The sequence below is a fragment of the Oryzias latipes genome, chromosome 12, assembly GCF_002234675.1.
Source record: "Oryzias latipes chromosome 12, ASM223467v1".
NCBI lineage: Eukaryota > Metazoa > Chordata > Actinopteri > Beloniformes > Adrianichthyidae > Oryzias > Oryzias latipes.
Window position 1 is genome coordinate 10,078,895 of NC_019870.2, and position 106,594 is coordinate 10,185,488.

Sequence of the window (106,594 nt, forward strand, 5' to 3'; positions counted from 1 at the left end):
AGTAAAAGAAGTTAATGTTGTTAATTATAGAAAAATAGAACACCTTTGCAATTAAAATATTTAAAAGCTACATTTGATAAACTAATGGCTTAGTGGCTACAAAAACATAAATAAAATGTATTTTTCTAAATTGGCCACAAAGCAGGAAAAAATGTCACAGAGCCTTTTACTTTGGAAATAAAAACAAAAATAAATAAATAAGGCTGCACAGGGGCGCAGTGGTTAGCACTCTTGCGTCACTGGTTCAAATCCTGGCTGGGACCTTTCTGCGTAGAGTTTGCATGCTCTCCTCTTGCATGTGTGGGTTTTCTCCAGGGACTCCGGCTTCCTTCCACAGTCCAAAAAACCATATTTCACAGGTCACTTTGCGTCTCCTTATTGTGGTGTGAGTGACTGTGTGGCCCTGTGACAGACTGGCAACCTGTCCACGATGTAACCCCCCTTTGCCCAACAGTAGCCAAGACAAGCTCCAGTGACTCCGTGTCCTTGAAAGGAACTCAGCAGGTTAAGAAGATGGATGAGATGGATGGAATGACTACATAGATGTAGCACATTTGCTGCTAATAAAAGGAAACACTCAAAACACAAAATAATTTTTTTTTTGTCCTCTTGGATTGTAGAACTTGAACCATGAGAGCATATCACCCTCATTTGATGCAAAACACTTTCTGAAATTAAATGAAATAAGAACAATTGATTATCATAAAACTTTTAACCCATTTTAATGCAAATACGCATCAAACTACTTCTGTTCCCAAAAAATTAGCATCTCCTTGAAAGCAAATATTTAAATGTATTTTTTATAGCTGAAAATTTACATAGGTGTTGTTTAGAGGCTCTTTAATAGAAAAGATGATATTTTCCTGTCATGACTCAACTGGTTATTTATCATCAACATCCAGCCATATATTAAAAAACATCAAGATTTAACCTTTGATGTTTTATATTCATTAATTCTTAGGTTTGAGTGACCTTAGAAGATTAAAGACAAATCTCCATTCTCGTATCCTTATACCTGAATTACCTTGACCTCAGCGTGACCTCCATCCCCCTGTCTGATATCAGTGTGCTGGTATCTGCAGAGCTCAGGAGATCTGCAGTTTCTCAGAAATGGGGAGCAGCAGTGCAGCACACTAGGAAATCTGTAAAGGATATCCCTATGAAACAAGAGGACCCTGGTGTCACTTACCTCTGCAGCAGCTGCTTTTTTTTTCTTCCTTCTGTGAGGTCAGTCAGGTATGATTTAGCTTAATTCAGGACTTAAGTGACACGACACTGGTCAGAGTATCATTTCAGGATGAAAGAAAAAATTATTCAACAGTGGGAATTGTACCTGTATCATTTAGCAGACAATGACACCTTGTCTGTGCTTCAAAGAGCCTGCTCAAGTGTGACCATTTCAGTTCAGGGGAAAGCAGTGTCTCAGTGCTCTACTGGCTTCATTAGAACCACAGTTTGCACTTGCCCTGGTCTCAGGCTGCAGTACCCTTTCCAGCCACTTGATGGCCCTTTTGGCCAAGAGATCTACCCCCTCCCCGCCTCCCCTCCACTTTTGCCACTATCGTCATCATTGCCCACAAAATGGATGACAGCTTTTAGAAATACCAGGGTGCGTCACGACTCTGAGGTGCACATGCTGTGCCATTTACGTTCCACCTGTTTTGATGCCTCAGCAGCTCGAGAGGCACAGAAACATCATGCCTGCAGTGACAGGAATGGCCTGCAATGCTGACGCCTGACACCTTAATGAAGACTAATAAAGTGATTCACACCTACCCAAAGGAAAATATATGCAAGCAAGCTGGAATTTATGCTAAAAATTGATCACATAAGTAGAGATAATACTTCAATTTTGTCATTAATCTCGAAAAAAGGTAAACAATAAAAAAAAGAATAGTGTTTGTCTTCCCTGTTCTGTCCAAACAGATGTTTTAACATGTGGCACAAGTTTTAGTTTCATTTGAAACATGCAGCTTGTGATAATAGTGCTGATAAGACATTTTTCTGTTTTAATCTAAACTAACTGAATCACCATTCCACTTTTACTGTCTGGGCCTGAAAAGATTCAGCACAACCAGATGAGGAACTGAAACCCAAATGATATCAGACAGAAAAACAATTAAAGTGGAGAGGGTGCTGAACATTTAGGCAGAGTTTGTGTATGGCAGCAAACAAAGGTGAACTGAAACACTAAAATTACCTGTGAGTGCCCAGCCATGTTTTTTTTCTTTTTCTTTTTTTCCGATTAAGGAAATATCACTGAAATCTTAGCCAGAGGTCTGAGTTAGGAAAAGCAGAAAGGATTTAAGTTGCTTATTTCAAGACTTGGACGGCACTAAACAGACTTCTTTCTGTGCCAGGAAGTGGTTCTCAATCAAGATATGTGCCTTTAAAAGTGATTTAGAGTCTTGTGACTTGCTAACATTGAGAAGACACATGTCTGACCTTCATTACATGGACTTCAGACAAACATTGGCTTTAATCTCCAACATGCTTTTACGTATATGAGAGAACAATGAGGATGCAGCAGAGCGCCCCAGTGTCAAAACTCCCCTCTCCCTGTCTGTCGCTCTTTTCATAGTGCAGCACTGCAGTGCCTTTCTGCACATGCCCAGAGAGAGACTGAGACCGAGGGAGAGCAACAGTAAGTTTCAGCTCACTAAAAATATTCCTAGCCTGCACAGCGGACACATTTGAGTGTTCCTGCAAAAAGGCTTTTCTCCAGGAACAGATGTTTAACTTGAGATAAATAAGCCTGAATGCTGATGTGGGAAAAAATTCACTGCTACAAGAATAAAATGGCTCGTATGAAAAGGTGGTGGTGGTGGGGGTCAATCATCTCAAGGTCATTGAAAGTCTCAAACTATTATCAATTATCTAACAATTATCTGATCCTCAGCAAAAATAATCAATTTTTCTGAGATTTTATACCACATTAAAAAAAAATTCAATCCAGATCCCTCAGTGGTTTGTCTTGCAAAAAAATTAGACAAAACTGCAAATGCCCACTACAATTATCTGATCCATTGCTAAAGTGTTCCCAGTGGTCTTTTAATTATGATGATGTCGTTTTTAGGTAAAATAGAGTTGTTTTCTGGGAACGTTTTTGCAGAGCGGCAGGAGTTCAGAAATTCACCTCTGAGTTGTGCACGACTGTGTGTGCAGTGCAAGCCTGCCCCCATTTCCCATCATCTCTTTGTTTACACTCTCCTCCGCTAGTTCACAGTCCCTCACAAGCTCAACCTAACATCACCAGTGTAACAAATTGTGAGCAAAATCAGCACTATCCAGATGATCGGAATTGAGTGGAGCAGGGAGCTTGTGGCACGCTGTGGCACCTCCCTGCGTCTGCTCCTGTTTCACATTAATTTCAATAAAGAAATCCTCAAGTGGAATTTTATGCTAAAATTTTCTCTGAACATGTCCTCCACCGTGTCACAAAAACATGTTTCAAAAGTGGAGTGGGTCTTTAAAATGATCAATTCTTTTGACCAATTCTATAAGCTAATACAGTTTTGTTCTTATTCCTATAAGAAGGTGAAAATAGCATTAAAATATCAGAATCCTTTGTGCAGTTTTGTTGTGACCAACATGGAAGGTGAATAGAAGAACATAATGTGGTATCTTAGTAATCCTAATGATTAAAGATTTTCTATTAAAGATATTTTGATGGGTGCTTGTTGCCTGCACTCTATTCAGTCATTTCCCCCTGGCAACAGACTGTTATTGTTCATCTTTTTTCTTGCTGTGGTAAAAATAGGTAAGCACATTGATTCATTAGTTTTGAAAAAAACAGACTTACAAATGTAAAAATAAATAACAGGAATATGTTAAGTTGGTGGGGCTGGAAACCAAAGAAAAACAGGCTACAACAGGACCTTTTTTTCTCTCAAATCTTGATTTTATAACATGGTTTGGCTGGGAGCTTCAACGAGTGATTGGTGTAGAGAGCTTTCTAAATCTTCACAGTCCTTAAAACAGACACACACAGGCCTTTTCTACGAAATGACTCTCTGGCATTCATCCAGCACTTAGGGCAGCACCACTTTAGCAGCCTGATTAAGACAAATCAAGCAAGTGTGGGCCAAAGGACAATTATAGAAAGTCAAATCTAAATTCATGTAGATAGTTTTCATTTTTCAAGGCTGATCTGTTATTGAATCTGCAATCACACTTTAGTGAGCAGATAAGGAAAATCACAAGTCTTCATGCTGGCAGTGGAGGGGATATGATGACTCTTTTAAGCTTTTTGAGTCACCTTGATGATGTGGTTTAGCTCACTGCAATTCAGATTTATTTTAATTTTCAGCAGGATTTAAAATGCAGCAAGATTACACTTGATTTAAAAAAAAAAATCTATTTTTTTAACCCTTGTGCTATCTTAGATGACCCCACCCTTACATTGACGTATTCTCCCTACCATGACAAAGGTGGATAAAGGTGGAAAGATTTCATGGAATCCATGGACACCAGTGAAGATCACACATCATTGAAGAAAAAAGGTTCAGAGCACTGTCTAGAGCAGGGGTGTCAAACTCATTTTCACCGAGGGCCACATCAGCATAGTGGTTGTCCTCAAAGGGCCAGATGTAACTTATACATGTAACCAAATAACGAAAAATAAACGTAACTACTCCTTAATGTTAAATAACTCATTATTTAGTTATTATGAAGTGACAATTCCAGTTGCATGGAAAATGTTGTTTGCTTGTTACTCTAGCATAAATCCTTTTATATTTGATTCTGTCAGGTTAGGTTACAAGGACAGTGTTTAAGTCCTAATGTTTAGTTGCCCAATCCGATATTCCCCCTAGATATGAATAAAAACACACCAATTTTTATTTTTTCTTTAAGAGATTAAAAACTTGTAGGCTCTCGCGGGCCACAGAAAATGACATGGAGGGCCACATTTGGCCCCCGGGCCTTGACTTTGACATATGTGGTCTAGAGGGTCTAGATGACCCAACTCCCAATGTTAAAGTGCCTAGGATAGCACAAGGGTTAATGACTATGCGCCCACTCTAAAAATACACAAATGTCACTGTAGTTTTTGGAGTAGGGGTTTTTGTGAAGATAAATGGTCCAAAGCCCGAGTTTAGACCTGTGGAGTTAATGACAATGCCTACCATGCATTAGCATTTTTTTTTATCCCAAATAGATTAACATTATGAATTTTAGCCAACATTAGCTCATGTTTAAGATAATTCAGAATGCAATTTGTTGGGAATGTACCAGGGCTGTCAATCACTGGCTCAAATCCCAGCTGGGAGCTTTCTGTGTGTTTGCATGATCTCTCCGTGATGCGTTGGTTTTCTCCGGGCACTCTGGCTTCCTCCCACAGTCCAAAAACATGCTCCATTGGTGCCTCTAAGTGTGAGTGTGTGGCCCTGAAACAGATTGGCAACCTGTTCAGAGTGAACCCTACCTTCACCCAACAGTAGCTGGGTTTGCTCCAAAAGCCCTGGGACCCCCCCCAGAGGTTCAAGGAGGTTCTGAAGCTGAATGGATGGGTACATAGCAATAGAATGTACGGTGGGCAACAAAGTTTTACGGTTCCATTTGCAGAGGAACTAAACTTGTTAATTTAAAGTCAAAGCGTCACTGTATAATAGGGATGCAACAACAGTTTCTTCAAACCTTGACCTTTGGGTCACGGTTTAGTTTTGGTTTATGATTTGTGTATTATAAAGCAACAAAAACTAATAAAAATTCCACAAAATAAATTTCTAAATTTGCTAATAAGCAACTAGCAGTTAGGAAAAACATTTCAGTTGGCTTATACTAAGCCTGGTATAATGTAATAAAACAATAAATAATAAATTCTTCTTAAATTAAGCCCCATACACATTTGACACTTAGATCGAATCTGAATTCTTCCCCTAGCCCTACAGATTCTCCCCACCCCTGTAATTTAGCCCTCCAAACAGAGTATTATAGAAAAATAGTGTCTTCTAATTTGGACGTAACTCGCACCCGATTACATCATCAATAGTTGCTGGTCATCCGCACTAGCGCATAGCTGGCAGCGCTCGGACAATGCATACCAACATCAGTTTATGACTTTAAAAAGGTCATGTTAAAACAAAAAGTCATTACTTACATTTGTGTTTCAACTTCTGTGCTTCACATTTCTTCACATTCACGTAAAGAAATGTGTTTCTCCACCGCGGCACAGTATCAGGGTTTCCCATTCAAAAACTGTTTCGAACAGACCTATCCCTCCAAATGCCCCTAAGGTTAGGCGAAGCTGCAGGGGTTGGGTAAGAATTTAGATTCTGCCAGACCTAACTGTGTGCAGTACGGATCCACCGATATACTTTCCCCATGCAGGATATGGTTCAGTGGTGTAACTTACAGTTTTAAACCAAGAATTGTGGCTTCCCTCCTATACACATATACTGCATAATCTATAAGTAACCTTGTAAATTATTGGTGTATCAATAAATTGCTAAATTGCCTCAGTATAGGGTGTTAGAAGCAATGAACCGTTGAAACAGCTTTTGTTTGTCTTATTTAACTAAAGATCACCCTCTGTTTCTATATGTGTATGTATGCAGTTAAGACAACAGAAAGGAGCACACCGGTTGTGCAATACACAGTTGCAGCACTAGTCTCACGTTTTTGCCCTCTGCTTTTCACGACAACTTGACGTGTTATCGTGATTCTGGCTCTCTGCTTGCACCAGCTGTTCACTGATGAGTCATGTTAAGAAATTTGCTGTGCAAGGAAATTTAGCTTTTGCAGTGGCAGTAAACATTCGCTCTGACATCTCTGGGAAAAAGCAATTTCCTCCTAGTGATGAAGAGGAAGAGGAGGGTTGTCCTCTGTCAAAAGGGCATGAGTTCAATAAGTACTCAAAAGCGCCATTTCACGGTGAAAACAGCATTCATTTATTTTGCATGCAGATGTCCCATGAGTTCAATCCTCCTGACTCGCACACTGAAAATGTGCACCGCTGTAAGCTGATTTAATGCACTTCATAAACACTGTACAAAAAAACAAACTACAGCTGCACAAAGACTGGAATGTACTATGGCGATGGTAAAATTTACTGCACGTGTCCTTTAAATGGAGCTGCAATCGATAAATATAACCTTAGTCTGGTGTCCTTGAAATGGTTACATTTGACTGCCACTCCCAGCAATTATGTCCCTTCTTCCTCCACCCCTTCCCTTGATGGCCAGGCTTAATTCTACTGCCCTGACACACATGCACACAGACAGTCCTCTATATCCCTTCTTGAATTAATATTTCATCACGGCCTTCATATCAGATTCCAATAGCCTTTGATAAAAGAATATGTTAGTCAGTTCCTGCAATTCCCTGTACATGTATGTGTTGGAAATCAAATGAGAAGAAAAGGCAGAAAAAATGTTACAACTTAAATCATTATCAACGAGGGAATCACTCACTCGACTAAGCTCCAAAAATTGGCTTAAAGGATTGTTGGCAGTTCCTTTTTTATCATTATATTCGGAAATTTAGATTCTGAAGAGCAGATGGCTGAACTGCTGCAACCCATATTAGAAAATAGGGGGGAAAAAAGAGAGATTATTTTTTTATTAGAACTTTGATAGTCACGCAATATTTTAAAAATAAGCCACATTTTTCATGTAAGAAATCTGTTGTGAACAAAAAATAAAAATCTTTGCATATCTGGGATGGAGTTTTTAGACTTTTCTCCAGAAAATCTGTTTTATTTCTGAGCTGCATGTCTGACTCCACATGCTTGAGTTTTTGTTTCATTTGTTCCATTTGAGAGCATAAGAAACCAACAATTTGCAAAACAAGTCAAGGTCTCTCTGAACATTTGCCTTGAAAAACATGATAAAAAGCATCTTATTGGGGGAAACGCTCTGGCTTGAAGTCTGAAGAGGTGCACAACCCTTTTAACAGTGGTACATAGTTTTCTATTAATGTCAAAAGAAGAAACAACAAAGAAACGCTATGAATTCTTGATGGAAATATTCCATTTTTCAAAGTACATATTTTAGTCATGACATCTATCTTTGATTACACAAGTAATAAGATTCTTTAAAAACACATTTTGAAATGTTTAAGGTAAATTATATAAAGATTAAATTGTCAACATTTATACACAAGCCAATTTTTTGTTTTCTACGACCAAAAAGTGTTGCACAGATCATACAACTCAATCATTTCAAAAATTCTATCCCACTTTAGCACAAAAGTGAAATTCTGTTGTTGTAATATGCTACTACACACATAAATCACCCTGTTTTACATGAAAATTGTAAATATTCCTATGTGTCCTCATCATTGTCATTGGATGCATACCTTCGCAGAAATGCACATTCATTGGCTTAGTCTTTAAATAAGTGATTCTTAGGGTGCTGTTCTGAATGAGAACTTCAACCGTTAACTGCATGCCCTGTTCAGTATTCTCTTGTTGCTGAAGTGCTCAACTCACAGTGATAAGTCCTGACAAGCTGTAATCACAAAGGTGAGGATATCTCCTCCGGATAGGTTCTCTCTTCCTCTGCCTTTTCCAGTCCATGTCAAGTAAATGTGAACTATTTTTAGCAGACACGCATTTTGATATTCTGGCCATGATTGCACCTTTTATACAAATACCAGGACAACGGTATTTAAAAATGTGAAAATTTAACTGGTTATTTCCTGATGGAAGCAATAAATGGGAATTTATAAAAGTATAAATGTCTCACAATGTATTTCAGTGTCAGAGACTCTGTGGGGTTTCCATCTAGGGGTCTGCAACCTTTATTTTATTTTATTTAATATATTTTTGAACAAGGAGAATGCACATAAATGAATATTTTTATAAATGTGCAAATGTTAGCTGCAAAGCTAATTTTAACTGTAATAGCTAAAAAAAAAGAAAAGCCATTTGGGGCAGTTTCTTAAAAGTCAGTGAGAGCAACAAAATCCCACTTTATATTAAGTACAATACACTCTTTATGTTTTCGCGGCTATATTGAAATATAACAAGGTTTCTTTTATTAGTATAATATTTTTTTTTTCTTACTAATAACCTCTCTAACTTATTTTCCTTTGCCAGCAGAACATTCTTTTCAAAATCCACCTAAGTAGAGCTTAAAAGCAAGGAATTAATGAAGGGATGAGAGAGCATATGGGCAACAAGAAAGAGGCCTTAGTAGAGAGGACAAGTGGGAGGAAGGTGAGGAAGTTTCCCATACTAAGAACAATAACTATATGGCAACAAGGAGCGATGACCTTCTAGAACAGATTGTGACAGGTAGAGTTAAGATAAATTACAAGTCTATTAAGGGAGCTGTCTTCAAGTCATACGTTTCATTCACATTTGGCTGAGTCAGCATCAGTTTAACATGATCTTTCAACAGTCAAAGCAGACATTAATAAAGGACAAACCTCAGAGACCCCTGCAGAGGGGAAGACTGCCTGACAAGTTTTGCAAATAATTTCAGGCAATTTTCAGCCTTACAACATAACTAAGGAATATTTTGAAGCTCATCTTTAAGAACAAACAATTTCAGATTGTCTTCAATTACATTTATGTTGTATAAAAATAAAAATAAAAACACAATTTCCATTTTAGTCTTTTCACTTTCTACCATAAAATAAAAGGTACCATATGAAATAGCTTTCATCATTTGAACAATAAGTCTATAAGTTGTCTAGGCAGTGTTATTTACTTCCAACTGAAATAATAATCCATTTTATCCATAACATATCGATGACTCACTTTTCTTTACAGTGGTTATGTAACAACCATCAATTGTGTAGCTGGGATGTGACTTCTTTAACAAAAGCCTTCAAATATAGAGCGTGAACTGCAGGAAACCATTACACACATTAACACTGATGTCATGTCACAATCTTCAGCCAGCATTGACAGAAGTGCAGAATGCAGGAAGAATGCACAGAAAGGCTGCAGGACAAAATTAATTCTGCCTCGGAGAGCATCCTCAGCCCGCCGGTTTTCACCCTGGAAGCCTCCAGTTGTGACTGAATACAGAGTCCGTACGCTCTAAACCATTTAATTACAGCTTGAGTAATTTAACAATGATTTTCTTTACCAAATGCTTTCATTGGAAATGACTGCATTCATTTTTTTTAACCTAGAACCAAACAGAAGAGAGCAGCCACTGAAAGAAAATTTGTCACATTTGTCAAAGTAAAATTAACTTTTTTTTAAAAATAAGTTTAAAAATATATTAAATTTGCAAAATCTTTCAGGGACTAGCTCATGAAAATATTGAATAATAGATTAATCAATTTGTAGTGAAAGAAAACAATAATCGGAATCCAGTTGGGGGACAGAGGAAAAAAATGAAAGAAAAATAAATAGTTTTCATGGCCCAACAGGCATGAATAAACAATGTCATGCTGCAATGATATAACAAAAGGACACCTAAAAAAGGTGAAGCATCCTATTTTTACAGTCAGATGACCTATAAAGTAAAAAATAAAACAACACACGGATGTGTTCAGTTTAAAATCTAAACATGTTTTTTAAGATAAAGAGAAGGATCTGACCAAATTATTTCCATCTACTAACCTTCTGTATTGTTGAATTGGGCACACTATGACCTTAGATTACATTTACTAAGAAAAAATCTTAGTATGCCTGAGTCATCATTATTTGATTACAGATATAGAATGCGCATATTTTTTATTCTGGCATTATCATCGTTTATTCTATGTCCTTTCAGTTTACCCACAATTCTAAGTAATTATGTTTGTGTCCAATGAGGATTGTCTTTTTCTTTTTTTTTCTTCTTTTTTTTTTAACTTGTCCTGTCCAACAGCTAGGCAGGCAGATGAGAGCTGAGGGCCTCTTGTGTTGGACATATTTTACTTTAACAAGAGGGGTTATTAATCTTCAGACAAACCAAAGGTATGACTGAATAAACCCCTTTTGTAATTGAGGCCAAACTTTATTCATTTCAACCATGTTTGAAAATCTTTGGTGTTGGACCGGACGGAAAAGGAAAGAGGGGAAGAAGAGAGAGGGATGTTAGAGGGGGGGGGGGTGATAGTGAGAGGGGGGGGTAAGACCATGAAGCAGCATAGAGCAGACAGGTTTACTGGTTGTTTATCATTACGGTACGGTTCAAATGTAGTACAAAAAGGGCGGGGCCTGTTCGCACACACTCAAATGTTATCAACACACCTGCTAGCTGCAAAAAATGTTCACATGTCAACATGTACACAAAACAGATAGTGTTCACGAACGCATTCCTATGCCTTTAAACCAACTAGTGTGAAATCTTTCATTCATTCAATCATGCAAACTATTAGTGCAAAGGTGAGCTAACACCTGTGCTCAGGTGAGTGTTTATGTTCTTCCAAAATGGTTGGTGGAATGTGAAAAGAAGGAGGAGGAGCGCCCAGCCACCCCGTCACCCAGACCAACGCCGCAGCAGCAGCGGCAGCCGGAATTCCCCCAACGCCACACGGGAACAGGCAGGGAACAACCGCCCCCCGGGCGACCAAGACCGCCACCCAGGCCAGGGCCAGCAGGACCGCCGCGAGGCCCCCAGGGCCAGAGAGCAGGGAGGCACGGAGGGAAAGAGAGCGCCGCCCCAGCCCAGCCAGGAAAGCAGCTCCCCCGCCGCGCGGAAGAGCCCAACGCAGGGCCCCACCGGAGAAGGACGCCCACAGCCCCAGACGAGCACCCCACCACCACCCAGGAGTTCCGGGCATCCCCCCGCCCCAACCCCAGGTACGAGCCAGGACCCCCCAAGGGAGACCCGCTCCGCACTCCAGGCCCACGGTTGGTCCAGGGAGGAGCAAGGCAGGGGCCCGCCGCCCCCGCCCAGGAGGGGGGAACCCGGGGAAAAAAGGGTGGCCCACAAGGGGTGTTATAAATATGGCCCGACCAGGCTCGGCCACTGTTGGAAGTTTGGCGGGGCCCAGCGCTCAGGGGCAAGGACCAGGACCCACCCCCCAGGGACACGAACACCCCCGGCTCAGGTGTAATATGAACCCCCCCACCGTGTGGAGAGAGCACCGCCGGGCCCAGGGAGCCGGCACCCAGGGGACACGGCCGCCGTCGCCAAGGGGCCCGCACCCCCCACCAGGGAAGGGGTAGGGGACAGATGGACCCAGGTCCCACCTTCCTTGCAAAATGTGTGTGCGTGTATGTGTGTTTGAGAGGGTGTGTGTGTGCATAAGTGTGTGTTTATGTTGGAATGTATATATTGAAGGGGGAGGGGTGTGTGTACTAAGGGGGGTGCAGTCAAAATTGGCGAGTAGGGCACTAAGGGGACATCTCCTGATTACTCACAGTGATGTCCCCTCACCCTCCCCACCAAGGGGCCCTAAATGTCTAAGGTGTGGTTAAAATTGGCGGGTAGGGTGCCAGGAGGACATCTGCTGCTTGCTTGCAGTGATGTCCAAGCACCCCCCCTACCAAGGACCCTACATGTCTAAGGTGCAAATAAAACCGAAAGAGGGGGGGCCCACTCCATACGGCAACCATAGGAGGGGGGCCACTGCCAAGTAGCCCCCCCCCCAAGGCGCATCGCAGGCTAGACCCCCCACCCCCTCACCCTAATATGAGGTTATATGAGGAAGGGGGTAAGTTGGGGACAGCTGGTAGACTGGAGGAATTGTCCTTTTGGAAATAAATCAGAAAAATACAAAGAGAATGTCACATGAGTTGCTGTTATATAAGAGCAAGTTTCCACTTGCTTTCAGAGCAAAGAATGGGGCACGGAATCTATTCTAGCCTTTTCTTTAGGCTATTTGCTCAGGTGTTATGCAGGAAAAAAAGTGTCCATATGTTGCATGTACATACATGCAAATCCTTTCTCTGAGGAGCTTATTTCTTTTGCCTTCAAATGTTTGTAGGAGAGTGCTCATGAAAACAAGAGGAAAACCACTTTAGATCACAACCAGAATCTCATGGCAATCTTCACTGTCAAAGTGGAGGTATTGGCAGCTTCCATTGAAAGTACTCAAAGAACATTCAATAACCTAATTACCTGAAAATGATGTTGACAGATTTGCACTAAATAACAGGCATTGATTCATATTTTTTCTCATCAAGTTCTCAGTTGAATAATTCCTTTATTTTCTTACAATCTGTTCCCTTTCTTAAATCCCATTTCTGGACAGACTTGTGAATGCAAAAGTTTTGTATAGTTGTAGAAAACCTAATGGAAAGTCCTACTAATTTTTCATTAATTATTCAAGCTCACAGCATGGTTAGGATCTCACCATATCAATGCTTTTTTTATTTGATGGGTTATATTTGTGACCAGGTTACATATATATAACTCAAATTATGTGACCACTTCCAATGAAAAGTATATGTGAAGGCACATAAATGCACATTTTTGGGTTCTACGCTCCACACGCGTGCCCATTGAACGTGCGTTCAATGGGCAACCAGGTCAAACTTTGGTATAACACCTGGCAGAGGTACGCGGTACCGGCTGGAAGATCAGCTGTGTGTCAGCTCTGTACTGCTGTAGCACTCATACCAAAGAAGCTGCAAGATTCAAAGCAAGCTCCAAAAATGTGAACCAGGTAGCAATTCATTTTACCGTCTCTGTGCTTTTGTGTCCCTCTCTCCCCTCACGTTATCCACTAATTCTGCCGCTTCCCTAAACAATAGTTATATGTCGTGCAAATGAAACAGCTCTAATAGAGCCGCTGTTAGTTGTAAAAGACAAGAGCCGATTCCTTTTCTTTTATCCTCTCTTTTTTTCTCTGCAAGCCGCACCTGACTGGTCAATATAAAAGATGAAGAAAAACTGATCCAGGACATGTTTAGGCAAAAATTCAACCAGTGTGACTTAGAAGTTTTCCAGATTCCTTGTATTTCTTGCGAGATAATCAAGGGTACATTTAATTGGGAATTGTGTACATACAAATAAGTAAACAAGAATTAATGTCAAATCCATTCACATTTAGGTTTCCTAAAGTTCAGCCCACTTTTGATTTTCAACATCAAAATAATGCAAAGGGAACATTATTAGAACATTCTGCCACACTACTTGGTTACATGTCTTTGCTAAATTCAAAGTGTTTCCACACATTGGACTGGAATGATGGCTTGATCATTTTTTATTAATAATAATAATAATAATAATATTAATTGATACTTTATTTATCCCACAACGGGGCAATTCTTCTCCGCATTTTGACCCATCCCCTGGGGGAAGCGGTGAGCTGCAGACTAGCCGCTTTGCTGTCACTACATGTGTGTTGTCCGCTGTGATAGTACTTGGTTGTTTTGGAGTTAGAGTAAAAAAAATAAACCTACCATGTCTCAATCCAAATGGTATTTTCCAAGATCGATTATCATGAATTTATGTCATTTTGAAATGATTTTACAATGGTACAGTTCGATTTAATTCAGTTAACAACTTGAATCAGAGAGATCAATTTGGTTGGAAAAATTAATTCATCGATTAATCATTACACCCCTAATCTGTATTTACTGCTATTAAAAAATTGAAGTTGATGAAACTTGTCATGGTAATAAACAATAATCTACTTTCACCCATGCTTGAATTTAGTAGTGATGTACTAATGGCATCCCTTTTAATTCATGGAAGTACAAACCATTTGAAACTTGATCATTGAGGAAAAGGAATAATTGTGTTTTTTTGCCACCAAGTAAGTCATATATTGGAAAAGAGCTGTGAAAGAAAAAGCCTTGAGAAAGATTTATGAGTTTTGCACCGCCTTAACATTTTACACCAAGCCAACTTCCAACTCTAGGTGGCGGACATGCACTAGTAAACAGGAGAAAAAGAAAAAGAGGATGCCTCTCGCTTCTTATCCAGTTTGAACACCATGGGCTACACTTGCTCTCAAGAACCTGGGTTTGGCCTGTTCTTGAATGCAGGTTACATACTTAGTGTCTGTAGCTTCACCAGAAATAATCCATAGGATGTATTTTTTGTTTGTTTGAAATATCCAAGCACGAAAACTCATCTTTCCAAATAATAACACATATTAGCACAGAAATGCTCTACTTTTATACCGATAGACTTATAACTCATTCTATGATCTGAGAAGGCGTTTGCTGAAATAAACTCACCAAAGGTTTTCAAGTCACTTTTTTAAATCAATTTTTATGATTAATTATCCTATGTTTGAAATGTCTTTGTATAGATTCAAATTCCTGTTGTCATGTTTTTGTATACTTTCTGCATTTATTGCTTGAAATTAACCATTTCCAATCCAATGCAAAGTTTTCTCCTATACTCCTCACAGGACCTTATAAATATATTTTGTTGTAAACTAAAATGCAGAAAATCTAAATATTTTAACAAAAAAGCGCAAACAACACCATGGTCATATTCTGGCATCTGCAGTATTTTACCTGCTACTGACAGTATATTATTCACTATATTTTATGAGTACAAAAATGTACACTGAAATATTACTGCAACAAATGTGGGCACATTGCTTTAACTGTTTGTTTTCTTTGTACATTTCTGTACATTAGTTTTTTGGTACTTTCACTGCAGAACTCTTTGAAGACGTCTTTGTCAAGAACTAAAGGACTAGAAGCTCTTTTATATTAGTGTCATTATTCATGTATTAAAAAAAACAACATACATAGAAACATTTAGTTAGATTAATGAGAATTTCATCCATTTTGCTTGGAGGATTTAAACAGTAGAGTCCCAAATATACAGACACTTGTGTAGATCTTATTACTGGGGCATACCTCTGGCTGCTTAATTGGTTGTTTCACTGCAGCATGATAACTGAAAGCAGTTTGGAGAAGAACCAGTTGGATGCTAAATGATTTTGATCTGCTGTATGTTGGCAGTTTAAAGCCCTGCAGATTTCTCACAATGTCCATAAATTCTCCCTCTGCAGCGAACAAATGCTTCCATCTCTTGTGGCTCTTTACATTTGAACTGCAAATGCACTTCTGGTACTGCAGGGTGCATAAGTAAACATTGAAGCAATTACAGAAAAGGCACATAGCTTGACACACCCCGACTATCTAGCTGCTTTGCTGAATATTTTTAAAGCAATTATTTTAGTCTTCGCACACGGTTTCTCATTTTTAGTTTCAGCGCTATATGCTGTTTCTCCCAGCATACCCTCTCTTTGATAATTGAGAACCTTAAAAAAGTCATTAACAAGGCAGGGAACAAATGCACTTCCTGACACATTAAAAGTAGCAAACCCCTCCCAGAGTCCATATAATTTGTAGAACACTTGAAGCCCTGAAGCTTTTTCAGCAATGTATTAAACATTACCTTTCCAGACGGGCTTCCATGGTAAATACTGCATCAATATGGATGAGCCTCATAGAGACTTTTCATCGGACCCTCGACCACTTTGCTTCATTTCTTCCACTTCAGCCACAGAGTTGTGCCAGCCTCTCTCCACCAAATCTTACTTTTGGTGCATCAACATGCATAAACACATCTGCACACACTCATGGGAGAGCAGGCTTGCATAATACTAACCTTTCAAGCTAATGGTTTCTAATTTATCGGTTGAACTGATAGAGACATCTAAAACCTCTTTTCAATTTACACATATAGCTAATCACTTATGTCCTTTGTTGATGCTTTATATTGAACTTATGTGTCAAGAACTGGTGGTATCAGGCCCAATATGCAGGAGACCAAAGTTTATTGTAGAAACTTAAACATTCAACAAATAAACTTAAACTTGACAAAAACCATGGCAAAATAAAATTAAAAAAGAAGATGACCTGTAATGTTGTTATTGTTTACCTTTTGGGACATTTTGTAAATCAGTGAATCAGCTTTAACTGAGTCACCGTTTTGGTTTGGCAGAGATTTTTGCGCCGGATACCTTTCCTTAACAACTGCTATATTTTATCCGGAATGGGGACCAGCACAGGGAGACCCAGACTTTGGTCCCTTTGTGGCTACATAGGGGGGTGAAGGGACTTGCCTAAGGAACCATACTGGATTAAATTCACGCACCACCTGGAAAATAAACCCTAGTGACACATGAAGCAGTCTTACATACAGCCAATTGAGCTATCCAGCCACTAAAGTAGATTACCCGACACTGAAGAAATAAATGCTAAACATTGCCAAACTTATACACTTAGAATCATTAAGAAAAACAAAGACAGCTGTGGATGATTACCAACCTAAACCTGGTGTGACTGACAGAACTAGACAAGAACCAAGGAATGTCATTAAAAATCAAAGCCAAAGTGCACAATTCTCACACTTTTGGAAGCAAATTTAACTGGACTGATAATGTTTCAATTCACTCATCCCATTGTGAAGGGTAAAAACAAAAGCAGGGTGTGACCCTTTTACTCACACAGTTGTCGCACATGGGCAAACAGATTTTATATACAGGCTGTCTTTTTATTTTTGCTGTGAGATTGGACTTTTTAACATGGATGTCAGTGCTAAATCGATTTTTTTCTGAATCCGGTCTCTGGTGGTCATTTAGGGGAGTGCAACATTTGGCTTCAGATTTAGAAATGAAATGTATTAATTGGTTCCTTACCTCCTGCGTTGGGATTTGAGGAGTGTCAACCCAAAATTACCACATAAAAGATACATGACAAGATAAAGGCAAAAGAGCTGTCTTTTTGTAATGAATTTGATGTTATAATCATATCTTTATAAATACGGTCATTTCAGAAAAACTGTCGTGACTTTGAAAACTTATGGCACTAATCTCTCTCCAAAAAAATCTTTAATTCGTTTTTTCTCTGTGCGATTTTTCTTTTGCTTTTAGCAGTTCTGGTTTTGATTGACAAAAGTTCTCTAAATCAACCAAATGTTCCAATTTCTACTTAATTTATTTGTTATATAAAATGAAAAATAAATTGGTTTAATATATTTAATATTGAGTTTGAAGACAGCCATATGTATGCATATTGTTATGTGTCTTGTGACAGACAGTGACATATACATGCAGATCTAAGTATGTGCATGAATACAGCATTAGTAATTCAGCTTAATGCATCTGTGAGAAGAACTATTTGACATGTTGCTTCAACACTCCAGGTCTCCTTTTTATAGACGGATTTCCAAATTGCATTAATGATGTGACTTTGCTGATGTGGCGTGACTGACTGCGTAACAGCCACATGGTCAGTCTGTGCGCCTTCTACATTATTACTTCAGGCTGATTATAAACGTCTGGTCGGCCACTTCACACCACATCTGCACATGCTCTTTCACTCTAACCGGAAACCATTTGATAATCGTGTGGCTTCTGTCAAAGGCGAGGTCCTGGTACACCAGGGTGACATGAGGTCACACAGATGGTTTTTTGAACATTGTGCTCATACTTCTGAGCTTAAAGCCTTTCCACTTTTGTATTTTAGAAATTAGCTGTTATCAAAGAAAAAAAATAATAAAAATAATACATGTTGACTTTCTTACTGACCCATGATTCACAATAATTTTTGCCTTTCTGTAAAGGCAAGAATCTGTAAAGCGAGAGTATCCATTTGAGTTAAGACAAATAAATCTCCTGCTGACAAAAAAACCCCAAAGGATTACTTATTTTTTAAAAAGAAAAGAAACAAGATTTATTACTACAACCTTTAAATCCAGATTAAGTCTGGATTTTATTACACATCTGCCATTTAAGAAGTAGATAAAACCACTTAATATGTGAACCTCACTGAGGGTAAACCTAATCTGCTGATTTAAGAAACAGAGACCATCAATGAAGATTTTTAAAGCATAAGTTGGAATCCAGTGATTGCTTCAAATATTTGTTGAATATATTTAAGATAAAAAAAAGAGACCTGTTTTTATGTTACAAAGCAAGTATGTAAAATATGACTGTGTGTGTTGGTGTTGCTCTGTTCAGCAGCTGCTCTCCTCCTGAGAATAACTTCATGTTCCTTTGCTGCAGTGCTTTCCTGCAGCTCTGTTTGAGGTCTGACCTCTCTGGAGACAGAAGGACACTTTTGCTACAGATTTCTTCAGTCTTAAAAAAAAAAAGAAAACTGTCTGAACACAGTACTCCTTATGTGTACATCTCTGTGCCTGCTGACACAGCTACAATCTACAAAAACCAAGTTAGTTGGAAGTTCAAATAGCAGCTTATGTTGTCCAACAGACGGTTCAGGACTTTGCAGCTTAGATTGACTAGGCTTGCAGAGGTCACTCTCCTTAATCCATTGAAGTACACATGCATATTTTTTTTACATCATAGCTTGCCCTGTAGTTCTCTCTGATATCAATCTGGAGATTTATTTTTTTCATTGTGTGCTTCCCTGCCTGTTTGCTGTTTAAAATGACTGCAAAATTTCCACAATCTGTTCCCCTTCCTGTGCTGACGACAAACAGAAGAGGAAACTGATGAGAGAATCACAATACTACCATTAATATGGTTATGGAAACAACAACAAATATTCAATTCGTATGGGATTTGCTCTAATCTGTCTAGATTTAACGATGAAAGGATTACTCACTGTCAGGCAGAAGGCTTTAGGTGTCACATGTCCACGTTGTCTAGAGCGTGAACAGGACAGTACATCAATGGGGGGGGAGACTTTAAAACATATTTGCCCTCCGACCGACAAGATTGAACACAGTATACCTTTAATCGCAAGTAGTCATACTCCAAACTTATGCTCGTTTTGCAGGTAAATTAATATAACGGCTACTTACATTATAGCTAAACAAGGTCATAGATGCGGTAAAAAAAAGGAACACTTGAGCATCATTACCTGAAAGTACAGAATATTCTTACAGTTTCAAATTCAGTTTCTGAAACTTTGACTCTATCAAAACCCCTTTTAATTTAGTAGAGGCAGGAGAAAAGACATGTAAATGTTCATTTAACATGTGCATCACTATTATACATTCCAGATCAGGATAAGTCCCACCTTTGATCAGAAATATGAGGTTTGTCAGACAAGATCCCGTTCATTCATGCTTAAAGACAATGTGGACGTCATTTCCTCAGATCGAAAAAAAAAATCCAGCACCATTTAAATGTTATTAATTGTGCTCTTCAGCTCTTTACCTCAGTTGTAAAGATTTACCCACAACAGCTGCAGTAACGTGCCACTGTATTATTTTACAGACTGATGATCTAACTCAATGTTGTGATCATGTGCAATTACGTAATCTTATATAATTCCTGCACCCTTAACAAATTTAAAGGCTGTAATATCAAAACAACAGCAAATTAATACATATTTACTAATATTTGCTTTTGTTTTTATACATTTAATCTCCTTCATTAGTTATAATAATATTAATAATACTGGATTGGATTTTTCTTTGTGCTTTTCCAGTTGCTCAAAGCGTTTACAATGTGTCCATTATTTATTCACTCCTCGTTCATTCTCGGTGATGGTAAGTTACTGAAGTAGCCACAGCTGCCATTGGGCAGACGGACAGAGGCGTGGCTGCCAATACACACCTACCAAGTTTCAGATGTCTAATAAAATGTCTTTTGCTAGTAGTTTTTTAGTTATTATTCAATACTTCAGAATAACATTGTAAATCTGTCCCTTTGAGTAGCAATTCAAAGACTGCAGTGCTGTGTGTTGAGGGAGTTGGGTTAGGGTTGTTGCAAGGTTAGGGTATCTGCCAGCCAGCAATGATTGCATGTGCCTACATCCTGATCTGAGCTGCGACAGGGTAATACTCTGCTGTAATGACATCACTCTGAATTCACTTTTGCAGCAAAGAGTGTTTGTGTGACACTGACAGCCTTGTTCTGCTATTTTCAGTTCCCGCCCAGGATTCAATTAATATATGTATCCATTATATGCATCCAAAGACTTACATGTAGGATTTGTTAGTGATCTTGACTGTAGTGTGTCACTGTCTACACAATTATCTCTCTAGTCCATAAAATGATCTACTCCAGTGTAAATTAAGTAGACATTCACATGAAAAACATTCATTGTGACATTTTGTGTTTATGATTTGCACAAGTTATGTACATGCTTTCTAGTTTGATGTTTAAAAATTGAAAATACTTTGAGACAATGGTACAAACCAAAATACAATACAAATCATTGGGTTTAATCTTGTAAATGTCCTTTATTTTTTACAGAATATCCCTATGGTATCCAAGTTAAGACAAGACCTGCACCTGTAAATTAGCATGTGTTTCGTTGAATACTTATGTCTTAAAGTCCCTTAAAGCGTTCCAAGTGGACTTTTAATTATGATTACGCAGTTTTTAGGCAAAATGAAAAAAAAAAATCTGTGTCCTTGAGAAGATAAGTGAAGGGTTTGTTTGTATATAACTTAAAGCCAGCCTCTCTCAATTACCTGCAACATGCTACCTTTGACCAGAAAAACTCTGTCCATAACCTCACTTCAGAAAACCAGGCCAATCTCCACTTTGGATGCTCAGGTAGAAACTAAAAATCCAAACACTCAAAGCTTGTAGTGTTTGCAGCCAATATTGTATAACAGAAAAATATCATCCATTCAGTGCATTGAGTGTGATAACACCATAACCACCTGAAAATCTCCTGCAGGAAAAATTAATGACCAGTCAAACATGGTCCCCCCAACCCCCACCCCACCCCCCTTTGGTTTTTACTAACCCTATTACCACCCACCTGCCACCTACTAAGACAGTAGCTCATTTTAATGACATAATCACTATCGTAATATTATCATCTAAGGCTGTCGAAAATTTCTGGTGTCAATCAGGAGACAGAAACAGGCCGGGACATCATGTCCTTAGCGACAAAAACAATAGTAAAAGCAAAACCAATGTATTTTAACTTGCAAACTGTTATTGTGTTTTAAAAATGATGAGCAAATTTAAGCAGTTGATGGTGTACAGTAGGCAGTATTTTTAAAATTGAATTAATAATGAAGGAAAAGATGCCAGGAAGGGCCAGCTCTCCAGGGCATCCTTAGTGGAACACTGGTTGACCTACCAGAAGGTTGTTGGTGCAGTTTATCCTGTAAATAAACCAGAAGACCAGCAGGCTATAGACGCTGCCCTTTGTTCACACCCTGTGTGTCTCATCCACCTTTAAGCTTCCTCTTCATCATTCTGCCTTGGCTCTATAGATTTTATTACACTTCAGTAATCATAACTATCATCTACTGCTTATAGAGTGCTGATTAAAAACTCCTCGCTGTTAGACTAATATTTGACTGAATAAATAACTGCATTTATGCAAGTAGTTATTGGCTCATTTTAATTTCCGTGACAGCGCTTGCCATTTTTTTTACTGTTGAATTCAATATTTTTTTCAGGCAACTTGTGATTTTTTTGGGTAACCTTGGTACATTTCAGATGTGGCTGGTGTTTGAGTCAAAATGTGTCAAGCAAGGGACATCTAAAGAAAGTGGTTGTAGAAGCATGACATTCAGTAGCAAACCACTTTGGGACATGTTTTTTTATGTCAATGAAAGAACATTTTTTGAAAGAAAAACAACTTGTATTGCCTAGATGCACTTTTCAAGGACAACACAGAGGATCCACAGTTAGTTAGGGTGTTTATAATACAACAAACAAGTAAAAATTGAGTTAAAACTTAGTTTAACTAAGCATAGCATAACTTAAAAAATGTACCCAAAATTGTTTTATATCTTTTTAATATACCCCATTTAAAAGATCATTTTTGAAAATCTACTCTGTAGGACAGTTTTTTGTGATTTATTTTGAAAAGGTGTGTTTGTTGTGTTCAACATCTAATAAAACCAGATCATTGTAACTACTTATATGCCAAATTGTTGTATGTTATATTAGATTGTGTGTCTCTGTCCTGACATCATGTTAATTTCTTTTCAATTAGTTGGCTGATTACATATGAAAGATCTGTAATGTAAAACACTCCAGATAATCTACACTTTATCCATTGATTAGCGCTTTAGCAATCTATTTAGAATAGCCATCAATCTGTGTGTGTGTGTGTGTGTGTGTGTGTGTGTGTGTGTGTGTGTGTGTGTGTGTGTGTGTGTGTTAAGAGGGTATGTGTGTTGTACTTAATCATTCTAATGGGAAGTCAAGGTTTCAATCATTACTCGTCCTCTCTACAGCAAAGTGGAATCTCATTGACTGTGAAATGATTGACAATAAGGAGAATCAGATAATGAGAGGGAGTATTTATTTTAACATACTGATAAAGGATGGGGGTCTTTTCCCCTCACATGCTTTGATATGAAGCTAAAATCATGCATGTTTGCAACGCATTCAAGATTAAACTAACTTTGTGGTACTACAATACATTCTAAGTCTTTTACCAAAATAGATACAATCTAGTCATATACTATTCAGTTAAAACTATTGTATGTTGGCACCTGATTATCCGGCGCACCAACAATGAATGGTCTATTTTCAAACTTACTGTATGTCATAGTAAATAAGGAGTACTGAACTATAAAGCTACATTCAAACAACCCTTGGCCACGCGTGATCAAGCAACGACTGACAGATTCAATGTAAATGTGGATTTCAGGTTTTCACATTCAAAACTTTTGCGTTCATGCATTGCTATGCAAGTCTCCTTACCAGTTTGCGGCTTTTTGAACAAAACCCGTGTTGAAAGTTAAACCAGGTTAAACTTCGACCCATTAGGGAAGGGGTGTCAAATTCCAGGCCTTGAGAGCCGCCGACCTGCTGGTTTTAGAAATGCTGCCTCATCTGCTGTTGATTACCTGGATCAGGTGTGTTTAGCCAATAAGGAGCTTCAATGGCAGGTTGGTTAGAAAACATGCAGGACACCAGCCTTTGAGGCCTGGAGTTTGACACCTGTGCATTTGGGTTTCGGATTTGGTAATGAAGTATAAATGGCATCCTTTTCATTTCACAGAAGTGGCAATTGTTTAGAAATTAATCATGAAGGTGAAATCAATAATTGTGGTTTGGGCCCAGCTGGAATTATATGACAACAAATCTTTCATATATCGGAATAGAAGTGTGAAAGAAAGAAAACGCCTGCAGCAAGATACACCAGATTTTCATCGCTTCGACAATTTACAATAAGCCTCTTCCAACTGTAGGTGGTGAACACCGGGTATCGATAGTCCAGTGTGAAGACCACGGGCTAAACGCATATTCAAGAATGCGCATTTAACATTGAGCGAGACAAAAAAAGTCAGAGATAAGTCCATTAGTTATTCAGATTTAATTAACTGCGTCTACAGTAATTCTAGAACTTGTTTGTAACACGGTACTAGTTAACCATGTTAGAGTATTCACAATACGTGTACCTCCCAATCTTGTTTGCAACTCATATAAGTAAATTTCTGCTTAAAGTCAGCCAGAAAACGATTATTTACTTCCTGATCAATTTAACATCTTTTTACCAGCTTAATCTTGTTTGTATCAGTAAATCAATACTAATTCTGACAGCTCGTTGCAAATGTCGGACTCTGCACTTTTTTTAAATAAACATTTGCAATAAAAACCTTATAAATATAATGTTTATCAAATTGGAAAGTTATCAGGTTGTTTGCAAGGCATGGTGTCGGTTGTGGATTGAAAACTTAGATGGTGAGTAAGATTCAGTTTAAAATCAAATGTGCACCCTTAGAATTAAACAAAATATGAAATATGAATGATCTGTTTGCCTGGGTGTGTGCATGTGTCCGGTGATACTATAAATTGTTACTGGGCTGGGAGAAAAGAGACAAAACAAACAATTAAGGGTGTTGTTCAGGCGCTGTCGTGCAACCTGTGAGACTACTTCGTCACACCAGGTGACTGCAGAAACAGAACAAAGTGAATTGCAATGGATGAAAGAACTTTACAGCTGAGCAGTGTGTGCACCCACTGGCACTGTCAAGAATAAAACCTACTTTGTTAGAAATCTACACAGTGACAGACTTTAGACTTTAGCTCTGTCACAGCATGTATTTCCAAATTTGTAAAATGTACATGTACATGTGCAATTCAAAGTTAAAATATTGACAAACTATATTCTTTTTATCAACATTGACAAAGAGACATCATCTTGGTACCATCAACCTTTAAGCCAAACCAAAAAAACAGTCAAAGACAGCTTATGGGGTGGTGTCAGCCAAGAGAAAAAGAATGGAATGTGTGTGTTTGCTGGAGTGTGTGTGCGAAAACAGTGTTTTTAACAAGTAAGTATTTAACTGGCAAAATAGCTGTCCTTTAAGAATATTTTAACATAAGATTTACAAAATTAAAAGCTTTTCTCTTTCTTTTTTTCACATCAATTTCAGGTCACGATTCAAACACAAATTTAACAATTGTGTTTTCTTTCTTTTTTTTTTTTTGTTGTAAATCTTAATAATCCTTCTCAGTTTGGCATAATAAAGGCAAACCAAACTGATTACATTGTGTCCTGAAGTTGCAAAGGTATGTATGCTCTTGTGTTTTTGGTACATGTACAGCAAGTCAAATGTTTTTGTATTTCTTAATCCTGCAGATTACTCAGGTAATCATGAGATTTCCGTTTAGTGGATATTTGTCAGCAATTACTGCAATGTACAAAGCCTTGACCCACAGATCAGCAGGTTAGGCTTTATCTTTGTTCTTTTACTTGTTCATATTACAGCTGGCATTTCTGGTATAACTACAATTTAAGGCTTTTTGGTCACGATTAACTGTAAGGTTTTTGAAGGTCCTACTGGGTTATTGGATGTTCTGCATGCGGTCTTAAAATAATCCAATGATTGGAGAAGCTCTACCTCTTGTAGAATGAAGATTTTTTTTAGCATTTAAAATAAATCTCAGAACAAAATTATTCGTAGTTACAGCAGTTCAGTGTGTTTACTATTTGCTACAAACTGATTCTAACAATCACCTTTGACGAGAGGATTTCTTTAAATATACTTGCTGCTCAAAGTCCCCCAGTCAATTTCCGCAGTAAAATTTAGCACTTTTATTTATTATTTTCAATATAATTCTGGCTACAGTTAGAAAAACGGTCTAGACAGAGAAGGTTAAATCAGATTGATGTCAACTTTTGGCTGTTCTGTTTTTTTCACAATGATCATAGACATTGTTACATGGTCACAATCAAATCTTTGCTTGAGGAAATTAAACCTTGTTCTAGTTCTGTTTGGCAGAAATAAAAAAAATGGCCAAAAGTCAAACCCAAATATTTTCTTTTTAGAACAAATGTTGAGGCAATTCTTTTGTCCCTTATGATGGGACTTGTTTAAAGTCAGGCCATCTGAATAATGCTGCACACTTTCTAACTACTTTTCCATAATTTGGCACTAGCCACAGATTTGGGGTCGTTGGGGAAATGAAGGGAGAATAATGGGGATGCATGAATGGGCTTCAGAGCAAAGACTTCCTCCAGGTGTGACTGATGGAAAGATGTGTTGTATGAATGAGATGACTTTGACAGTTATTCAATAAACCTTTGATTGTTGAAAGCCTCCTTGCAGGGTCTAAAATACAACATTCACTGTAATTGTGCCTCACTGCTCCCAGTTCTTTGCTATCCTGTTTGTCTTTTTTATTAGCCTCTTAGGTAAGCTGCGCACTCACAAGACATTAGGATAATGATCAGGATTTTGCTCCAGCTGTAAAATTAAATGGTGAGCGTGTTTCTGTTGTTTTTGTTTTTTTGTGTGGGTTTGTGTACACCTGATTTACAAGATAACAGGAAGCCTCTGTGCTCTACCATAAGGTCAGTCTCAGAAGTGCAGCAGTGATGTTTGTGGTTAAGCGTTATATGCTAGCACGGCTCTTTGGAAAGGTTAACGTGCCCACTGCAAATGTGGACATACTGGAAATTAAGAAACAAAGAAATGCATAAAGAATTTGTACTGAAAATATTTAACGTTGCCTTCGTTTTTTTTTACTGTCACAGCTAGCAAAAAGCAATGCAATGCCTTTACCATAGGGCAGCTAACTTTCAATCGAAATCGATTTTGGAAATATTTAATTGGTTCAATGTAATGTGTGAACTGTGAAACGGTGCAAATATTTTTATTTATGACAGAAGTAATCATAATATCAAGTAGATGGCATCATTTTCTTTTATATTCTAGTAAATTCATGAATTAATGCCTTAAATAGATTCAATGTATCCGTGTATTTTTATTTTATTGTCTTTTCCTTTTTTTATTATGAAATTGCTTTTAATAAACCAATTAATAATCAATAAAAAAAAAGCGTTACTTTTTACATATTATTAATGTAATGTAATTATTTAGCTTTATGAAGTTATCCAATTTCTCTCTTGTTTTTTGAATTTTTTAAACTTAAGGGACACCCATGTAGGAAATAACTTAAAATGTGCATTGCAGCCAAACAGGTTTCATCCCTGTTGTGCATAGATAAGATTTCTAATCAAATCTAAAGGAAAAACCTGAAAAAAAAACTGTGTGGAATAAGTGGGAAGTGGGCTTAGAGTTCTTGTTGATTAAAAAAACACAAGGCTTTCTGTGTGGCTGGCTGCTATTGTAAATCTACCTCCCATGCAGGGCAGATAGACACCTGACTGATCTAATCTTGATTGACTTTTCTGTTTGTGTAGACTGACATTATTGAGCCGGTTTTCCTGCTGTTTTCTCTCTGAAGACAATTCCTGACATGATGACGTAATTCCCTCTGCGGGAAACAACAGTCTGCTACCGGTACTCTCTGCACAGCAAGTTGTCCTAAATAAATAGACAGACTAATAATGCTGGTGATTACCTCACATTTTTAACTTGACAAACTACATTTTAAATTGTATGCTAAAAAGCTTTCTTGATCTGCTTTTTCCTTCAAAAAGTCAAAGGTATTTGGTGGAGATTTTTCCGGATATCTTCCATAATCTATTTCTGTTGTCTTGAATATTTGTCTCTCATGGCCTTCCCTACTCCATGGAGCTTCACCTGCCCCTCCTCATTATGCAGCTGCTTCCATCATTCTTTTTGCTTTTGTGTAGTGTTGTTATTAGTTCATGTTTAAGTTCATTCATTAAAGTTTTTAAATTCCTGCCATCAAGCCCTGTCTCCGACACCATCCGTTCATGACAGAGGTTCAGGTCATTCTATCTTTGTTAGAAATCTACACAAGTGACAGACTTGAGCTCTGTCACAGCATCTATTTGCATATTTATAATAAGTTATAATATTGACAAACTATATTCTTTTTATCAACATTGACCAAGAGACATCATCTTGGTACCAACAACTTTTAAGCCAAAACCAAAAAAACAGTCAGACATCTTATCGGGTGGTGTGTCAGCTAAGAGACAAAGAATGGAATGTGTGTGTTTGTTGGACTGTGTGTGCGGAAACAGTGTTTTTCACAAGTAAATAATTAACTGCCATAATAGCTGTCTTGTAGGTAAATTTTCTGCCATCAAGCCCTGTCTCCCACACCATCCTTTCATGACAGAAGTTCAGGTCATTCTGTCAAGAACCTCTGCTGTTTCTTTGACTGATGAAAGAGGGTTTTTGATGGATGGATCGACACTTTGTCCCAATTCATGTGTTCACTCCTGAGGGCACCTTTCTTTGTGGAGTATGCATGTTCTCCCCGTGCATGTGTAGGTTTTCTCCGGGCATTCTGGCTTCCTCCCGCAGTCCAAAAACATGCTTCATAGGTTAATTGGTTGTTTTAAACTTTCCCTTGGTGTGAATGTGTGTGGCCCTGCAACAGACGGGCGACCTTTTCAGGGTGTATTCCGCCCTCACTCAACAGTAGCTGGGCTGGCTCCAGCAGGCCTTTGACCCTGAAAAGGATTCAGCTGTTCTGAAGATGGACGGATGGATTTTAGTCAGTTTTTTTTTACCCAGTTGAGTTGTTAATTAAACATGTTTCAAAGAAACAAAATTATATATAAAGCACGAGTGCCTGTACAATGCAGAAATACCACAATGCAGAGAGCTTTTTTAGATAAGCTTTTTGTATTGGCGGTGTATTGCCAGTGTTCGACAGCAGAGTCGCCATCGTGTGTGTGAATGGGACTGTGACTGTAAAGTACTTTGGGCCTTCGAGGAAGGTAGACAAGGTAGAAAAGTGCTACACAAGTTTACGCAATTCATACACGTATATCCCATTTACCATAATGAAAATAAAACTTGCTTTTAGATTTCACAACACTCCACTACAGCCTATGTTTAGAACATAAGGTCATATGTCTCACACAGCAATATGGTTAGTCACTCATGTACTCCAGCTAACCAGCAGTGTCATGATGAAAGCTGGTTATGACAACCCTCACATTTGAGCAAAGTGTCTATTACAGAAAAAACTGTGACATACACAAAAATCCTCCTCAGCACAGCTTAAGTTCAGATAAAGGGGGGAATTTCTCCCAATCACCTTTTCAAATGTTGTGCTGCTCATGTTATCCAAAGTCTTCAAGTAAATAGGAACTCCACTATTGAGATGCAGTAAGTAGTTAGATTACAGGTTACACAATATTGTAACACAGTAAATTTGAGTTTTCACACCACAGAGAAACAAATATTATAAAGGTCAAATTTTTAATTAATAGCAAAACACTGCAAGAGCTCTCTCAGGTAAACATAAACCAGAGCCAAAAAAATTAGTGTGTTTCTGCAGTTTGCATGCTTGAATCTTTCTATGCAGGTGTATTACACATAAAATATCTGTCATTGGTCGCTATGTCCTTTGGCTGCTTTTATGTCTCTTCCTCTTCTCATTGAAAAAGCCATTGCAGGCTGACATTGTTCATGAATCATTAATGTGTACAGCCTGTTACTCACATGACTGCCATGTCATTTATCAGAAAAAATAAAGTTAAAATTCTTCTGAGCCTATAAAAACATTTTTTACTTTCAAAGTGAAACTAAATATATCTATATAGTCTTTTTTTTCTGCAAATAAGCAGAAGAGAATGCAAACAAATAGATGATGGGAAATGAGTGCAGGCTTACTCCCCACCAACAGTTCCACTCACTACTCAGAGGCAAATTTCTAATTTTTACATGTTATTTTGACTAAAAACAACATGATCATAAATAAAAGACCACTGGGAATGCTTTTACAATTGATCAAAAATGAAATGTAGAGCAATGCAATTATAATTTTTTATTTAGCCTGGATTTACAATAATTTCATGACACAAAATGTCAAAAACACTATCATGACAGTGAGTCTTTCTTTGTCTTTTGTTGATTATGGTTCCAATACCAGCATTTAAGCATGTTAATCAGGGTTCTTATTCAACCGATTAATTGAAGCAATCTCTACAATTAAAGAGAAGTTGAACAATTGCTGGATGGGAGATGAAGCCATGTGTTAAACCCTTATTAGGAAACATCTTAGATGAGCTCTGCAAAAAATATGTTTCTGTACCCTTTTGTGTTTCCATTCTAACTTCAATGACATTTTTTTTTTGTGACAGACACATGCTGACTTGCATTTGTATAAATCTTTTTTCAACTCTGTTTGTACCAAACATCAAAGGAAATTTCTACTGTAGTCTATGGTACATGCCAAAAATGATCCTTCTGATTTAAACTTCCTGCATAATTTTCTTGCTTCTTGCTTGCAACTACTGTGAGATAATTCTTCTTTATCCCTTGTGCTATCATAGGCACTTTAACGTTGGGAGTGAGGTCATCTAGACCCCACAAGAACAGTGCGCTGAACCTTTTTTCTTCAATGATTTGTGATCTTCACTGGTGTCCATGGATTACATGAAATCCTCTCCACCTTTATCCACCTTTGTCATGGTAGGGAGAACACGTCAATGTAAGGATGGGGTCATAGGATAGCACAAGGGTTAAGCATCACTGGTTCAACTCAGCAAATTGTAAATAATAAACCCGACACCCTCCTCTGCGAAACAACAGAATCATACACACTCCCTTTAAATGACAATATGTCTTTTATTTTCTATATTTTCAAGGTTTATTATTTACAAAGAAAAAAAATCAAAAAAGAGTTTTTGACAAACATTGTTTGTCTGCATATTATTGTAAGAAAGTTTACATTTACCTTTCATTCTTTCATATTAAGTAACCAACTGACAGTTCGTTTCTCTAAGCCTTGGGTTAGATGAATGAGCCAAACAATAGTGATGTAAGGTTGAGGGTAACAAACATCTCATGGTCACTCCCACCCCACTATCCACTCTGCGTATCATGAGTAAACATGAGAAACATCTGATCATTCAAGCTAATTAAACATTCTGCTTGTTCACTCGAACCATCAAAACAAAAAAAGAAAGGGAAAGAAAGAAATGTATGTGCTGATATGTTGACAGTTGTCAAACTGATAATGTGTAAGCTCATAAATTTAAGCCATAGATGACCTTTAATGCCCATTCCAGTATGTTTGTTGCAGTTGGGACAGTGAAAAACAAAGCACATAGTTAGGACGCGTTCCCTCTCCAAAGGCAAGTATCAAGAACAGCACAAACCAACAGTGCTGCAATCCATCTTGACTGTGCACTTTTTCTTATACGCTATGGCATATTCACAATTAAGTACTCTCGCTCGTAAATAGAACACCTCTTCCTCATTAGGACCTTAATCAAGATCAGGGTAGAATAAAATCCCCTGGTATGTATTGCTCCCTTTCCTACTGAAAGAATTATCTAGCTTTTCATTAGTAAGTCAGAAAGTGCAATTTAAAACAAAGACAATGACTTAGAATGTTTTGCTTTGGCCAGTTTCTTTCCACACATCAGAGTTCAACCGTAACATCAATGACTAGCTACAAAGACATGTATAAAGGTGCTCCAAATTTGTACAATGTCTCATTGAACGTGATATTACTGCAAGTCTAAAGATTGCACTTTTTTTATTGAAACTACATGACCTTATGACATTTTATAACCTGACTGAGTGAAAACTTCCCACGGAAGTTCCCATCATAAGATACCAATCGGATTAACTCGTACAATTGGCCATACTCGTTACTAACTCCTTTCTTGTATAAAAACATTGAGACATAGAACACAGAGTATAGTAAGAAAGTATGTGCAGCTGTGTGCAGAAATGACCCTTGAATGCACTGAGCTGACACTCTCAACAAAGGATGGAACATGGCGATAGTTTAGGCACAAATACTTTAGGATGTTCATGTAAAAAGTCAATGCTTCTGTTCACACAGAGATAACTTCTAAGCAGACAAACAATGAACAAAACAAGAATCTAACAGTACATTTAACGTCAACATTTTGAGATAGTATCTTTCTAAGTATTTGTGACAGTGCATGCTTTTCATGAGACTGGTGGGTGGACGGTATTGGTACACTATCGACACAATCTGTGGTAAAGACTTGTACATCTTTTGTAAAGTAGGATCTCTAAGGGGCTTAGTGACTGTGAACTGAAGGGCTGCATGGTACCACGAAAAATGTGACTCCAAATAGAAGTTGTGCATGACTGAAATTTTAGTCACATTGGATTACGAGGAGTGCAGTAAGGCCTCGAGCACAACTTTACAACCTACTCTATAGGTACAGAAAAAAACCTGTAAGCCATAGCTTGTTTAAGATGACTCAATACATAATATTTTGAATATTTAGAATTTGGTTTCCCCTTATCCTTTTGATAGTCACAGTATTTTTGCTCCTTACATTTACCATCCTAATGCCCAGGTCAGTTAAGAGTACCTAAGCCCACAAGATAATCATGAAAGAGACAGAAACCTTAATGCAAACCAGCATTTCCTTTCGTTCTCATAAAGGGCAGCACAGAAATGCCACCTGGTGAAAACACGTTCCCATGGACACTTGAGCAACTTGATACCTGGCATTTTTATGTGAAAACATACATGATGCTTTTCTGGTAGTAGCTACATCAATAATGAGAAGACAGCATGGACTTAACCAAAAATGAAGGTTAAATTGAGGTTTTTGTAAGCTTTTAGATAAAATACAGTCCACCCCTACATCTAAAGCAGCATCGACTCTGTGAAATACTAATGATATGGTTTTCAGCAGCTTTGGGACATGAGGCAAAAGAAGAAGTGTTTACATTTAACAGAATGATCTTGTCCACAAGTGATAAGCTTAAACGGAAAAACTGAATATCGCGAAAACCTTGTTTAGAAATGGCTATGAATGGCTTTCAATCAGGTATGTTTTAGCATCAAGTAGTGCTAGCTATTGCATTAAGGTTCATCTCCTATAAAACATACATTTTTTGTCCCCTAATTTCTGCCGCAATATAGATGATATCCAGGTTCCTGATAAAAGTAAGACATTGTTATGATAGAGAATGCACAACACAGTATCTGCAAAGTCTAGATCTACAAAACTATTTACAGCACACATATAAGTAATCTTTATGTCACAGTCTATTGCATAATGGTGATAATCTTTAGTTTATAAATATAAATATACACAGAACTTTTAAGCAACATTACATAACATCTCAGTCATCTAAACTCAAAATATGGAAAACAACAGCATCCATCTCCACACTCCACCTTCCTTTAAAAAATAAACATAGAAAGCAGCAGTTCCATTATCTATTCCCTTTGGACCCATAACACTATCATGGTTTAAATGTGAGCTTTTGTGGTGATCTAGTGGCTCCGAAGACTCTCTTTTCTCACTGAAAACAGCGTAACACTTGTTTATGGTATTTATGCTGATTCTGAAATGTCCTTAGTTTATTAATATGAGAATTGTTTCATCAGTATGTGCTTTTTATTTTGTTTTTCCTTTTCTGTAATAGTTACTTGCATTTATATTTCCACAGTGGTGTCTAAAGCTGCTTGATAGGAGAAGACAGTTCATTCAGTTAAAAAAAAAAACATTTAAAAAAATTCAAAATGCATCCAGTTGAAGAAATCAGAAAGAAAATGAATTAAAATTAAATTTTCGTATAATGAAATTTTTCATTTTTTTTTCAGAAAGGAAGACTTGAGTTTATACTACAGTTTTAAATTGCCATTGTCAATATTGTAGTTTTAATTTGATTGATATACACATACGCCCACACACACACTCATTCATACAGACAGAGAGAGACAGAGAGATGTATCATTATACTATACATTCTTAAGTTCAGGGAAAAAAATTGTCTAAAATATAATACAAGGGATTATATATACAGGAGATCTATGAGGTTAGTTGAGCAAAAAATTGGATAGAGATAAAATGCAGGAATTCATCATTTTTTTCCTTTTTTGTTCTATTTCAAAAAGGTAAATTAATTGAAAATGTGTTTAAGTTAAAAAAAAAAGGAGATGGGTGAGAAATATGAGATCATAAATTTGATGAAAATCGCATTTTGTCTTGCTCAGTCTCTGTACTGCTCAGGACAGAATCTCTCCTAGATCCAGGGGATTCCCTGTGCTGGGCTGAGGACGATGAGGCTGCTGCCACTGCTGCTGCCGCTGCAGCCGAACGCACAGGCGGCAAGGCTCCTGAAGACATCTGGCGGAACAAATTGACCCGCTGGGGCACCGTAGTGCGGATGCCACTTTGTAGATTTATTCCCTGGATGGCTGCCGCTGTTGGTGGCACTATGGAGGCCAGAGAGTCTCCAGAGGCTGGATGGGCTCTGGGCCCCAGAGACGTGTCATGTGGCAGTGATGGTTGGGAGGCCGATAAGTGTCGGATGTCTCGACTCAGGCTTCCGGACTGAAGAGCCTGTGTGCTCTTGTGGATGTCCCCCCGCTGAGGTGACGGGACCTGCTGCTGCTGCTGTTGAGGTGATCCTGCAGCAGCAGGTTGTGGACCAAGCTGTGGCTGTGAGGATAGAGCTGGTTGGGCAAGCGGCTGCTGGATTAGAGACAGCTGGGAGGCTGTGGGTGAGCCATACTGGAAGCTCCTGCTAGCCAAAGGGGTCTGCACTGGTGGGCTGCACATGGCAGCTGTAAAGGAGCATGGTGACATGACTGCTCCCGGCTGCTGCAACGGTGTCTGTGGGTTGGCTAAGGAAGAATTCATGCTGCCATGGGAAACACTAGGAGCTTGGTAAATCCCTTGTACTGCAGCAGCAGCACCTGGTGGCAGCATGCGGGCGACAGAGGCATTGGCAATAGCCGAAGCACTGTAGGTCATGGATGCAGAGGACTGCTGAAGCTGGGTGGTACCAAAGGCAGTGGAGTAGGGTGGCTGGGCTGGTGAGTTAATGATCGAGTTTCCAGACATTGGTGTCGAGTTCATCCCGGTGACCGACTGCTTGCGGTCCACCATCATCACCATTTCCCTGTCCTGACGGATAATCTGCTTCAAGATCTCGTTCTCCTGTGTGTTGAAAACGCCTGCGTTCAGATCCTTCTGGAACTTCTGCAGCAGCAGGGAGTTCTTCTTCCCTGTTGGGATTTAATTAGGAAAGATAAATACATACATCTGTGGCCATATTTGGTTAAACTACACAGGAAAAGGAAACCTAAGAGCCAAAACGATGCAGCTTGTAAGTTCAAATAAATGAGTACAACTTTTGAAGTCTTCATTGGCTTTGCAAAGGCGTCACCTTCAATGGGTCTGATGAATTATTTCCAGGATGTTTACTCTTACTAACTGCATCCTTTTAGACAGCCTTAGGACTATCATTAAGTATATATTAAGCAAAAAGGACATTGAATGACCACAAAAATGGGAAGTACACAGTTTGAGAAGAGTGAAGGAGACAAAAGGAGACAAAGATTGCTTGAGGTGTGACATGATAGCATAGACTGTGAAGGTGCTGATGTCAAAACACAGAAGAGGATAGATGAACTTCATCGACAAAACATTTCCTAGACAAGAAACACTAAAAGTCGGAGGTCTAAGAAGGAAAATGAAAACACAGTCACAGTCACAACTCAACTAAGACAAGTCACGTTTATAACAAAGTAAAGAAATCCTATTTTAGTTGGTGGAAATAGTTTCAAACTAGCCTTGAGACAAAGTAAGAGATCAGATCAACAGAGAAAATAAATGTACTTATCTTTACTCACTGTTCAATTTTAAATAATGAACAATTCCAGTTCCTGTTTATTAATATTGTTATCGTGGGTGGTGGAGTTAGCTAATATTATTGCCATCTTATTTAATGAAAACAGAAAACATTTGGACTGTCTTTTTTGTAATGTAAGGTCGCATAAATCCATCACCTGCTTTGGTCTAAATAACAAACTAAAAAAAAACTAAAAAAACTTTATTGATCGTTTTGATGAGAATATCTAGAACTGCTAATCATGTGAACGTAAAGTTGATGGGATACCTACTGTGATGAAAAAGTTATTCTAAGAATTAGCTTAGTTTAAAAAAATATACCAATTTTATTAAATGTTTCTCAGTTTAGTTAATACAATGAGTGTGTGTGGTATGCACAGGATTTGCAGTTGCCTGTAGCATGCTTACGCAAACTAAGCTCTGATTGTCTACTTTCCTAATTTTTAACTGTTATGGCCAACCTTATCACTTGAACAAAACAAATGGGATCCTAGAGCAGTGCCCAGGATTGGGGGGTGGGGGGGGGGGGGGGAATTAAAAAAGATTTATATGACGAGTCTGCGTCTTACAGTTTTGCCCATTTTCACTTGCAGACACTCTGTATTCACCCGTAAGGGCAGTTGTGACTAAGGCTTAAACTGCTTTCTGAAGGAACAACAGTTATGGTACAAAAAATCTTTCTCCGCTTTTTTATACTGTAGGAGCCATACCAACAAAGGCATGACAGATGGCTTTTACTACAGGAAACACTCGTGTATGTTTGTGAGCAAAATTGTCTTAAAATGTTAAGAGGTGTTAAACATATAAAACATGTCTTAAAGCTGTTTTATTAAAAGAACTGCCATATTATGCTGAAAAAACAAAGATCTGTTTACCAAGTTTACTTTGAGTGACCATGTCTGACTGTCTTTAGAGGACATGATTCCTTTAATTAATGTTGACCTTGTGTATTGACAGCCTGTGAAGCGTCGTCAGTAGAGAAGATAGAGTGGACTTTTAGTGCGCTGAAGGCTTTAGCCACAGTCAATCAATCATTAAGCCTTGTCCTTGAGGGCAGGAAATTTCTCCACAGTTTACCATTTAGTGTCACGTGCTCCCCTCAAGGCTTCCAGTAAATGCTGCATTCAAGTGTTAGAAAAGCTTTTGCCACTGTGGCCTTTGGAGACAAATTGTCAAGTTTTGCTGCATTTTTCATCACTCAGAATCAAGCTCTCTGTTAGATGTGAATTTTTTTTTTTGTGAATTATTTTTGGCTGAAACAGTCACTAAAAGGCTGGGGTTTAACAAGCTAGAACATTTCAACTAGACTACCATGAACTTACAGTCGTTCTTACATTGCAATGTTAAACGTGACAGGGTCAAACACTGGAAGTTGGAAGGAAAACACATTTGGTTTTAAAAAAAGATAATGCTTCTTCTGCTGGCAGCATTGGAGGGTTCTTGTACAGAATCAAGACAGGCACAGAATTTCAACCAGACATGCAGTCATTTCTAAGTCAGAATCTATATGTTTCACAAAATAAAAGCAGTAAACCCAATTTAGAATCTGAAATTGAATAAATAGCAACTTGGAGCTTATGGGACTCAAATGACATCGTTTAGTTGCAAAAAAAGCTGCATGTGTCTTCTGCATTGTCGAGCCTGCTCTTGCATTTCATTTTTGACCTCTGTTTTGTTCACATTATTGTGTAAAAAATCAATAATCATTGAGTACTAACTGAAAAACAGAGAAGATACACATTCAAATCAATTTAAAAGCAAATTGTCTGGTGATGTTTTTTCCCTTCCTTTCATCAGAGATACCTCACAAAAAATCATGCATTCAATTATAAGCTGTAAATTTCACAATTAAACTCTAGAGTCTAAGTCAGGGGTCGGGAACCTATGGCTCGGGAGCCATATTATGGCTCTTTTGATGGTTGCATGTGGCTCGCAGACAAATCTTTAATTATACTTTTTTTTATCATTAGTCCAGTTCTTCTCGGACGCGATGCCATGCCAGATGCGCGCAGTAGTAGCGGTGCTTGGAGAGAAATTTCTGCGCCAGCACTTTCAGTTTACTATTATCTATTATTTCACAGAGTTTGTACCAGCCTGAAACCTGTGAATTGCCGTGCCTAAAACCGCGCGCTCCCGTCTCTGAGAAAGAGCGCGCAGTTGCGGAGACGGGATGTGGGAGTAAGAAAGCAGAGGGTGGGGGTTATGGGGACAGGCAGTAAGGTGAATCGCGCAGGGATTGTAAAAACGTAAAACCCGCTGCCCGTCACTCACTGCAGCGTGTGAGTGTGTGTTTGGCTCTGCGTCTGCATGTGAGCAGTCTGTCTCACATCTACAGAATATTCATACTAACCAACGATCACGTTTAAAGTTTCAACGCCTGCATGAAGCAGAAACTCACCACAGATCAACCGGACTAAACCATCAGCAAAACTACTACGAGAAATACTCATCATTTATTAGCAACAGCATAACGATGCTTTTAAAAAGAATCCACAAACTTATTGTACTCTAAAAAATGTTGAAATTAAATCAAATGCACACATTCACTTGAATGTTTAGTTTTAAACATATTGTCGCAGACTGAGTTGGATGACTGTCGGTCCACGTTAAAAGTTCTGGAGTTCATTGAACGCATCATGCAGCGATCTGATTGGCCCTCAGTTCTGTCGCTCAGCCTGTTGTTAGGTAGTTTGGACCAATGGGGTTCAGCTATGGGCCAAATAAGGGAAATGGGAGGGCTGGAGCAGGAGCAGGGGAATATAAAGTTGGGAGAAGCGCTCTCGTCTCAGCGGGAGAGATTCAGGAGTTGCTGAATTAATTATACGGCGTTTGTTGCGGTCTATAGTAACCAGAATAAAGAACCTTAAAAGAAGTTAGGGCCCGTGCCTCAGTGTGGGAAAGTACATTATTGTATGGCTCTTTCGAAATTACTTTTAAAAATATGTGGCGTTTATGGCCCTCTCGGCCAAAAAGGTACCGACCCCTGGTCTAAGTTATATTGCTGCAACTGAAAGTACACCCAATGAAAAAATAAAGAGCTAAAATAAGGCTTAGTTTGCATTGTAGGCGTGAGACAGATGCTCTTACATTTGTTTACATAATACTTTGATACCCAAGGGAATTTCTGGTCAGCTTCTGTTTGCTGCCGAGGTGGAAAAACATGCCCAACCTTCATCCTTCCACCACCGTGCCTTGCAATTTTCAACATTTTTAAACCCAAACTACAAGGAATGACAGTACAGATCTCTAAAAAGGCTCAAAGTATTATTTCTTAAAATTGTAAGTCTTAAAATGAAATTTCAACAGATAAAGCCACATTGCAACCACACAAAAATATATATTGCGACACAAAACATTTACACAATAAGAAACAACCACGGAAACAATGACGGCTGGAACACCCAAAGAATGAAGTACAAGACCAGATGCATCCATAACTTTACAGAACAGTTATACATTCTTCTTTTCCCCCCAATATTATCTTTTATAAAAACAACAAAACAACTTTAAAAATGCCAACACATTTTGTTTTATCCTCTGAGTTATAGCAAATTTTAATAATCAAAAGAATAACTGTCTGCAAGAAACAAAGGTGTATAAAAAAGAACCTCTGTGTGATTTGATTTTCTTCTGATTAGTTTCTGTTTAAGTTTTTTTTTTTCCCAACAAGGTAGGATTTATATATTATATCCCTCAACCAAGAACATTCTATTAACTCATGAAAACATGAATTAATAATGAAATGTGACCTAAAACAAAAACAGATGTGGTGTTGCATTAGTAAAGTTTTTACTAATTTGCAATTATGAATGAATTACGTTATGAACAGACTTTGAGAAAAGGGTTACAAATCAATACTAAATTAACAGTTACACAAATAAAAATGAATGTGCTCATAATCCATCTGATTATTCAGTGAAACCTGAAGAATAGATGGCATGCAGCACTAAATGTCTTTTTTTTTTTTCTTGATCGAACATTGTTTTTAAAAATTAAATTATGTGCAGGCCTAAGGCAGGTGACTTGAGTAATGTCACTGATGCAGAAATTAAACAGGTAATATGACCTCTTGCAACAACTCAAACTGCTGGGGATGAACTTGAGACTGAATTCATTTTGCAAGCCTCAACAGGTCAGTTTACCGCTGTTCGAACATTTGAATTGGAATAAAGTGTTTACCTGGTGCCTACTCGTCGGCCAGGGCACTCTTGAAAACGAGATGAGCTCGTCTCAAGACGGACTCCTGGTCAAATAATTTTTAGATAGATAAAAGATAATGTCAAATGTGCAACACTTTCATGTTTTCAAAACACGATTATTTTTTTCTTTCCCTTTCAGAGCAAGACAAGCATGTGAGCAAATGCAGTCCAAATGTAAAAAAACGATACAACCAGCACGGATCATGACAGAATATCTTCCATCGTATGAGACAAACCCCTTTTATGCTAGTCTGGTAGACATGCCAGTCAGATATCAGAGTCCACTTTGTTTCTTTTTTAATATAAACATATTGTCATAAACTGACCCAGATGGCTTCTTTGATTTTATTGATGTAAAATTGAGCTGTGGATGTCGAAGGGCCTACTGTTTGTTGCTAAGATAAAACACAAAAATGTATTTTCAGTCTTGCTTTTGTAAATAAAATAGAATAGGTCTAAAACATGATGTAATAAATATTCAAACGTAACTTAATGTAATTTGTAGTAAGCCAAATATACCATAGGATGGCATAATAGTGAGCAGTTTTATGTACGATAAAACGTAAGAAAATCCTAAAAGGGGAGAATGTCTTAAATGAAGCATTTTTAATGTTTCATTAACTTTTTTAAAGAAGTTATGCTTTGCTAAAATGTATGTGTTAAGTTTTTGTAGGAATTTCTAATGCAACTCATTTAATATCTGTTTTTTTTTCTTAAATTAACATTTTCAGATATTATAAGGGTTATGGTTAAGCAAAGCAGCTCTAAGTTCAAGCAACACTATACCCTCCACTTAAAGTAAAATTGTCTATGTATATCACATACAGGATAGTGGAACATTTCAATTTTGAGTCACATCTGTGAAAGAGTTGGCAAGCCTTGGTACAACTATCTGAAGCAAAATAATACACAGAAATAGAAAGACACAAAAGGAAAACATAAAAAAGCAGAAGCAGATGTGATCTACAGTCCTGTGCAAAGAAGTCCAGTAACTCCTTCTTTAAGACATAATAATAACAACTTGTTCATTGTGGGTCTAAATATTTGGCAAATACGCCGGTGCTCACACCAGACAGTCAGAATTCCAAAACTCTGGTTAATGTGCTGCTGCATTACTTTCTACAGCTCTAATTTGCTTCTTCATCAACTTGCAGAAGACAGAATTTTCAAAACAAAATACTATGTGCAAACTTTTGCAAGTTATCTTTCAGCACAAAAGTCCTAACTATTGTCAAGTAAGCAGATGGCCTTTAATTTTCAAGTCAAATAATCTTTAAGAATTTAAGTGTAGAACAATGACTACAAAGTATAGCGGTAATATGGTGTAAACTAGGCATAAATCACGACTAAAAATGCTTTTGGTTTGTATTTTGTCAAACAAAAGGGGAAAAAACTCCACTTAGGTTCAATTTAAAAAAAAAAAATAACAATAATGACAATAAAATAAAATTTAAGCAGTGTTCTTTTATAATTTAGTTGATTGTATAATTGATGTATTTTTAAATTTAATTGTGTTAAAGTGAAAAAAGTGTTCAAAATGTTTTTATTTGTTTGTCTTTGATTTTATTTGTCTAATACTTTGACCCACTTCAGTAGGAAAGAAAAAATATTTGTACTTAACAACACATGATGAGATACTAATCTTTGCACAAGATTGTAGAAGCTACTATTAAGTACTTTTAGGATGTAGAACACTGGCACACTAAGATTGTGCTGATTCTGAAACTGTAACTTTTAATGCATTTTACATCACTGAAATATGTACTATTAAATATGATTCTAAAAATAAAGACCTTTTATCCAAAGCTGTAACCAGATATAAATACAATTAGAAAAGTGAAATTATTTAGAAATATTCAGTTACTTGGGTTAGGTTAATATCAGCCAGAAACTACAAATCATTCCAGATGATTTTTTTTTTTTGGAAGAAAAAAGAAGAAATATCCTACATTTTTGACACAATTTGAGTAAATAACTTATGTCAAAGCTGTAAAATACATTTTAATAGATTAAAACATCATATTGCCACATGATTGAGTTTTGGCACTGAAAAAAGTAATGTAAAGTAAGTAAATAATGTAGAAATATGCCATATATTTAATTACATTTAAATAAAATTAGCCTGACTTTAATACATTTTGTCAGATAATTATCTGTCTGACAGCTTTTATTTAAAAAGGTTACTAACAAATGTTTACTTTAATTACAGTATCTAAACAGAAAAAAAAATATTTTGAAAAGGAACTTTTCACGTTTCTGTGTTAATATGAAGTACTAAAGGAAATCTGCATCATTTCTAATTAACAAATCATATAATGTTACATCAGGAGAAAAAAACATTTCTTATAATCTAGAGAAAATAAGCTTTGGCATTTATGAGCTTTAAATTATATTATCCAGGTAGAAACTGAATAAGGACGCCATATTTGAGGAGTTCTGGGAGAAACTAATGAAGTTACAGAAAATCAGGGGTAATGTCGTCATTTCCTTCCTATGATACCAGATTGCACAAGATATCCTGTCTGTAACATCAACTATTCAAAGTTTTGGTTTAGCAATTTCTGGATTGCTGCTAGATGTTGTTCTAAATTGAATGTTGTCCAAAAGAGAAGTATTTAAATAGAGTTTTATTGAAGGCTTAATGTGTGCATACACTTATTTTACCTCTAATCCGTGATGATTGAGTTGCACATTTATCATAAATATCTGTTGAGAAATAAAAGTTACATTCCATGGCCCTTGTTTTTTTCATCTTCATGGTGTTTGTGTTGGGTTTCCCAAATCTTAGATTAGGCGGGGTGCTGCTCATACCCAGGAGTGCAGATGAGTGGAAAGAAGTTCAGACAGACATGCATGTGAGGTTAGCTTCCATAAACTCGTTGGCTTCCAGCGGGGGGGTCAACACCAATCCAACAGGGGGGCGACCTGACTCCCTCCCGGACAGCGACATGCACTGCCTTTCAATTAATCCAACCATAAAAGGATACTTTGGATCTTTGAGGAAGATTAATGCTAGTTATAACAAAAGTGTGTTTAATGTTATGTAAGACTAAGAGACGAAAGTTGACGAAAAAATAAATTAAAAAAAAGCAGAAAATGTAGCATACTGGTCATGCAGCACAAGATGGCACACACAGTGCTTTGATGAGGAAGGAGGGCAAACAGATGCTGAGACAGACCAAACAAGGCACAGTGACAGGCAAGAGAGTTGTCTAGGACAGGTAGATCTTACCGATGCGGTCCAATCGATCAATGGCAACTGTTTCGAAAGCACGTCGCATCATGGGGTACTCTTCTAGCACCTCATTAAAATGGTCAACGGAGAGGGAGAAGAGTCGACAGTATGTGTCTGCACGCACACTTGCTGTTCGTCTACCCTTGGTGAGCAGACAGATTTCTGTAAAAAATATAGAAAGGAAAACAGTTACTGCACTGGGGAACACACAGAGGGCCAACAGAGAAAATATCCAAGTTATTATGCTGTATATTATCATATAGATGGGCCGAAACTACAAAGGTTTCTGCATTCAAAGACGTAACGTGAAAGTAAATGAAATCTGAGACAGAAACACAGTTTGACCAAGACATTACGGTGAGACTTGATCCTCCTGGTGAGGGCAACTAGTCCTATCATAATATCATAGGGGAAACATCACTGCATTGTTTCATTATTGAACTGCAAAATGTAAAACATACAAACTGCAGCATACTTAAATACTCAAAACACACTTAAGCTATGTTCAAAACGTGATCTGCGATGCACGTTCAAAATGAAAAGTGCATGTAAACGCATGTCAACACGTGTTTCAAGGTTCCGTGTTCAAAACTCTCGCATCCACATGTAGCTTAGAAAATTTCTATTACTATTTTTAGGCTCTATGTACAAAACGTGCGGCCATTGAACGCACATTGCAATTTAAGGCTGGTCGAACTTTGACCAATCACTTGGCACTTGGAACTTGTTTGGATGGTAGTGAGGTTTGGATGGCTTCCCTTTTAGTTCACGGAAGTGCCAACCTCCAGAGTTATGTGACATTATGTTTTTTTATTTATTGGAATAAGGGGTGCGACAATTAATTGATGCATCAATTTCTATACCTGCAATCCAACCAGATGAATGTCTGATAGAAGTTGTTAATCAAGTTGAATCGAATTCACCTATACCATTAAAAACTGTTTCAAAATTAGTTAAATTGATCATCGACATTGGAAAAGATCAATTGGATTGCGGCCCGATAGGATTATTTGACTATAATGCAAAAACAACCAAGTGCATCACAGTGGACAACACACATTTGATGTCAGCAAAAACTGACCAGTCCATCATTATAGTCCCATGTGTGGAAACACTTTGAATTTAGCAAAGGCATGTGACCATACAGTGTGTTAGAATGTTGTAATACTGTTTCTAATAATGTTGATTATTTTGATGTGAAAAACAAAAGTTGGCTGAACTTTATGAAACTATAATCTCAATGGATTTGCCATTAATTCTTGTTTAGTGTTTTTTTGTACACATATAATTCACACTTGATTATCTTGTAAGAAATACAAGGAATCTGGAGAACTTCATCTGTACTGTTCAGTACAGGTATTTCACACAGGTTGAATTTTTGGCTAAAGATGTTCTGGATCAATGTTAGGTCAGTGAATAAGATTTTCGGGTTGTTCAAAATGAACCAATATTGACAATGAATTGACTATGCACCACAAATTATGATTGGTTAAATTGTTGTTAAATTATGGAAGCGATTATGTAGCATAAATAAAAAGCAAAGTCAAAACCAGAAATGCTTTTTCATTTTCAAAATGAAAAAGGATTTTTTGACTCAAAAATATAATGAAAAAGCAATCCACCAAAATGCTTTTTCATTTCCTTCCTCAACACAGCTTATTCTGTCACTTAATTAAAATGAAAATGAAAATGGTATTTGACATTTCATTTTCAAGACGTTCTCTGGTAAATGTGTAGCATAATTCATTTAGAAATGTCTAATTTGACAATTAAAATGGATTAACAGAAATGCTTTTTAATTTTCAAAATGTAGCTGCATTTTTTGACTCAAAATTAAAAAGAAAAAGCAATATTTCAAAATGCTTTTTCATTTTATACCTAAAACCGCTTATTCTGTGTCATAATTAAAACGAAAATGCAAAGAGGGGATTGCATTTGCATTTTAACATCCACCCCGCGCACCTTGTCACAAAATTCATTTCGAAAAAGCATTAGCAGAGGGGAGGCGGGGCGATGATGATGTGTCAATGTTTCGCACCAACCCTCTTCCAATTGTAGGTGGCAGACGAGTAAAGGCTAGAAAAAGAACAAGAAGAAACCTCTCCCTGCTTGCTCAGTGTGAACACAATGGGCTAAACCCACATTTGCACGACACATACCCGGTGAGTAGATTTACACAGTTTTACACCTGAAAAGGTACAAAGATTAAATCTGATAGAACGAAATGCATGGTCATTTAGTCATTTTGTATAAGAAATTTAACAGTTTTATGGAGACGGTACATTAGTCTTAAATTTTTACATTTTAAATTTAAATGAATGTTCACTTAAGGAATATTTTATAAAAAGCACAGTTGGTGCAAGAAATGTGTTGTATTATAGTCTACCCAGACCCTGATAGCTGTTCTACAAGTCCTGCAGGCAACATTTTTTCCTTCTAATGTTTTGTGGCTGGATGATTGTGTGCTGCATCCCAATAGGCTCACTTAGACTGAGTCTACTTTTAAATAACACGGCTCTCTCTCTGTTCTTTCTATTTGGAAAAACATGAATGGAATCTTTATGTTTTATTCAGCAACAATATATATATTGCATAGGATTTAAAGAAAATATCTTTATTTGATGAATGTGTAATTATTATGCAAGTTGAGGTGCTAAATTTTATTGGGCTTTCAGTAATGAAACTTAAAATTAACAATGCCTCATTGAAGATTCTGCTCAGCTGTCCTTCGTTTATTGACCCTTTCATGCATCTTCCAGTGTTTCTTTCTCTTGGTCTATGTACTGCTTTACTCTTACTCACAATTACTGCTTTGCATCCCACTACATGGTTAAATATCAGCTCATTAAAGTGCAACCCTACTCGGCTCTGCCATGAGCTGTCATGAAAGCCGAGCACAAAATATGTGAGATGAGCAAGCAACACTCTTAAGCTGTGGGTGTGAAAAAGGTGCGAGTTCTGCTGTAATGGAAGAGAACCTTTTTGCAGCAAGCCGCTACCGTGTTAACACAAGAAGACACGAGAGGAAAAAGGCAAAGAAGTACAGCATGTTACAGCTTATTTGAAGGGAGTGCAGAAAGAAGGGCCAAAACAAAGACACACACCCAGAGGTTGATCTGTATTAACATCAACACACTGCATGATGCCCCCTTTAGCCAAATGCAAAGGTAAATGTGTTTCTCCACTCTGAGACAGTCATGTAAGTTAGTTTAAACAAGATCAAGCAGCATAATTATTTCCAATACGTTAAAGTACCACTCCACTCATCTTTTGATTTATTGTAAAAGCACTTCCCAGTGGTCTTTTAATAATTATTATGACGTCTCAAAATAGAGCTCTGGGATGGACTGGTGACCCATCCAGGTTGTACCCTGCATTTACTGTTAGTAACTGGGATTGGCTCCAGCAACATCTGGGATTCTACACAGTGATTTTAGGTAATGTATGGATGAGTAGACGAAGACCTTTAAGTGATGTAAAAATAGCTGCCTAAAATAGATGTAAAAACATTTGTACTCTAAAAAGAAAGAAATGCCATGTAACCTGAAACCTTTGATTTTTTTAATATTATTTTTTACTCTTTGTTTCTTTCTTTTAAGTATGTAAAAGGTGCAGAATATGTTTTTTTCTGCTTCCTTTTAATTCCCAGGTATGGCATCTTGTGTAAGATCTTTTGTTTTCATCACTCGATGGAAATGAAAATAAACATATAAAAATAAAATTCTGAAAGCTTGAGAAAAAAACACTAAGAATTAATCATCCATCAATTATCTTTTAATTTTATAATTAAAATGTATTTTTTAAGCTTTAAAAAAGTGTAAACTAAACTACTAACTAAAAATATATTTTTATTTTTTAGTCTTTTTGATATCCTCTACAAAATACATTCCCTAAAATAAAACCTTTTGGTAATCTTGCTTGTGTCACCTGCATAACCATTTTGCATTTCTAGGTGTATTTGTGCACTTCTGCAAATTAGGAAGCTGTTATCACCTGTCTGTTGCCTTGTCACAAGGCATCACCAGTGAACCCTGGAGCATCGGGGAAAATTTGCCATCACATCATTTGTCGCATAATCCCATAGCAACCAACTCCCTCCCCTCGTCTCCTTCTCCCTGAAACTAAAGGGAGTTAGCTTTGTATGGATGACTAAGACATTAAAAGCCCAAAGGGGATTCTCATCTCCTGTCTGCCCTTGTCTAGCCATTGCAGCCCGCTGTTATAGTCCCGAAGCCCCACAGCGACTTCACCGCTGAGATGTCTGATGCTAATATGTAATCCCACCCACCCAGACCTAGCACTGATATGATGTTAGTATGCAGGTGTAGTGCCGACCATCTCTGACAGAGCCTTGTGAGCCAGTGTCCACAAAGGTGCCCTACTCATTATGTTAACAGTTTTCTTTTGTTTTTCCTTTCCTCTCTCTGTTTTTGAGTAGGTTCATCGATTATTCATTTGTTTTTTTGGAACACTCTTTGGCGCAGATGTCCGGGGACAAGGAATTATCCAAGAAACATTAGGAACAATGATCGTTCCACTACTGTCATACAGGAGCATAAACACGCCCGAAGGGCAAAAATTGCTGATATCTGTGCAGGCGGAACACATTAAAAAGATCATCTTAAAAAAAAAATTAAAATGTTTCAAAAAACATGGGACTCCCAGAGTTCTGGAAATAATCTTCACTTTATGCATTTTCATCAATTAGATTTCAAAATTTGCCAATCACAAATGATAGTTTGACACTTTGTGATTGTACTGACATATTCTTTGTGTACAGTTTGCAGAAATTACTTTTATATATAAACTTGTCAACATATAAATCAAGCAAGAAAAAGAAAAAGCACAGATTTCAAAGCTTTTAGACAAAGCCTCTATAGAATCATCTTTTCATCTATTTTAAAAGCACTCCCAGTGGTCTTTTAATTTTGCTGTTTTTTTGTATAAAAAATAAAACTAAAACAAAAATATCTATTTTGATTGGAGTGGGTCTTTAAAACTATCTGCAGAAGTGCATTAATTGGGTTTATAAATAGTCAAACAATTTTTATGCAATAACTAGAAAAGGCTGTTAAGACAGCGGTTTTAGTCATTTTTTGAATTCCATACCTCTACAAAATGTTATCTTCAAGGTGAAAAAAGTTATCAAGTTGTGTACTTGTTTGAAATAAGGACTCATCTCCAGTCATTATTTCTTTTTTCTTCTAAAAAGAAATTTAGGTTGTGTTTTAGTCAGATTTTCTGAACTGTTTGGATTATTTGTGAGAAAATATTAAGCGAGAAAAAATGATCAGAAACATAAAGAAGATAAACCAGATGGCAAAAAATATATCTTGACCTACAATCTTTATGTAGGGAAGATTTGACAACAAACTGTCATTTATGCAAACTTCCCCACTCACGAGCTTTTACCTGCTTTTTTGCAAAATATGGAAATTAAATACTAACTTTTTCAAATGAAAAAAAAAGAAGGAAATCAGTTTTCATCAGGCAAAAATTTTGACTTGGCGGTCATTAACAAACATAGAAAGTGTTTGATAGCAGATTTAAAGAAGCAGAATAAAAGAGGATTTTTTTTTTTTATTCACTGCCTCCTTCAGTTTCCCTTCGAGACATGCTCTGCAGTCAACAGACACCAAAGTGAAGGTATTCTTAGACTCCTTAGCCTCTTCCCATAGTGGGAATGAACTCAGGAAATAAAATATGCAAGAAGACCCAAAATAGAAAACTTTGCTTTGCTTCCAAACACACACAACAATGTCTGGCTCTGGAATCTTTTCAAGTAAACATCGTGCAATGAAATTACATCTGACATCTAAAAAATTAATGGTATCTGTAATGTCCTGGCAAAGGAGTGGGAGGCGTGCCAGGAGAAAGGGACAGACTGGAAGCTGAGCAAAGGACCAAAGTGAGAGAATTGCTTCTGACTTTATGCAGAAGAAGCGCAGACAAAAGCTGCTCCTTGTTACTGCCAAGCGGATGTAGAAGGAGCGTATGGAAAGGGCAAAGAGTTTAGGAATGAGTATGTGGGGTGGTGAGAGCGGGACATTTGTGTGTCCTTAGGGATGCCTGATCCGCTCCTTGGCCCACTCTACCAACCAGATGAGAGGTTATGTAATAGCAGAAGCTGACTACCATCCAGAACTGCTTAATAAGAATCTATAAAATCTGAACTTCCACTGACATCTACTATGAGGTGGTTGTATTTTTCTGAGAATGCATATTTGTATGAAGGAACAGCTTGTTCCTTGTTGTCTGGCAGTGTTAAGACATAATTTTCTGCCTTTTCATTTGAAAACCTAAAAAAAAAACAAAGCACATTTAGGGCTTTTAAAAGTTTTTTTCTTACCTCCAAAATAGGATCCATCAGTTAGCTTCATCTCCTTGTTGAACTTGGTGATGACACTGGCGACACCATGCTGAATAAAGTACATCTTCTTCCCGACGGTGCCTTCCCTGATAATGTAGTCGTAGGGCTGAAAAACCTCGAACTTCAATTTGCTCAGCATCCCCGTCACGAAGTTGGGGTCCGCGTTGGCGAACAGAGGCATGGTGGCCACCAGCTTCCGGCAGTTAAAGTTGACAATTTCCTGGGAAAGGAAAGTGGAAAGTGTTTGTCAAAATAAATACGTTACAAGCTAGAATGAGCAGCAGAGGTGGCCATAAACCCCCTTCTAAATTTCACCTCAGCTGCCTTTATCTGCAAACATAAACGATTTGAATGCACCCTAGAGTCTCTCAAGCACTGCCCACATCTTTTCTGACAGGAAGCTTCCTGGCACACGAATCGGACTCTGATGAATTTGCCCTCTGGTGCCAGCTGTGGGTCATCTCTCTGGTCTCATCCTGTCCCTTCAGACACAGCGGAAGATTAGGAGCTTGTTGTCCATGCCTCTCTGTTGCTGTGCAGATGGAAAGCCGGGGCACTTGGCCTCTGCAGCGGCATGTCGTTCGCGCTGCATGAGAGATAACTCTCTTCCAGTGACAACAGGACATGAGCAGAAATAAAACCAATCTCTGTGATGTTTGCTGGCGAGACGAGGCCGAAGAATGTTAGCTCAGCCTCAGTTGTGTTTGTCAGCTTATGCCATAGGGCCTTGACCTCAATCATACACCGGAACTAATGAATTTAGATAGTAGGCAGTTTTCAAACTCGGCCAGGATTCTTCATGGGAAAACAAGACTTGGCCATGTCTTTGTTAAACGTTTGTCATATGGCAGAGAACTGAAGAGGGGGGCAAGAAAAAGAAAAAGGCTTGCTGATTGGCTACTTACATGTTTCAAATAGCATGTCTAAATAGTTTGAATGCAGTATGACCACAGTGCAGTGATCACCGTTCTTTAAAGACCCACCCCGCCTTCACCAAAAAGTGGCCAGGTTAGGCTCCGGCAGGCCCATGACCCAATAAGGGATAAAACAGGTTCAGAAAATGGATGGATGGACAGCATTTTTCCTATGATGGATGGCATATACAAAGAACAATAAATTTAAAAATGTGTTTTTCAATATTTCTATATACAAATCATTATGAATCAGGAGCAGAAGGAAAAAATGGAGTTTGAAAAAGCTTGTAGCTGTGATGTAGGTGCTACAGTCGGCAGGCCACAAGCTTCCTGCTACACAACATTCTGATGCATCCACTTGTAGACAAATAGATCCATGTACGTCTTTGTTTTCCTCATTAGAGCTGGGATCTGTCTCAAAACTGTACGGCTTTATATGTCCGATATTTCTTGCCATTTTTGTTGCACCGCTAATGTTTGGTTGGTCCTGACAGAGGCTATAAGGTAGCGGGAGAGCTTAAAGAAAGAGGAACGATGGAAAATGGAGGTGGCTGGGCTTACTCGGCACCATATCCTAGAAAACGACACAGATTTTTGGCTAAAACCTCTATGATCGTAATTAAAGTACCGCTAAAAACACTTTAAAATGGATCAAAAGTGACCAGAGTGGAACTTTAAATTTGATAGTTTTGTCAAAAGTTTTTCTCTTTTTAGTAGATTAATCTGCCAAGACTAAAATTTAATCTTTAAAAGCTTTAGTTTGGTTGTAAATTACTCCCTTCTCCCTTTTACGTAATAAACTGCAAAACAAATTCCCCCTTAAACTGTTTTTGTTCTTGCTTGTATGCATCAGTTCTCTGAAACCTAAGCAGAAACTGTGGCATTGAGCAAACAGCAAACCAGAGCAGCTAAACACATGTCATCTTATCAATTATCATAAAGTGTAATAATATCATAATAAAAGAAACATTCAATTAAGTTTTGTTGAACAATAAAATATTCTTTTTTTTAAAACATCCTTTTACAAATGTAGCAGTTTGTGAAATTATTAATTTATTATTTATTATTATTAATTTTGTTTTTATTTTTTTAGGTTTCTAGGAGCTTTGCTTTTTCTTTTTTCTTTTTCTTTTTTAATAAACTGATGTAATATGATCCCTTCTGGCATTCAATTGTTAGTTGTAGTGTTGCATTGTCCTTGAATGCAACACCAAAGGTGAGGTTTACAAAGTCTGTTGTGTCAACAGCTCTTGAAGAACAACAACCTGTTTAAAGTGATGGATTGGCTGCCTTTACTTTCATGGGACATTAAATGATTACACACCTTGAAAATTATGTGTTTAAAAAAGAAAATTTCTCTTTTGTTTTTTTTTGTCAACTACATTCTTAGCTTTATTGGCTAAATGAGCTGAAAATGAGTTAATTAACCCGACCCCAGAACAATGAAAAACCACCAAGCTCACTGAGACAAAAGGCATAACATCCTGTTAATGCGTACGCATCCTTACAGCTTTAGTAACTGCCTGATTTAACTGCATTAGTCAATTACTTTCTTATCTTTTTAAAGCAAAACTTATGGCCACTTAACATCAAAGCCCCAACATTAAAAAGCCTCACAAAGGAACATATAAGGAATACAAAGGAATACAAATACTCTGCCTTCATGGAACGGGTCATTAGTCGTGATGTAAGACGTAAATGGTTTTCTGTTGACCAGGCTTCAATTTATTACTCTTTAGGACATTTGCTTTTTCTTTTAGTTTAACTGCATGCAAATACAGGTTGACAAAGCTATGTTTATTACAATATGTGACAGCAAATGCTACAATCCTTTATGTAGTTTTTTAAGCATTGTTTTAAAAGAGAAAACATGACGGAAAGTTGGCAAGTTCAAGCTGTATGTCAAATAGCATCAATATCTTGTAATGAGATTGTTTTGGCGGCAAATATACTTCCATAAAATAGTTAGCAAAATTTATAATTGTAATTTTTATTACGTAATTGTAAGACCTTTACTGTAATTCACATTATGAATAATGTGTAGAATATAAGTCATAGTAAAGTCATTTATTTTTCTCTTTGTACAAATTTTCACAGTAAAATGAGTTAATTTCTTTATTCATTTTAATTGAATGAATAAACATGATTTTGAGTTAAATAGAAATTTCCAAAATATTAAGCAAAGAAATTAAGCAAAATTGGAAAAAAAATCAGATTAGGAATGTTTTTTTTAAAATTAGGTAATCTATTAATTATACTTCAAAATACCTTTTTTTGTGCTGATGGTATTTTGCATACCATTTAAGTGTTGGCATAAACTATTCATCTTTATGAATGATTCATATTTAAGTCAAGATTTTAACTGATTTCCACCAAACAAAAGCTGCAGAATTGCTGGCGTTTTCATCTTGTCTTTGCGAGTGTCTGGGATTGTGAAGTAACCCCCCACACTGCAGCAGACCTCTCTGCACGGTGACTTAATGGGGCTACATGAAAGATGGTTGTGAGGGTTTTTTTGCTTGCTTTGCTGTTTATTCCTCTCTAGTCTTCTTTCATAATGATAGTTCTTTCATAATGATAGTACTGATGTCACATGCTAATGCGAAGAGTACTGCCATGGGCTGGTGTCATCCCTAACTAAAAAGACTACTTCTTGTAAAAAATAAAAATAAAATACACAACCCACACAGTAGGTCCTGAGGCACTGTGTGTTTTCTGTTATGTGTCAGATATTTGTTGAATGTAATACAGATTTAAAGAAAAGCAAAAGGCATCTGTGCAACTCTCAAGGTTTTCCACAAATTACATTACATCTTTCTTTTTTTTTCCTTCATATCTCATCAGGCACTGAGTCTGGGTTCACCCTGGATGAAATTTTATTTTGTTGTGGTCCAACGTAACTTCTGTCATGGTTTCAGGCTGTTTTTTATTGAATCTCACCAGATGAAGATTCATCCTTTAAATTCACATTTTGTAAGATGTGAAACTAAGACTTTAAAGAGATTTGTTGCACATTCGAAACTATTGTTTAGTAGTAATTAGTAAGAAAAACTTTGAAACGGTCATTGAAGACTCAATTTTTTTCACGCACTTCTGTGTTTGATAAAGAAGCGGTCTCACCTCTTTGAGTGGGTCGTTGAGTTCACTCAGGATGTTGTCTTCATCAAAGATTTTGCCCTGGTAACGGTGTTCATAGTAGTCGTGAATTTTCTGCCGTAGGTCTGCTGGAAGCTTGTGGAAGGACATGTATTGCTCCACTTGTTTATACTGGAGGACACAGAAAAAAAAACATTTTAGTATACTGGTCATGCAGTCTTAGCATGCACAAGCTTAAACATTTCACAGAAAGTTCATTTCAAAAGAGATGTGTTAATGCAATATAAAAAAAAGCAGAAAAAAACTGTTGTTTTTCAGTGTAAATGTGTTCTGTATTGAGGACAAGCCGTGCTCTTGCAGCCATAATGCCATGTCCTGGTTCTGTTTGTGTGGAAAGGGAGGCAGGTGGTGAAGGGAAGTAGGAAGAAGAACAGGCCCAGGGCTATGTCAGGTCAAGGTATAGCAGTTGTGATTATTCGACCTATGCTGGAAGCTTAGTCCTTATAGAAACAAACACCATCAACCTGATTTTCTCAAACTAAAGAAACTGCTTTAAAAATGACATTGACTGAATATTATTATCATGTTTCAGGAATTTTTTGATTTATATACCTACTTGTTCAACATCATCATCAGTTCAGAACTGTCTGTTTGATGCAAATGAAACATATTTATGTTGACGATATTGCTTTTTATTTAGTCTTCATACATTTTGGCATACTTAAAATACATCTATATGTGTTAAAGATAGATTCCTAAATAATTATGTCTGTTTCGTGTTGCCTTATTTTTCATTTCTAAGTTTAGTTAAAACTTTAAATGAGTGAAATTGATGCATGTTTACATATGACATTTTGAAGCAAAGGCCACTAATTATACAAATCATTGTTTGTGCTTTTGATGCACAAATAAAGTGGATTTTAGATAAAAAATAATACATCTTAAAAAGTTGCTAAGAATTCACATTGAAACCGCTGTTTCTGTGCTTCTTTTGCACATTGACTATCTGATTTTTCCAATACATGCAAAAATTTAGACTCTTTTTATTTTCATACCATACGCATGTTCAAGCCACAACTCTATGTAAACGCACATATATGCGTGGTTCAGCATATGCATTGAAAACGTTTGCATTCATGCGTTGTTACGCACGTTTTTAAGTCCATTCTCAGACTCTTCAAACAAAAGACCTCTCCATTGCAAGTTAAACAAGGTTGAATTTGGACCAATCAGGGACTTGCATTTGGTAGGGATGAATGGATGACGTCCCCTCTAATTCATGGGATAGCTAACCCATCACTAAACGTACAATCTTCAACACGCATTACATGTCTGGTGTTAATGTAGCACAAGAGAGTAAATAAAAGTTTTCAATTTGCTAATTTTATTATTTTTTATTTAGTAAAAACTAAATAAAAGACATAAAAAGGAGAAAATATTTTTTTCATTTCCCTTAAAGAAGTAAAAAATAAAAAGCTTTCCATCTCTTCCTTAAACCCGACACCTGCAATTACCCAGTAACTCCCACAGTCCCTCTGGTAATCACAGCTGAGCAGTTGGGGAGAATCAACAGCAGTTGTGAGGGTGGTGGCTCAGGCCAGCAACCTCTCTGACCACTTTGATCCAACCAGGCCCCACAACATAAAATTTGTCAGAGAGAGAGAAGACACTTGAGTCACAATGCTCCCTTCACTTATTCCTCTCCTGGCCGGCTGCAGAAAGGTGATAAGGGACCTGGCTTTTGTTTGTGGGAAATTGATTTTTTTCTAAATTCAAGCAGCCGAGGCCAGAATGTCCACAGCGGCTCAACCAGGACATGGTGACTCAAACGGTCAAGGTGGGACGTAGACTCAAACAAAAAAGGGGCTTTTGAGTTTTCCTGTTGTCCAGGTGCTGCAAATTGACTTATTTACACTCCTGCAGAAAATTCAGTCATTTGCCTCAACTGCTCACTGACTTACTTATGAAGTCATTTAAATCAGTGCTGACAGGTCTTTTTCTTCCTTCTACCTCGTGAATTTTCCTTTTGTCTTTCACATTCTAAATATAATCAAGAAGAAGTCAGACCTACTTTTGAGTAAAAATGAGTTAATTCATCTTATATTTCTGCTAAAGCATGACCTTAAATTGAATCGGGTTGGAACACAAGTACCAAAATAGTAAGTTTGTGCAGAAAAAGCAGCCAGTTTTGATCAAGTTTTGGAGAATATCCATTCTACTCTGCAGCTACTTTCAGGAGCACCACAAAACTACAGAAAATACTTCCATATTTCTTTGTCTCCTTTATGTTTACTTCAAATCTCTGCAACATTTAGGTTTTTCTGTCATGTTTTAACACACATCTTTTCCTGTTAGCACACAGAAAAACAGTGCCAAATACATTTAGAAGAGAGATTTCCTAATGTGCCTTAAATAGATTGACATGCTACTGTTTTTTCCACCAACATCCTGTGCCTTCAAATAACTTGTGAGCACACCCCCACATCCATCTTTCCGTCCATGTTTCCGACCCCCCAGCTGTGGCAGAGATAGATGTAATGACTAGAGGCTCAGCACCCTGAACTCATCCCTGCTGCTCCCCAGCCTGTTTCAGTGTTATGCACAGCCATGCAGCAAATACGCCCTGCCTGAACCTGGGTGCATGCTGGGGCTCTGTAACCGTGAGTACTGCATCCACAGCCCCACAGCTTCCCGCATGTTTTGTCCAGAAGGGAGAATAAATAGGATGTATATGGGGCATATTTGTTGTGAAGCACATGTACATCATACAACAAGCAAGAGAAGAGTCGCTAATTCATTTAACGCTTTCAAGCATCTTTCTTTTTTTTTCTAGCACATGCTGCTGACGATTTTAGAGTATTCTGAACCCAAATATACCACTATAGAATTGATGAGAATAAAATGTCACTTCAAAATGTTTCATTTAGCATATTATTTCTATCAGAAATACTATTTCTGGCTGTCTTTCAGAAAAAAATGCCCTTTCTTGTTTTCAGGCTGGACTTTCTGGTGATAATTTATATTCTGACAACAAACATCTGTCAAAACTTAAATGATTGAAAGGTCATGTTTTGAAAATGCTGCCTTGGTCTTGAAGTTCCCTGTAAAAAATATATATACCGGTAATCTTTCTCAAGCAAATTTCAACCTTTTTTTTAGTATTGCATTGGCCTTTTATTTAGCATGACCACAAAAGCTATTGAGTTAGATGCAGTTCTTATGTTGTGATAATGCATGTGTTAAGGGGCATTAAAGTACTAAACAGGGGGTTTCACAGGATTGCTGTGACCGTGAAAGCATCTGACAAGGGGAGACCATCATACTTACATAAATCGAAAGCATCTAAATGCTTTTATAAGCTGTTTAAATTAATGAAATGATATTTTAGAATGTCTTTGCCAAGGTGACTCTGGAGATACTCTGATAAGAGTTATGGCAAAAACCTCCTGCAGGATATCTATTGTGTGCTTTGAGTATCTGTTCTCCTTTTGTGCATGCATGTTTGTGTCTCATCATGGACAAACTGCAGCAAAATAATTCTTGGTGCTATAGTTTGTGTCTTTTTTTTTAAAAAAATTTAAGGGCAATTTAAGTTTTAAAAAAATGTTTTTATTTATGGGGAAATTGTTTTGACTAATAAAAAAAGAATTTGTGGGAAATAAAACAAATGTTCTTAAAAACAGCTTAATTAAGCATAAACTGAATTTATGAATAGAATGAACAATTATGGTCTTTATTTAAATCACGTCAATGATTTTTTAATGAATTTCCTTTGTTAAATCTGCATTTATTTACAGCTGGTGTAAATGACAGGTTTGCATGTAATTTAACATCCTCGTTTTGTAATAGTATGACAAAGATTCCCTCGAAATGCTGCATTTTTATTTTATTTTACTATTTAAGTAGAATATAAATGATTTGCTTTTGTCTCACCTTAACTTTAGAAAAAATATACACTAGTCAGAGTTTTCTTTTTAGAATTTTTAAACCCAGAGAGGCCAAAGCCTCACAACTTACTGATATAATAATGGAAACATCCAATTCCATTTTTAAATGTTTTTTATTTGTCACAAGAAAGGTCTGACATAACATGCTGCATTTTTCTTGAAATTTTACTAGTTAAGTAGAATTGAAATAAATTTTTGCATCACTTTGAACTCAGTAAAAATATATGCAGATTTTCCTCTTTTTTTCTCTGAAGATTTTTAAAACCAAAGAGGCCAAAGCCTAACAACCTATTCATATACTAATGGCTACATCTATCTAAGTCCATTTAAATATATATATATATATATATATATATATATATATATATATTTTTTTTTTTTTTTTTCATAAGCAAGATCTGACATAACATGAAAAGTGAACCTTAATCTCTTGCACTACACGGTTGTATGGACTGTACACAGGATTGGGAAGCATAAAATAAAGTTTTAGAGTTAAACTTGGCTTCTTGCGTGCAAATACACAAAGCACATCCATCGTTGCCGGCTGTTCTGGCAAATGCCCAGGCCCGTTAGCAGGATTACAGCTGGTGGCTGGCTGAAATGCTAGATAATCACTTTCCACGTGGACAAAAAGTAGCTGCAATGATGTAATAAGGAATAAAATGAAACAGAATTAAAAAACATGTTTTTGGCAAAATATAGACACGAGGCGACTTGTCCCGCTAAAACACCTTCTCACTACGATCGCCTATGCAATCTGCAGGGTGTGTGTGTGTGTGGGGGGGGGGGGGGAATCCTCTTTCACAGTCATTGTTCTGGATTTTATAATTAAAGACCTCAAATTCAGTGGAAGTCATAGAAACCTGATATTAAGCAGACCGCTGTCTAAAAGAATTATCCCCACTTACCTGGAAACATTTTAACATAGGATATCTTTTTTTTTATGAGATTACAAAATCCAGTAAATGCAAAGTAAATCTGCCTTTGAATCTTAAGGATCACATTTTCTGCAGGTGAATCTTACCTTCTCCTGGTACTGCCTGCGCGATGAGTCCAAAGACTGGATTAGAGCGGTAGCATGGCCCACAAACATGGCGTAGCACGTGGCTCCTACAATCATACTCAGCATGGTGATCCACAGGTCAGACATGCTGACAGGTGCCCGGGCGCCATACCCGATACACAGCATGTGGCTCATGGCTTTGAAGAGGGCATAGGAGTACTGCTTACCCCAGGAAACATTCTGCAAGGACAGAGAGAAGGGGACAGGATGGAGACACAGAGAGGGGTTTGGGGGAATTACTGCAGGAAAAGTGGAATAGAAAATCTTAATGAATCACTGAACTCCGACTTCAAAATCTTCATGATCCTTCTGCATTTGAACTTTCCTTCCCTCCTCTTCCTGTTCATATTTGACTTTTCACTTTAAAAAAACTGCTCAAAACAAAATAAATAAATTAAATTTCTGTTGAATGAAAACTGGAACGATTGGCTCAACCATGAAACCGGTAAGTTAACTATCAACTTCATTAATGTATTCCAAGAAAAACTCCAATATTAGCCTCCCCTTGTCATCAAAACAAGGTGACAGAGCAACCAAACGAAGGTGCCAGTAATTCTTTCCAATCCAGATTTCTCAACTAATCTAAATGCAAGTTTCTGTACAACTGACAAAGGGACAAGTAATCAGAAAAAATTACTGAAAAGTAATAGAGCAAAACTTATTCTTGTAGGAGCCATCGACCTAACTTAGATTCTAGACAACTTATCTATTAAAAGAAATGAGTGCGGTAAATCACAACATGCTGATACATTAATGAGTCATGCTATATGCGCTGTGATATTTAATAAAAGAAACAATCTAAATATAGCCACAAGGAATGAACAAGCTTTGCTTGTTTCTTCTAGTAACTAGGAAGGGAAATACTAGCTCAAATAATTATTACTAAGTTTTATTATGAGTTTTTATTGGGTGTCCGATCCAGTCGAACATTAACCTAAAATTTGGGTACAAAAGTCTAAAAATCTGTAGTTTAGTCACCATTTTATGTTTTTGGTAAATGATGTCTCCCACTGCTTAAAGTGTAGCTTTTTTTCATTTTAAGCTATGGACAAAACCGGCACATGTGTTAGACATTCGTCAACACTGCCTTCTTAACCCTTGTGCTATCTTAGATGACCCCACCCTTACATTGGCGTGTTCTCTCTACCATGACAAAGGTGGATAAAGGTGGAAAGATTTCATGTAATCCATGGACACTAGTGAAGATCACAAATCATTGAAGAAAAAAGGTTCAGAGCACTGTCTAGTGGGTCTAGATGACCCAACTCCCAATATTAAAGTGCCTAGGATAGCACAAGGGTTACACGCGAATTTTGCCCATGGTGTTCAGACTGGACAAGCAGGGAGGGGGCTTCTTCTTCTTTGCCTTTTCCTACTGGCACATGTCCGCCACCGTTTAAAGAGGTTTGATTCAAAATGTTGACGTAGTGCAAATGTCGCAAATGTTGCTCCAGGTTTTACTCTCATAGCCCTATTCCAACATATGAAAGACTTGATGTCGTATGATTCCGGCAGGGCATGAATATTCATTATTCATTTCTTCTCCATGATCAATTTTCAAACTGGTTGGCGCCTTCGTGAAATAAAAAGGACACCATCCATAAGTCACTACCAAATCCAATTCCCTAATTGGTCAAAGTTAACCTAGTTTAACATGCAACAAACGTTCAATGGGCACGGGTTTTGTATGTGTATAGAGCCCGAAAATAGTTGTTTAAAACTGCATAGCTACACTTGAACACGAGAGTTCTCAATCCGGAAACCTGGGATGCGCATTCATGCATGTTTACATAGACTTTTTGTTGGAAGTGGCTGCATGAACGCATGTTGCGAAAGGCAGCGTTAATATGTTTGAATACATAGATACAAAAAATGTTATCATTCTATGTTTTACTTTAAATTCAGGAAGCCTTTAATGCATCTCTTAAATGGCAGGGATTATTTTGCTGTTGCAATTTGCATTTACTCATATAGTTCAATAAACTTAGAGCATTTTCTTTGTAATTTTCACTTTTTTTCTTGCATGAATTGTTTCTGAGAATTTTCATCCAAACACCATTGATGTTTGAAGGAAAGTGAAATGTTGGAAAATTCAGATTTTGTCATTTCTGATAAATTTTAAATCTGCTCAACTATGTAAAAGGCCTTTTGTTAACGCTTAAGATAATTGTGACCACTTGCTAAGCTCTTTCAGAAAATGTAATTTTTAAAGGTTAAAGTGGAAAGTGGATTTCAGATTTTAAAACAGCCTCCTAAACGAACTGAAAATAGTCACTCAAGCTTGAAATGGGTAAGTTATGCTTATGCTTCGGCTTAAAACTTAGAGGACATTTTCTACAAAGACTTTGTTAATGTATCACATTTTTTGCACACATTATAACAACAGGAAAAGCCCAAAGGGAGAGGGAGCTTGAAAGTGCACTCGGTTAGAAATACGTTTCCATGATTAAGGCTTCACTCCCCTCCCTGTGATGTCAGGCATTTCTCTTCATCCATGTTTTAATAACTTTACCATTGTAGGTTTCCCTTTAGGCTGTTCTTTACATTTTGAAGAAAATACATAAATAAACTAAAATAAAAAAACAAAAAAGCACAACACTTTAGAGTAGGAAATTTCATTAGGAGTGACTTCCCACACAGATGCAGACACCAGAAAATGTGGTCATATTTATATTTCACCTGTACAATAAGACCGGGTTTCAAAATGATTGCAGTTGAATTTCATATCCTTAAATTTTTTTTTTCTTTTCTCGTTGGGGCATAAATATCTCATTAATGCAGCTTGTGTCAAATGTGAAAGTGAGCTTTTTCCCAGAGGAAGGGCAAAATCCTAAATGGGCAATTCAACTAGCCCTTGGAGGACGGCAGAAAGCAGTCAGCTGCTTTATGGAAATAAATGCGACAGACACAGTCAAACTGCCAGTTACTTCAATGTATTCACATCCAGAAGTGCTGAGGAAGCAATCCATGCTAATAAGCAGCTTGCCCTCAAAGGTTTCATAAAGCTCCCAGCTTATTAGGTTCTTCAGTATTGGGGTGACAGTTCAGGAACATTTTGTCTCACAGGTTTAAACCAAAATCCTGTACAGCCTTTACATCAGGACAATTGCGGCTTTTTCAAATGATCTCTACATATTCTGTGACAATAATTGTTGCCAATACTTCTGTTTTTTGTTCAATTCCTTTTGGATTTTTCATGCATTTTTTTTAAGATCTACAAAAGCAAAGAACTAGCAACAGGCTGAGAACTAACCTCATCTGCTCATGAAAACTATAAGATGAGCTGCAATTACAAATGGAAAAGCTACAATGTGTTCATGTTATTTCTTTTATGTGCTCGTCATCATATCACCAGTCTATTTTGCTCTTTGTACTTACTTTATCCACAAACATTACAGAGCAAAACATTAGGGTAGTCATGGTTATATGACTGATATAAAGGAACAGATGATATGCAAAAACTTGCTTAAAGGTGACAAACTGAAAGACAGTTGCAGTTAGGATGGAATAAAAGCCGATCAGTCATTTAAGCGGGTGAAAGAGATCATTCAGCTACACTTTTTCTACTCCTTTACTGTGACATGTTAAAAGGGAGAATAAATAATTGCAGAAACGAGAGAGAATCTAAAAGAACTCATAAATTGGAGGAGGAAAGAGGGAATAAAACTTCATGAGATTTAACTTTCACTGACAACTAAAATGAGTTTTAGTCTCCTTAATTACCACGAATAAAAAATGATTGAGCTACTAGTTAAATGGGAAATAGCTTTCAAAATGACTATCTATCTCATTATTTGACTGACCCCTTGTTTTTCAATAGAGATGTCATAACTTACTCATTAGGCACATTTAAAACCTATTTAACTCTGACATGTCTTATCCCTTTGCATCCTATTTTGTACGCTTTGCACTGTTTATCTGAGTAAATTGGGCAAATGAGCAAAATGACAGCTTATTATTTTCTTAAAAGGATCAGTAATTTTAATATTGATGTTTTTTCCTTTTACAATTTCTGCCAATAATAGTTGGAAAACATGCCAACATTGTGTAATGTCTTGATTTTTGGGTCTTTTGTTTTTGCTTTTCAGAAGAGCAGTACCTAGGCTCAGTCTGCAACCTTCACTGTGTGTCCCTGTGACAGTGAAATGGATACGCTCTGATTGGTCATGGCTCCCTCGGTACTTTTAACTGTGTTGAGATGAAGGATGACAATTCATTTTTAAATGTATGGGCAGACTGGTTTTATACAAACGCAGCTAAAGACGATCAGTGTGTTTTTTCTAGCCTGATGACGTCAGATGAGCTGAAGTGACTCACTGCTCCTGTTGCTGCTGCTGTTTGTCCTTGTCTGCATTTTAAGCAATTCCATGCTTTACAGTGTAAATGTCAGGGTAGAGACACATTTTAATATCAATATAAAGCGTCGTCACTGCTGATTGTTAAGAGTTGGTGACTGATCCTGCATCCTGTTGCTTATATCCTACGTTTTTGTCGTGCTATATTTAAGACACACAGTTATTAAAGGATGAGAGATGATGAACATATCAATGACGCAAAAATTATTTTTTTGTCCAACTTAATAACAGTGCAATTGGAGACATATTTCCAATTTACAGAGAAAAACTATTTCTTTTTACAGTTACTGTACAGATACTCATCTCTAGTTCAAAAGGGGCATTACCAGCTGCAAAGAATCTTTATGTGTGGAATTAAATAGAAGTTGCTCATCTTCATTCTCCTTTAAGGCTTCAGTTGAAAATTGAATATTTTACTTTGAAAAACAAAATAAAAAAATAGGAAAGATATCCAAAATAGTCTACAATTTTATCAGTGAAGGGGTTTAAGACCTTTTTTGCTAAAAAACACTGCCCTCTTTGCATCATTTGAAAATTGGGAAACTTAACTAAAGAGAATTGTTGTGAATTTTGACAAGCTTGGCCTTTTTCTGACTGTAAACTCCATTTTATTTTTCAAAAACAAACAAACAAAACTGTTCACTTTAACTACATGACATGAAAAAAAACATAAAGATACTAAAAGGACATCTGTTCTGAGTCCCAGACACAACTATTTGTTCAAATAAAAGGTGTGTGCCTAGGTGATGCAACCTGCTGTGTTGGATTTCAATAAGGTAGAGGAGTGTATGGATAAACCTCTGAAACATCATGTTTAGCTTGTTTTCATTTGTCTATTACCCACTCAAAGTAAAACTTTTGAGAAACTTGTATAGTATAGTTAAAGTCCCACTCCAACTTTAGTTTTATCTATTGTAAAATGGCTCCTAGTGGTCTTTTAATTGCTCCCTACTGCAAGTGGAGGATTTAGAATTGGAGAGGAGCAGTGAGACTTTGGTTCGCCCATGTCAGTTGCTGTGTCACACAGTTTTTTCAAACTGATGATTTTGTCTACTCCTGATCCACCACGATTTAAATAAAGTTTATTCAGAAACCCAATTTCATTTTCTAATCATTAAATATATGTCCTCCATCACCAGAAAAATTCTACAAGAACTTGTTAAAAACATTAAAAAAATACATTTTTATAAGAGTGGTTCTTTGAGGAAAATGCATTTATATTACTCTATATTAAGAAAGTGCTATCCAGTGGGAATATGTATACATTTATAAACATTTAGGTTAAGTCACTGAATGTCTTATTTATTTTGAGCCTGTGAAGCTAAAGAAAAATTATGAAACCACAACAGGATGACAGTGGAGAGAAGACACTAACGACTTTTCATTTTATCGAAAAAGCGCCTAAGGGGAGAAAACACTCCGCCCTGTAAATTTGAATTTAAAAAGTTACCTTATTAACTCATTTAGGAGTCTAACGCTGTTAATAATATAACGCTGTTAATAATATTTGTTAAAACCTCAAGGCGATTAGGAGTAAGGACTTTTATTAAGTTTCTTTTTCTTCATGTAATTTTAATTTGCTTTGATTCTGTCCCACTGTGGTACATTTTCATGGGTAGACCGGTCTGCCAATGTGTCGTCTGTGAAATAAATGAAGTATTTATCGTATTTACTGCAGAAAAGTCTACTTTTCTATAGAATTTTTAGCTTTACAGCATGGGATCCCTTACAAGTCATGATGGTTGTCTCCTGAAATATTTTATTCGTTAAAAGACAATGATGAAACTAAAGGAATAAAATGTCATCATTTTGTAATTTTCTACTTGAATGGGACCATCTCTTGCTCTTTGGTTCAGTTATTTATGACTGAAATATCTTTCTTGTTACCTTCCAGAGAAAAAAGGGAGTCACTTTATGAATAAATATGTTATTTTCTAACTGAGATCCTAAAACTTTGCTATCCATTTAAATTTTTCAAGTGGTTTTTAATGCTGATGTTATATCCATGCTTAATTATAGTTGAGTCACTGCTTATCCGTGTTTAGCAGCTCTGTTCAACTTTACATGGATCATTAGCAAAAGAAAAAAATCCCCCCCCCCCCCCACACACACACTTTTGTTTAACTGTCAGCTACTATAAAGTTTCTTTCAGTTTTTTTCCAAGCAAACTTTTTAAAGGTCTTTGCTCGGTTAAAAGCGTAACAGCATTTCAATTCATTAGTCACAATCTGACTCCCTCACATAAGTGGTTACGTGGCTAGGAAGCAGTGGCTGATTCACCCTCATCCCAGTGTTGAGTGTCACCCAGAGGCGCTGCTTGTTGTTGATACTGACAAATAACTATGAGCCTAACAGGATGTAATGCATTGCTGCAAGAACATGCTTTGACCTCTCCACAACAACGTGCTTGCAGGGAACATAGCATCCTTGTTTCACTGCACTGAACTTTCCAAGTCATGTCTGCATTTGGTAGAAGAGTTGGTCAGTTTGGTCTCATTGCTTGGCTTCTAAAACACTTCTTTAGTGCGTTACCCCTAATGTTATCAGACGGCTTTAATCGAACAGTCATACACATTTCTAAAACTTAACAAACTGTCCATGTTAAAAAAAAATACAGTTGCATAACTAAACTACAAGCTGTTCACGTTTGTGCACAGAAGGCACAGCAATCTCTGGGCATGAACTCTTTAGGTCTGTACACTTGTACTGACACCGCACAGAACTACAGTTTGATCTGGCGAAACAGACATTTGCAATGAACTCAATGCCCAATCTGTACATGCTGAGGTTCTGCTTCCCATAGCTATGTTACAATGCTAATTAAAGATACAGCTTTCCCTTGTAGCACAAGCCTTTATTTACCATAGCTTTAATTGTATATTTTATAAATATAGTGAAAAACGAATTTGTCATCTTTAAGGCTCAATTAAGTGTCCACACTGATAAAAATCATGTTTTTGATGTTTTTAACATGTTCCTGTGGCAATTTTCTGATAATGGAGGAAATATATGAAGAAAGAAGTTCAGACTTGCATTTCTGAGTATTTCTTTATTCAAATTGTTCAGGATCAGACAAAAAATACAGTAGGAATCTGGCTCAAAAATGTAAGGCTGGGCAGCTCCAGTATTGCTCACCATTTTTGTTGTACCGATAATGTTAAGTAAGGGGTATGAGGGGCTGTAAGCTAGCATGCAAGATTGTAAATAGATGGGTGACAGGAAGAGGGGGGAGGCTTTCTTCGTGCCCACAACTCAGGCAAATTTCTAATAAACTCCAGTCGCTCTGCAAAAAGTATGTCCTTTGTTTTTTAATTTTATTTTGGCTAAAAAAGGCATAATTAAAAGACCACTGGGAAGGCTTTAATAATGGATCAAAAGATGACCAGAATAGCTCTTTAAGAACAGAACATTCTTGGTGTCAGTTAAAATGTATCTTTTCAATGAAACCTTTAGATTATTAACCATCAGTTCCTACCTAACTTCTAGGTTATTATAAGAAAGATTGAATAAAGCATAAACGCATCCTTTATACAAAATAATCAGTCTTCTTAAAACGGTTTCAATCTCCTGACCAAATGTCTCAAAAATGACTTTCCAAAGTGAATTACTCCTGTTTGCAAGACATTCTAGAGCTACAAAAAAGCCAATTATCAACAACATTAATAATGAATTAATAAATGAAATCAAATGCTATTTCAGGTGTAAAAACTAATTTAAATCATTAGAATTACTGTAGGTTAAATGTAAAATCCAAAGCTTTCTCACAAACACCCAATGTTGGAAAGACAGAAAAGTTCTGCGGTGCGAGTTTAAGGATAAAACAACTGCTGAGAGATCCCATGAGTCAACGGACACTTTATGGATTAATTTTACAAGAGTCACACTGTGATAGAGAAATGAGGATCCCCTATCCCATTTTCTCATTTTTCACTTGTCAGTTTTACAAACTTCAGAATATGACAGCTAAAATTAATGGACGAACAGCTGCCACAGTTTATCACAGTTGGGTTAAAGATTTCCTGCCCTCTTCAGATACTCTGACATTCACAGAAGAGTTTACCCAGTTAGTTAATCTACTGCATGATACATTCTGTTCTTTGTGGCTGAATTTGATTTACAAGCATGATGGGCTCATAAACAGCCATGTTTGAACAGGAGTAACGTATGTATGAGGATCCTCTTGGAGTTTTGTCAATCAACAATTTCGACAACAAAAGACGTTGTTTAATGTAGAAAGGTTAAGCCAAAAACAGGTTGGGATCTTGTTAAAAGGAGAAAGCAGAGGAGACAAATCGTGATTAATTCATAAAACTATGATGTGACTCATTCGGGGCTTCAGACGAAAAACACATGGTCCCTGTGGGTGGTACAGAAATAAAAGAAACAGAAAATTAACTGAAGGATTGGTCATGCATGGGTGGCCAGACCTCTGTGGGTTTACCTCCTGCATCTGCTCATCTTTCTCTGAAGATTTAGCTGTCTGCTGCTCAGCTGTCTGTGTCTCAATATTAGCACAAATGCATGCCCAAAGCACACAGGCTTCAAACAAATCTTTTCTGTGGAGCACATGCAGACAAATGCAACAGTTCATCACCGCCTAACCAGAGCCAGCATAGTGACAGCGGTATTATCTTGTCTGGTGATTAAGTAAATGCAGCCTCTAAAGACTTAGAAGGTACTCTCCTGCCATTAGTCAAAAAGATAACAGCCCTACTCCCTGTACTGCACCACTCAGCAGTATCTGCAGTGCATGGCCTCACTCTTCAAATCCTTACTGGAAACAGAATGCAAGCCAACAACTCAATAAAATTATGATGGATTTTAAAGCACCGATCGGTCTTCTGTCTCTTTGAGATACAATCCTACATTAAAATGTTGGGCATTTCTAGAGGAAGAAACCATAAAACAGACAGAAAATAAAGGTATTTGGCCTGTGGTTTTGTGAGACAAAGGGTGTCACATTTGGGTGGAGCTTCTCACTTTAGATTTGCAAGACTGCAGTCCACAGACCATTGCCTCTGCAGAGATCCACTGGGAGGAGAGTCACATCACAGGCAGCAACACCATGCCAGCTGTTCATAAGCAGGCTATGTGGCTTTGAATTATTCAGTCAGATCCACCTACACGTGAAATTAACTACAGCAACACTTAAAAAAAGATGAGGAGAAATCCAACTCCTTTAAACTGCCCCCCTCCTAAAATAATCTTCATGGCAATTTTATGATAAAATCGTGAAGTGGATTCTATATTTTTAGCAGCTGACCCACAAAAAACTTTTTATTTTCGTTGTCAATTTATCAAGGATTTTGTGAAGCATTTCGAATTTAAAATGTTTTTTTTTAAATTTGCTAGATTTCCAGCATAGGACTTGATTTAAAATCCTTCCAGTCAACAGATCAGTGAATATCTGAGTGTCTGTATAGGCTCATCTCCAAAATGCTTAACCCCCTGATGCCTATTGATGCCAATAAGCATCATATCACTTCTGCAGGAAAATTTGATCCACATAAATCATGCTTTTGTATACATTCAATTGCATGCTATTCCCTAACACAAATGTAAAGTGACAACAAAAGTTGTTTAATCAAAGAAAAATGAGCTGTTATCTCATTTCTACCAGCCTCAAATTAGCTCCTTAATGCATTGCCTCATTTAAAAAAAATCACTGGTAAACACTGCCTGATGCTTCATACTCATGAGCAGCTTAATTCTTACTTTAAAAGATTGAATTGATGCAAACAATGCGTTTATATGTTTGACAGCATGAGCATTTTGCACAGTGTTCCTTCATTTGAAATGTAAATATATGTGTGCAGTTAGTCTGAAATGGTGGGAGTCAAGTTGAACTCTAGAACCAGTGAGTGTTTATGAGAGCTATTCAAAGGGTAAACTGTCAGGTTTGTCTGTCAGCTTGAACACAATTTCCAACTTTGCAGGGAATCATCAAAATGCAACCTTTTTATTGTATCTTTAAATCATAGCAGAAAAAAAATGAATCTTTTACAAAATAATTATAATTTGTCAAACTTTTCAGCACTGGGTTGAACTGCTGTAATTGGTTTAGTATGACAATGACCTTTAATCATAAAAAAGAGCATGAACATGCACTTATTAACCTGATTGTGAAGAGTCAAGACGCATTAGTTAATTATTCTGTACGTTATTAGTTGATCAGCTTTTTAAGACATCCCTGCCTCTGGCACACATTTGTTTTGCAGCCTGCAGCTTGGGTCACAGCTCTCCACTGTGCAAATGATCGTGCCACACAGGTGGCAGCAAATTAGCCTTTTACATGAGTTCACTTCATATTGATTTGCTTGCAAGAAGGGAAATGTATTGAATTTATACTGAGAAGGAACATGCAGCAGTTGCTCCTTATTGGGCTTCGAAGTCACGATTTAAGAGTGGATTGTTTGTTACATTACATTTTAAAAGCTGAGTAACTAAAAAAAACTATTTCCCCTTTTGTTTTATTAACTGGAAGTTAGGAAAGACATAATTGTTTTGTAGGAAATTATGTGCCAAATATTTTGATATGTTTATTTGAATGAATAGCGCATTAGCGGGTGCTGAGTCCACTCAAAGGCACAACTCAAAGGCTCAAAGTGAGGATAAGTGTGAGAAACAGAGTTGTGATGCTGAAGAAAGCTGACATGTGCACCCCCGGCCTGATGCCTGCGACTGCCCAGCATGCATGTGGGCAAAGAAAAAAAGAAAAAATCGTTTGTCACATAAAGAGAAATGATGCCGAAGAAGAGTCCGACAGGCAAACGTTTACAACGAGCATTTCCCAGCAGGCATGCATGTATTCAAGTCTATCTCACTGCAGATAGACTGTCTGAGAGGATCAACCATGCCTGACCCCCAACTTAACAGAGACAAGTAAAAAATGATCACTGCATAGACGGAGATTCTAAACCCCAGAGTCCTCAACAAATATGTTTAGTTGTCTGTAGGGGCTAATGCAAAAGGTAAATGTCTATTTTAGTCTTTTTTTTTTCTCAGTAGAATTTGCATAACACATCATTAATAATAGGAAAATTGTGGTTTTGTAACAATTAAATTAATCTATTTAATTGACAATTTCATAGCTTGAAGAATATTTAATGAGGCAGAAAGACATAATAGTTTCCAACATGGTAGCTCCAATTAAAAAAGCTTGACAGTAAATCAACAAAATATATATAAAGTATTCATATAGTTTCCAGTTGATATGGGTTGTTAAATAGTTCCTTCTTTAAGATGATTCACATTTGAGGCATTGGTTACAAGATTTCCCAATGCTTCTCTCAGACAGCTTGCACCCCAAATAGAGAACACAGACATATTCCAACATGTCAGCTTTCATCTCCAACCCAATAACACTCCAGAGCATGTCACAGACCTGGTGATTCACTGCAGGATAATGTGTCAATGTCAAATTTTGTTTAACCCAAACCCCCTTGCTCAATCCTCACAAGAGAAATCACTAATGTTTGGCTCAATGTCAATTGTGTTTGTGTAACATACGGATAATGAACGTTGACATTGCATTCTGAATGTCTCAAGTTTACCACAAAAAAAAGGTTACTGTGAAAGTTAGACCTCTAACTTTTGAGTAAAATCAGGTACCGTATTAGCTTCTCAGTCACATTATTAACAAACACAGTTGACAAAATTAGTGATTCCATTTCCAAATTTAGGGAGTAAATACACCAATAAATTGAAATGATAAAGGTCATTTCAACATATATGAGAGGTAAAAAACGTAATGTTTGGGGTGGGTCTCTTTCCATTTCCCCCTATCCTGCTAGATTTCTTACAGATATGCATGATGGAAGCTGCACTGCCACCTTCTGGAAAAAATACAAATAAAGGAAAACATTGCAAGATAACTTTTTTTCTTTTCTTACTATGTGTACTGGTAATATTAGAGCTACGGGTGTGCACTTTACTGTCAACCACACTGATGTTTAGTATTTAAATGAAACAATGAAAGAATGAAAAAACATTTTTTTTTCCTTAATTGTGTTTTATGTTGATGTAATGTCCATGTGACTGTAAAGGAAACTCAAAGACAGTCAAATCTGGGCTGCTTAAGTTAAAGAACCATTGGACACAATGGTTCTGAGCAAAACCAAACTACTCTTGGCCTTCCTTTAGGCTGTAGGATTTCCTATTGAAAAATGTGGTAACATTGTGCATAGTTTTGTGCTTTGGTGGTTATATTTTGTTTTCTTGTAGCCATAAAACACTAAAAATGCTTACTTCTGAGTATATTCACTGCAGACATTCACTTTACTTTTTACATCTGTACTTAAAATCCTCATCTGCATTTTTTGGTGTCTCATAAGTATAATTGTGTAAGGACTTTGGACTAGAAACATTTTAAATGATAAAACTGGCAAAAATATTTGGCTTTTACAATCATGCAGAAGTCTCTCTCCCAAATTTAACCATTGGATCGATTTCATTCGTTCTTAAAATAACAATAAAACAACTTTTTATATGATATTTTTAGTTGAAAATTACATCAAAGACATAAATAAAACAAAGAAACGAAAAACTAAATACAAAGAAACACTTGTATTTAGATATATCAGCACTGAAATTGCAAGTTCACTTTAGACCAGGATAGCCAAGTTCTCAGTTATAAACTAGCCAAGAATGCTCGAAAAAACATCTGCATTTAGTTGGTTTTTAGTTGGGAAAAAACTCTTGAAAACATCTCGTTGACACAGCAGATGCTTGCTTAGGGCAGTATTTCCTGAAAAGTCTTTTAACCCTTGTGCTATCTTAGATGACCCCACCCTTACATTGGCGTGTTCTCCCTACCATGACAAAGGTGGATAAAGGTGGAAAGATTTCATGTAATCCATGGACACCAGTGAGGTTCACAAATCATTTAAGAAAAAAGTTTCAGCGCACTGTCTAGTGGGTCTAGATGACCCAACTCCCAATGTTAAAGTGCCTAGGATAACACAAGGGTTACAAAAAAAACAAGTCTTCTGAGAAACATACATTTCATCACTACAGAATGAGTTTTTATTTCAAGTCTTTTTAAATAATGTTTTTACTTCCCACATTCTTTCAGAATGCACAGCACCAATGTTTGTTTCACTGGTTTAATTTCACTCTTTGCTTTGAAGTCTATGATCCACATATAGGAAGTAAAACAAAACCCTTGTTTTTTTTGGAGTTCCACTCTTTGGTTCCGACCAAAGTTTTGAGGAAATTAACTGTGGTGTGGACCAAGCAGCCCATTGTGAATGATGCCTAAAGCAGGAGAAGTCAAAAGCCTACGACTTCAAACAAGAAAAGATTGGTGTTACTAGAGTTACCAGAAAACAACCAACCCTGTCGTTATCTACAAACGGTCAAGAGATTTTCCCAAAACCTGAGATGGAGAGAAAGAAAGAGAATTCTAGTTGGACTTAGTTCCCATAATCTATAGTGCTGGATGTGCTCCAATCATGGATGACCACACTATTGTGATTGTAAAAAGCAGCTTTAAAAAGATAAGCATTTTAATCCATCGGAGTATTCCTTCCTTCCATGATTCATAAAGGGGAAAAAAAATCTCGTTTTCACTACAGTATGGAAAAATGCCTTCCACAGAAGCACTTTCCTTGTGTTGCAGGTTGCTATGGCAGACTTGCATAGTGCAGCAATGGCCTGAGTCACATGAAAGATGACAGACCTTTTTCTCTAGATTGATATGCCACAGTGAGAAAAATGTGCAGGGTTAAGAATTACACAGCAGAAACAGGCACACAAGTAATCCCTCTGAAAGAGCTCAGACTTTTCAACAGCCTCATGGATCAAGTAATCTTGTCAGCACATACCTCATTTGTTTCCCTTCAGTTTCATTGTTTGTTCTGACAGTACTAACTCTGCCTAGTGGCTAAAAGCTGTTCAAACTATAACTAATGAATTGTGTTCATTTTTATGGGAATCCTTGGTTCCATCTGGCATTTTGAGAAATATCCCTAGAAAAATAATGCACAGAAGATCTTGTATAGAAATCTAGTGTTCCCCTTTTTATATACAATCATACAATAGCTCATTAAACTTCCACTCCAATCATCTTTTCATCTATGTTCAAAGCATTCCCAGTGGTATTTTTATTACGATTATGCTGTTTTTAGCCAAAATCAACAAACTTGTGTCGCTTTCTAGCAGCAGCCGTTCATCAGAAATTGGCCTCTGAGTTGTGGGCAGGACCATTGATACGGGGTAAGCCCACCCCCTCTTCCCATTGCCCATCCATTTAGACTATCTCCAGCTAGCTTACAACCCCTCACATCCCCAACCTAACATTATGGGTGCAACAAAAATGGTTAACAGTCTTGGAGCTTACCAGCTTTACAGTTTAGACGCAGCATCCAGCTCAAAGTACATGGACCTATTTGTCCACAAGTAGATGCAGCAGAATGGAGCGGAGCTACAAGCGTTTTCCAAAAGCTCTTTTTTTGTCTGCTATTGATTCACAATATTTTGTAAAAGTAATAATCAGAATAATTTTCTCCATCCTGAGAAAAAGGCCAAAAGAACATGTTAAAAAAAAACACGATTTGAATCAGAATGGGTCTTTAAAACTATCATTTAGAGCTACATTGACCCCATAAACATTTCCATCCAGCCTTCCTTTTTTAGTGCCCCCAAACCTTTTTGTCTAAGCATTAAAAAAGTCTGAGGATTTCTAGAAAGATACTTATGTTGCTGTTACATAAACCTCTGGACTAGAAAACTAAATGTTAAATCAAAAGGGGTATTTGCTGAGAAACAGATCATTCAAACGAGTGAAATCAGCCAGTCATAACAATTATCTTAGGCAAAGATAAGTTCACGATCTGTGCACCTATTCTTTTAAAAGCGGTTCAAACTATAAGCAGCGACAGTATTAACAGCTTCATTTTTTAGAACAATTAGAATAGAAGATGGTGCAATACTTACAACCATACCATTTAGGGACACCCAGCAGTCAGGAGGGAAGTCTTGAAGAAGAGGCACCAGATACTGGAGACAGCCATCCCAGTGACAAAGAAGCAGCATCATCCCTATCAAATTAAATATTCTTACCACTGCACTAGCCAGGTCATAGGTCATATGGAAAATCTGCCAAAAAGAGAGACACAAGAACAAGAAATTGTAGTCACCTTCTCGTTTATGCACTTAATTAAATGGTCCAGACGTGTTGTTAGCAAAACAGTCCAAAAAAAATTAAACTACAACATTTTCAAGGTCACCTTTGAGGCTGAGAGCACTGTGTGCCCGTTAGCCCTCCACAGCATCTGTTCATACCAGTGTGTTTGTCTCTGCACTTGCAGATGTTGAGTTGTTCATAATTCAACATGGCTGCTTTCCAAAACAAACTCACAGTGGTGGGGAGCACATGCAACACAGAGTAGGTAACGCAGAGCAGGCGAGTTGAATGATGAGAAGAGTGCAGACCGCTGGAATAATTAGCCAGTAAGTGTGTGTAAATGCCATGAGCCAGGACAAGTGCTTCTGCTGGTGTGGCTGTTTAATCAAAGCTGGAAAGTTTCAGAATAGAAAGTCATCAGCGGGGTGAGAAAGCGTATCTGCAGCAAGAAGCAGTTTCATTTACATCGGTTCTGGACAAAGTGAATGGACTCACGCCTGGATGGCTCCGGTTCTCACTCAGGCTTTCTCATTAGCATGAGAAACCATGATTAGCATAAGAATCCAATTACTTATTCCAGGTTAGTTATTTCACAAATTTCCTCATGGAGCTCAATTGGCTTTTACTAAAATAAAATCTAATATGGCTGCTGACTGGTCTATTTTTGCATAATAAACCCAGTTCATTTTTCAGTTAGTTGAATAGAATGAATATGCTTTGTGGGTAATTATTATCTTTTTCAAGCCAATGGCTTCACACTCTAGATAAATGACCCGTTTTGCTTCTAATAAATAAAATGACAATTTAATTTCCTGAATGGATCAAAAATGACAGAAAAAAAGGAAGATGTGGTCAACTATTCTGATGCGGTTTTAACTCATTCTAGAGTTTATATCTAAAGAAATTAACTTGACTTAACTTTATCAAGCAAGATTAAGCACTTTAATGCCATTTCTGACATTTTTTTTGTTTTTTTGTTAAGCTCTGGCTTCCAAATCAAAGTCTATGATTTGTCTAAAGATAGAATAGAATAGAAAATAACTTTATTTGACCCCGACTTGGGAAATTGGAGCCAAATCAGTCTACCGAATAACCACTAGGAGCCTTCTTACAAAAGCAATTAATCACTACAATGTAAAACGCTAGAAACATGCTTACAGTTGAGAATGATGATGATGTTAATATTTTATTTCTGGCATTTACTTTACAAAGAAAGGTAGGAAAAGAATAAAAAAAGCAAGAAATGTCAGAAAGGGATTTTTTTTTTTTTTTTTTGCCCTAAAGGTTTGCATGCTTCTCTCTTATGTGGCTAGATTGAATACCGGTATATATAACATTTTTGATATTTTTTTTCAAATTTATCATCCAAACAGCACACAAATAGGGTGTGGTCTTTTGAGGCAACCATCTAATTTTCAACCACATTGAACAGATTTTTAAAACTTTAATAAAAATGTTTACTACTTCAAATACATCTTTAAAGAAAGGCTTCATAAATGTACAAAGCTTTTACGAGCTGCCACAACTGAGCTGATGATGTGTGATAATTCTCTGTCTTTTATTTTTTGGAGACCCCAGACACCCTAAAAAGATCTTTAAATCCACATTTCTTGCCCCCAGTCTGTTGTGACTTAACTGTGACCTTGGTGCACAAAGGACAATGTCCACACAGAAAAAACCCGGGAGAACAGGAGCCTGAGCCGATGCTCAGATCCTTCTATGGTTCAGGCTCATCCACAGGGAGATACAGAGCGTTGCACTAAAAAGCTAAAATTAGCCACCAGCTTAAAGGATGGATGTCTCAAAGCACCCAGTATATTCTCTGCTGCTGCTTACAGCTGTACTCTGTATTTAGCCAGGCTTTCTGTGTACATGTATTAATTTGATGATATCAGAGGAAAAAACAGCAGAAGGACAGCAAAAAATAAATAAAAAACGAGACATCTGCGTAACAAAATCTGAAGGTACAAATTCCATAAGGATCACCGCAGGATTTGAAAACAGTTGCTACAGTTTTTCCCTCATTGAATTATAATTAATTAGCAACTATAGATGGAGGAAAATGTTGCTTAAAACTTGTTTTTCTTTTTATAGTCAAAGACGGGAACAAAAGAAACAAACAATTTGGGATGGTTTTGTGTAGAGGTGACAAGATGACAACTGTGAAGGCTGATTTTAGATTTTCCAAATTCCCAATGAGCGTCTCACCTTGCTGGGAAGCTTCTGTGATCTCTGAGTGGTGTTAAGTCACGGAGGCCAGAGGGGGAGGATGTTGGAGGTAATTTACAGGGTGTGGAGTTTGTTTGGGTTCATATTTCAGTGTCATCATTGTTTTGCCACTGGCAGTAGGCAACCAAGTAGTAAGGTTCATTAAAGAGCGCTGCTGTCAGAGCAAGGAATGCTGCAATTCAGAGAAAAGCAATCAAAGGGATAAAAAGAGAAATCCTACACATAAGGTTGAATTTAAACAGCACTACAAACTAAACATATGAAAAGATTAGAATGGATTTTCTACTCAATTAAAATATTTTCATTACCAGGAAGCCTAAATTACCCAGGTCAGAAAAACAATTTACTCTTTGTTGTGTTTTATTTAACTTTTAGGTATAATCAATAACCTTTCTGCACTCTGATGGGAACTAAGACTTTTCTAAACCCCTGCTTTATGTCATCTGCCGTCTTTCAGAGTATGTTGCTTCCCCTCATGGCGTCTTGTTTTTGTGGCACAGTCTCCTGATGTGATCTTTTAATCAGCTCAGTCTCACAAGACCTTATGCAATGAACATGTTTGTGATAAGAGTAGAATAGTCACAATTCCTTTATTTCTATAAAGGGTAATGCCCCTGAAACCTCTTTTATTCAAGGCAGCATCTGACAGAACTAGAATGGTGAAAACCTGAGGGTTAAATGTTCAAGCCCATCTTAAATTGATCTTTAATCTTTTTGTGATTCTTTGAAAGCACAAAATAGACTTCAGTTGATGGTTAAAAAAAAAAAAGATTGGGGGGGATTAAAAGATTGTGAAGCATGTTTGGATCTTTGTAAGATAATAACAGATCCTGGAGGAGTAAATAGGAAGAATAGAGCTTAAAGACCCACTTCGAAATCCATGTTTTTGGTGTTTTTAACATGTTCTTATGGCATTTTTCTAATGATGGAAAACATATATAAAGAAAATTAAGCTTAAAATTTGCATTTCTGAGTTCTTCATTCAAAGTAGGAGTAGTGGAAAAAATGCCATTGGAAAAACATATAATTGTGACATAGAAGCTACAATCGGAAGGCTACAAGCCCCTGCTCCACTCCATCCTGGTGCATCTGCTGATCGACGACTACATCCATGTACGTCTTCGTTTTCCTCATCCAAGCTGGCATCTGGCTTAATACGGTACAACTTGCTAGCTCCGATATCCCACTACATTAATCTTTTGATCTATTGTAAAAGTGTTCCCAGTGGCCCATATGATTCTTTCCAATCTGCAAGTACTGAGCTTCAACTGATATAAAGTTTGTATGCCAACACTGTGCCAGTTTGATCCAGATGTGCAGAGAACTGAGTCTGCAACAGTGTTGTTTATTGAGATGCAGTAGGTCTTGAATACACAATTGCAAAGTGGTCTTTACACATCTTTAAATTGGACACAAGTGACCCCTGTCTGAGGCTAGTGAGGATTAGCATGGGACTAATTTGAAGGGATTAAATCCACCACTGGCTATTACATTAAGGGATAACAAAACTGCTTCCAGGAAAAATCTGGAATTCTACGGATTAACATCATCTTTTAAATCTCTCTTTGGATCGCTCATAGTTTTACTTAATCACAAAATTACAGCCCAACTTGATTGTATTAAGAAAAATGTGCAGTTTTAAAGAGAATTCACTGGAGTGAAGCACTTGTGTTTTCTTCAGCAGACAAGTTGGAAAAAGAAAGATTTGCAATGATTTTTCAGTAAAGAAGCAGTTTTTTGGGGTTTTTATAATGAACACTATTCTGAAAAGCAGGCAAACACGGCAAACTAGCTAGGGTAAAGGAAAAGATGGACATGAATAGACATGGCATTCTTCCAGAGCCTTAAGGTAAAGCACTGCATGCTCTCTGAACAGCATCATTATGTGCATCTTTTTTTAAGGCCAGCCTTTTTATAAACTAGCTGTAAAATGTAGAATTTCCAGGTTTGTTGTGGTTTCTACTGTAAAAAAATAAGTCGATAAGAAGCCACCAGAGAGCTACAGTAATTAAAAGGCAGTTAGTGATCAATGCATCTTTTATTTAAACAGAAAACAGGCAGTGATTTATTATGAAAGCAAAGTGCACTAAAAGGAAAAGATCATTATTTCTACGCATGTATGGTGTTGTTGGAGCAACATAGGAATATACTTAAGAAAAAAAATGCAGCAACACAACTCTGTTTGAAAGTATGTTCTGAATTCATGTAGATTTTTTTGAAACTCAAGCAAAAGTTTCAATGCATCCATTTAATCTTTTTTAAGCTATAAAACTTTTAAACTTGTATTTTTGCCTTTTTCGTACATTTTTCCTCCAGTTTTTTATCAGTTCTCTGTATCTCCATAACTTCTTCCAGAAAGCAGTAAGCATAGTGAGTTGGGCGAGTGCCTTAGAATGCAATGCTAAGATCTGTTATCTGTACTTTTATTTTTTAAAGGAAAACATGCACATACGAAAACATAGCAAAACCAAAAGCAGCTCAGAAGTGCGGAGTAGAATGGAAAACGCAAAAACATGCTTGAAACACGAAAAGCAAAGCTGCTGAGGAATGATAAAAGCATTAACAAATGGAGAAAAGAAAAAGAAATGTGGAATTAAATCAGAGAATATAAAACAACACAAAGAAATGATTTTAATTATATAATCATGAAGAGTAAAAACTAATTTTCATGCTTTCTTTAATCTGTTTTATTTGGGTTTTAATTAATCGACACATTAATTATCCATTCGTTTTTCATTCTTTTTCTTCACAGATTTTGTGTTGTTGTTTGTTCTTTTCTTGCCTTTGAGGCACTCTTATTATTATATAAATTATAACAGCAGTGGCTCCAATTATTTTGGAGACACTTTAGGGTTTTAGCAAAAACATCAAAGCACAAATGAACCTACACTATCTTTTACTGTTTAGTTTACTCAGAAACAGACTTTTTGGTATAAAATTATTAATTATTTTGCACAGTGACATTCCTATTCACCCATCCATACACACATTCACACCCTGGCGCCACCAGATAACTACCAGGAGCAATGTTGGGTTCAAAGTCTAGCACAAGAAATGTGCTAAAAATGGCTGTTGAGTTCATCCATGGGTCCAGCCACCTGCCAGTCAAACATTTCCTTTAATAAAGCCAACATTTATGCTACAATAATAAAGAAAAAAAAAAAAACATTTCTCCTCCCCGCAATTGTCATGAAATCACCTAAAGCGATAAACTTCAAAAAGTGTTAGACACCATGCTCTACATTTGGATATTTTTGGTGTTAAATCAGATTTTGTGACAATTTGGTCAAAGACAAAGTTCTTTTGAACCTGCCTGCAGTGGTCCTTTGAAGAATTTTAACTTTTGGTACTTCTGGGTTTAATTTATATTTGAGAATGGAAGGGGGAAAGCTAGGTACCCCATTTAAAAATTTGTCTCGCAAGCATCAGTACTGAAGTCATGGAGGAAGCAGCAGAACAGATACTTCTGGCATGCTTTGTATGTGGCAATGCAAAAGAAAGGATGTAGAGTAAAAACTTGTTAATGGTTGTGTGAAATGAACTGTAGTTTTTAGACTATAGGTTGCTCTGGAGTCTAAGTTGCAGCAGCCACAAAATACATCAAAAAGACTATAAGATGCACTGGAGTATAAGGGTGTATTCAGACTGAACCGCTCCAGGAACCGCTCCAGGAACCGCTCCTGGAACCACTCCTGGACCCATCTTTGGAAGTGGTGTCGGCTCATTTCCATTAACACCGTAGCCGACATAAACAGAGTAGGAATGAAGCATCAGATGAACCGCAGACAAGAATAAAGCAACGATTGTCATGTTATCAAACAGAAAAAAAGGTTCCTGTTTATTTGTTAGAACGTTTATTTTATCACCACTGAAAATGCGTCTTACATGCTTTTCTGTGTCTCGTTATGTGGCAAGCGCCCCACAGGTGCTGTTGTGACGTCATCCTAAAAGCTTCCTTGCAGTTCCTTAAAATAATTCTCACAAAACATCACCTGTGCTATAACACCATAACACCACAACGATGAGACACACCAACTCATTGAAATGTGATCGGAAGAATTCGGGCTCATCAAAACAATTTTGAATGTGATATACGTTGCTTCTCACTGTTTTCCTGACAATCTATTAAATGTCTTCTTAGCCTCTGCAGCATGCCTCCACCGGACCAAAAAAGCAACTAAAAAGTTTTGAGCCTGACGTTGAGACGGAGGTTCAAAACTTGTGAGCAAAATATAAGGTTTGAGTGAACTAAAAGCGCCGGACTTCCATAGTTTCTGCTTCTAGTTGCTTTGCCCCGCCCTTATAATTCTTAACCAATTAGTAAAGAGATCTTTAGTGACATGGTTTTACTTACTTGCTTTAGTCTGGAACAGGAAAGTCCCCTTGATGGCAGTCTGAATACAGACCAAACACAAAGTGCAGGGCTCAATCTGGACTAAATTAAGTGGACTGGGTCCGGACAAAATGGTTTTCCCAGTCTGAATACACCACAAGTCACACTTTTGAGGGACATATTTTTAGTGAAATATAGGACCAACAATGGACATTTCATCTTGAAAGGCAAATTAGAACAACAAAAGTTGAGGATGTGCACACTTCACTACTATTATAACACAATGATGCTTATTTAGCTTCATGAAACACAGGAGAAATCTGGTACAACATTTAAACGATATACAGTAAACCCTTGTTTATCGCGGGGGTTACGTTCCAGAAAGAACCCGTGATAGGCAAAATCCGTGAAGTAGAAACCTCTATTTTTTTTAGAAAAATATTATACAATTAAATACTCTATTATACATTGAAAAGAAAGAACAAACCATTTTACAGGCTCAAGCATTTGTTTCACAAATCAAAGTACTTTAAAAACTTTTTTTTTTCAACAAATAACTTCTGTACTGTACTGTCAATAATTTGAATCATTGATGTAAACAGGCTTCAAATCGCGGAGATTAGCCCCGCCCACTGCGACCCGAGAGTAATTGAATTAAACGGGAGAAAATTTAAAATGATCATGAAAAAAATACAAAGTACAAACGGACAAATAGTGGCTCAGGTGTATTTCAATGCTCTTCAGTCTGAGAAGCTGCAGTGTTTTCTCCTTCTCAAGCCCGCGGTGCAGCTGTGTGTTTGTTCGGGAGAAGAACATAGTGATTGACAGTTGGTGTTGCTCTTTTTCTATGGGTTTTAGAGAAACTTGAAATTGCAAGAGGATTTGCATGTACGTAATTTGGAAAGCTGATTTACGTACGTGTACATATTAAACTGCAACATTAATGACGCACAGGTAGAGAAGAAGCGGAGTGACTTTTTAGCCAATCAGAATGCAGAACACAATGCACGATGCAAATCCGTGAAGTAGCGAAACCGTGAAAAGTAAACCGCGTTATAGCAAGGGATCACTGTACAGGTGAAAACCAAGATATTTGATAATTTCCTATGTAAATCTGTGACCCATAACATTGTTTCACTTTCCAAATTCATTCTATTCTATTATTCTAATAAATCTTTTATCCACATGCTGCTTTTTTTAGCTGCTGCTGTATGGGTTCTAATCCTCCGTCTGTTCTTTCTTTGGTTGCTGTCTTCTACCTGCAGCTTGTTTAATTCATTGATTAATCTTTCAAGTAGAAAAGATCAGTCTTTTGTTTTTAGGTCCAACATCATCCATTCATCAGTGACATAAATGGGGGGTTTGTTTCTCCAAGACTGCCAAATGTTGATGTTAATGTCATAGCATACTTCTACATATTTAAATGAATCATAACTGAGTGGGTCGTTAAAAACAATTATTTTCTCACTTTTTCTATTGCTTCTCCTCTCTTTGGTTAATGTCTGCACAAAATGATAGTAGCATGCGTAAAAAACACTTTAAGAATCACATCTCTTATGTAAAAGTAGATTTGTGATGTCCCATCATTATTTAAGTTCTTGCTTAAACAAATACCGTGCCCTTGTGTTTCACGTCCACCACAGGACAAGATGGTATTTCTTTCTAACTATGACTTGTCACTTAACCACAAGACCATAGCTCCCCAGCTCTGCTCTCCATCATTTCTGTCCATCAGCATCACTCTCTTGTTCTTCGACTAATCACATCACACTGTGCTGCAAGCCTGGCTGCTGTGCCCGTCGTTTCACCCGCTCTGAGTCTATTTTGGTCGTGTGAGCGTGATAACCTCAACACTTTTCTTCTTCCTTAATCAGCATTCTCCCATTCAAAGCTGCACTGGCAGGGGCAGCATCTTTTCGAGCACAAACTCACACCGATTAATAATGCTGTCTGTGACTCTTAAAGAATACTGGGTTAAACAATAAAACAAAATACTGTATGAGAACCCTGGACTACCTCTGTCAGTATTTCAACAGCTAAGCCTCCTTTTGTTCTTAGAATCTGCAGGGATAAATGTATGTAGCTAATAGATTTTATGTACATTCCTCTGGATATTTGTTTTTTCAAGGCTTCTTACAGCCTGCTTTGTGCAGAGAGAGAGTTCAGTCCACAGGAGAGCAAGTCATTGCATTTATGGATGAATGTTATATCGATTTGTACCTGTAACCCAAGCAGCGGTAACAGAATGACACCAGGTCTGCTCGGATAAATCATGTACATGCAGTTCTCCAAATACAATGTGTACCTTTGATTCAGAGAGTCAGCTGCACACTGAATGATATGAGATTCAACATATTGACACTTTTACTCAAAAACATGCCACCACTTACAAGAACTATGACCCACTTTCTCTCCATTTGTCTAGTTATGCAACTCTGTTGATGATTTTGGGATATTAATCACTATCCTCTGTCAATCAGTCTGTTTATGATTGTATCTTGATGGAGGATGAAGAGTAAGTGACGGGGAGCTTAAGAGGAACCCTGATAAAAACAACTACATTCTGGAACATTTTTGAAATATGTGGCTTATGATTTTTCCTTTATGATTTTTCATTTATAACATTATAACAAAGATAAAGAATTGATTTATAATCCATTTTCTTAGATTTAAAATGTGTTTGCTAAAATCTTGTTCACACAGCACTGACAGTTTCAACACTTGAACAAAGGTGAGAAGTTAAAGGTTGGAAGAAAGGAGGAAAGAATTCCACGGCATGAAGTGAAAACAAAAGAAGAAAATATGAACAGAAAAGGGATTTTAAGAAAAGATTCAAACAAATGGAAGAAAATATTGGCAGACAACAACCTGAAATGCAAATACAGGCGGGGATTTCAAGAACAGTATCATGGTGTTTGGTTAGGGCAAGGGTTAGTGAAAAAAAATGGAGAGAAAAGAAAAATAAAATAAAAATTCAACAGGGAGTGAGAAAGAAGATGGCATCGTGCAGCCCTGTCGACTGGGTGGTGCCGGTGCTAAGAAGGCAGTCGTGGAAGATTAGTGTCCATGTGAGAGGAGGAGGGATTTGACTGGATTGCACAGGGTGACCTGCTGTGCTCATATAAACAGCAGCTAGATAGATCCTAAAGTGAGGACGCACCCTTTTTCCTTTGCAAAGGAGCCTTGAGACCCCTCAGCTTCCCTTCAGATCTCCACGCTTGATCCTGCAACCGATCCGGTCCCATTAGCTTAAACACAATACTTCCATGAAGCCTTGTGTGCAAACAGCATGACAATGCACAACAATAAAGTTGGTTGTGTGGCGTTATACAAGATACCTTCGTGCCAACTCGATAGCAACTTCAATATGGGTTTTGCATGACTATTAAAGCTCATATGCAACATAATCTGATCTGTCCTGGAGCTCTGCATCATTATTAATGCATGTTGATGATTTTATGGTTTACTCTGTAATGACACCACCACATGAGACAATGTTGAATTCACATAAGCAGCTGGGTATCAGTAGATGAGGACAGCTGTTGTCATAACAGATGAACAAAGGGTGCTCGACTAAATATATCCTCTGCAGAATTAACTCCTGGGAAATGGAAGAAGAGGAACCCTGAACGCTTGACTGGCTACTAATTATTTCACTCACACAAAGCATCATTACAGGATGTATGCAATGAGTGGCAGCAATGACAGGATCATTACTGTATGTGCCTCATGGAGAATTAGTCAATAAGGCCAGCAGTGACTGGTTCATTATTTTATTTGCAGATGGGCAAAATATTACTGGGAAACAGTCCTGATATCATCCACTTAGTCCTTTTCCAGGATGGCTGCCATTTTCTGCATTCTAATGTTTTTGACTGAATTCTTAAAGAAAAAATAAAGTTTTGCTGACAGCCTTTTATTTTTGTGTTTGTCTTGATTTACAGTTAAACAGAAAAAGGTGCTATGTAATCACATGTATATAAAATTATGGTTTAAATTTGAAGCTTTTGTGAAATAATTGGGTGCTTGTTGTTACAATGAAGGAGCTTTCTTTTGTGTTTTACCTGTCAGACGGGTAGACTTATTGTCAAAGCATTCTTTCTTTTTAATTCTGTTTGTTTATTTGCAAACTGCTTTGTATGGAAATCTCTATTTTTGCAACTTGGATTTTGTACAAACTTTACTTGCATTGCAGCTATTCATTTATGAGGAACTTTTTCCCCCTAGTGTTTCTCAAATAAGAAGTTGACTTCATCAGCATCCATTTTCTCCATTTGCTGCTGTCACAACGTCTAAAGACATCAGAAAAGACAGGAAAAAAAGTTAAAGTAGAGTATCTTCTGGACTACAAAAAGGTTTGGGGAAACACAAGGGTATGTAATATGCCCAATTTAGCAGGTATCTCCTCACTCCAAGCCACCCCAGGACTCACCCCAACATACCTCTTGCACAGACACAGGAACCGACCAACAAAAATAACAAAAGATAAACTTAATCGCCACACTTATCGTTTCAGAGCCCTCCCAACACTTTGTGCTATCAGTCTGTCTGCTTACTGTTCTGTGAACAACAAGCAGAAGGAAACATGTCTTCACAGGGGGATATCCCATAGGGATGGACAGGGGATCAAAGCTGTTCCCAGTGGCTTTTCTCTTTTTTTTTTTCAGAAGTTCACAGGAGGTTAATGAACATCAAGGAAAAGAGTTGCTCCTAAATATGAAATGAATTCTAGGGTTAAATTGAGCAGAAAAGCAGATGATTATGTGACTAAATGGTATATAACAGCCACATCTGTTCCCATACGAATGAAAATAGTTGGCTGAAGTTAGGAGGAACTATGGGCGTTATATAATAGACAGGAAAAAGCTACAATCTTCATTGATATTTAAAATCCAGATTATGTTATTTATTGTTTTCGCAGTGAATTGTAAGCCTGTTCTGCAAAAAAAATCTCTCTATCACTCTCTTTTTTTTCTTCTGTCACTGCTTTTCCATGTCTCTGTCTATCTCACTGTCTTTACTGTGCAGACATGTCCATTTCCATCTTGCATCAAATAAATGGCTGGAGTGACAGAGACTGAATGAAGGGAGACAGACAGCAATAAATAGAGGTACCCCCTGTGAAAGAGAGCACATCAACTTACAGTGAAAAGATGACACAAAGTGACCTGTCCAACTGAGCAGCAGCTGTTTGTAGAGGCGGCCTTAATAGGAATCTGAGATCAATTTATATGATAATATCTCTTTGTACTGCAAAGTACAAATACACTGCAACAGAACAGCCAGAACATCAACTTCTGTCTGCAGTCAGGTATTTTCACAGCTAAATCCTTCAAAGCATGTATAGCTCAGATAGTCGGCCTTTGTCTAATCTCAGAACACCTTTAGACTATAACGTGGGAGAGGATGTGCTTAAAATTCACCCCAAATTATCAAACTAAGAGTCCTCTGAAATTTCCTGTGGTTTATTTGATTTGGCAGAGAACGGCAAAGGAACGTTGCATATTTAACTGGTTTGGTTTGCTTTTACAATGCACTCTCATTTTTTAACCAAACCGGGTAGAAATGACAGCTGTTTAATTTAGGACAATTTTGACCAAGTTGACCCTCAACCAGGAAAGGAAAAAACCCACAAAAAAAAAACTCAGCAAGTCCTATTAGTTCAGCTGCAGCACACTTGGCAAATCGTGTTCAATTCCAAAAGTTTATGTAAATACGTTTTTCAGGCTTCTGCGTTCAAACCTCTTATGTTCCCTCGTAGCTACGCAACTTTTTATTACTATTTTTGGGGCTCTACGTACAAAAAGCGTGGCAATTGTGCATCTTTTGCAAGTTAAACCAGATTGGACTTTTATCAATCAGGGACTCGGATTTGATAGCAACATTTGGACGTTTTAATGTTGTAATTTCCATACATCCATTTGTTAAACCTGCTCAATCCCTTTTAGGGTCCCAGGGGTTGCCTATCTAAATACCCAGTCAGTGCATTGTTATTTCAAACAGATTTATGTTTTTTTTATTTATTTCCTTGCTACTTAGGTTGTAATTTCTTATTATTTATGTGTTATTTGACTTATCAACACTCATCACTCTTCTATTAGTTGTCATTTGCACTGATTGCTAATGGTTACTGACTGCACTTTGTAAGTCCTCTTAGAATTTTAAAGCAACATAACAGCAGTTGCCGTTCTGCTTCAGACTCAATTTGTGTGCAGACATGTTCTTTCAGTGTCATGGAGGTAAGGTGGGAAGGCACTAAAAGGGAAAATTTGACAACAGCTAATACTGGAAAGAACACCCGTGTTATAATCTGCTGTGCCCTGCAGTTCTTGAAGCTTTTATTTGAAGTCTCCCTCTAAACTGTTGACTTTGCCAGCTGTGACATTAAATCTGAACAAAGTCCCTCCCTGGATAGACCCAGTACAGCTTACAGAGATTGAGATCAGAGTGCTGGTATTTATGTTTTCATGGTTTGAACGTGAAACTACTCGATAACGCGTAGCACAGAACAACAATTTAGAAGAGAACGGCTTTTTTTCTGTCACATTTGCTTCTAAAACTAATTGAGCCCTTGGTGGTAATTGAATTTAATGAAACTCATTGAACTCTCTTTAGAGTCACAGATACACTTAACAGTTAAGGTAAATCTTGCCAATTAATGAGTCCGCTGGCCAGTAAATAGGCATACATTTTAGACATACTGTACAGTAGACTAGCATATTTTTGACCCAGTTTGTGTCAAATATACCGTCAAATATAATTTTATGTGGATCAACATCTATAACTTCTTTTCTGGAATGTCCAAACATTAAATACATGTTAAAAAAAATCAATAAATTGGAATTCAAGTTCTTGATAAATCTAATAGAAAATATTTTTTTAAGTTACCTGTGCAGCTTTTTTCACTTCAGTACATCCCATAATTTATTTTCAATTTTTTATCCTTATTTAGCTATTTTATCTAATATTTCTTGAAATCAATCAATCAGTCAACCAATCAATCAAATTTTGTTGAAATTATGCTGATGCATGTTTACTCCACTTTCTTTTAATCCACAGCTTTTGTTTTTGTTTCCAAATTGGAATATTTGCTCTGAAATATCACTCAAGATGACTTTTTCCATCCTGATTAAAACTCTTTTAAAAATAAAACTTACCAGAGGCCGGTGAATTTGTAATTACCCCCATCCCAAGCATTTTAAACAAATCGGTCAGTCAGTACTCTCATGTCAAATGGTCTAATCACACAGCACATGTTCACATACTTCCATCACACTAAATATATAATTAAAATATATTTTTATACAGTGGTCCTATGCTTTATCACAGTTTACCTTCTATAAATTGATTTGCAGATTATTTTTTGTGAAATTTTTCATGTCTTTATTTAATTTACAGGGCAATGTGTTCTGCATCCTAATTGGCAGTTGACGTTGTCAATCATTCTCCTCTGTGCCATATCTCCTTTACAGAATGCGTTAATTTTTCCAAATTTACATGCATCTTCATTGCGATCAGATTTTTGTTTTTATTCTTAACTACTGCACCTATTTTTAATGACATTTTAAAATTGTGAGAGTGCTTAAACAGTAAAAAAAAAGCGAGAAAATGTTTATGTTGGTTTATGTCTGTGAATAAAATGTGCTGTGAAGAGTTTTACAGCCTTAAAAACTCTAGAATAAATGAAAAAAATTAATTGACCACTTTGTGGATTGTTTTAAGAACATACTTTCTGTGATAAACAATAACTCACTGTACTGTACACTGATCCATCAAAGTTCAAACCTTTGTAGAAAAATAAGACAATTATAAAAGAAAACCAAAGATCTGATCGTTATTGAATATTAATGGAGATCTGGCAAGGTGCAAGCATTCTGTACTGGAGACAGAATTTGGAGTAGATTGATTGACAAGGTCTACAGCCATTCCGGAAACAGAACACAAGGTGCTGTGAAAATAAAAATGAAAAGCAGTGAGTTTACAAAAGATGAACCGCAATATAGCAAAAGACCACTGTAACCATATTTTTATATGTTATGGTTTTTATTTTGGATTTGATATCATCGAAGATAAGGTACATTATTTCATTGATTATAAAAAGATTCTAAAAACACACTTTTACCTAATTAGTAAGAAATATTTTTTCAGTCTATATTGACAGTGAAATCTACAAGAAGATCTATGGCCACTGAGTAATTAATGTATTTTCATCAATGTTAATGTCTCCAGCAGTAAGGCTCTTCCCTGCTTTGTCAGTCCCTCATGGATGAGACCCTCAATGCTGCACTCTGCACCATATGGTCAAGCAGTTAGGACTCTATTGCACTTAACCAGACCAACTTGAAGCAGAAGGATAACTGCGTGGCCTGGCAAGAGAGATGAGTTAAATCAGCAGGGAAAAAGAAAAATAAGTTGTTTTATCAAGCAGTGAAGTCCTGGATTTTCCTCCCCTTGGGTCAGGAATGAGCTTCCCTCAGTGAGCTGAGCAGAAAACACAGCTCATGGCGCATTATGCTCATCGTCAGCGAGTCTTCTCTTAAAACGGAGCAGACAAGAACACATGAGAGCAGGGGAAAAAATGCAATGTTGTTTCTTTTCTCTCTTTTTTTGGTTTGGCTTGTCTGTTACGTTATTATGTGCATTTGCCCGTAATTGCAGAGCCCTGCATGAAAAGAAGTATGCATAAGAAAAACATGTTTTAATGTTATGTATTACCGCCTCAGGCGTTTCTGAAACAACAGTATTACTAAAAAATCAAGTTGTCTTTTGAAAGTATCCTTTGATTTAAGTGGATGTAAAGAAAGTTGATTATGATAAGCTGCTCGACTGGAAGTAGAATTTACAGATGAGGCGACAAATGGATCATCGTGTGGCTAAACTCTTGATTGGCCTTCTCAATTGTGATTTGCAGCGCAACACATGCTAAAGTAAACCAATGTTTATGTCGATGCTAATGAGATGTTGAAGCTGGGTAGAAATATTTATCCCCAAGAGTTCTGTGATTTGCTTTAGAGAGTAAAAAAGTCAAATTTATATTAAAATGCCTAAAAATATAGGAAATTTAATAACTAAAGATACTTCTTTTATATTTATTTATTCATGTCATAGAAAGAGACAGTTTGTTAAAAAAAATTCTTATTCGATCATTTTGTAACAAGCTTTTCCTCACTTTGAAGCCCCACTGCAATCCTGCTTTGATCTACTTTAAAAGTGTTCCTATTGGTCTTCTCATTTTGATTACACTCGCTAGCTTACAGCCCCTCACAACCTCACCCTAACAGTAGCAGTGCAACAAAAATATCAAGCAATACCAGCTCAAGTTATGAAAACGGCAAGTTACAAGCTTTTTCCAACAACATATTTTTGTCTTTAATATTTAATCAATTCAGTTAATTTTGTTGTTGTTTTCATTTTAGGTTTATTTTACAGCCTTGCAATTAAAACCTTGTAAAGCATAATTTCTTGTCCTCAAAATGCCCCTTTTCTTATCTTTTAAAAGAAAAAAATATCATTAATCATGTTAATCTTTCTGATTTTTGTATCATTTACTTAATGTGAAAAAAAGAAGAAAGAAATCTTCAACTGGTTAATAGCAAATGCATATGTAATATTCAAAAGCTTTCTGTACACAGTTAGTTAAGTTGAATGAGGAAAGAAGCAGAAACACAAGACACAGCAGATGCTAAAAATGTAAACCTTTCTTTGACTGTGAAATCAACAAATTCCTCATAGGAAGGTGAAGTTAACAAAGATCTTTTAGGCTGCTGTGCTTTTGCAAATACTATAGGCCTCTTAGAGTAAATCCCACTTATTAGCAACTTCAATTTTGTAATGGAGACTTTAATATTAAGGGCTGTCAGTTAGCGGAAAGGAGTGTAAACAAAAAGAGATGAAGGGAAAGGAGGGCAGGCTTACTCCATGCCACCAGTCCACCACCCTAATGCCAATTTCTAATGAGCTACTGCCGCCCTGCAGAACTATGTCCTACACAGGTTTTTGATATTGGCTAAAAACTGTATAATCATAATTAAAAGACCACTTGAAACGCTTTTAAAATGGATCAAAAGATGATCAGAGTGGGTCTTTAAAAGAAGTTGCAAATCAAATCTGTGTCAGGCAGTTCAGCAAAAGCTGTTCTTCTTCAATCAATTTTGATGAATAATTTAAACACTGCAACATCACTTCTATTATGTCTCTTTGCTGCTGTAAACAATACATGGAACTATTTAATCAATATTCCCCCACTGAGCTGTAATTTCGAAGTTCAGTTGTACCATTAAGCTGGCATATGTCACATCCAGGCCATGGGGAATGAAGTACCAGATGAATGCACAAACGAACAGACAGGACAACAATTCCCAGCTTCTCACGTCACATCACAATTATACACAGTTATTGGCCAACGGCTCTGCTCCAGCCTAGCTTTTTTTCCACACAAGAGTATTGCAGGCGCTCACAGGCCTGCTAATGGTCGTGTGTCCTACAACTAAATATAATGCGAGAAAAAAAAACATGAAAAACACTTTTACACAGTTTTTGCTGAAGCTGAACCCAGCATCTCTGCCTCCTTTAAAGAGCACATTTATCTTTGAAAAAATATGGCTTTAGTCATTGCAAAATCTTTAGTAAAAAGAGTTAAAAACATGTTTATATAAATAGTGTTGAATTTTTTTGAGTTTTTTATTTCAATTGAAAATTCAGACCTAATTCCATGAATGTTTGTTTTGGTACTGGTTTTCATCAATATACATTTGCCACAAAGATTCTTAACCACAAAAAGTCTCAACTCTTGTATTTGCATTTTTCTTTTATGCAAAATGCTAGACTTTCAAACAATATTAATTGTGGAAGCCCATATGTATGTGTTAAATGTGTTCCAGTAGGACATGCACGATATGAGGAAAACTTGTGATCAATATTCCAATGAGTATGTCTTGTGATACATGAACAAAGAACAAAACACTTAATTTCCCTTTCACTGCAACTGTTTTATTTAACTAAAAGTAACTCAATTTATATGGCCCGGTGCATGTGATTGATCAAATCCATTTTTGTAACCCTCTTAAGGTAATCATTTATGCTATTTATCTTTTGTGATGCATGTATTGTATTGGTTATCATCGCAATCAGAGTACATTTGTAATTTATTGTGCAGGCTCAAGTTGCAGTTAGGAAAATTCTACATTTGTTTTTTTTGGGTTTTTTTTACAAATTACATTGATACTGTAATTTTTTAAATGTAAGTTAATTTTTATGGTGCTAATTATTAAAATACAGTACATAAAAATTATACACACACACACATATATATATATATATATATATATATATATATATATATATTTGTTGTATTTTAATAAAACATGCGTGACATCAGAACAGAGCAGAAGAGGACACAGTGAAAATGTAGAAATGGAGAACTGCCCTCTCCTCTTATCTTTCCTTCTCGTCTCTCAAATCTCCTCTCAATCTAACACATGACACAGCGTGTCATGAGTCAGCACAAGCGTCTGTGTGTTTGCCTGTGCACCTGTGTCCCTGCATGACTCCGGGGCGGTGGCTCAGTGCTCCAACCTCTTGGCACGGGTTTTTTCAAGTCAAGTGAATCAAAACCACGGGGCACTTTAAGGCTCACTAATCTGCTTTGGCACCAAACTATCTGTTGCTCAAAAATCAGCGGCTTTGTTTGATGCCCCTTATTCACCTGCTGGACACAACATCGAATCTATATATATATATAGCTAATGACCCACAAAAGTGACAGCAGGTTACAAATGGTGAGGTTTAGTCCAGAAGATTCCAATAAACTGAAATGCAACAGTCATTATTATTGAAGCTTTGTTTAATTCAGAATTGCCTTGAATATAATCAGAATCAAACTAAAAGTATATTTTATTTATCTAATAAATGCACATCTTTAATAAAAAGTTTGAATCAACTAACAACTGTTTCATAGAGTGCAGCTAAAAAACTGAGAATAACCTTTTACACTGACCTAAATTAGAGCTTGAATGATTGAACACGGGAAAAGATGCTTCAGCTGGATATAAAGTACAAGAAAGTGCTGTGAAAAAGGATTTTGGTGTGCTGGCTTTAATTTTTAACTTTTTTTGTAAATAAGGAATCAATTCCTTTAATCTTCCTCAACCCTTTTTTAAGTTCTCAGCTTTAGTCAGCAAAACACAATCAAACGTTTTAAAATGCAAGAAGCTTTTGGAACATGCAAAATTCCTTTGAAAATGCTGCAATAAAACTACATTGGTATCAATATCAAATGAATCTCCACTGTGAGAAGATACAATGTCAAGCTGATCTTGAGAGGTGACTTTATCTGTCACTCCGATGTTCACAGCTCTCTGACTTTGATGCTGACAAAGTGAAGCTGCACACAGGAGCCTTCAAAGACGTCACTTCCTACAACCAGCTGCTGAATGACTCACCAGCGTTCAGCTTCCCTTCCAACAAAACTCAAAACATTCCTCTCAGAGTATTTGCTAAAATGCCTTACGCACCAATTTTTCATAGTATTTTGAAACATAACCATAATTCTGGATGAAATGGCATTATGCAATTAGAAAAATCTTGTTGTAAAAGCAGAAATGCACATGAATGAAAATTGTACAGTCATGTCCTGACACAGTTGTATGTTTGTATTAAATAATTGCATCACATAACATGTATGGTTTTAGGCTGCTCAACAGCATAACATAAAAGCCTTAATATAAAAAAAATGTTCACCTTGTTAATTAGTTTGTAAAGAGTTCCATTCTAACAAAATGAAGCAAACTATATTTTGGTACATATTTGAGATTTAGTCTATTTGTTAATCTATTTATTACATAATATAACTATATTTAGTTATATATGGTATTAAAAACCCATCTTTATTAACATTTATAGGACATTATGACTAACGAAGTAACGCTTTAAGTTCTGGATTGAGGTTTGTTTGTAAAAGAATAACCTGGAGATAGGTGCAGTTCACCAAGTAACCACCAGGGAGCTTGACAAGCAAGCAATCTGGTTCCCATTCACTGTAATTTAAAATCATCTTCTTATTTGCAGGTAATTGTTGATGCTTCACTCTTTAACAGCCTTAATATATTCCAATAGCTATAAAATTAGTTTGCCTCACCCATTTGCCCATTTTTTCAAAAACCAACCACATCTCAGACAGTGGCTTCAGTTTGGCCTTAAATAATAACTAACTCATAGGGTGTTGTTTGATATTTGGTTTTTCGTTTTAATGATGACTTATAATTTTTGTCTAACCAAAAGACTTAAAAAGGTTAGAAATTTTGAAATAACAATAACTTTGCAAAAAAAAAAACACACAAACAGACTCCCATAAGGTTGTAAACCTGTGTTGTTATACAAAAATCTCATTAATCATTGGTACTTAAGTGTTTGATGACATTTACAGTTATCAAACTGTAGTGAAAGGGAGATTAAGTTCATATTTCCTGATTTTTGTGGCGTGCGACCTCAGCCTGAGGCTCGCAAACACAAAATCCAACCCTGAGGGGCTGCTTTCCTGCCACCAGCCCAACCTGAGCCCTCAGCTGGGCTCTTGTGGGAGTTCCGGTGGCAGTGATGAGCCAGATGTTGCACAGCGGCACTCTAAGGATTTTTCACACTGGTTTAGAAATGTTATTCTCATGCTTCTTTTTATGTATTTATTTTTTTTCAAACATCGATAATGAACAGACTAAAATGTGACTCAGATCCTGAGAGTCTTCATGGCAAAAGTATTTAGACTAAGTCATGAGGATTTCACCAAATCTATCCAAAGTCAACTGCATATGTTTATGAAGAGAATAAAGTTATAGCTTTATGGTCATGGGATTTAGCTCTGGGCTTCTGAGGACATGTAATAAGGGAAGAAACATGACAGAAATTAGATCGGGGAGGCAAAGGGTCCCTTGAAAGAAAGAAAAAAATGCAACCAAAAATGAAAGATTTTCTCCAAAAAAAAACCTCTTTTTTTAGATTTTCGGCTGTATTTGCTGACCAAACATATGTTGAGCAGGTGTTTTAGCAACAGTCTTCATTTCTGGATGGAGGATCAGAGTAAAGCATGAAACATCACAAAATGAATTGTTTATTTTTCTATTAACTCAGTTGCTGTTTTAAAAAAATTATAAAACCTTCTCATTCATGTGAAGACTTCAATATACATGTAAATGGAAGGATTTTGTTTAAATACAATCAACTTAAACTTAACATGCAAATCTGTACATGCATGTTACTTCCTGCATAAAATCTCAGCACTGCTGTGACTTACAGATGAGCACATTTGCAGCTACTGTCTGCTTAGACATAAATTACCCCAAACACAAATAGAAGGTAGGACAGAAACCTTGGCATAAAAAGTATTTCTATACATTGGAATTGCATAAACATAATAGGAAAAATAACAGAATGTGTCTAAAGCTTATTAACAGTTACAGTTTTGCAGTCAACTGCGTCAAAACCACTAACTGCTGACTTGGTACCTAACGAGCCACTTCATTACTGAGAAACTCTACGTTATAAGCATTATTACAGAAATCTGAGTTGAAATTCCTCTCTTTTTTAAAAGTTTTTAAAATGTTAAAATCCAAAGCATAAGTAATGTCATGGTCAACAAACACGGGCTAACATTTTAAAATCCCTTAAAATGGAGTTCTAGAGGTTTACGGTTTTTCTCTTTGCTTTTAAAAACAACCTCATGCTGTGCCTGAGCTTTACACTTCTAACACAAAGCCTTAATAAATAATAAGTTCCTTCAATTAGCATTTTATACACAGCAAATAACCATTTGACATTTATAAGAAAACATAAACTTGCATCTGTCCAGAGAGTAATCGTATTCCAAGTTGGAATAATGATGTTTGATTAATGGCACTTGAATTTTTTAATTGAATCCTATTTTAAAAATGTCTTAATCAGCATACTGGAGAGCACAGATAAAAAGGAGCTCATTAGGAAAACCTACTGATGCCTGTGAGAGTCAAATTTAGTCCGTTTGCGGTATCACAGGAGCGTGGGGAAAGAATCTGCTTTGCATCTGCTTTCACTTGTTTTGCATTTGTTTGAATTGTCGTTGTGGAGGACACATTGTGTTTACTACTGAGCATGACCTTCGTGTTGTGTGCTATAATTTCCCAAAGCTCTGCACATTGGCATAATTATATAAGGACAAACACATGCATGCATGAATGATTGAACAAACACAAAGAGAACCGAATGCAAACGTACAACGATGAGGGTGGAGTCTCAGCGCGCACCACCACCTTAACCACGGCTGCAGCAGTCAAAGATTTAGCACAATATTAGCCTCATCAGCTAAAGATGTATCATTTTCTAATGACGAAGAGTTGGTTTTTCAAGGTCTGTCAGTTCTTTGAGTCTTTACATTCGAGCCACTCAACTGCTTAAGCCCCTTAACAAACAAAGCAGGGAATAGTGATGACTAACCATGCATGTCCGGTATATGTCGTGCCGACCAAAGTACATCTTTTCGCTTTGAGTAAAAATGAAGAGGTGAAAATATTAGGAAATATTCATGCAGCTACATTTTTTTTGCCCAGTTCAAACCATTCAGCCTGCAGTGATAAACAACGGCCTCACAAATGGGGGTGGAAGATGTGACACAGTGAGGAAGGGTGCAGGCGGCACACCACAGAGGAAAAGGTGATGGATGCAGGGGGGAGAATACCTCATTGGAGAAAATGAATGTCCAAATAACTAGGCAAGTCCATCTGTGAGTGTGTAATTATGGCTCCCTGCATGAAACACATTATGATGGTGGGAACTGCATTTGTCTCTCCATTAAAGCTCTAATCCGGCATCTTCCACCTAACATGTCTTGACAGCTTGGATTTGTTTCCTCTCCGAGCTTTTTCTTTCCCTTCGTATCTCCTGTGGATGTGTCTGATTGGCTGTTGTCTTATCATTCTGTATGCCGGTAAATGTAAAGCCAAATGGAATGGGTTTTGATGGGAAAGAGAAAGAAAAAATATAAGAGGCAGAGGAAGACAAATGGGGCAGAAAGGTAAGAGGCCAAAGAGGAATGACAGAGAAGTAATAGATTCTTTTGCATGAAACATTCCTCTACTGCAATATTTCTCTGTACGAATTTCTGCAGAACCAGATCTTCTGACCTGATATCAATCTCATCCTCAAAAAACTTTCCTCCCTTCAAACTACAGTGCAAAAAAAAGAGAAGAAATTAAGCTGATTGTATCTGTATTAAATTCACATTTAGAACATTTCTATGAATCTGAAAACAACCAAACTAGCTCAAGTACATTAGCACTTCAATACTAAAGGCACCCATTTACAATAACTATTAAATATAAATTTACTTATTTTCTCCATATTTTTCTATTTGCTGTATGGTTTTATCATGACTCCTTGCATTCACAGCCTATCCTTGTATTCATGGGCAAAGTGTTGTGTTCCATTATTTTGTATTTAAAAACCTATAAATATATTTGTTAAAAAAAACTACCTCAGCCAGAAATAATTTGATTTTTTAAGTATAAGAGTGTATGGACACAATTATATGTAATCTGAAACCTGGGAATGAATAAGATGATGATAACATGATTATTATCATTAACATAATTATGCTGGGGCCTATCCTAGCTACTGTTGGAAAATGGAGGAGTACACCCTGAAATGTTTGCAAGTTCACAAACGCTCACTTTTACACCTAGGGGACAATTATGAATCACCACTTGACCTGAGATGCATGTTTCTGGACTATGGGAGGAAGCTGGAGGAACCCACACATACATATCATGATACGTATGGTCATAACCACTAAAAATAATGTTCAGAATAATGTTTTTTCTATAACATCTGAACTGGTTTGTAATCCTTGCTTGATTTTCCATTACAGATTATTTTATGTACCTTAGAAAATGAACTTAAATTTAAAAAAAATGTGTTGACTTAAGTATTTTTAAGTGTTTACCTCAAAAATACATTCGCATTACATGTACAAGCAGTTTAATTGACAAATTCTCTATATTTAATATAGTGGTTTTAAAACACTGCATATAAATTAGATGTGGGTTTGCCTTTATAGATAACTTGTAGGAAGCCTAAAAGCAGGTGGAACTGGCAGAACATCTGCCAAGAAGCAGCTGACAGCTGAATGAATCGGACACAAAACAACGGGTATTTCTTTTTAAAGGTTGAATCTGCGACACAGCGATGAAGGTCCTCTGGCAAGTTTATCTAAAATGTATCCTTCGGCTGAAATGCTTTACACTTGATGCAGAGAAGAGCAGCGCCTCACTCAGTATCACTAACTGAAGAAAGCAGCGAAGCTTGGTTAAATAGTCTGAGTCAGGAAGTGCAGCAGTGACTCAGTTGTGGCTAATAATGTATCATTCTTGGTTCCGTCTGGAGGGATATAACCTTGTGATATTTACACAAAAATCATCTCATGGTTGTTGAAACACCCACTTTGAAAATATCGACAATGTTGTCCAACAAGCCTTTAAGTTATTCTCCTCTTAAATGCATCAACTGCTGCAGATTAGAAGAATAAACCACTTTTTATTCCATATTTGAGGCAAAATTTACATTTGAAATCAAAATTTAAATAATTTATGTGCTGAAAGTGATTCTACCAATCAAAATAACAAGTTTGACAAACAACAAAATTACAAATGCAATATGGTCAAATTTGTGCTGGTGGAGATAAAGAGCATCAAATTTATTTAGTTTTCAGCCAACGGTAAGTCAGTTTCAGCAGTTTCCAGGCAGAATTTTCTGGCTTATAAAAATGGAAGAGGCTGTTCTACGTGGATCAGTCTGTATTTGAACCTTATTTAGGTTACAGGAAACAGGAAAAGTCTGAATAATTGACAAAATTATTAGCTGAATCGCTTTGGAAAGGAAAGATGGACTTGTTAACCTCAGATAATTATCATTGCATATTGTAATACGTTTTAAAGATATTTATCAACTATATTTCAATTTTAAAAAATCCGTTTTTTTTAAACAACATTCAGCTTTTTTATGTGATCTTCTGTGCACAAATATATACGTACCTCCTCCCACTGATGAATGTATCTGATGAGCCGGGACAATCTTAGCAGCCGCAGAAGACTGAGGATCTTGGTGAAGCGAACGATTCTCAGGGCACGGGCCGTTTTATATACTTCAGAGTCAAAGCCTTTTTCCACTATTAAAAAGATATAATCCACCGGAATGGAGGAGAGGAAGTCCACAACGAACCAGCTTTTCAGGTAATTCATCTTTATAACCTTGGGATCGAGGATGATCTCAGAGCTCTCCTCATTGACAATCCCTGTTCTGAAGTTCATGACCAGGTCCACCAGGAAGATGGTGTCCGAAGCCACATTGAAGACCAGCCAGGTGGTGGTAGTCTGCTCTGAGAAGAAGGTTATTCCCACAGGAATGATGATTAGATTCCCCATCATCATGATGAGCATTATCAAGTCCCAGTAGAACCTGCAGAATGACACATGCAAGTCAGAGGTGAAGGAAAGAAAGCTTGCTATACTCTTTTAAATGTAACCATTTTAAACAACATTGATACCAAAATACGTTAAGGCTTTTATATATTGTTTCAGCCAAAAGTCCAGTATGCATGGATATGTTCAGTCTTTTAAGTAGCTGAATTATTATATTGAGACAAAACCAAAAATAAATACTGTAGGGACTCTCCCACTAGCTTACAGCCCCTCAACCATAACTATTATATAATATATAATTTACTATATTTTATCCCACAATGGGGAAATTCTCTCTCCGCATTTGACCCATCCCCTGGGGGGAGTGGTGAGCTGCAGGCTGGCTGCGCTCAGGGGGGCGACGGCTGGCTGGGGAGAGCGGGGATCGATCGCCAACCCTTTGGTTGTTGGACGACCTGCTCTACCGCCTGAGCTAAACTGCCGCCCAAACATTACCTCTGCAACAAAAATGGCCAGCAATATTGGAGCTATCCAGCTGTACAGTTTTGAAACAGATATACATGGATCAAAACGTCTATGAGTGGATGCATCAGAATGGAGTGGAGCAGGGAGCTTGTAGGTTGCTATGGTAACGTGTACATCACACTTACAAGCTTTTTCTAACTCAATTTTTGCATCTGCTCCTGATTCACAACAATTTGAACAAAGAAAAACTCAGAAATTCTCAGTTTAATTTTCTATATACAGTACAGACCAAAAGTTTGGACACATCTTCTCATTCAAATGAATGGGAAGGTGTGTCCAAACTTTTGGTCTGTACTGTATATGACTTCCATCAAAAAAAAAATGCCACGACAACATGTTAAAAACACCAAAAACACATGTTTTATCTGAGTAGGTCTTTAAGGCTACATACAATAAAAAAATATCTAGAGTCAATCTATCACCTGAGATGCTCTTTTAGCCTCCTGTGTATTGCCCTCTGTTTGCATGACACCATGCAGAAAAGACATTACGTCACACGCCAGCCGGCAACAACCGGCAGAAAATGTCCCAGGACAGATCTGCAGCAGCTCCTACACCTACACCCATCAGGCGAAGGAGGAAGTGCAAAATGCATGCTAGATTGATCAAAGAAAACTCAGAGTTTAACCGCAGCTGAAGGACACAAAGCTATTTAACGACTGCAAGTATAAAAGGCCACGTAGAGTCTCATCTTTCACAGCTGTGTGTCAAAGTCTCTGTCCTCTAAACCATGAACATAGGCAGAAGTGATTCATCAGCTCCATGCTCTTTTCACAGAGCGTCTCGGACCCTCAGTAAAGGCCAAGCAACAACGAATCAAAATAGATGCTTTCAGGAATCCTATCTCATTCTAAAAACTCTTCACTGACGCCATCCTTTTTGCCTGACTATTTTTTTTTTTTTTTAACTTGTCCAGCTGAGCACACAGATCGGAGCTGAAGGTCTCTTTTACTGTTACAACAGGGGGTTTAAGTTCTTCTGACACACAAAATGTGTATTTGTATAAACCCCTTTTGTAATTTAGGCTAAACTTTATTTATATTTTTCTTATATTTACATTTCTGCCTGCCTTTGCTGGGTTTTGCTGCTCATCCATTGATAAAGGCAGAAATGGACTTGCTGGCTCGTTGGCAAGCTGCCTGTCTAGCTGGAAAAGTGACCACTCAGTAATGGATCTGTTTGAATAAATTAAGCCTAAGCCTTGGCTTTATAAATACCCACCGATAATTGTCTTCACTTCAGCTAAACAGCGGTCTTCTGGGCGAGTCACAAAACCCACTGAAGGTATTTTAGCAACAGCAGGCATCAAGTTGTGAAGCTAGAGGACAGTGGGCCATGCCTTTTTGGTTTTAATATGTTTTAGTCCTCTTTCAAGTGCAATATTTCCAAAAATGAATATTGCAGTGACAATGGGTGGGAGCTAATGAACCGTGCACTTTTTTAATCACAAGGAATCTGCCAAACTGAAATGCATCTAGCGTGAGTCCACGCTGAAGAATAATCATTCACTTTAATAGGAGAGATGAGAACGATTCATATCTGGAAGGATTGATAGGATTTGTTTTGTTTTTTATGAATAGTGGTTAGCTGTAAAGTTTAATTTATCAGCCATAATGCAAAAGGATGCAAACATTCTACATCCTCATATTTCTTAAAGAGAAAATAGAAACAGGCAAACTTGACAGTTAATGGTTCTGGACTGTGCATACTCCAGGCTTTAAGGTACCATTTATAAAATCTACAATAAAAGCTCAAATTCTATGAAAATCTTCATATGTCAATGTATTTAGGCTATTTTTTTACAATAATTTTAGACTCCACTTGTTCAAAATCTTATACAGAATGCTCATCCAGATGAGCTGTGTGCTCTTCTAGTCGCTCCACGAGCCAAATACCAGTTTGTAATGTCAGACTGAACACCCAAACAAGCTGTGCTCTCATTGATTTGACTGAAACAGTGCTACCAAAACTGCTGTGACACAGCAAAGAGAATATCTGATCCCCTGCCATATTAATACAGGTGGGGTTGTAGAATAAATATTTGTATTAAAAAGGACATTCAAAAGGACATTTCTGACCAATCAATTTGAGGCCAAAGAATAACAAGAGGAGAAAAATCTTCAGTCGAATCAAGCCGGCCCATTTTGCGCTTCATTTCTACAAGTGATCAATCATAATCAGAGCTGTACCAATCTTTGCTGGGCAACAGAGGAAACCCCACATAATCTCACTCAGTGCCGCCTGACCCCGTCTACTGTGCAGTGTGATGGGAAAGCTCCAGCAATGGACGTCACAGGAAGTACCCCTTTTTGTGGACAGACAAAAATACATATTTTTTTGACATCACATATTTATCCTTTTTTTTTTAACAGAGTTTTTATGTAAAAACTTGTTGGTTGCAAAAATAATTTTAGTACTAAAAGTATTAACCCTTAGAGTCATTTTGAAAAAATCAGAAATTTATAGTGTTCACACAGAAAGAATTGAACAGATTCTTAATATTTTTTCCCCAAAATTGACTCTAAATAACTGAATTATTATCGTTATTGGGATGCAAATCTTGATACAGACACACTGTGAGTAATGGTGAGCAGTCTTTTTAAAAAGCTCCAATAAAGTAAGGAGAGGACAAAGGCTTGTCTTTGGATTAACTGGAGGTAAATGAGGCCAAGCATGAAGCCTCACTAAAATCTATGAATAATGAATATTACTAACCTATCATCAATATTTCAGCAGGCACTGTGTACAAAGAAGGTGTCAAATATTAAGTTTCAAACAGTCCCATGAACCAGTATGATGCTAGTGTGAATTGGGGTGTCAATCATGCCCCTTTTATTGCTTTTTTCCGAGAAGGTCACCTCGATATGATTAATCGTCATTCAACTAGCATGAAAGGAAACTTGTACAGATACACTGTATTCTTCATTGTCCCGTTTTGCAGCCAGTTACAGTCATCTCAGTGGAATTTTTAAAAGAGCTTTCTTTACATTGTCTGTGGGAAAAGGGCTTCATCTGAAAAAAATCAGCTTTTGGAAAATGTCATGAGGAGATAGCCTGAGGAGACCATTGCCAGCCTGAGCTGGAGAAATATTTTCTGATAGGGCTGAAGTAAATGGTTCAGTCTGCTTCAGCAGACACGATCGTGTACCCATTATGGAGCCATTCCCCGCCATTCCCTGACTCGCTGAAATCCTTAGTCTAGCAAAATGTCAAAAAGCAGGACAAACTTAAAACTGCACAAAAAGGTAAAACGGTTTGGATTTCACCTCCTTGCTCTGGTCTCGACCTCTCCCCATCTTCAGAAGGGGTCAATCTTCTTACATAATTGTTTTCAGAGTCTACTAAGCTCATTGACTTTTCATTGTGCTAATCCCTGCCCACCATCATGCGTGCATCCGAGTATGTACACGGGGAAGTGATATGACTATATGTTGTCCAGCTGTGTCCACTTTCGTTTGGAAATGACGGGAAATTGCCAAAATACAAGAACAGAAGTGTTTTCCATGAACTTTATGGTTGATCATGTCTGCAGAATGCTAAAATTGCACATTAGTCTATATCTCTGCACATAAATTAGGACTTTAGAAAGCTAAAACTTTGTGATACCCCCCCAAAAAAGTGCTGCGTTCAAGTCCAGGACCATGGACAGCTCCGGTGCAGAAGCTGCCAAGGAGTTCTCATCAAACCTGAGCACTTTTTGGTGCAAAGTCTGGGCCAGATGTGTAGCTTAATTGCGCAACTGAGGGTGCAGCTTATGATAAACCGGGCCCGCATGATCTGACTTTCTTTCCACCTTCTTTTTCACCTGATAATCTTCAGCAAATCAGGGCCATTTAGCAGATTATTTGTGGCAACCAGCGTGTGCAGCTGCACGCAGGGCAAGAAAATAACACGAGAATCAATTATGCTGCAATAAGTGAGAGCCAACAAATGAAAAGTGGCATGTCCCTCACTGCTGTCCTTTACAAATTCCATCACGTTTCTCAGCAGAACAGCTTATACATAACCCCTCTGTTACATTCCTTTCCCTTTAATATATTTTGTCCACTAATTAATTCACAAAACGGCCATTTTTCTCCTTACCTCATTTTTTCCCTTTCCTTTTTTTTTTTTTTTTTTTTTTTTTTTTTTGCACACAGGCCTGTAGTCTCACCACCGCCTACAATGAAATGTTTACTACCGTTATGGTGCAGCGGCGTTGTCACGTTGCGCGCAGGTACAGCAGACACACAAGCGAAATATATGGCAGCGGCTGGGGCTCTGCTGAGCGTTTTTGTGCAAAAACCATGACATTCACCACCCTCCCTCCAAGGACACTTCCACCTTCACACCTCCAGCCCTACAACATGTGAGTCTTGTGCGGTGGCTCTACTGAGAAACGCCGCAGAGGAGCACATTTGAGCAGCCTGAAGCCCGGAGCAGAAAAGACAAGAGGCAGATTAGCGTGCGCGCTTTGGGCAGGATCTGTGCGCGTTCTGTGTGGAAGTATAGCTTGCAGACCATAGAGTGAGTCACGGGAGGGGTATATAGGGAGGGAGGAGTGAGAAGGTGTCTTTTACAGCCCTTACCTAAAATCGCTATATGGATGAATGATCCAGTATCCGGCCGTCTGGACCCTCTCTTGTTCTTTCTCCACGGCTTTCTGACTGCCGAACATACGCAAGGAGAACTTATTGACTCCGGGCTGCATCATGGCCCCAAATTGCCTTTGCATAAAACCAGATTGCCGGGACGCCCCCTCCAGATCATCAAAACCGACCATGGCCTCGTCCCGCTCCCCTTTGAAGCCCACTGAGTTGCCATGGTCCTTGTTCTGGCTCCCCGTGTTATTTTTCTGTATCGAGTCTTGCCTCTGAAAAACATTATTTCCATCCGCCTTCTCCTCCTTGTTGCTGGAGAGTGAATTCGATTTTTCATCCATTCTTAGTTCTCCCGTTTTTTTCTGTCCGGTGAAGCGCTCCGTCTCCGGCTGCGCGCAAAGCTGGAGAGCCGCGAGCTCTCCCGTTTCTTTTGATGTCCTTCAAAACTGTTCGGCTCCTCTGCCTTCAATGCCAGTGCTGCAAACTGAGACGGAGTGCACGGGAGCCCGGTGGATCAGGTTTCTTGGGTTACCGCCATCTACCGACGGCCCCGGCGTCTGCCGCGCAAAGTCTCTGCCTCGTCTCCTTTCGGATGGCACTGCGGTTCAACTGACATATGGTCCTGCACCCTATTTACATAATATGAACATGGCTTCAGAAACCCTCTTCCCCCTCCTCAGTCCTCAAGTCAATAATTTCACACATGATTACAGCAGAGGCATCTATTGTCATTATTCATTACTTTTATTATCATTTTTTGAGTCTCCTTCCTGTTTTGCATGAAGATTTATTTCCTTTCCACACGAAATGAGCACAGAGAACAGATTGCAGAATGGTTGTGATGCAACTTTCTGCTAATAATCGTAAAAACAATAAAATAAAATCACACATTTTTAAAGGTGTTGGTGCACCAAAGTTAACCTGCAGGACTCTGAGTTGTGAATACTAATAAAATTCCTGCATTTTTGGTTAATCAAGAATGAGCCTCTTCGTGCTTGGCATTCAAATAACATTTAATTCACATCATTGGTTTGATCAGGCATCTTGGTTTAAAAAAGATAACAAAAAAAGGTAAAAACAAACCTTAAAGTCAGAAACAGCCTGCACAGATCTGCTAACTTGTGGACAAAACTGTTTTTGTAGGATTCCGCCTTTTGTGCTGTCTTAGTTCATTGAAGCTGAGCTTTGCTTCATATTGACACCTAGACTTCTCATTGTTTGTTGATGCAATTGTACAACGTGGCACTTTTTGTATTCTATTTGCCTTCTATTTTTATTTAAATGTTAACATTTTACATGCCCTCCAAGACCCAAAGAGACTAAAAAACAGCTCCCTTGAGTGAACCGGAAAGTAAAACCTTCAGCATTTAACACTTTTAGTATAATAATGGACTAGATTCATTTGGCAATGGCACTATAAGCTGATGGAAGGCATCGATTGATACTGTACGATCATTACTGATGTCTTTCCTACAGCTGATGACCAATTACTCAAGTGTATTCAATTACTGCAACTGGCTGCTGCCTGTGCTCTTCGCTCCAAAGGGGTCTGAAGTAGATTCTGCTTCCTTTACATTTTTAAAACCTATTCCCCCTTTTTTTTCTTTTGTGCATTCACCCTCCAAATATATTTTTTTTACCATAACAGCTGCTGATGATGTAGATGTTATTAAGACTATCATAATCATTGTGATCAAAGGGAAAAAGTAAGACAAACATGGGGTTTTATCTTGGTTTCATTTTTGAAACAAATGTATTTATTTAGTTTGATACTTTTTAATTAAATAGCATAACTGACAGCGCTCAAAGTATGCAAGAACATGCTGTTTTTGAGCATCTGTATTTAAAATAACCCACATAAGCTCAATATACTGATCAAGGCTTTCATATTCCCAGAGAGAATTTAGTGAGGGGAAAGCTTTAAAATCCAATTTGTTTTTATTTATTTATTTTTTTTGGTATCCAAAATATCAGTCTTCCCCCGCAGGAGGTCATAAAAAGCTCTATTTTGATGCTTTCCAGGACAAAAAACTGCAAACTGCTTTTTATGTTGTATATAAACGACTGAATTTAAAAGTTAAAAATTGAGATAATTAAACTTTTTTTCTTTATTTTCTTAGATTTGGTTGTTTGTAAATATTTCCTTGGTGACTTCCATGTATAAAAATCTGTAAATAAGACTCTGATATTCAGAAATGAAGTATTAAAAAAAAGATTATCACTTCCTGGGCGAGGCTATTCACCTTCACCATGTGACCAGTGACCATAAACTGGGTTTATAGACTTTATACAATCTAAAGTACTTCTGTTGTTCTATTGATTTGTCATCTGTGCTTGAGCTATTGTCATAAAACTCTCTAGGGCTGGGCTGTGTGCTGTCTCAAACAGTTTAATGTGATTAAAGAGTTCAGATATGCAATTTGATTTGTTTTTTATCCTTCTTTTTTTGCCTGGAACCGGATAAAATCTTCATCAAAGCTTTCCACCAACTCAATTT

The 106,594-nt window shown here is 37.2% G+C and overlaps 1 protein-coding gene across 1 annotated transcript; it reads right to left on the minus strand.

Annotated features, from left to right (window-relative positions):
* Positions 1–31,573: 31,573 nt before the first annotated feature.
* LOC101168057 (potassium/sodium hyperpolarization-activated cyclic nucleotide-gated channel 1) lies at positions 31,574–104,438 on the minus strand. The gene is made up of 8 exons (XM_023960750.1): positions 104,086–104,438; positions 98,606–99,029; positions 73,804–73,965; positions 58,475–58,693; positions 53,528–53,674; positions 49,473–49,713; positions 43,121–43,285; positions 31,574–35,064 (listed from the first exon to the last, which is right to left on the minus strand). Exons 1-8 carry the CDS (start codon positions 104,436–104,438, stop codon positions 34,010–34,012), a joined length of 2,766 nt encoding a protein of 921 aa, XP_023816518.1. The 3' UTR covers positions 31,574–34,009.
* Between the last annotated feature and the right edge of the window lie 2,156 nt (positions 104,439–106,594).

What these genes read in the sequence shown, in the direction of transcription:
- LOC101168057 (XM_023960750.1), bottom strand. Translation starts at nt 104,438, where the DNA reads ATGGATGAAAAATCGAATTCACTCTCCAGCAACAAGGAGGAGAAGGCG. An exon ending in ACATTCATCAGTGGGAGGAG is followed by an intron (nt 73,966 to 98,605) that starts GTACGTATATAT and finishes TCTTTTTGGCAG; the next exon opens with ATTTTCCATATGACCTATGA. An exon ending in TGTCCCTAAATGGTATGGTT is followed by an intron (nt 58,694 to 73,803) that starts GTAAGTATTGCA and finishes CTGTCCTTGCAG; the next exon opens with AATGTTTCCTGGGGTAAGCA.